At 36.6% G+C, this 144,179-nt stretch overlaps 1 pseudogene; it reads right to left on the minus strand.

Moving 5' to 3' along the window:
• Nucleotides 1-116,900: 116,900 nt before the first annotated feature.
• Nucleotides 116,901-118,331, minus strand: LOC143672187 (ADP-ribosylation factor-like protein 5A pseudogene; annotated as a pseudogene).
• Between the last annotated feature and the right edge of the window lie 25,848 nt (nt 118,332-144,179).

Here is a 144,179-nt window from a genome sequence, read left to right on the forward strand (position 1 = left end):
ATATTTTCACTTTTTTTTTAACCATTTAACTTGTTTTCTTATCGTGTTGCTCCTGCTTTCCCTATAGACACAGTTTGGGATTTGTGTAGTTATTACATAAATTTAACTCTTTCAGATTTCAACCTGTTCATTGGACATTACTTGCAATCACTATGAAAGTTATGGGATCATAAAGACAATATTCAAATGATTGGTATATTATCTCTTTGAATATGTGATATGAATCTCCATAAATTAGAAATGTAATCAACCCAAAAAACATTTCTGTGAATTTTGTCAAGTATAGAAACAGTTATGTCGGTCCATTTTTTTGAATGAATTAGTTGATCAATTTGGTCAAATTTCTGGGTCTTCCTATTCTTTGCTCAAGCAAATCTATCCATCAACCAGTGATTCAGAGATCGTGGGTCAACTTCACTGATGTTTACTTCTTTATGTTTTATCAGGCAGGCTAGATTATGCTATGATAACAACAGCTACAAAATTTCAATGGATTTAAATAACAACAGGCTTATTCTTGCTTATGCTACGTCAGTCTATATTTGGCAGAGGGCTCTGATTATCATGTTCACTCAGGGACTGACACAGAGTAGCCACTATCTCAAATGTCCTTGAGAAATTTACCTTTAGGAATCATCTTTAGGAAGGCCTTGCTTTGGTAATTAAATCTTCCAGCTAGGAGTGACCATACATTGCTAATACTCACAACTCATTGGGCATAACTCATAAGACACACCTAAGTCACAAGTTAAATCAGAAGACAAAGACCTGTCCATATGTGGTGAGCAGTATAGATGTTTACTTCACCTTATGTTTCTTTCACTGTGTGACTGACTAAAGAAATCTGCTTTACTGAATACACTGACCTCAATTTAATGGGTAGAAACATGTGGAACTGATTTATATGTCTCATGTTCAAGTTGGATGACTTAGGTTAAAATTAGATATCCTATGTTCAGGGTTGATATCACATGTTCAAATTAAACTACCTCAAAAACAAAAACAAACTAAACCAAACAAAGGCAAGTCATTTTCACACTATATTAAATAGCTACAAGAATATTTTGAGGAGTTATATATTCTTATCTTAGATTTAAACTGTCCTATTTTAACAATTATGTCTATATTTCTAACTGAAAAAGGACAATATGAATTTTAAAATCAACTATGCAGAGACCTAATTATATGATTCTAATTACATTTTCCCTGAAAATTATTTTGCCATTGGTTTTATATATATATATGTATATATGTGTTTATATATGTGTATATACATATATATACAATTTTTAATGTTTATAAATTTCTTAATTAAAAAACAACTTCATTTCTTTTCCTTCCTGGCGTATAATATTGGACTCTTTAAAAAAGAACCAAAATATGGCAAAGTTATTTTTGGTAAATTTTAGCAGAGTTTGTTATAAACCAAGGTAAATAGGGAAGAAGAACAAATTTGCTCTCTTAATTCTAGCCCCTCGCCCCTTATTCTCTGACACTCTTAACCGCTCCAGCCTTTCCCTGAAGGGCCTCCCTAGTTAGATGACTAGAACGCTAAAAAAAAAAAAAAAAAGGAACCCTCTTTTATCTTTTATCTGGTTTTTGAACATTTTTTATTGTGACTCACAGTAAGAAATCATTTTAATGATACTTAGTGTACACAGACACACACGTGAATATGTATATAAACTTACATGTATATGTATGTATATATATTTATTACCAAAGGAAACAAACACAAAATATTACCCTTAATATATGAGATACTTTCTGAGATTTTCTATTATATTTTATTCTATTACAGTATAAATAAATTTCTGGTGACCCACTAAATTTACTTCACAATCCATTAATTGATTATCACCTGAAGTTTTAAAAAGTTTTAGAGAACTTTGGTAATAAGATTACCCTCCCCCAAGGAACATTTAGAATGTAACAGGGGAATATTGAAAATGAAACTAGAACATAGATTTTCCATCAATAATTGATAAGGAAGTTCAGAGGACAGGTCTGATTTATCACCGTATCCTACATGCTTAGTGCGGGTCCTGGCTAGTGTACAGATTCACTACCTATTGGGAAGGAAGGCAGGGAAGGAGGGAGGGAGGAAGGAACTTGTTATTGCAAGTTTTTATTTGGCCATATATGCAATTTAAATTATTAAAATTTGTACAATATTTACAAATTTAATTATTATCTGAAACTCTCTCCAGCAACACTTGTAATACAAAACCAAGGGGAAAAAAGACAGGGGTTGGCAGACCTTGGCTCCTGTGATCCTTACCCAGCCCAGTGGCTTTTCTAAACTGGAAAGACCAAGAGTCTGGCAATCCTGCTGTTCTCTCCTGGGGTCAAGCATTCAAATTCAAAAGACAGAATTTAAGCTGAAAGACACTAGGAAGGGAGTAATTTCAATTTTTCTAAACTCAGGAAAAGTTCTGCAAGTTGAAAAGGGAGGAGAGGAGAGGAGAGGAAAGGTGAGGAGGGAAGAATGCTTTTGTAGCTAATAATCTTACTACATGTATACTTGGGGATTACAAAAATATAAATCATGTCTGTTACTTTAATAAGACTTCACGACTGTTTTATTATTTTAGAGATTCTAAAGTGGTTTAATATATAATCTCATTAGACACTCTTAAAACCAGTCCTATAACTGTTATTACCTCATTTTGAAGATGAGGAAACTAAGATGAAGGGAGTTTCAAGCGTTTTGTCCAAAGGTACAAAGCTAGAAAGTGGAAACACAGTATGAAACCAAGGCCTTTCGACTTAGGTCTAAAACTATTTTTCTAATTGATACTGTCTTCGAAACTAAGACTAATCGAAAATCTCTGTAGTATTTCAATCCTTGGTTCTAGACTAAACCCTTACCACAATGCATTTATATAACCTGTTCTTTTACATTTAAACCCTAGATCAGATCACATTCCTTGGAAGATTATGGTGTCTCAGTCCTACTATATGGCGAAAGACGAGTATATAGAACTCGAGGCAACTATCTCACTAAAGAATCCATGATTTAACATGCAGAATAAGCCAACAAGTTCCTCAACTAAACCTACATGAAAACACAGCCAATATCTTTTTTAGCACCAACACTCCTTCCTTTATGAGGTCACACAAGCATGTTTTCTGTCCAGTGGTATTTGCATCAACTTGTTTGTTTTTTCTTGCATAGTGAAGTAAGAAACGAGAGAAATGCAATGCATTCCAAATGCATGTGGGTCTCAGGAAATCATTTCTATTTGCAAATAAAACCTACAGTAAAAAAAAAAAAGAACTGAGAGACAAGACAGGAATATGATCATATTGTCAACTCTATACGTATGCAGCCTGCATTAAGCCTTTCTCTCTCCCTCAAATACAAGACTTTTTGGGATACAAAGTCAGCTTTTTCAAACTTGTCCAAATGCAACAAATATATTTGAGAGATTCTTTTGAGTTAATTCTGAAACACATAATTCACTGTGCACCCATCACTTCCCCAGGAATACAGTGCAGTAGTAACATGGGTGATCAGCAGAATGACTGTTGAAAACTGTCAAAATGATCTCCTCTTGCTTTTAGTCCCTGACAGATTTGACAAGTACAATTTCTTGGAGCCTCTTTCATTATTTCAGAACAGAGATGGGCTGGAATGAAATCCCCAACCTGCTTGGCTGCCTGTGGCACGTTCCAAAAATATCTAATCCATGTCTGGGTTCATAGGGAATTGAAAAGAAAAGAGAAAGTTCCTTTGGACTTTCATACAGATGTCTTCTTATAGATGTTGCCTTACAAACTGCATCCAAACTGGCCTGACCTCTCAGAATTAAGATGGCAGTAAGCCTCTTTATGAAGTTTCTTCAATGAAACTGTTCTATCTACTCTTCTCAGACCTTACTTGTGTACCTAAGCCACATCTTGCCACTTACCTCAAGTTAATTATTCCATTACATAAGACCTCTGAGTAATAAAGAAAGTGAAATGACAAAGCTTATTTATCCACAAGCCATTCTCCCACCTGTGACTTAAAATCTGCCATCATGCTTCTCTCTCAAATCCATCTTCAGGGGCTCCCATAAAACACTGTACCTCCAAATGCATTTACCAAAATTGAATCAGTATTATGGTACTCGTTATAGTGTTACGTGAGCTCATGTTTGCTGAACAAAGTTAAATAAGGTAAAGTGCAGGGTTCTAATAAGTTGTCTAAAGGATGCTAATAATTCTCCCACACTTTTACATATCAGTGGGTAACTGTACGTTCACTATAAATAAAAAGCAATAAATGTAAACTAAATGATATTGAGGCATTCCAAGGTATTCTTGGGTAGGGAGACAATATGAGAACTAGTTATTAGTAAAAAATAACTTGCAGTTTCTTTCATTTCTTTTTGTTGCTGTTGTCCCTGCTCAAGGTTTTATGCTCAGAACTATACTTACTGAGATAAATGAGGGTCAAATGAGGAGGAAGCAATAGGATGAGGTAAAAATAGAGAGGGATAAAAGTCCAAAATTGGGGTAAAGATTTTATGGTACAGCTAATTCAAGCAGGTGCTGATTAAGGTATCTAAGGCCTACATAAATGCCACATGACTTTGGGCTTCAGGCACACAAAATGTTTAATACCTGCCCACTGAGCTGAAAGAAATAAATGTCACAATCCCTCTTATTACAAAAGCATTATCAAGTATTTCTTTATCATTTCAGAGTTTCATTGAAATGGGATTGATATATTTGGATTCAAGTATGCTCTACAAAACAACTGGAATATGAGTCTATCCATCATTCTTGGATACAGTGTGCTGGGAAATATCTGAGAATATAGCTGGCAATATCTGATACCTAGAGCTATCAAAATAGTAGTATACTTTTCTTGGTCATCTCTTTATGAATTAAGTATAATAGGAATCTTAGCTTTTCGTTCATAAATAACTTTTGTTTCCAATGATGTTTTCTTTATGTGGCCTTTCCAAACACAAACACACATTCTAATCACAATGTGTTACTTGCTATTATGTGAATGCATCAAATAGTTCCTGAGTTCCCCAATCATGCTAATTCTGTATCCTTCACTGGAGTGCCTTTTCCTCAAATCATATACCATTTTCTCAGTGACAAACCCTCTAAATGCCCTCATTAGATTAAAGTACTCCCCTCTTTTTTTGCCATCAAAGAACTTTACATAAAAGTTACAAGATTTTGGCCTTGATTCATATTTATATTTAAGTATAATTATTTCCCCAATTTCACTGTAGTGAGTGGGGTCACGCAAGAATGATTTTTGCATTCCAGTGGCAACTAGCACCTCATACTACAAATAGTAGGTGTTAAATTCACATGGCCTGAACAGTGTTGTAATAACCAAAGTTTGAGTAATACTGTTTTAGTTTCCTGGTTGGTAAAGCAAATGTCATGCAATGGGTTGGCTTAGACAATGGAAATCTATTGGCTCACAGTTTCGAGGCCAGGAGAAGTCTAAAATCCAGGTGTCATCAAGGTGATGCTTTCTCCTGGAAGATTCTGGCATTCTGGGGCTAGCTGCCGGTGATCCTTGGTCCTTGGCTTTCCCATCACATGGCAATGCACATGGCAGCCTCTTCTGGCTTCTCTCTTCCCATTTCCATTGGCTTTCAGCTTCTGCCTGCTACCTTTGTCTTTCTCTCTCTCTTTGACATTGCCTATAAGGCTTTCAATAATAGGATGAAGACCCATCTTGTTTGAGGTGGGTCACAACTTAACTGAAGTAACTTTAGCCAAAGGTCCTATTTATAGCTCTACATCTGATTTCTCCTGCAGGGGTCCTGGGTGACAGCTCAGGATGAGTGGCCAAGCCAGGCCAGTTCTGGGCAGACAGTGGGCATCTCCTACAACTGGGACCTTGGGGAGGGTCCTGGTGCAGAAGGTACGTCCCATGCCCACATTGTCAATCTGGAACCGGCCATGCCTTCACACTATGATGGGAAGTGTGCAGGCCGTCACCCCAACCCTGCATTCTTGGAAGTACGGCAGGGTGGGGTGGGTACCAATGAGGTGGTGGCTCCCCCAGGGAGAACCAGGTTTGTCTGGGTTTGCATTCCCCATGGGCTCGCCCTCACACTTTACCTTAGGCCTTTTTTCTCACTCCTGGTTTTGTCATTAAATAATAGTCATTCGACAAGTAGTTATTAAACACTGATTGTATCCTAAGAACTCTTCTAGTGTTGGGATAACCACAGTAAACAGGCACCGTCCTTGGCCTCCTGGAACCTATATTATAATAGAGGAGAGACTGGCAACAAACGAGTAGCCTGCCTCACAGATCCTTTCACCCATTTCATGAACCCATGGAGCACATGCTCAGCCCAGAGGATGCAGCTATGAATAATGCAGACCAAAGGCCTGACCTCATGAGAGAAAATGGATGAGAAAAGGGCAACGTTGAATGGCGGTAGAGCATGCCACGCCTGGACCCAAGCAAGCTCTACCCCTTCCCAGGAGGCCATTGTATTTAAGGAGGTGACCATTGTATTTCTAGAGGAAAGAGTGGGATTGCCTGGTTCCTGACCATCAGACACTCTACTGAGAAGTGATGCTGGAGAACCACAGGAATGTGGCCTCACTGGGCTTTCTCATTGCCAGACTGGCCCTGATGTCCTTCTTGGAGCAAGAGGTGCAGCCAGGGTCCTTGATTCTGCAGGTGGCAGAGGAGAGATGGTCTTCACTCATAAAGTGCCACAAGCTGCACAGAGCACGCCCAGGGAAACCATGAGTGCCAGTGCCCCTTGCTTGGGCTAGCTCAGAAGACCCCCATTGGGGACAAGTCCTACTAGTGCACCATGTGCCAGAAACTTTTCAAACGCAACTCTCTGTGCTCCCACTACCACAGAGACTGAATATGGGTAAAAACCTGTGCATGTTCTGGGATTGTGGCAAAGCCTTCGGTTTCAAGTCCAACTTCACTCTGCACCAGAATAATCCATAACAAGGAGAAGCCCTTCACATGCATAAAGTGTGGCAAGGCTTTTTTTCAGAGGTACATCTTCAATGAGCACTATTGGCTCCACAGTGGCTAGAAGCCCTATGGGTACAGGGCTGGCAGCCAAGCCTGCAGCTAGCTGTCTGCCCAGATACAGCATCAGCAAGTCCACAGCCAGGAGAAGTGCAGGAAGGCACCCCACTGGCTTCCCATTGACATGAAAGCCTGACAGAGAATCCTTCAGAAGAGCCCACCCCACCCAGGCGGGACCCCAAGCAGAACTCCTTAAACCACCTACTGGACTTAAGAGTAGAGATTCACCCTGCATAGTAGTGTAGGGAATGTAGCTCAAGAGGGATGGAGAAATGGCTCAGGAGGGTCTATACTGATGGTTGACGGCAGTGGTCATATGGCCTAAAAGAAAGATGGTGTGAAAGGCTAAGCCCAGAGCCCCTCTCCATCCCAAGCCCAAGAAGGAGGAAGGGGCAAAGATGAGCCAAGAGGAACACAGGGGTCTATGTTTCTAAACCCAACTAAGCCACCTTGGGGGTGCACACAGAGGCTTCAAATGCACCAGTGGTGTCGTGCTGAATGTGGGTTTTGTTCTTTTCTTCACACTCACCTGTTTTTCCTTATTGACTTGTGGTGTTTTGTTGTTGTTCCTTCATTTGTTTGTTTTTAAGATTGGCCCAGAAGACCAGATCCTGTGTTTAAGGAGAAGAGGAACAGAAGTGACAAACTGTTTTGAGTCCAGCTCCCCAGTGGAGAGGGGAGAGGCAAAAGCACAAGATAGAACCGTGAAGCTACTCCAATGTGATACCGCAGGGGAGGTAGGAAGTCACAATGGCATAAAGGGTTTGTAAATGAGCCAGGGCCAGGTAGGCTGGTGGTGGCTGACCCTGGCACCAAGCTTGCCTAAGCTCCCTGTGGCCCTGGGGGTGTGACTCAGGAGGAGTGAGGTATGGCCCAGGGAATTTCATTGATGGCAGTGGTCATGTAGCTTGGGAGAAGGACAATGTGAAAGGCTGAGCCCAGAGCCCATCTCCATCCCAAGCCCAAGGAGGCATTCCCAGCAGGTGACCAGCAGGAACCCTCACTCATCCCTCCCCATAGCCCCCCCCCACCAGGTTCCTTTCTCTGTACTAGGAAGGTACCTGAACATCCATCATTTCATGAGCTCAGCTGAGCAAGCCATGAAGTGTCAAAAATATGGTTGGCCAAGAAGACTTGCTCCCCAAAAGCTTTAAGGCGAAACCCCCTGAGGGCCCACTGCTGGGCCAGAAGTTCTTAGCCACCCCTCCTCACCATCAATCTCCCTCTCTCTGGCAGCCCAGAAACATGTAAAGAACCAGCTACAGCTCATGTTTTCTATGAAATTTCCACCAGAAAGGATGCTGCTTAGCCCTGTAGCCAAAGGCTTAGCCTGCAGATGTTTATTTTTAAATTACTGTGCTTTTACCCATGTTGTAGCTTGCTAGCTGCTGGAATGCAACACACCAGAAACAGATTGGCTTCCAATAAAGGGGATTTATTTAGTTAACATATAGTTCTTCAGAGGAAAGGCAGCTAACTTTCAACTGATGTTCTTTCTTACGCAGAAAGGCACAGGGCAATCTGCTGCCTTTCTCTCCAGGCCTCTGGGTTCCAACAACTTTTCCTGGGGTGATTCCTTTCTGCATCTCCAAAGGCTTGAGCTGAGCTGCAAGTGCTGAGATGAGGTAGGCTGAGCTGCTTTGGCTGTGCTACGTTGAGCTCTCTCATTTAAGTACCAGCCAATTAAATCAAACATCATTCATTGCAGCAGGCACGCCTCCTAACCGACTGCAGATGTAATCAGCAACAGTTGAGGTTCACATGCCATTGGCTCAGGTTCACAGCAATAGAATGAGGTATCTTCACCTGGCCAAGTTGACACCTGAATCTAACTACCACAACTCCTAAGTAGAAAATTATTGTATAATAGATATACAGTAACACTGAAAAATTACAGTTTGTTTTAATTTGCATTTCTTGACATTTTAACGAGTGAATTCTCTTTAAATGTCCTGTGCCCATTTTTATTGGGTTTGTATACGGTCTTTATATGTTAAGGATTCCAATCTTATTTCCTTAATATCTATTTCCTCAATTGTGATACGAATCAGTTTTTTGGGGGGGAGAGTGGGAGTGGAAAGGAAAGTGAATCTTGAAATTGAGGAAATTATATTTTTCAAATCTTTGATCCAGTTCTTTCTGTTTTTCATTATGAAAGTTTTAATATAAAACATAAATTTCCCTGTAGCACAAATAGCTGGGGGTCCTCTTTACAAGAGTTCATATGAACAGGAATGGATTAAATTTATTAACATCTTTTTCTCGGGCATATGGCTTCAAACAACCACAAATACCAAGTTCATATTTTCCAACCTTATCAATTTTGACATACGGCTTTCCTTTATATCACATCTTTATCTTCTGCTCTATAAACTGGCTACTCAAGGAGAACTAGTACTTCAGAAAACTCAAAGACCTTGTAATGTAGACATTATGATTTATTCACAATATTTATACCCTAACAAAGTCTCCTTGATTGAAGCAAACCATTTCTAAAAGAAGCATATTCTGCCACAGTTGGGCCTCATTTTTATGTTGCATAGAATTTAATGCGTAGAACTTTTATGCAAGGCCTCTAGAATTTTTTTTCTGTCAAATAAAATATTTTATTAACAATATAGTCAATACATTTATTTTAAATATTGCCTTATGCCTTAACTTTTGTCTGTTATTAAAATGGCCATTCCAACTTTCTTTTAGTCAGTATTTATATGTTATATATCTTTTTATATCTTTTTCTTTCAAGAGTCCTGCACAATTATGTTTTAACTATGTGTCTTATAAATAGCACATAGCTAGATTTTTTCTTATTTGACAGCTTTTGTCTTTTTTAACGTTTTTTTATTGTTAAATATAATGTATACACAAAGAAAAAAGAGAAAACACTGATTTTCAAAGTACACTTCAACAAATAGTTCTATAACAGATTTCAGAGGTTGTTTTGGGTTGCCTTCCCACTATTTCAGATTTTTCTTCTAGCTGCTCCAAAACACTGGAGGCTAGAAGAATTTTTTTCTTTTTTTGTGAAAAATATCATGTAGGAAAGGGCTGTCAATAATACGGGATAGGGGGATGGAACTAGTTGATGTTCTGGAGATGCTGAAAGCCTCTATACATTTTAAGGGTAAAAATGATCTGATTGCCATAAAGAAAATGGGCATAAAATGATTTAAAAGAGACATAAAGGGATGTTACAAATGAAGGAGAAAAGTGCTGCTATAATATTCTAATATCAAGCAAATGGCAGCAGATAAGCAGAAGAGTTTATTTATGACTCATATTTAAAGGATATCAGTTTTAGACATAGGTGATGCAATATATTATCAGCAGCATTGACTTACTCCCTAATGGCTTCTAAGAAAAAGGTTTAGAAGCCATGGTGACTAAGTGAGAAAATATTTAAAAAATCAAAGTAATGAGGAGCAATTGGTTATGATTTCCAAACTCAGGTTTAAAATGGCTCTCACTGGGCCCTGAGATCTCCTTATTATCTCTCAGTTATTCAAGGGTCAACAACAGATAATAAAATGGATGAAAAAATTCCAGTGCTTATCAATAGTTTATGCTAATATATTAAAATAGGAAATCTGGACTGAGCTGATATTTTATAAAGGTCTACAGTTAATTACCTTTACTGAATTATTAATAATTTTTATATAGTCAATTAAATTTTATTGCATTGTTATTAAAGTAGTATAGGTACATAATATAAGTCAAATATTCCTTCAACGTTAGTAACCCAAAATAGCAATTCTAGTACCCTGCCACACTCTCTTCCCCTCCTGAGTCCCACTCCTCAAAGCTAACCACTTTTTTTTTTTTCTTCTGGTGTTTATATTCATATTTAAAATAGCATTCCCTTATAGTTTATTCTTAGTGTATAGATATAAATATAGAGATATTCTTTTGACCCCTTATTATACACTAAGAGGATTTAACAATCTTTTTATCATCACATTTATCCATTACCCACCCAATACTTTTCTAAACCCCATCCTCTGAATACAGGCATGACAGATTTTTTGGTTAAATAAATAATCTGTATTTAAATTGTTGCTACTATAGACATTTTTTGAGGCTGGGTCACAATGTATTTTGATCATATTTCCTTTCTTGTGCAAGATTTTTATTTCTTTAGGGAGCTGACTATTACTTATATATATTTTTTTCTTTTGCTTAGTTATCAAAGTATCTATCAGAAACATCTCCTAATAAACCCACAGCAGTGTATATTTCTTTTCCATACAAACACATTAGAGAATTCGTCAGTTTCATTTGTTAACTTGAAGTCTTCTCTTGGTTTCTGTTTTAGTTTGCTAATGCTGCCAGAGTGCAATATGCCAGAAATGGAATGGCCTTTATAAAGGGGATTTATTAAGTTACAAGTTTATAGTTTTAAGGCATTAAATCCAATCTAAGGTATCCGGAAAAGGTACCCTGGCTCCAAAGAAAGGTTGAAAGTCACCTGGAATTTCTCTGTCTTCTGGGAAGGCACCTGGCTGGCATCTGAGGTCCTTGCTCCCAATTCATTACTTTGAGCTTCTGATTCCAGTGGCTTCCTCTCTAAGCACCTGTGGGCCCTCATTTAGCTCCTCTGGGGCAAAACTGTGGTCCTGGTTTGCTTAGTATCTCATAGGAATACACTTAGCAATGTCTGCTGGTCTCCTTTTCTGGCTTCTGGCTTCAAAACATTCTTGCAGATTCTGTGGGTGCTTCTGGAATTTTCCTCTGCATCTCCAAATGATGGCATCTCTGTTGGCTCTGAACTGTTTCTCTTTCCATGAGCTCCCTTAAAGATTGCAGTAAACTAATTAAGACCCACCTTGAATGGGGCAGAGTCAGACCTCCATCTAATCAAAAGGTCTCACCCACAATTGGGTGGGTCACATCTCCACGGAAGTAATCTGATCAAAATTTCTCTTCTACAATATTGGATCAGGGTTAAAAGAACATGGCTGCCCCACAAGATTGATTAGGATTAAACAGCATGGATTTTCTGGGGTACATAACAGTTTCAAACAAGCACAGTAGCCTCTATCACCTGGCTCCAATTGACTAGTTAGTCTCTGGGACTGTCACACAACAGCCATGCTAACACATACCTTCATAAACCTCCTGGGAATTCCCTTTACCTTCTCCCTCTGTTGAGTTCCATTTCTATTTTCCTCTTAGCTTTTTAACTTAATGTTTGTTGAGAATATCTTCTGGTAGCTTGTTAAGAAGTAATACATGGGAAATAAATTTTTGAGATCTTATGTCTTTAAATGCCTATATTTTACTTACTCTCACATCCAACTGGAAGTATTGGTTAAAATTTCTTTCTCAGAATGTTGAGGCATTGCTTCTGTCTTTTGTTGCTTATATTGCAATGAAAAATCTGAAATCTATAAGACATCTGATCAAATATGAGAACCTTTTTTCATCTATGGGAGTTTTAGCATCTTCATTTTATCACTGATGTCCTAAAATTCCACAATGAAGTAAGGGTGCGGACCTTTTAAAATTAATTTTATGTACTATGTGGTATCTTTTAACCTAGAAACCTGTGTCCCCCTCCAACAATGAGAAATTTCTTTGTATTACTTTACTGATAATTTCTGGCTTTTCTGATCATTCTTTCTAGAATGCATATTATTCAGAATTGAGGCTGACTGGATTGTTAACTCTACATTAATTATCTTTTCATTTATATTTTTTCTTTCACTTTGTCTAGTTTCTGAGACATCTCCTCAACTTTATTGCTCATCATTGCTGCACTTTTAAAAATTAGAGATATCATAATTTTAAGTGCTTTTCTGTGCTCTGAAATATTTCTTTTGAAGAGCATCCTATTCTTGTTTCATTGATACAATAGCTTCTCATATCCCTGACAGTGTGTGTGTAGAAGTTCATATTTTTTAACAACAAAATGCATTACATATATATTTGAAGAACTTTTCAACTATCTTTTCCTCCTTCTCTTCTTCCCAGAGGTAACTTGAATAGTGGTTTGGAGCTATATACAACAGAAAAACATGGTCTTAAACTTAATCCATTGTAAGTAGGATCTTTTGATGAGGTTACTTCAGTTAAGGTGTGACCCACCTCAATCAAGATGGGTCCTAATCCTTTTACTGGAGTCTTTTATAAGTTGAATGAAATTGAGACAGGAGAGAGAGGAAAAGCCACAGAGGTAGCAGCCAGAAGAAAAGGGAGAATCCTGGAGAGGCCACCATGAGCATTGCCATAGGAGAGAGGGTCCAAAGATAAAGGATCACCAGCAGGCAGCCCCAGAATGCCAAAGTTTTCTGGGAGGAAGAATTGCCTTGATAATGAGCTTATTTGGACTTCTGCTAGCCTCAAAACCATGAACCAATAAATTCCCACCCTTTAAGCCAACCCATTGCATGGTATTTGCTTTAGCAATGAGGTAACTAAAACACCACAGCTTTAAAATATGTAGTTATAATTTGCAAATGTTTCTTCATATTTTACTGCATATTATTTTATCTATAAACTCCATATTTACTACATATGCATGAATATATTTATAAATGTTCTTATATTGCATATTGTTAAACATATATAGTTTGCTGCATATTCTATGTATTCTTCCTATTATAATTTCAATTATACTGTCAAAATTCTAGTCAATCTGATTGGTGGGGGTGACATCACTAAAAATTTTAGAAATATTGAAAATATAATAGTGGAGTATTATGAACAACATTATGCAATAATTTTGAAAACTTAGAGAAGATGGACAATTTTCTTAAAAGATTCAAGATGTCAATACTCATTCAAGAAGAAATAGATAACCAAAATAATGATTATATCTATTAAGTAAATGGAATTCATAATTAAAAACTTTTCCACAAGAAAAATTACAGACCCAGATCACTAATCAATTCTACCAAACATTTAATGAAAATATAAGTCCAGTTCCATGCAAACTGTTTCAAAAGCTAAGCAGCAGGAACTACTTCCCAACTCATTCTAAGGCCAGCATCACTCTGATACCAAAACCATATAAAGATATTTCACACCTATATCCCACATGAACAGAGAGCCAAAAATTCTAAACACAATTTTAGCAAATAAAATTCAGCAATATATACAAGGGTGTTTAATTTGATATTTATCCCAAGAATGCAAAGTTTGTTTAACATGCTAAAACTAATCAATGCAATTCACAACATTAACAATCTAAATGAAAAACATATAATCATCTCAAATAGAGAAACCATTTGACAAATTCTAGCATTCATTCTTGATAAAAACTCCCAACAGCCTAGGAATAGAAACATCTTCAACCTGATCTATGAAAAACCTGTTAGTAACCTCATTCTTAATGGTAAAAGACTGAATACATTTCTTTTAAGTTGAGGAAAAACAAGAAAATCTGCTCTCAACATTTCTATTCACCATTGGACTGAAAGTTCTAGTCAGTGAAATAAAGCAAGACAAAGAAATAAAAGATGTTCTTCATATTGGAAAGAAAGGAGTAAAACTGTCCAGATGAATTGATTGTCCATTTCAAATAGAATCTTAGAAAAAGCTAATTATACATGAATTTAGCTAAGTTGTAGAATACAAAATCAATATAAGAATAATTGTATATCTATACACTTAGTAATGAATGGGTGGAAATTGAAATTTCAAACCTCATAATTTACAATGGCATCAAAATTATTAAAAATGTGTTGATACATATATATGAAAAGATGTATTAAATGTATGTACATTGAAAACTATGAAATATGAATTTAAAAAATTAAAGAAGAGCTAAATAAATTGATTGATATACCATGTCACTGGGTCAGAAGAATCAATATTGATAAGGTGTCAACTGTCCCCAAATTGATGTATATATATTCAGTGAAATCTCAATCAAATTGTTTAGGATTGCTAAAGCTGTGAGAATGCAATATACCAGAAATGGGTTAGCTATTACAATGGGAATATATTAGTCTACAAATGTAATGTTCTAAGGTCATGAAAATGTCCAAATTAAGGCATCAAGAAGAAGATACCTTCACTAACAAAAGGCTGCTGGCAATGGAGTTTCCTCTGTCAGATAGCAAGGCACATGGCTGATGTCTTCAGGTCCTTTGCCCCTGGGTTTTATTGCTTTCAGCTCCTGGTTCCAGCGGCCTCCTCTCTTAGCACCTGTGAGCCCTCTCTCAGCATCTCAAGGGTTTTTCTCTCTCTAAGCTCTATCCAAACTTCTCTGGGTGTTTTTCTATGAGCTCTCCAGGCTTTTTACATTTATCCTCAAAAGACTCCAGTAAAGGATTAACACCCACCTTAAACTGTGTGGTTCACATTTCAATTTATGAAGTAACCTAATCAAAAGGTCCCACCTATGATAGGTCTACACCCATGAGAATGTATTAAAAGAGCATGCCCTTTTCTAGTTTACATAACAGCTTCAAACCAGCACACTCCACCCTCTGCACCCCAAAAGACATATTCTTTCCATATGCAAAATACATTCATTCCATCACAATATCACAAAAGCCTTAAATCATTTCAGTAGCAATATTAAATTCATTGTCTTCATCAAGATCAGTTACAGGCATGGTCTGTCCTAAGGCAAAATTCACCTCTGGCTGTGAATCTCTGAAACTTAGTACAAGTTATCTGCTTCCAATATACAAAGGAGGGACAATCATAGGATAAAGGTTCTTATTTACATAGGGAGAAATTGGAAGGAAAATAGGCGTCACCAGTCCCAAACGCTTCCAAAAACCTGCAGGGCATATTTCATTAGCTTTAAGGTCTGAGAGTCATTTATAGAATCATGTTTTATACTTGGGGCTTTTGACAGGGGCAATCCCACATAGTCTAAGGGTTTAAACAGAAGCTCTCCTCTCTCCAAATACCAGAGTGAGGTTTCCAATATCTCCAAGCTTTTGGGAGGTGGCCATGCTTCCAGCCACACCCTCTTCAAGCATATAGGTGGCAGCTGGACTTTTTGCTATCTCCAGAGCATAAGCTCCATCCCCTTAGAACAGTGGGGTAATGGCCAGACTCTCCTCAATCCACAAGGAATGTGCTTCACATTCTCTGAAGCCTGGGGAAGCAGCACTCTTTCAAAACAATGGGGTGGGCAAGGTTACCTCAATCCCCCAGGCATCTAAGAGCCTTATTGTAGCAAAACTCTCCTGGAACAATGGGGCGGAAGACCTAGCCTCTGCGAACTCTGGTGCAAATGCATGGCTGGTTCTGCTCCCCTGGACAAAAGTTTTTTGGCTCCAGACCTCAGTTTCCATGATTCTGACTTTGAAGTCATTTTTCCTTCAATTTGTCCATTTTCTGTCCCTTTTAGTCCAGGCTGGGTGTGGTTCCATTCATACAGAACTTACAAAAAACTCAGTGGTTTCATATGTAGCACACAGGAGTCCCAACCATCAGACAGTAGGATTTTCCATAAATCCTTTCTGGATAACTCCATCTTCAATCCTGACCCACACTGAATTGGTTGACTGGTTAAATATTCACATGGGGCTCTTTTCTCTGGGAACTCACTTTCCTGAAACTCAGAGTTTTCACTTTTGGTTTCTTTGTACCCAAGAGTTCAGTTCACAGCTTATCCTTGTCCTCTCGCATTTTACTATAATCTTCAAAGAGAAAACAGGTCTCACTTTCCACATTCAATTTGGAAATCTCTTCAGATAAATATCCAAGCTCATTGCTATCAAATTCTGCCTTCTATCTGATACCAAGACTCAATTTTGCAAAATTCTCTGCCATTTTGAAATGAAAGTAACCTTTATTCCAGTTGGCAATGACACAGCCATCATTTCTGTCTAAAGCCTCATCAGAAGTACCTTTAGTGTCCAGATTTCTACTAACAGTCTCTTCAAAGTAAACTAGACTTTTCTATCAAGCATCTCACAGTTCTTCCAGAATCTTCTCCTTAACCATTTATAAAGTCATTCCAGCATTTTTGGTATTTGCAAACCACAGCACCCAACATTCATGGTACCAAATATGTTTTGGCTTGCTAAAGCTGCCACAATGGACTATACCAGAAATGGTTTGGTTTTTACAATGGAGATTTATTAGTTTACAAATTTACAGTTCAAAGACCATGAAAATGTCCTAATTAAGGCATCAACAGTATGATACTTTCTCTGAAGAAAGACCACAGGCATCTGGGATTCCTCTGTCAGATAGCGAGGCACATGGCCAGTGTCTTTTGGCCCTTAGCTCCTGGATTTTGTTGATTTCAAGATCTGATTCCACTGGTTTCCTCTTTGAGCTTCTCTGTAACCTCTCTTATCATCTGTGGGTCCTCTCTTAGCATCTCCTGGAATTTTCTCTCTATAAGCTCTCTTCAAACTTCTCTAGGTATTTTTTTCTGAGCTCTCTGGCCATTTTCTGTCTTTTTATCCTCATAAAGAACTCTAAGAAATGATTAAGACCTAGCATGACATTTTTTGGGTACATAATAGCTTCAAACCAGCACACAAATTAACGGAGTTTTTATTGTAGAAAATAACAACTGATATATGAATGTACAAACAATTTAAAATGGGCAAAAAACATTAAAAAGAATTAGGACTAGCACTATCTCATTAAAAATCTTATAAATCTACAGTAATCAAGAAAATGTGTAACTGCCACAAAGATCAACAAACATACCAATTATATGAAACTATGTAAATAGGGCCAAACATATATGGACAACTGATTTTCAACAAAGGTGCAAAGGCAATTAAATGAAGAAAGGATATTCTCTTCATCAAACAGTGCTGGAATAATGGAATATACATATGGAAAAACCCACTTCAACCTAAATCTACCATATTATACATAAATTAAGTAAAAGTGTATCAAAATGAATCATATATCTAAAGGTAAAATTTAAAATGTAAAACTTTTAAAAGAAAACAGAAGAAAATGCTTGCAATGATAATTTTGGTATCAATCAACAAGATTCCAAAATCATGATATTAAGCAAATCAATTAATTGAACCTCATCAAAATCAAAAGCTTTTCTTCTACCAAAGAAACCATTATGAGAATAAAAAGACCAACCACAAGTTGCCCCAAAATATTTTCCAATAACGTATCTGCCCAAGGACTTGTATCCTGAATATATAACTAACCCTCTATATTCAACAGTAAGAAAAGACACAAACCTATTAGACCATGGACAAAATATTTGAATAGACATTGTTCAATCTACACTTGAACAAAGGGGATCTACAGATGGCAATAAGCACATAGAAGCTATTCAACATCGCTATCCTTGGAGAGAGAATGTGAATTAAAGATACAGTGAGTTACCACCACACACTTATTAAAATGGCAAAAATGAAAAATTAATGACATCGTCAAATGCTGTTGAGGATGCAGAACAAAACTGAATCTTTCATACATTGTTAGTAGGACTATAGAACATTAAGGTCAGAATGGATTTAAAAACAGGACCCATCTATATGCTTCTACAGGAGACTCATTTTAGACCCAAGGACAAACAGGTTGAAAGTAAAAGGTTGGGAAAACATAGTATGTGCAAACAGCAATCAGAAAAGAGCAGGAGTAACAATACTCACATCCAACAAATTAGACTTCAAAAGTAAGACATTAAAAGAGACAAAGAAGGACACTGTGTATTAATAAAAGGAACAATTCCATGAGAAGTCATAACAATCATAAATGTTTATTCACCAAGCCAGAGTGCTCCAAAATACTTGAGGTAAACACCGACATGACTGATTGTCAAAATTCAGAAATGGATAGCACAATACTACCTGATCATAGCACAATAATGTAAGTACACTGAATGAAGGTTAATGTGAGAATCATATAGGGAGAAGGGCTGGGAGCATGTATGAGACCAGAAAGAAAGATAGATGATAAAGACTGAGATGGTATAATTTAGGAATGCCTAGAGTGTACAGTGATAGTGGCTAAATGTACAAATTAAAAATGTTCTTGCCTGAGGAAGAACAAAGGAATGTCAGTATTTCAGGGTGTTGAAAATAGAAGGTCATTCATATCTTAAAACTTCAACTTCTGCATAAGACTAAAGAGAGAAATGTTTATTTGGTGCAAAAACTTATATTTTGACTAGTGCATTTCCTAATTTAACTTGTATGGTCAGTTTAATTGAACATCGTAAGTACATGGAACCTTGAATAGGGCATGAGATTTTGTTGGTTTGTCCAGGTTACTGTGATTCCCTGATAAATCCCAGAGTGATTTGAACAGCAAATAAAAAGTATTTGCAAAGTCCCCTTGGGTGAATGGGGAGAAACAAGGAAAAATTCAGCTTCCCCATTTGGAGAATTCCTGATAGTCTCACAAACAGTGGGGTCAACCAAATCAATAGGCTGAGCTCTCAATCTTGGGGTTTACCCCTATGAAACTTATCCCTGCAAGGGACAGGGTAAGCCTACTTAAAATTATGCCTAAGTGACACCCCCAGAGAACCTCTTTTGTTCTTCAGATGTGGCCTCTCTGTATCTAAGCCGACATGGCAAGCAAATTCACTGCCCTCCCCCCTCTATATGGTACATGACTCCCAGGGGTGTAAACCTCTCTGGCAATGTAGGTCAGAAATCCTGGGATGAGCTGGAATTCGGCATGAAGAGATTGAGAAAAGCTTCTTGAACAAAAGTGGGAAGAGAGAAATGAGACAAAATAAAGTATCAGTGGCTTAGATTTCAAAGTCAAGAGGTTATCCTGGAAGTTATTCTTTCGCATTATAGAGATATCCCCTTTCTAGTTTATGGTGTATTGGAGTGGCTGGAGGGAAGTACATGAAATTGTAGGGTTATGTTCCGGTGGCCACGTTTCTTGAAGATAATTGTATAATGATATAGCTTTTGCAATGTGATTGTGTGATTGTGAAAACCTTGTGTCTGATGCTCCTTTTATCTAGGGTATGGACAGATGAGTAAAAAATATGAAAAAATAATTAATAAGGGGAAGAAAGGTTAAAATAAATTGAGTAGATTGAAACACTACTGGTCAATGAGAGGGAGGAGTAAGGGGTATGGCATGTATGAATTTTTTTTTTTATTTCTTTTGCTGGAGACATGTGAATGTTCAAAAAAATAATCATGGTGATTAATACACAACTATGTGATGACATTGTGAGTCATTGTTTGGAAACCATATATAGAATGTTTTGTATGTCAAGAATGTTCCTATGTTTGTTGTGCATAATAATAAAAAAAAACATTACGGTCTCTCTAGAAAATAGTTTAGCAGATTCTTATATAGTTACTACTCTATGACAAAGGAAATCCACCTCTGGGTGTTTATCATAGACAAGTGAAACTTATGTTCAGAAGATTATCATATGCAAATTTTCATGGCAGCTTTATTTGTAATAGGCAAAAAAAAATTGGAAAAACCCAAATATCCTTCAATGGATGAATCCCCAAACAAACTGGGCTAAACCCACAAATAGGATACTATATAGCCAAAAAAAAGTAACTTGCATGAATCTCAATTGCATTTTGCTGAATGAAAAAAAAAAAGCCAATCTACAAATATTGCATTATGTATGATTTCATTTATATGCCATTCTCAAAATAACAAAACAACGGTGATGGATTATATATCAGTTAGTAACAAGAGTTAAGGTTGGGCTTGGGAGGGAGTACGGATATAAAGGTTCAGCATGAGGGTCTCTCTTTGGGGGTAATGGGACACTCTATATCTTGGCTGTGCTGCTTGTTTCATGAGATTACACATGTGGAAAAATTTCAAAGAATTATACACTCCAAAACTGAGTTCTTGTAAAACCTTGTCAATTCTGAATGAAGTTTGGAGTACAGTTAATAACAATGTACCAATGTCAATTTCCTGGTGTTATGTTAGTCAGGGTTCTCTAGAGAAACAGAACCAACAGAAGAGATCCATAAATGTGAGATTTATAAAGATGTCTCATGCAACAGTGGGAATGAAAGAGTCCAAAATCCATAGGGCAGGCTGTGAAGCTGGAGTCTCCAATGAAGGGTCTGGACAAACCCCACAGGAGAGGCTTGCTAGCTGAAGAAGCAGGGAAAGAGTCTTTTTTCTTCCTTAAAAGTCTTGAACTGATTGATTTATCTCGTAATGGGAGACAGACTTAGTTGATTGCAGATGTAATCAGCCACAGATGCAATCACCTGACTGAGGATTTAATTAATCAGCCAGAAAATATCCTTGCAGCAATGATCAAGCCACTGCTTGCCTGACCAGACAGTTGGGCCATTTGGCCCAGTTGACACCAGAACTTAACCATCACAGTCCACACCTTGTCAACTTGGTAGCTATGCACATGACTTAGAAACATGCTAACTTTGCAAATAGAACATATTAACTGACATATGTTTCACCTAATAATACTCAAAACTGTCCTGTATACAACCTGAAATGTACTACATCCCTCCAGAATAGGGTGCATGTCCTTAGGCAACATTCACTCTTAAACTTCATATCCTGTGACTTAAATACAATAATATGAACAATACAATTTATGTCATATGATAAGAGGAAAACAAGATATGATTTCACTTATGCGAATTTCCCAGAATAAGCAAATTCATAGAGAGAGAAAGTAGATTAGTGGTTGCCTAGGACCCTGGGATATCAGGGAAGAAATGGGGTATGACTACTAAAATGTAGAACAGAGTTGCCTTATGGGGTGATAAAATTATTCAGAAATTAATAGTAATGGTTTCACAACTCTATGGATATTACTAATATCACTGAATTCTACATTTTAAATAGATGAATTGTAATGCTTATGAACCATATCTGAATAAAGCTGTCATTAAAGAGAAAGAAGCAGATTAGTATTTCTCAGGGTCTTTGGGGAGGGACAATGGTGAGTTACTGCTGATGGTTACAGGGTTTCTTTTTAGGGTGATAAAAATGTTCTGGAATTAGATAGTAGTACTGGTTGAACAACTCTGTGCCCATAATAAAAACCACTGGATTGTACACTTTAAAAGGGTGAAGTTTATGGTATGCAAACTACATCTCAATCAATCTGTTTTTTTTTACAAAAAAGAGAGAGAAACTTTCTCCTTACATATGATAAGCAAAGTGATGAATACAAAGGAATATCTTTGAAACATTACACTGTCTAAGTCATTTTTGTGAGCCTAAGGCAGCCTCAACTATTTGGAAAGAGGATGCTGATATTACAAAAATGAAATGAAATATAATGATGTCAATATAGCAGTTTACATAGTACCTGTCACTTAGTGGGTACACAATAAGTGCAAATTCAAATCTCTGCCCAGTGTGCCTTCAAGACTAGCTCAAATACCTCTGATTTGGGATGATAATTTAATGATTTTTATGTCTACTTTCAGATCTAGACTCTGTATTCCTTCAGCATAGGGACCTATCCTGATTCCTCATAAAGAAATGGTAAGTATGATGAAGCATCCTAGACCACACTTCCTGGATTCTAATTCCAGTTCATCCACTTAACAATGAGATCATTTTCAAGTTAGTTTCCATATCTCATTTTCCTCACCTGTGATTAGGTATAATAGTAGTCCATAATTTCCAGGACAGTTATTAGGATTTATGAGTTAATCCACATAAAGTAATTGGACTGGTGTCTGGCATATGTAAGCATTCAATGCATGCTAGCACTCATTTTTATTTCCTATACCTAGCGTAGCATCTGGCACTTGGTAGACACTGAGTGGAATTTTACTTGAGTGGGATATAGTGCTTGCTCCTTTTAGAGGCTACATGGGAGAAGTTGAATGAGCTGTATGATTTTTGAAAACTTGGACACTGAAGGGCACAGATGTGAACTGGCCTGACCTACCCAACCAGAGCCATTTCAAGCTTAACTGGGCTTGAGAGGGGCAGGGTATGGAGGACATTTGCTTCCATTTAGTTTGATTCCTTTTACTCCCTTGTGGTCCTGTCTCTTCTAGTGAAAACACCATATCTTATTCACAAAATTGTTTCAGTTATCTCATCTATTCGCATAAGTGGTGCACCATGTGGATTGGGTATGACACTAAATTTCTTCTGGTAACAAGTCAAGGATAGTTGTTATTGAAGAATGTGGAGCTGAAGATGAAGGTGCTGAACATTTTCTATAGTAATTAAACCTAGGCAAACAGAAACTCTTGTTGGGTAAAAGCTTGTTTGCTATGAGATATGTACAGCTGTATTATGTGTCACCTTTAATTCATCTTAAATATCATGGTACATTCCTTTATTCACTATAGATTGCAAAGGAAACTTGGAAAAGTGTCCCAATGTTTGCTTCCAGAGATTGTGTATGTGAAAGCTGTTCAAACTGGGGGCTTTAAATTACTTTCTTATTAGGGAGTCCAGGGCTTCTCATATTAAAGATGATATTCCAAGCCTAGAATCGAGCACCTTCCAGAAAAATGGCCCAAACACCATGTGCATGGACATTGACTCCCCAAGCCACTGTAATTTATGGACATCAATTAGATAATGGGCTGCTTTGCCTGCTTTTATGAAAATGCCAATTTGAAACCTTGGCACTGATAGCAAAAGCTTCTGCTGTGAGTGGAAGGCAGCCAGACAAATGGTCTGCATGGAATTCCTTCATCAATCTGGAATGGCAGTCAGTAAATTATTCCCTTTGAAAACTGTAATAACCCAATAGGGACCTCACCAGGGAGGTGTGCAGCATTTATTCACACCTGTGCAGCCAGGCAGAACTCAAAGCTGTGTCATTATGACCAGACATGAGACACAGAGGATGAGGACTGAGTCAGTTCCTTGTCGTCCTCCTCCACTCTGCTCTCTGAATCATCTTCTCCTCTAACAGCCAAAACACATTTAGCAGATGAAGCTCACTATGCCTAGAACCTTCCGGGACAGTAAATTCTCTCCCAGATAGCTCCCTGATCAAACCACTCACCAAGCAAATAGTTCTATTGAGTTCATCCCTCCAGTTCTCTAAGTTTTCCCAGACAGGTATGGGTGCTAGCAGTGGACGCAGCTTAGGTTCAGAGTCTCAACCTACTATCCAGATAAACTCCTCAGTCTCTCAAACACTCTCAGCTCCTCCCCCCAAACACATTGCCTTCAGCTCTACTCAATTACTTGCAGTTTATAGAGAGTAGCACATTTTGTCATGAGGTGGCCCCCACTTGGGATTCCCTTTTGCCTCATCTTGTCTGTCTAGAAAATTCCTACTCATTTTTCAAAATTCTTCATGAATCCCTTAAACTTCCAAATCTCATCTGACAAGTCCCATCACCCCTTACCACCTGAACCCCACCCCTAAGCACACACATGCGCCTCAGAAGGGTATTCTGTGGACTTAATCACTATACTAGGTGGAACAGCTCCATCAGACCTGCACACACATTTGGAACATGAATCCGAGACCAGAGCAGCTCCACTCTTGTGAGTAAACAGGTTCTGTGTTTTATTAAGTTAACAAAAGAGAAGTAATAAATTGCCCCTGATGTGGCCCCAGTGACCATCTCCCAATAGATCATGCCCTGTGGGTTCTAAGTCATTAACCAGATTTTATCCATTGCACAGTCCTGGCTGCAGCTAAAACACCTCGCCATTTTGTAGTGACCTGTTATTAAACAACAAGTGTCAACCACCATAAAATTCACAGGAAGCAATTCTAATCAGAACCACTGTCTGTTGTGAACATTTTCTCATTGAGGTATGAGAAGGTCAAACTCTAACAAATTGAATTTATAAGAGAACAAAACCAAACAGAAACAAAACAAAACACAAGGATTCTATACAAAGCAATATTGACATTCTTTTCTGACTAATCAATTACATTCTTACTATAGAACCTCATGTGTCAAAAGGGGTAGGGTATGAAAATTTTAACTGCCTCAACCCTTTGGGGTCTCTCTGCTGAATGATTTTAAATAGAAATCTGTTGGCTTTTTGAAGCATAAGTTTTGGAAAAAATGGTTTGTTCTTCTTTGTAAAGTTTTGAAATGAACCATGTCTTTCAAGTCCCTATGGGGTCTGTGTGTGAGGAGTTAGAGAAGCATGTCAAAAACGAATGAGAAGGTAAAGGATTTCATTTTGTCCTTGTCATATATTTCTACAACTTGGGGATAAATGTGTGCATAAGCAAATCAAAATATTATAGGCCAATTCTGAATAGGGATTTTTTAAACTTTGTCCCTGATGTCATTGATAAGGAAATCATCCTGAGATGGATATTTATGTATATATTTTTTGTTTTCTTCCTCTCCTCCCTCTCTCCCTCCATCTCTCCTTATTTCTTTCCTGAACATTTCACTCAAAAAGCCTTTTGGCAGGCCATAAGGAGGAAACTGGTGGAGTGGGGCATCAGTTTGAGAGTTTCTGAGTATTTGCCACATTCAAGGAAATTAAATAAATAATTAAGTATATTAAGCTAAAGGGTCAAAGTTTTTCATTACTTTAGAAGAGTTGGTATAACAGAAAGTGAGAAGAATTGTAATGAACACTGTATTACAGTATTGCACCAAAATTGGAGGTATTAAGTTACGATTTTTCAGTATATATAGAAAGAGTTAGAAATACAGTTTTGAGTATGTGTATTAGTCAGGGTTCTCCTGACTGATGGATGTAAATATTAAGATATTTATTATAGGAAATGGCTCATGTAATCATGGGTATTGGCCCATCCAAATTCTGAAGACTGCAAGTTAGAAACTCAGTGAAGGTGACATTGAATTACCCAGGAGAAGCAGGCTGGCTGATGTAGAGATGGGAGTTCTTCTTTCTGACTGCTGAAATCCTCAGTTCTCAATTTAAGGACTCCAACTAGAGGAGAGTCCTCCCATTGCTGAAGGCAATCGCCTTCACTGATTGGAGATGTAATTAGCCATGGATGCAATCAACAGACTAATGATTTAAATCCATACCTTCAAAGTAGCAATTAGGCCAGTGCTTGCTTGACTAAACAACTGGTCACCATAAGCTGGTCAAGTTGACACATAAAATTAACAATCTTACTTTATATGTTTGCATGTTCACTAGCTCTTTCCACAGAGAGGGTATATGGTCAACCACACTGAGGCAGCCATGGGTACACCCAGCACCCAAACCTTGGTATCTAAATATCTCTTGCCACAAAAAGGAAACAGGGCTTCTTGGAGAAATATTCCAGGGTTGGGGCAGAGAAGGTATATGAACTTGGAACAGGGTTGGGGGAGAGAAAGTACATGAATTGGAACATCTTATTATGCCAGGAGGAAAGGAATTTCTCAAAGAATGATAGGAACATGTCAAAAAGACATGTTCTTCTTAGGAGTTTGAAGTGGCTCTGTTGAGGACTGACGCATATCCTTCACAAAAGAAATGTTGAAGTCCTAATACACTGCCTGATTGGTGTGAACACATTTGTAAATATGACCTTAGAGATGTTATTAGTTAAGGTATGGACTCATTTGTGAATAGGATCTTTGAAGATCCTATAAAGATGTGGCAAATTGAATCAGGGTGGGCCCTAATCCACATGGCTGGAGTCCATATAAATAAGGAAATTTAGACAAAGTCAATTAGAAGAAGATAGAAGTCAGTAGAAAGCAGATGTCAATTGAAAGCTGAAGTCAGTGGAAATCAGAAGAGCAGACACAAGGAAATGGAAGGACTACCATGTGGCAGAAGGTTTCTGGACTGTTACAGTATGCAGGAGAAAGTACACCCTGCCAACACCTGGACTTGAACTTCTAGCCCCCAAAACCAAGAGAATAAATTCCTGTTCTTTAAGTTAACCCATTGCGTGATATTTTTCATAGCAGCCCTTGAAAACTAAGACAGGTTCCTCTGCCAAATCTTAGAAAATTTGAGCAAGAAAATAAACAATGTTAGTGATAGGTTTTATCCTATTGAATGAAGTAGGAATCCATGAGTTCTACTGTTATACATAAATGAATAAACAAGTAGTGGAAATGGGAATGCTTTTCTTTAAAGTAAATGCCAACTATCAAATATTGAAGCAACAGCAAAATTAGAAAATCACCCCTTGGTAATGATCGTAGTAATAGTTAAAGTCAAGCAGGAATCGATACATGTTAAAATTAGTGGGTGAAAGTTGGAAGTGAAACAAAATATTTAAAAAGTCACAAATCATCTCCTCACAAATTGCATATTAGTTACGAAAGGGAAAAAAGTAACTTAATAATGAGATTCCTACAGACCCCAACATACTCAAGTGATTCAAGTTGTCATTAATGATGGGACAAATTTACATTGTGTTCTTCCTGATAAAAGCAATGAGGATACAGCATCATTTTTGTGATATTATTGCCAAAGATGCATAAATAGTATCTAATTATTAGGAAACATAAGCCAAATCTCAACTGAACAGTCTACAAAATAACTAGTATTTCAGTTTGCCAAAGCTGCTGGAATATATACCAGAAATGGATTAGCTTTTAAAAAGGGATTTATTAGGTTGCAAATTTATAGTTCTAAGGCCAGGAAAATGTCCAAATTAATGTATCAACAAGAGGATACCATCTCTCAAGAAAGGCTACTTGTGTCTGGGGTTTCTCTGTTACATGGGAAGGCATACGGCAACATCTACTGTCCTTTTCTCCTGGCTTCTGGTTTCAAACAGCCCTCTCACCTTCTGGCATCTCCTGTGGCATTCTCCTTCTGCATCTTCAAATGGCTGTGTATTGGATTCATCTTTCTGCTCTCTGGATTGGCTCTCTAAGCATCTGTGTCAGAGCTTTCTCCAAAATGTTTCCCTCTTAAAGGACTCTAGTAAGTGGATTAAGACCTACCTTAATAGGGTGGGGTTCACATTTTCATGGAAATAACCTAGCCAAAAGACCCTACCCATAATTGCATGATCACATCTCCATGGAAAAAACCTAATCAAGAGGTCCCACCCAACAACAGGTCTGCCCCCACAAGATTGGATTAAAATCTTGCCTTTTCTGGGGTACATAACAGTTTCCAGCCAGCACAACTGGTTTATAATATACAAAATTGTCAAAGTCATAAAGGTCAAGGAAGAATTAAGGAACTATTCTGGATTGAGACTGAAGAGATCTGATAACTGGGTGCAATGCATGACCCTTTATGAGATTCTTTTGCTTTAGAGGACATTATTGGTGGGTTGGTGAAACTTGAGTAGGAAATTTGGAATTTCTTTGAACTGTTCTTTGAACTTTCCTATAAGTTTGAAATCATTTCAAAAAGAAAAGGAAAATATTATATAATCTGCATTATTTCAAAATTTAAAAATAATAAATAAAGTGATTAATTCCTTCATTCCAAATTATGTATAAAATATCCAGTATATGCCAGATACTGTGCTTAGTCCTCAGAATAGTGGCATGGTAAAGACAGAGTTCATTCTAAGGATGGAAATGAGTTTGAGGAGACAAAGCTTGGCAGATGTGAGAGAAGCAATAATGAGCTCAACTCCAAAGGCTGACAGCCACAGCTTTAACCTTTACTCCCACCCTTGTGATAACCCATACCATCAGAGCAAGTGTCTTAATCTTGCTCTATCTTAGTTTCTACATCTTAAAATCAAGATTGCAAGAAAACTTTAGCAAGTTGGTTACAAAGATCAGAGACAATGATTATACAAAGTGACCAACACAGTTCCAAGATCTTAGAAGGCACTCAATGAACAAAAGCTACTAATAGTAATATAAAAATAATGAAAATAATAATAATAATAATGATCAGTGACAACAGGAGACATGAAACTTGAGCTAAATATATAAAGTGCTAAAAGATGTATATCAAAGTGTTAATAGAAAATCAGGGTAGTTGTTAACTCTGTTTTAAGGGATGCAAGAAAATTAAAACAACTTCTGCCTGATTTCAAAGCTTTCCTCCTGCCTCATTTATTAGTTTTGTTGCCATAGATCCAATGGGGAGCTCTGGGCATCCAGCAAATCATGGCTTACCCCTCTCTCCTTTGTGGTCTTGGCCTACCCTCTACAAGTAGGCTTCAGTATTCAGTATTCAAACCAACACTACAATCTCTTCACTGGGTCTGGTATTTTCTTCCTGATCCCCATTCTGCTTTACTGGACCATTGATCAGATGCTTGTTTCTCATTAATCTGTTAGCCTTCTCCTCCTAAAGACTGACTCCTGCTTCTGTGTCCCCAGGGCTAGGAGTTATGTTGAACAAACTGGGAGCGAATCATATCCATGCATTTCTACCACAAGTATTGAGTATTCACATACTTATTCTTACTTAAAATATACATACATCCTCCATTTTTCATTGGACCTTGGGCAACAAACCGTAGATGTGTATATGCTTGCTGGACATGTGTTTGCTTGGCTGACTCAGTCTTTGATGTTTTATGGGTATATGTGAGAGAATAAATGGATAAACCTTTACTGATGGGACCAATGGGGCTAGAAAAAGGCATGTCAATGTTAATGCCTGGATAGACATGGAAATGGATATGAGCCTTGGTCAGCATGGGCATATATATCAAGTGTTATGAATGTATGCCTGCCTGGGTATGGATATATTCAGCTTAAGTTTGGGTTGGACATGGTTACATGCTTGTCTAGGTGATTGTGTCCAGATACATGTATATATGACACTAGGCATGAACATGGGCATGCCTGGGCTTGTGTATGGGTTAGGACATGGATAAACGTGTATGTCTTTGCATTTTAAGGGGGTAAGGGCATATGAAAACATACACTGTCCTGTCAAGCATGGATGTTGTTATGGCCATTGCCTCTTCATGGCTATGAGTGTAAGCATTGGCTGCTGAGAATGACTTCCAGCATATGTGTCTGGTGCTTAATTGAGTGTCCTCTACTCCGGTGGTCCTTTGCTCAGGATCTCTCAAGGCTGCAATCCTGATATCAGCTACACTATATTTCTTTCTGGATTATCTCCTAAACTCATTCAATTTCCTTGCAGGTTGTTGGCCACTGGTTGTTGGCTAGTGGTTGAACTCAGCTCCTGGAGAATGCCCACAAGTCCTTGCCACATGGCCCTCTCACAACATGGCACCTACTTCTTCAATGCCAGCAAGAGAAGCTCTTGATCTAGTCTACTAAGACAGATTCTGATAGAATGCATTGCAATCACAGGAATTGCAACCCATCATCTTTGCCATATTCTACTGGCTAAAGCAAGTTACAGGTTCCAAACACATTCAAGGGGAAGGGATTATACAAGGAGATATAACTCATTGTGGACCGTCTAAGAATTTTGCCTACCACAGCATACCCCAGCATTATACCTGTAAGGAAAAGGACTTGGATGTGGACCTACATTTTGACCATATGTAAGATTATAGATTATGGACAACAGGAATGGGTAAAGTGAGAGGAATAGATAGGGATTATAGGCCTGGATGCAATCACAGTGATTTGTTTTACACAATTCTGAGCATGTCTTAGGGCATGGCAATGGGTGAGATCAGTTTTTTATTCTCTGTATGCAGTACAGCCCAAAAGTGCATGTGCCTGAAAAAACATATAGACATATATGGGCTCAACCAAATGCTAATGGGAATGGCAATGCATAGAGGTAGGACCATCCTTCGTGAGCACAGAATAATTGATGTAGGCCTGGGGGATTGGGTCTGAATTAATGGGTATTACTATAGGGTTTGGCTTTGGGAAACAAAAGACTATTTATTCATTACTTTTACCATTTATCTCACAGGAACTTATTGGCATTCCAGTAGACTAAGAAGGAAATAAAAATAATAAACTGGAAAGAATGATTCGCAGATGAAGAATTTAAGGTGATGAATCCAGGCAATGCTTGCTCCCTAGAGTAAAGGGTTCCAAAGGATGTAAGGTCTGACTCTTTAGAGGCAGAGGTGATTCTAACATAAGATACTCACCCTTTTATTGCTGCATTTGCTCTCTATTTATAGACTGACCTTAACTATATCCCAGTACACAGTTTTCACTATTCAAATTTGCCTTGGCCCAATACAATGTCCTATTTTCCTAGGGCTACTGTAACAAAATGCCACAACTAGGCGGCTGAAACCACAGAATTGTATTATCTTACAGTTCTAGAGGTCAGAAGTTTGAATCATGGTGTCAACAAGGCCATGCTTCCTCTGAAGTCTGTAGGGTTATGTCAGTGGCATGCCAGCAATCTTTGGTATTCTTTGGCTTCTGACATAACTCAGTCTCTGCTGCCAAAACAAAGCAGCCTGTCTCCAAACTTCCTCTCATTAGAAGGACACTAGTCATATTGGATTAGGCCCCACCTTAATTCAGTTTGGCCTCATTTTTAACTAATAAAATCTTCACAAAGCCTATTTCTAAAGACAACATTCATGAGATCTGGGTTTAGTACTTAAACATATCTTTTGGGGGGACACAATTCAATCCTATATATCCAACATGACACTATAGCTTTCTTTCATAAAATGGCATCCGAGGTAAAATGTGATCTCTCAAAAAATAAAAGAGGAGAGGGTAAACATTCTGTCTGTGTCATTTTGAAAAGACCAACAACTAATTTTAAATTGCATTCTGTCAAAGCTTGAAATGTTACAAGGGATTGTTTGCTAATACATACATATTTTGAAATGCATTAATAATTTAATAAAGGTTATTTTGAGGTTCAATGCAAAGAATAATTATTTTCAACAACTCTACTGTCTCTCATTGTCTAGTTAGACATGGTGAGCTGAAAAGAAAAGGTTTCATTCACAACTGAATAACTTTGGAATATTGTCTTAGCCTCAATGTGAAAAACACATTACTATACATTAAATATGCCATTTATTTGCATATTTATTGAATTGTTCATCAAAAGGCTCCATTGTAAATGTAGATGCATTGAGAGTAAATTTTTATCACCATGGAAAGTTTATTCATATGGAAATAGCGTCAAGAGAAATTTATTAAAATAAAAATGGCATTTAATACAATGCTGAAACACTTACTAAGATGAATTCACAAAGGATAGCATATACCACAAATGGGTTTTCATAAGATTTCTCAAAACTTGAAGATATAGATTCATAAAATGCCAAGGAATTCTTTTACATGTAGACAAAGGGACTGTTACAGTTCAGGCCACTAGCTTCTCTTTCTCTACTAGATAATAAAACTTCTAAAACTAGCATATCTTGGTATGTATGAAGAATGAGAAGGGGTAAAATCAATGAATTAACCACTAGGTTTTTTACACCTAACTAGCTTATTAATGGTTAAAGATAAAAAACATTTAAAAACATAAATATAGTGGACAATCTCTTTTTACCCAATCGATTTCATTTATCTTTTTTGACAACCCAAGATATGGTTTTGCTCTTTTGAAATTTTGTATGCTTGTTTGCATGCTGTTGTAAACATGTTGGCGATTATCTTCTTAAGACAACCTACATTACTAAAAGTAAAAATGAAGGCAGAGAAGTATAGCTATAACACTTGGGGAAAGAAGAGTGGTCACACTTTGACAATGAGGATATATTGTAAAGCTGTAATAAAAAATGTCATAGTGGTGTGAAAATAGACTCAAAAGTAACTCAGAGGCAGACCCTACTCTATATAATATTTTAATACAGAAACAAGGCAAGGTTCAGACTATTCAATAAATAAAAATAAGTAAATTGGCTAAAAAAATTAATAGAATCTTCACAGCATATATTAAAATTAGTTTTAGATGGATTGTATTAAATATAAAACATGAAATCATGAAATACATGCATTATTTGGATTAATATTTATTTTATATATATATATATATATAATTTTTTTTTTTCTTTGCATGGGCAGGCACCGGGAATTGAATCTAGGTCTCTGGCATGGCAGGCGAGAACTCTGCCTGCTGAGCCACCGTGGTCCACCCTATTTATAATATTTTTATGAATGCAGAAAGGGAAAAATTCTCTTGCACAGAAGCTATGAAATTCATCAAAAAAGAAAAGAAAAATAACTCAACTATTTACAATTATTTATTAATCAAAAGTCGAACCAATTAAAAACAATAAACAAGGGAAAATCGTGACAAATATAACAAAGGTAGGAATTAAATGCCATCTGTTCTAGAAAAAGATAGATACATTTCCAAGCAACTTTATCAACAACTGTGTATGAAAATAGTTGTTTCATAAGGAGAAGATGGGGGAAGAAATCAGAAGCTACAGAGTTTTAGACTCAATAACAAGTAACGTTTCTGCAAGGATTTTTAACATTTTTTTCAGAGCCATATAGAGTAATATAACCTAAATGCATCACTAAACAAATCCAATTGTTCTTGCTATATCTAGCTTTTGTTAAACCTTTCCTTTTCCTTTCCATCACTACTGATACATTAGCTCATTCTTTCTAGGTATTTTTCTCATTTTTGCCACTCATGTTTTTCTAATGTATAAAATAAAAATGACTCAAAATGACCCTATTGCAAAGGAAAATTGTGTTTGTATTTTATGTTTGTCTTCCCATATTCTTGATGCTAGTTTCATTTGACTAGAGCATTATATACAATTGCAAATAATGTTGCCTAATTTACCGATCACATTATAGAAAAATCTCACCATTGAAAATCTTTAGATGTAGGAGGAAAGCTTGGGCATATTATTTATGCATCTTAATAAGGAAAGTACCAAGACCACAATATATAACTTTCAGAAGACATTTGAAAGTTAATTTTCAGTACTGGACATGCAAATACTGAAAGTCACTAGTAACCAAAAAAAATAAATTTAAATTACATTTTCCTATCAAATATTTTACTGCTGATGAAGGTGTGCTGATAGGAATACAAACTGCTAAACTCATTTTGAAAGAGTTATGTGGAGAGAAAAGGGGAGAGAGAGAAAGAGATGTGACTATAGATGTTCGGCTTCTAAAAGAAAAAAAAGAAAGGAAAACTAATAAACAAGAGAAAACTTTTCTTTTTTTTAACATCTAGGATAGCCATAATTATCATGCTAATTTTGAGCGAAAAATATGCAAAATAATTTAAGTCTAATAGTATGGTAACAGTTAAATAAATGTTGGTACTTATCAATATTTTAAATATTTGATAATTTCAGAGTTTGTAATACATTACCCACAATACAATTTTGAATGGTAATATCACAAAATACAAACTTGCATATGTAAGATAAGTGGGCTCAATTGTTTTGAAGCCTGAAGGCTTTACAATCTTTAGGAAAGAAGTACAACATTATGACATGAAATTAAGTATGGACATGAATATTTATTCAAAATAAGAAATCACGAAATGTACAAAGCTGATGAATAACACAAATTCAGAAGCATAACATATTAAAGATTAATTAACTACCCGACCCGCTACCATAATGATCTTTGACATTTTTGGCTGCATTCTCTTTGATTACTTCTTCATATGACAATAATTTTGTAGTATAAAAAGAAAAGAAAGATAATTTAGTCCTTCCTTTGGCATGGCTGGTCCTTTGAAAGAAAGTATTTATTCATTAGAAAAGTTTGTCCGTATGTCACTATCAGTTTTTGGTAATGTCATGGAAAGCTTTAGAATTATTGCCTACTTTGAGATAGTCTCGACTGCATTTCTTTTCTATATGAGCCGTTAGAAACATACTCATTATTTATAGGTTTCTGCCCTATGAACATAGAAATTCTCATACATTCTTCCTTACATGATTCCCATTTTTAAAATTTATGTTTTCTTGTAATTGTATTCTATTTTTTACACTTTTTAAAGTGTTCTACAATTAGTATTTTTTCATTTCATGTGGGATCATCTACATGATTTAAGTATTAAAGTAGATTCCAAGATGGGGGAGGGAACAGCTTTCTATCACAAAAAAGAGGCTAGTTAAATGACTTTTAGAATTTCTTCTTTTTCTGTAACTATTCTTCAAGAAGAAGGGAAAGAAAATGATTGAAGCTGAAGGACATGTGCAAAACTGTGCCCACTCTTATTGATTATAAATATGCATTTCTTATTTGAAAAAACAGAGGTCTGTTTAACCTGTCATCCTAATGGTTTGAATCGGTCCTTCAGAGGGAGAATTTGATGCAGCTATGCAGCATGTCTAAATGACAAAGTGCCATATCCCAGCTGGAATCACAGCGTATTTTAGAAAAATTAAATGAACCTTTCTTCGCAGTGCTTTTGAAAGCATTAAGGATGGCTAGTTAGAAAAGCTAATCATAAATGCATGCTCACTGCTCCTCTTTGTATGCCATGTCACCACAAAAATCAGTTCATCAGTGACACACACTGCATGCATCTTGCCAAATGCTTGGTACAGTATATGGCACTTTTAAGATCATTGGAAGCATCATGAATTGAATAGGAAGTATTGATTTCTGCATCCATAATTTATCGCTGCAATAAGACATAGCTACATCCGTATAAAGTGTATGAAATGAAACTGATTGGCCTTGCAGTGTGATCAACCGTTTTCCCTGGTAAAGCAAACCTGAAAAGTTCCACCAGTCCTGATCATACTTATCCATTGACTGACTTTCTACTGTTTGCCCAATTTGGATTAGAAATTCTCTACACTTGGAGAATGTCAAAATTAATTCTATATGTGACCTGCTTTCAACCCTGTTTCTTCTTAAGCTGTTTTTTATATACTACCACACTCTCTTAGCATCCGCCCTTTTTCTGCTCTTGTATTTATGCATTTTTATTTTTGTCTTAGGGTTCACAAATTATAACAATCTTATCTTTCTAAAAGATTGAGAGATGATATATCATCATTGAATTGACATGTAATGTCCTTCTTATAGAAATAAGCTTTATATTTTTAGACAAAATAGCTGATTATGTGAATAAACAATTGTCAAATCAAATAAGAAGTGGTTGCCATATTTTCAGAGATGTTTTTAGTTTTAGAGTTTTAGTGGGTTTTTTTGGTCTACCTAAAAAAAAATGCCTCTTCAAAAATGAGCTTCTAAAAAAGAAGCCTAGAAGATTTTTCCAGTTTATAAAAATTAAAATTACATAAAAATTATATACTATGTTTATAATGGTATTATTTGCAGTTGGGGTTTCTACCACAAGTAGATTATAAGTTGTAGGTGAGTATCCTAAAATATTGAGTATTAGAGTAGGACAATAAAAATAGTTAACATTTATTGTGATTTTATTAAGTGTTCTAAGCACTTTAGGTCCATCAACTAAATCCTCACAACCAACCTATAAGCTATTATTAGCACCATTACAGATGGAGAAACTGAGGCACAGAGTAGTTTACCAGCTCATCCAAAGTCACACAGATTTGAGTAATAGAACCGGAATCAAATCCAAGCATTCAGGCTCTAGAACTTATACTAAGAACACTGACTATGTTTTTCTCATTCACGCTTATAATGACTAGTTTTGAAAGTGTTATGGATATAGGTTACCTTAATAGTTATATAGGAGAGGTATTCCTTAGGAGACTACAATAAAGGTCCATTCCATTGTATAATTTCATTTCTGACCAATGTTTATGCCCTTCTAAACACTTAAATTATTAGAGTGGTTAACAATCAGGAAGAAGGAAGCTACTGGGTTTCATAATTGCCTTAGCTCCCAAGTGTAAAAAATCTGATCTGCCTCAAAGTGGTGGTGTTTGATGCCCATTCAATGTCATAGTAATTGGCAGGTGCTGCTGGGACCTAGCCTGCTTTCATACCCTAGTTCATAGGTGGGGAAATGCCATCTACTTATTAGTCTAAAGCAAAGTAAAGACCCTCATAGAAAATCTCTTGGGAATTTTCTTTTTTTATAAACCCAATTATTTCTGAACTCCCAATTTTGCTTTTGAATTTCCAGATGGATTGATTAGGTAACTATTGATGGGTAGAGGCATAGCCTTTGGAATGTATCAGCAGAATACTTCAGTCCTGGCCCTCTTCATATTTGAATACACTTATTGAAATTAAACCTATCCATCACATTAATGCTCTACTGTCATTTATAGCCAAGAAATAAAACTCTTCATCTTCTTGGAAAAGGCAACAAAGAAAAATAGACACTGGTTCTGAGATAAGGTATCAGTCAGGGTCATTGTAAAAGGATAATCCCTTTAATAGTGAGGATGATATACAGAAGACTTTCTAATTAACATTTTACATTAAAACATGTTGCATTTCAGAATCAACATTGCTTATTAGCACCCCAAGTGGAAAGTCCGATGCAAAGACATTATCATGAATATTAAACTGGGCATTTTAATAAAAACTTAATATTATGCCACTACCCACCACATTATCCAATCACAATGGTTTTATGACAATTTCTATAACATGCCCGGCTTTATCTTGCATCAATGTGCCTGAGTTCACTTCTTCCTTCCTTTTAACCAGGGTTGCTCCTTCTTCTCACCTTGAACATCACTGCTAAGGGAAACCTTCTTTGACTATCCTATTAAAAATACCCCCAATTTCATTTTTTTTACTCTAGTACATAACCCTGTTTTATTTTTTCCTTTCAAAGCATTTATGAAAAGTATCGTGTTTATAGTACAGTGTCTGACTTTCCTACTAGAATGTAAGCTCCATAATAAAAGGGACCTTGGAGGTTCTGCCGACTGTTATGATACCACTGTCTCATATGTACAAGATGCTCAGTAAAACGCACATAATGAATAACAAGGTTCCCCTACCACCCACTATCCAAATGACTGGGAAAGTTACTTAATCTCACGGTACTGCAATATTTTTAGAAACTCTGGCTGAGTATCTAAAACGGTTAGCACTTCTTTATCTTTCTCAGAAATAATGCACTTATAGTCAAGGCATTAGGGAGAAATGTTTATTTAACTGAAGAATTCATAGAGAAGAGAGAAGAAGGATTTTCTATTTGACATTATTCTTCCCCAGTCTCTCCAATCAACTGTCTTGCTGGGGAGTACGGACTCTACCCTTTCTTTATGTAGTACTCAGCCTTTCAGTCCCTCTCCTATTTTCACAAGTATTGTGACCAAATCTGAATGCAAGCAAACAAAAACCTTATACACAACAGGGCCTAAACTCTGTGTAAGGGTCTTTGATGACTAGCTGTTATTACCCAAGCATGCTTCTAAGGAGCCCACCAGGGAGTAATCACCCCTGAAAGGCATTCTGATAAATACAATGATCTCTATTTTGTTACATCTTATGCATGGTTTTTCTCACCTTCAAAATTTCAGCCTTGGCACCCAGGGTTGTGGTGAGAATCAAATAACCTAATATAGTAAAACATTAATTCATTTATTAAAAGATTAACTATATGTCACATGTTGTACTAGGTATTGTGCATAAAACAATGGAGACTGCCATGAGGCACTCTCAATGTTCATTGTAAACTACAGAACATGATAATAGCTTAATTATTTGTTTCAAATACAAATTTGTACCCTCACAATGGCCATGATTGCTTATATTATTTATAATTCCAAATTTTGAAAGTAGCATTCAAATAGTAATCTCAATATATTTCAGGTAGTATTTGAGAAAGGTTAATGCTGGGGAACAGACTGACTCTTTGGTCAAATAAAATCAGCCAGCTTTATCCATGAACTGATTTTATTCCAATCTAGGCTGGACATTTTAAGAAAGGAGGTGATTGAGTTATTCTCTAGTCATTACTGGTTTATTCAGGAGTCCAATTTTCATATACTGCAGACATGAGTCAACATGATCTGGCTTAGAAAAAAGGTCAGGTACACCGCCTGCTTATCGTTAGATAGCCTAATTATAATGCAGAATGATAAATGCTAAAACAATAAGTGCAATGGGCTATTGTGCTATAGAAAAAGGCCACTTTGGTGAACTTGGAAAACAAAAGACGGCTTCTTGGAAGGTATGTAGAGGTCTAAAGAATGAGTAAATGTGAACCAGATGCAAAAGGGATTGGGGAAGGATGAAATATGTATTTCCATAAATTCCAAGAGAGCATCATGTGAATTGGTCCATAAATAAGAGAGCAACTGTAGTTAGTTTCACCATGGGAGTGAAGTGGTAGAAAGGGAAAAGTGGAACCAAATGAGGCTGGCAAGGATCTTGAGTACCAAGCTAATGAGCTATGGAGCCATTTAAGGGTTTTGAACAGACAGGTGAGTGATTAGACTGATTTAATTTTTACAGAGAATAGAGTAAGGGAGATGCTCAGAAGCAGGGAGAGCAACAGGTGAAGGCTACTGCATGAACCAGTGATCATCTGGACTAGGCTGGCAGCAACAATTAAAAAAAAGAAACTGCTTTAAGAGATGTTTACGTACCATAAGAGGGAGATAGGGAGAAACTGAGAATGACTTCCATACTTCCATCACTAGGTGGAAGGTTTCTTTTGAAAGGCATTGTGGACAAAAGGTCAAGACCCAGAAGCTAGTCACAGCTCTACTGCTTACCAGCTATGCATCCATACTTAAGTCACTTAACCTATTTCAGCCTCAATATCCACATTGGTCCAATGGAAATCACTCTGCCTTACCTGACTCACAGGAGAGTGCAAGGGTTGAACGTATATAAAACCTCCAGCCAGCCAAATGTAAAGGATTATTAATGAGCTCCCTGAACCATGGTATTTATTGAATGGCCAGATAATACCTTATCATCCTTTATTGTCATATCTTGCGTAACTTGTTTTCCTTCTTTACTTTGTGTGTGTACTGTATAGTGGGGGTCACATTTCATTCTTTTTCCATGTGAGTATCCCGTTATTGCAGCACCATCTTGTTGAATTTGTTTGTTTTGAGAAGTGGATGGGTGGTGGAATGGAACCCAGGTCTCCCACACGGCAGGTAAGAATTCTACCACTGAACTACCCTTGCACCCCCACTTTCCTTTATTTTGATAGAAGCATGGACACTTAAAAGCTTTATTTTTGTTTAAAGTAGACATTAATTGGAGATGTGGTCCAGAATATTAATTCAATGAGTTAGGAAGTTGAGAGAAAAAAAACTAACAGCAAAACGAATGTGATTCCTAAATATATATTTTTTGAAAACTGTGAAACACATTTATATTTACTTGTAGTCATCCCCTGAACACATTCAAAGTTTTCACATAATACACTGTAATTGGCCCTTTGGTCAACAATGTAGAAAAGAGAGAAAATGAGTAAGATTTAACATTTACTCTCAAGAAGACCAAACACAATGATAAGAAAAGATATATCATTATAGCACAAGGTGGAAATAAAAGGTATCCAATGCAATGGATAAGACAAGTATAATTAGAGTTCCAACAGGATAGATATCATGATAAGAGTCCAAGACATTAAGGAAGAAAATGTCATCAAAAGCTGTGCCTTATGGGCGGGCCACGGTGGCTCAGTGGCAGAGTTCTTGCCTCCATGCCAGAGACCCGGGTTTGATTCCCGGTGCCTGCTCTGCATTAGTATCTCAGACCTGCCACTTGCTGGGCATATGATTTGGGAAAAATTGCTTAACTTCAGATTTTATTTCAATAAAATGGAGATAATAATAGCATCTATCCCTCTTAGAATTTTGTGATAATTAATTTGAATGAGATAATGTGCCAAATAGGTGGAAGGCAGAAATTTTTGCAGTGGTATGTGGTTCTTATAGAGAGAAACATCAACAAAAAATTAAATGTGTGCTCCCCCTCTTTGGGGGGGATTATAAGGGAGAATTATAGACCTGTGTATCATTAAAAAGTTTAAGCAGGAAAGTAAATCTTTAGGCTGAATGAAGAATGCTTTCAAGAGTCATCTCTACTCACTCCAACTTTGTAAACTGCCTTCTCTACAAAGCTTTGCCCTGGGCCTGCAACCACTCTGTCTAGCTGAGCTAGATAGTAGTGTCTCTGAGATGGTTAAATAGCCATGACACTTGGAAACATCAGTACAGTTCTGGGTAGACAGTGGATACTTAAGAAATTATTTTCAAGGGAACCTAAGATTGCTACAGCCTGAACTGGGTATAGTAACCTAAAGGGATTGCTTGGACCAGCATTGTTCCAAGTGTTATAGCAGATGATTGACTGGCAGTGAGTCATAAGAAAAAGAGAAAAAGTCAGAACACTGGTAGAGCACTTCTTTTCTACAGCACAATACCTTTGCAATTTAGATAAAAATTACTGGTTTCCAATCAATAGAAAAAGTGACATGATCTTTCCACCTTTTCCAGTAATTTTTAGTTATAAAAAAGTGTGATGAGGTTTTAGTAACTGCTGCTAGAAAGTAATATAACATTAAACATCCTGCAACTTTTCATTTCTGACACTGACCACAAATGTAAACTTCTTTTTTCAAAATAGTCAAACTGGCAGGTTATTTAGAAATTCACTTGTAAAGTGACATACATGACTGTACAAATAAACCCATGCATCTAAATCTTAGTAACAGCACAAATTAAAGCTGCAAAATGGCAATCATCATTTCTATTTTCTAAGGAATGGCCCTCAGATGAGCTATGAAAGAAAAGAAAAGAATGTGAATATATATATATATACATATATATGTACATATAATATATATATATATACACACATAAATGGACATCCCTGCTATTGTGGTGATAGCAGAGAGTAGTTAAAAATATGGGACCTTTTGCCATGTATTTTTTTGTGCTGTAAGGCCTGAAATTTAGGTTCAATATTAAATGCTGCCTTGACATCTGGTAAAACCAGGAGAAAGTCAAGTGGTGTAACTGCACATTCTCCTTCCCCTCTGCTCCTATGGATTAGGCTCCCTAACCAAACAACACTCCTAATGGTGGGGATGAGGCGCAATGCTTGCTTATTCCTGAGCAGAAGACTTCAGTTCCCTGGTAGTGTGTGGAATTGTTCAAACAGGCCAATCACATCCTCTTGTGGGAACCATGGGTCACCCCATGCTTTTCTCACTACAAAGCCTGTCTTCCACAGCCCCTGCTTTTCACTCTATTCCTGAGTGCAACCCTCACATGGGCCTGCATGGCACACAGTGACTTCATCCCCTGGCCTGGGAGTCTATGTGTTTAATAAATTGCTGTCCATCTCATCTTTCCAGTACCAGGTGTTGTATTTTTGACCATCACCATAGCTGTAGGGCAGGAATCCCTCCCTTACCAGCATGGAAAAGAGGAGGAAATCAGAACATCTTGTGAGCAAGTCCCAGCTCTGTGACTTGCTAGATATATGACTTCATGCAAAGTAGCCTCTCTAAACCTCTGTTTTCTAAGTCTTAAATGTGCATATCAAATGAATTAATATATGTGAAACAGCTGACTTAATGCCTAACAATATGTTAGTTTCTACCACCTTTAAAAGTCATATTATCATTAGCATTATTATTGCAACCATTTTATTGAGAACTTACTATGCCCCAGCAACTAGTCAGTGGTTATCTTATTAAATATTCCATTGTTCTAGTTCACTAGCTTATTAAATATTCCATTGTTCTAGTTCGCTAGCTGCCAGAATATGATATACCAGGAACAGAATGGCTTTTAAAGGGGGGAATTTTTAAAGTTACAAATGTACAGTTCTATGGCTGTGGAAATGCCAAAATTAAAGCGATACTATAAAAATGTCCAAATTAAGGCACCGACAAGAGATTATCTTCACTCAAGAAAGGTTGATGACATTCAGGGTTTCTCTCTCACCTGGTAAGGCACAAGGCGAACATGATAATGTCTGCTAGCTTTCTCTCCAGGCTTCTTGTTTCCTGAAGCTCCCCCGGGGACATTTTCCCTCTTCATCTCTAAAGACTTCTGGCTGCATGGGCTCTCATGACTCTCGTAGCTCTTAAGCTTTTTCAAAAATGGTTCCCTCTTAAAAGACTCCAATAAGCAACCCCACTTTTAATAGGTAGAAACACATCTCCACGGAAACCATCTAATAAAAAATTACCACCCACAATTGGGTGGGTCACATCTCCATGGAGAATCAAAAAGCTCCCACCCAGCAATATTGAACGAGAATTAAAGGACATGGCTTTTCTGGGGTACACCACAGATTAAAACTGGCATGCTCATCTATCCTGGGAGTTTGGTATCCTTATCCCAGGGAAGGTTAACCAACTTTTGCAAGTGGTAAAAAGTGGATTCTAACTCAGGTCTTACTTTAAAGCCAACATTGATTCCATGCCAGGCCCCCTCTTGAGGAAGCAAAGGACAATAGCCCATGTTATTCAGCTGTACCGTCAGCAGTCAGCCACTGGCAGAGTGTCAGGTTCAGATAAACTCAGACTTGGTACCCACATCAAGGCCTTTATGAGACCTGACAGATAATTCAGGGCTTTTCACAGATATGAAGCAAAGAAAGTTAGAGCAACAGTAAATGTGTTTATGGTGCTGTTTTCTGAACAATGTAGAATAAATATGCATAAAGTAATCACACATCCCCTGGGTTTTCTGTTCATTCCTCTCCCCCACCCTCCATATCTGCCCCCAAATGACTGCCATCAAGGTCCCACAGGGGCCAATTAGGTCTAGCCCAGAGTGACAGAAGTTCCATCTACCTGAAGCTGGCTCGAGGCACAGAGCACACCTGCAGATTCTCAATCAAGTAAGCACTCCCAAAATTGCGTTTCACAGGGGTCTTGAGCACTATAGCAATATGGCCTGTCATCAGATGAAGGCAGAGGAATATGACAAGTAAAAATGTAGTCAGCTATGAAATCTTCCCACTCTTCTAGCTCCATCCCAACATCCACATTCCTGCCAGGGTAACCGTCCTCAAATTCTAATCTGGCCATCTGATTTGCTGCTTATGAACCTTGCATGGATCCCCATTACTTGAAAGCTAGAGTAAAACACGAAACCAATGTGCCTCTCCAACTCTATCTCCCATAATTCTCCTTACCTGCCACACAATATATCTTATAGTCGTAGCAAGTTGCAGATCAATTCCATGGCATGATTTCAGATTTCTGTGTGCTTGCACATGCTTTTGCCTCTGCTGGGAGTGCATTCTCCTCTTCATTCTCATAACTTCCTAGACCTTTTATATTCAGTTTGCTAATCTGTTGCTCATTCCTTGTAAAGTACAAAGTGGCACTTAGTATTTCATTCTAAAATTACTGGGTTTATCTTTCTTTCAACTAAACTATAAGCTTCTTATTTATATAAAATACATATTTTACACTATATGTGTACATATAATATATATGAGTAATACAAGATCATTGTTGAAATTTTGAAAAATAAAGAAAAATACAAGAGGGAGATGAACAGGATAGAGTTTGTTACACACAGAAAGACGATGGAGGTTCATGTAACAGAAATGCTAAATAACAGTTGCTTAAGCAAGGAAAAAGGTCCTTTCTCTTTCATGTCAAAAGTATGCAGTTGAAGGCTGGTGTAGTAGTGAGGTTCAGGTGTCAACTTGACCAGGTGGTGATGGCCACTGTCCTGTTTCTGTAGACTTACATCTTACTCTATCCCCAGAAACAGAGTTAAGTCTTGGTTATGTTTATGCACGTATGCACACACAGACATACACAAGATCAAACAACTCATGTGCAAAGAGAAGATGATGAAAGAGAATCTATGGCAATCTGAGGGACTGAAAGATGCATAAAAGGTTAGAATGCAAAGCAAGGGAAAGAGTGACATGGGATGATACTACAGAGCAATAGCTTTCAAAATGTTCTCACTGTGACCTACAGCAAGAGGTACATTTTATATTGTGACCTAGGAGTCCGGATATGTAACTGAAACAAATGTTTCATGAAACGCACTTAATATGTGAGTTGAAAGCTAATATTTTCTATTGTATTCAATTTGCTCTTTTTCATTTAAAAGAAGATGCTGGTCACGACTAACAAAATTGATTTCCTGACCTCACTAATGAGTTGCAGCCGTAGATTGAAAAACTCTGCTGTAGAGACAGGCAAAGGCCATATTGCAGAGGTGTTTCTATGCCATATTAATGAGTTAGGACTTCATCCTGAGTTTAAAGGGGGAGAATTAAAAGGTTTTACCGTATGAGTGTTATGATCAGACTGGAACTGTAGGAAGAATACCTGACTGCTCAGTAATAACGGTTTACAGAGGGGAGGAATTGATGCAGGGAGACAAGTACTGACAGGTAAAAGATTCAAGATTTGTACTAGGATGATGGTAGAGACAGAAATGTAGTAATTCAAGAAATTTCAGGAGATCAGATTTTACTAGATGTGTGTATATGTGTATTCACTCACAAATACATTGAAAAATTCAAGCAAATCATTGCAGTGATGGAAAGGAATTGTAAAGATTTGTTTCCAGAGTTCTTCATTTAGTAACTGAGAAGATAGAAACATCATTTGTTGAGATGCAGAACCCTGGAGGAAGAATGGGCTACTCTTTTTGTTTTGGGTTTAGAGCGATGTTGATCTTAGATGAATATGTGGTACTTGTGAGGCATTAAAATGGTGACAGTTGGATTTTAGCATCTGGAGCTAGAGGGAGATGAACAGGATAGAGTTTGTTACACACAGAAAGACGATGGAGATTCATGTAACAGAAATGCTAAATAACAGTTGCTTAAGCAAGGAAAAAGGTCCTTTCTCTTTCATGTCAAAAGTATGCAGTTGAAGGCTGGTGTAGTAGTGAGGTTCAGGTGTCAACTTGATCAGGTGGTGATGGCCACTGTCCTGTTTCTGTAGACTTACATCATCAGTATGTGAAATTCATCTGTGGCTGATTACATTTGCAGTTGTCTTAGGGGAGCACTTTAAGCCTTGAAGTTTAATTTAATTAGCTGGAGGCTTAAAAGAGGTCAGAAGAGAGCTCAGCAGCTCAGCATACCTCATCTCAGCACTCACAGCTCAGCCCAGACATTTGGAGATGCAGAAAGGAATAATCCCTGGGAAAGCCATTGGAACCCAGAAGCCAGGACAGAGGCAGTTGCTGTGTGTCTTCCTATGTGACAGAGAAACTCAGATAAAAGCTAGCTGCCTTTTCTCTGAAGAACTATAAATTTTTTACTAAATAAATCCCCTTATTAAAAGCCTATCCATCTCTAGTGTGTTGCATTCTGGCAGCTTTAGCAAACTAAAATAGCTGGTCTGGAAGCCTCACAGTTATCTGAGATGCATACAGCTCTTGGTGTTCTCTTCCTCTGATCCTGTGATGGGGACCTCATTTTTTTTTATCTGAAATAAGACTCAATCACTCACTCATTTTCTAAGCAGCAGAATGAAGAAGAGAGCATGTCTCTGTCTGTGAAGACATTTCTAGGGCAACACATACGTCACTACTACTTATATAGCTCATTGGCCAGAATGTGGTCACATGCCACATCTTTAGAAGGAAGCTGGAAATGAAATATTTATTTTGGGTGGCCATAAGCCCAGCTAAATACAGTGGTTCTATTACTGAGGAAGAAGGGAAGTATAGATATTGTGGAGCAAATAGCAATCTCAGCCAAATTGCAATTGGGGCCAAAGGTCTAAATTTCACCTTTGTAAACTTGTAGATCACACAGGGAGATTTTATAGTATGAGAAAACAGGATCTAGGGCAAATCCAGAAGGAATATACAACCACTGAAAGGGACAGTTATAGAGGGGAACATGTGAGCAAATAAGATTAGACTATTAACCACGACAATATGGTATCATGGAAGCCATGGGAAAAGTATTTCTAGAGGGAAAGAATGGTCAATAGCATTAAATGTGATGCATTAGTTTTCCTCTGTGTATAATATCCCATCACCTTAGCCATTTCACATAATCTAATCATGGACAAATCCTATTGTCTTTGTCATATACTTTTAGTTAGAAGCAAGTGACACGTTCTTCCTACACTCAAAGTTAGGTAATTATGCAAGGGCTTGACTCTTTGCCAGTCACCTTAGGATGTGTCCACCACTCTTCCTTCTGCTTCCTAATGATTCATATCCTTTCCACAAACAAAACGTATCCATTCCCTCCTGAGTTTCCCCAAAAGTTTCCATCTATTACAGCATCAGCTCAAATGACCAAGTCTCATCTTCTAAATCTCATCAACTCAAAGTCCAATGATGTTCCTGGGTATAACAAATTAGGTACAGTTCCTTGGGTACAATTCGATTTCCATTCATGAAAATGAGAAACTCAAGAGACAAGTTATCTGTTCTTCAATACACACATCAGAAAACAGTGACACAAGCATAAGTTAATAGCTGTATTGAAATTCAGCTGGGCAAACTCCAGCTGGAATGGCTTGATGGAGTTTCAATATCTGGAGACAATCCTTGCTTGCTTCCATCTTCACCTCTGGATTCCAGTCTCCAGGTTTCAGCCTCACAGTTATCCCTTCTTCTTTAGCATATGTTGGCAGATGAGTAGTAGCATGTGTTTCCAACGAAATAATTTTACCAGCCTGCTTCCTTCTAGTAAAATGTTGGCAGTTTGACATTCTTTCCTTTCCTTTTACTCTATCTTTGGGTTCAATCTGAAAATGTTTTACTGAAATAAATTTCTCAAACACTTTGTGAAGTCTTTCACAAATTTCATGTGGATTTACTCCATTATACAAAAGATGCATCCACAAATCTTTTCAAAATAATCACTTTTCTATCTTGGGCTTCTGTTGAGATGGCTGAGAGCTTCTTAGACCCTCCGTGGTTTGATTGAGAAGACCTGTTAGACAAACCCTTAATCTCTTGAAAGGGCTCTTTGTTTGACTAAAAGCTCTGGCACTTTTATCTTTCTAGGGTTTTAAAGAAAGGTGTAGAGTCACACCTTCTGTGGTATCCTTAAAGTGTGCTTTCCTGACAATGAATGCCTTAATTTTAGCATCTTTTGCGATTGATAGAGGCGAGAATTTTCAAAATCATCCAGTCCCAGTTCCTTTTTGCAAGGTATTCCCTGAATTTATCTCTCTTCTCTCACATTTTACTGTAAATAGTAAGAAAAAAAGCGGCACCTTTAACACATTGCTTGGAAATCTTAGCTATACACTGAAGTTCATATCTCACAAGGTCTCCTTTCCACATAGCTGATGGAGACAATTTTGCTAAGTACTCATCCACTGCATAACAAAGATCCCCCTTCCCCCAGTTTCTAATAATATGTTCCTCATTTCCTTCCAAGTCCTCACCAGCAGCTTCCCCAATGCCCATATTTCTACTAGCAGTCAGTTCAAGGCACTTTTCGCTTTGTCTACCTCAAAATTCCTCCAACATCGACCCATTTCCCAGTTCTAAAGACACTTCCACATTTTAGGTATTTGTTACAGCACCACCCTACTTCAGATTCCAAAATATGTGTTAGTTTACTATTGCTGCATAAAAAAATTACCAAAAACTTAGTGGCTTAGAACAATATACATTTGTTAACTCATGGTTTCAGGGGGTCAGAAATTCAGGCACAACTTAGCTGGTTCCTTTCTTATGAGTGTTATCAGGTTTAAATCAATCTCTCAGTTGTGCACTAATCTTGAGGCTTGAGTAGAAAACAACATGCTTCCATGTTTGCTTAGGTTTTGGACATTTATTCCTTGCAGTCATAGGATTGAGGTCTCTATTCTCCTGCTAGTAGCCAGCCAGAGGTTGTCCTCAGTTCTATGAACCCATGCATATTTCCTTGCCATATGGTCCTCTTACAAGCCTTCTCTGAAAGCATGGCAGCTTACTTCCTCAAAGCCAGCAAAAGAATATATCTCTGTCCAACCTACTAAGATGGAGTCTTATATAATGTAACATAATCATGAAAGTAATGGCCAATCACTTTGTCATATTCTCTTGGTTAGGAGCAAGTCACAAATTCTGCCTTAACACATGGGTAGGGGATTATATGAGGGCTTCTCTCCTTGGGGTTCACATGAGAGTGTGCCCTTCAAATACCCTATGATCAAAAGACATGGGAATGAAAAAACATCTAATTGGAAATTATTTTTAAAGATAGCATGGTGTTCCAACCAAAAAAAGAGCACAGTTTACTTAGCCTGATCTTCTATTGTTAACATTTAAGTAATTTCCAAGTTTATGATTTTACAAAACAGAATGCATGAATATACTTTTAATATACAACATGTCCCCTAGGTGCTCAGCATTTTCTAACTAAACAAACAAGTGAATAGATGAAGGATGATCAGATACACAAAATATGGGTCTATAAATAAGGAGATTCATTTCCCCATTACTGGCTTATAATTAATTAAGATATTTCTGGGTTTTAATGCAATCTCTACGAATGTAGGGATGATGTCATTCTTTTTTTCTAGCACCAAGGATGATGCCTAGAAAGGGTAAACCCTCAAATATTTCCTAAATGATTCAAACCTTATTCAAAACTACTTTTCCTTTGTTACCATCTCAATTAGGTAAATGCTGAAGGCTGCTGTAAACGACAATTGTGAACAGGTCATCCTAGGAGACAAGTGCCTGAGTTCATGTTCTGCCCAGACACACAGTCCATATTCTGTGGCACTGAGTTCAAGAAGAAGAGAGACGTCCTCATGGTCTGGGTCAGGTGTGTAGGGCCACTTTCCCTATGGATGCAGTACTTGCAGCTCAGGGGAGGTCCTGTGTGCAAGTGCCTTAGAAAAATGACAAAAAGTTGGAAAGACTATCTTCAAAGTTGTTGGCAGAGAGAGAGTCCTGGCATGAAGTTAGAAGGGAAACCACAAAAGAGAGAATGTTCAAGGGTAGGAGGAGAAACCTGGAGCTGTTTCCCAAGCTGATTAGCAGCAGCAGCTTTGCATAGAGTCCCATGGGAAAGGGATACAGCTGTGCCCTTTGGGCCTAAAAAGATCCAAAAATAATGAAATTAAAACCTGTGCATTGTTTAATCTTGGTTTCACTCAAGCCATTGAAATATCCCATTTGTATGTAAAATTCACAGCACAAACCCTGTAGACATAGGACCTCAGAAAAGATATGTACATGCATTATCTCATTTAATTCTGTCAACAACCCTGAGAGGAAGGCAGAATAGGCTGCTAGCCACATTTTACTATAATTAGCAAGGCACAGTAGAAAGGGAAAAATTATCTAACCAGGATGCCAGCTGTTACGGATTGATGTTCCCAACAAAGACATTTTTCAAGTTCTGACCCCCAGTCCTAAGGATGTGAACTTATAAATAGATCTTAGAAGACGTTATTAGTTAAGATGAGGCCAAACTGAATCAGGATGGGCCAGAATCTAATACAACTGGTAGTTCTTATAAGTAGAGGAAATTTATACATGGTCAGTAGGAAATAAACATGGGGAGAGATGACCTCTTTATGGAGACAGAAATTGAGTGATGGATTGCCTACTAGCCACCACCAGAATGCTACAGATTTCATAAAAAGTATGAACTGACACCTTGATTTTGGAGTTCTAGCCTCTAAATCTGAGAGACAATAAATTTATTTCATTTAAGTTAACTAATCTGTGGTACTTTATTACAGCAGCCCTGGCAAAATAAGACATATGCCAAGGAAAAAGCCAGACTACTCTGAAAAATAAACTAAAAGAATGAGATTAGGATATAATCAATGTAGGAGCAGATCCTTCAATAAAAATGCCAAGAAATAAAACTACGTGAAGGTGGTTTCTAAAAAAGGGATAGGTGAAAGTGGTTTCTAAAAAAGGGAAAGACAAATAATATCTGTTGAATCATAAGTGGGTAACCCCTAGCCTCACAGGCAAAGCTAGTCCCACCTGAACTACTGAAGCAGATGGCAGGAGCCATACAAGGGTTCCACACTTTAGCATGGGTTCCCCAGAAAGCAGGACCTCAGACAAAAGCTCATGTGCTACCACTTGTTTTGTGACTGTAATCCCAGGAGTAATGGGAATGCAGGAAAAGGAGAGTGAGGCAGGGAAGGAGAGAAAGCAAATACAGTCAGCATTCATGTCTGCTTCACTATAGCAAGAAAAGACTCAGAGAATATCCATGCCTGGGTTGCATATGTAATTTTACAATTCAAGTTACAATACACAGGCCGTAACAATGGATAAATTACAGTGCAAAGCACCACCATCAAGGGCACTAAACCTAAATCGGAAAGGAATACCAACTGCAGCCACTATCATCACCCTTAATTTACATGCATAGATAACATTATGTTATACTACACTCCATGCCCATAATCTAAAATAATTTATATGATGATCTCTCTATTAGTTTTCTATTGCTACCTAACAAATTACCACGAAGTTAGTGGCTTAAAAAAGCACATATATTATCTCTCAATTCTTTAAGTCACAAGTCCAGAAGGGCTCTCAACTGGATCCTCTGCTCAGTGCCCCACACTAAAGTTATCAGCCAGGTTGGGTTCTTATATGGAGAGTCCTAGGAAGATTCACTTCCAAGGTTGTTCAGTTTATTGGAAGAATCCAGTTTCTTGGGGTTGGTGGCTTGAGGCCCCCGTTTCACTGCTGGCTGTTGGCTGGAGTTTGCGCTCAGTATCTGCTGCAATTTCTTGCCATGTAGTCTCCTCCATGTGCCCTTTCATAAGTTGAATCTCCCTTACTTGAAGACAACTCATTAGTGATTGATTGAATATCTAAGAGAAGGTGTGTGTACATAGGGAGAAGGAAAAATCTAGGACAAACTTAGAATTCTGCCTACCACATGGCCTAAAGCAGTTTCTCACTACTCCTGAAATGAAATTTGCCATGTTGCTTCTCTATAGCAAAATGAAATATGTGTAAGATTGGATCTTTTGCCCATGATACATCTCATTACTTCTAAGAAAATCAGGACCCTGGTATGTATTCTTAAGGGGGTACATGCAGCCAAGACCATTGGCTATGGCTTCCACTGTAACCCTGAAGAATGTGAACTTTTAGTGTATATATGACTTTTAGCATGGATTTTCTGTAAATGTTACAGGTGTCAATATGTTACTTAGTGTCAGATCTATTGGATATACATACCTTAAAATAAATCGTCATTTTTTTAATGATCTTAGCTTGTACATCCTTCTTTAACTTAATGGTGTCAGCTAGTCTCACTGAGGCAGAAAGAGAATGACTCAAGAAGAAGACAAGTCAAGCTGGTGGTCACAAGCAAAGCCTGACTAAGAACTCACAGTTCTTCATGGATGAAAGGGCCTTGAACGACCTCTATACTTCAGAAGTGACCATCCTCATCCTGCTTCCCAAATACTTAAAATATACCACTTCCTTTCAGATTTCTTCACTGAGTTAAGACTTGGACCCAATATACTTATTCTTAGGCTAAACCCATTTTCAACATTATTGGTGGCTAGGAATTTATCACTACTTTCTTTCCCAAGAAAGAAACCTTAATCAGTTGAGCTTACTGTAGTTTGCTTTTTCTCTCATTAAAATGTAAAATAATTCCAAGGATACATTTTCACTAAATCACATGCATAAATTGATTGAAAAATGTTTTAATTGTAATAATTGTTTGTAACAACATTTGCTGAATTTAATGAACACGAAGAACAACATCTTCTCAAATGATCCTGGAACTTTATGGCAAAAGCCGTTTGTAACAAGATGCAAGTTTTAGAATTAAATTGTTGTTGGGATGAGTAGGCTACAAAGAAGTATTTCACAGGAATTATCATACATTCTCACTCTTAGAGAAATGGAATTTATAATAGAGTCTACATTATTCCATCAAGTTATATTATCATGAATTATATCATTCCTGGTGATAATTGTGTAATATTATGGATTGGCAATTGCTATAATGATTTGTATTCATGTTTGGGCACATTAAAAAGGGTGAATTAATTAATAATGTCTATTAAACATGCACACTATCTCCACAAATTTCCTATCAGTAAAAGTTTGTGATATCTTTCAAATTTATGAAGGCTAAAACATATAATAGAGAAGCGTCTATGTAGTCTCTCAGGTTCGAGAAGATAGCTGACTTCTTTCAAAGATTAAAGAAAAAAATGAATGTTTTAACCCTCTATTGGATGTGAATCTTTTTACATTTTCACCTTGAAGATGACAATGGCATGATTCTCTTTAAAAACCCCTTCAGAAAAAGTTAAAGAGAGATCTACGTATGTCCATTCGAAGTGTAAAAAAGACCACAAAATCAAAACACATTTAAAATGTATAAATCAGTGGAACAAAACAAAATATCCAGCAGTAGATCCACGCAAACATGGCAACCATCTTTTTTTTTTTTTTTTTTTTTTTTTTTTGCAGTATAGTTATACAATTGTTATCACAGATCAGGGCTACTGGGTTACAGTTCAACACATTCTTATATTTTCTTCTGGCCATTCTAAAACACTACACACTTAAAAGCATAAACTGTGCTTTGGTGTTGTTGCATAATGATCATATTTGACTTTAAATATAATTTCTTTGAGAAGTTCATCAAAGAGCCAATATTTCATAAGCATAAGAGGCAATGATACAATTCAAACCTCTGTTTTCTGATTTCTAAGGCATTTCCCAATTTACTATATTATTTAACCATCATAAAATGGAGGGACATCGAAACAAGGGAGAACTGGGGCAAATCTCTGAATTTCATGAGGGCTCAGCAAAGGCGAATATGTTTCATTTTTAAGGGTGAATGGCAGGGGTTTGATCCACATTTTTAATCTGATGTTACTTTTCTCTGAAGTCCTGCATTTCAGGATGACTGTGACACATACCAAAAATATGAAATTTATACAGATATTCAGCAAACAGCAAAAAAGCACTGAAGCTAGAAAGATTTACAATAAAATATGTTAAGTTCTCAGAAATAGTGGCTTTCATGAAAGATCAAAAGGATAAGTCTTAAACCAAGAAGGGAATAGAAGGGATGGCTTGATAATAGTCCTCTCACAGAGTCTGAACTATTATCAAGAATAAAAGAATTTTCTTTTTCCCATTATATCAAGGATAAAGTGAGAAGAGATAAAAAAGAATTAGGTTAAAAGAATGATGAAGTTTTTGAATGAAACAGACTTCTCATGGGAGATTCTTTCACTAGAGATATTTAACAATAAGTTGAAAATGATTACAAAATCCATCTATTTATCCTCGGAAATTCCATTATGAAACTTCTCAAGGTGATGATTCTGATTAAATCCATTCATGCATAAATAGAATCCAGGAAAATTTACTGACTGGGAATATGAGCTCTATAGAAATGGAATATTCTGTGACGAAATTGATCTAAAGTGAGTCAACTCCACATGGTTGACTCGATCAATCCCTGATAAATTGATCACCAATGAATCAGTCAAAGTGTAGACAATTTCAGTAATTAAGAGGTAAAATAATGAAATCAGTTACACTCTGGTCACCCCAGACAAGCCATATGACCTGGATATGGTGGCAATAAGAAAAAATGTTTATCTGAATAAAAATAAAATTAATATTGGAAAGGAGAACATAACATTTTTAATATTTTCTTCTGAAATTTTTCAAATCTACCAAAAAGTTAAAAGATTAATACAATGAACATTCATATTCCCATGGCCTAAAGTCAACAACTGTTATCAGTTTGCTGCATTTGTGTTATGTGTGTATTATATGTATACACATAAATGATTTATTTTGATGATCCACATTTATTGACACTTAAGATGCATTTATTGACAGTTAAGCCTTAAATATTTTTACACACATACCCTAAAAATAAAGACATTTTCCTACAAAACCTAATATCATGATCTCACTTAAGAAAATTAATAATTCCCTAATATAATATAATGCCTATTCTATATTTGGATCTTTCCAATTGTCCCTGAAATGTTTTCTCTTTACCTTTTATCTTTTTTTTAATGAGTCTCAAAATAGTTGCAAAAGTGAAAGGAAGTTTCTGTATATACTTCACCCAGTTTCCCCTAATGTTGACATCTTTCATAACCATAGTACACTTCTAGAAACCAGAAAATTAACATGGGTAAAATACTCCACAAAACTTCTTAGAAGTCAACCAGTTTTCTAACTGATGAAACAACCATCACAACAACATTTTAATATAAAGGTATTATCACCATTTCACAGATGAAGAAACTGAAAAAAATTAAGTTGAAATTTCTAAACCAAGGTCATAGAGGCAGTAAGTGGTAAACTTTATAAGATTATTGCTTGCCTCATATACTTTTCACTATACTATGCAGCTTTTTCACTAATGTCTACTATATAATGAAGACAAATACATGGAAGGGGAAAATTGCAATGCCTTAAATAGTCTACCATTTATAGATTATTACAAATTGGATGTGGAAGTTCCAGATGGTTTCAAATATCACATGTAAAACTCATAAGATTTACATCTTTAACGAGTTTATATTATGAAAATTGCACTTTTTAAGAAATCAGAAAAACCTGATCTGTTTCATCACCTCTTCCTCCTTTTCTATCCGAGCAAACTTTCTTTTGATTTGTTTTGTTATGTAAATAACAGTAATTAGCTCTGTTTAAAATACTCTCATTTTTGTAAAATTATACACTTTTTTTTAAAATCAGGGACAGTGGATATGACAACTGAAGATTTTGAAGCAAGTGGGGAAGCTGGAACAAAAGTTGTATAATTTATAAATGGTAACAGGGTAAGAGAATAGCAAATATAGGACCACTGTGCTTATTTTCTGATTCTGATAAAATACGTTAACTTTATGAAGGTGCTTGGAAAAAAGTAATCAGTCCATAAATGTCTTTTTCTGATTTCTTGAAGATAAAAAATATATTGCAAAAAACCTTAGATATTCATAAGGGATATATACTTTGATATTTATGAATATCAAAATTAGCATTCCGGTATAACATAATATCTCCCTCAAAATACAGTAACATATAAATGAAAAATATAAATGAGCTCTTCAGATTGTGAAATATTTAATATATACAAGACTAAAGTAATTTTTGCTTGGATCCAAAAATTTGGTTAAACTTTCATGAATTGCTTTCCTCTTTATTTTTATAAAGTGTGTAGTGGACAATCTGACATTTTACTCCTTCGGTTTTCAAAAACTTCTATTTTCAAGTGGAAAACCATAATAACTTGAGATCTTTTTGCCTAATCTCTCCTTTAATCTTCATCACTGACTATAGACTTCTCCTCAGAGTTCTTTTACAGAGTTCATTTATCTCCTATAAATGTAAAGGGAGAAAAAAAAATCACTAAGATCACCACTGCCTTCTAGGGAATGTAATTGGCTCTAATCTAAAGTAAAAAATGACACTTTTACTCAGCTTAGAACCTTGACAAATTTTATAAATAAAATTAGGCCAAGGACTGATATCGGTCTTAGGATCAAGAGAAAGGTGAATTTAGCAGTGATATATTTAGAGGGAAGCCAGTAAGTTGTTAATAGGCCATGGCTCCATATGAAGTAGTATAGTCTGAGAACTGTCCAATGGCTGAATTTCCAGAAGTTCTTTTAATAATTGTTTCAGTTTTCCAGGTTGCTATGACAAATATCATACAATGGGTTGCTTTGCAGCAGGAAATTATTGGCTCACAGTTTCAGAGGCCAGAAGCCCAAATCAAGGCAATGGCTGGAAGGCTTGCTTCCCCCTAGGTTTGGTAGCCTTCAGGCTGGCTGTCAATCTTTGGGTTCTTTGGCTTTCCCGTCATGTAACAATGTCATCTCCTTTCTCTTCAGGTTCCATTGGCTTCTAGCTCCTCACTGAAGCTTTCTCTAAGTCTGAATTTCTTCTGTTTATAAAGGACTCCGGTAATCTAGATAATCTCAACTCATTCAGTTGAGGACGCCTTAACTAAAATAACATCTTCAAGACATCCTATTTATAGTGGGCTCCCACCACAGGAATACAGTTTAAGATTAAGAACACGTCTAAATTGGGGTACATAATTAAATGTACCACAATAATAGTAATATCTAAGGCAAAATATCAATTATTTTTACTGTTTGATGAGACAATGTAACTTTTTATTGCATAGCAACAGTCATTATTATTCTACATGCAACAGTCCTATGTTAGTGTTTGCTTTAGAAAGGGTGAGCAAGAAAAATAGCCTAGAGCTTACATTTGGGTCAATTTTACTGTGGAGATATAGGCTGCATGATTCAGAGTAGAGAATAAGAATTAGGTAGAAGCAGGGAATCAGAGCCAAATGGAAGATGAAGTTACAACCACCTACAAGAATTTGCGAAAACCTTTGTGGGGGTATTGGTCTTGCTGCAGGAATGATTGTGATCTGGTTTACACAAAGAAACACTGTGTTTTTCTTTTAATTATTTGATGAGAGTGTTAATTGCATGGACAGTGGGAAAAGAGCTGAAATGGCTAGCTGGGAACACATGTATATTAGTCAACTATACTTAGTCACTAACCGAAAGATTGACATACAATCCATGCAGTGCATATGAATGAAACTCCTGCTGCCAGGAATGTATTATGTAATTTTTTTTTATGTACCATGATGAAGAATATCTGCTCAGTCTTATAAAACAGGAAATCAACTAGTAGTTGCTAGACATCTATGTGCTTAAAACTGTGCTAAGTATGATGAGTTCTATAAAACAAGCCTTAAATGTTTTTTCTATATATAGGTGAGATAAGACACAGTGCATAAAGAAAACACTGAGATTACACCCCCTATTGGCTAGGTTCTCTACTGTGTAGTCTCAGAGAATCTTAGCGTACTTTGAGCCATTGTATTTGCATATTTATTTGTGTGATGTTTGATTATTGCTTATTTCACCACTAGACAGTAAGGGTCTGTGTCTCTCTTGCTCAAGACTATAGGGCTGTGCCTCTCTTACTCTTATTTGTATTCTTAGTGCCAGCACAGTGCTGGGCACATAGTAAGTGTCCAATTAAGTCTGGTTGAATGAGTGAATGAAACAGAAAGTTTTAGGAATAGCACTGTATAATAAAATAGTGAAGTGTTTTAACTTATCAGTGTCAGGCAATAAAATAGGACAAAACATAGTATACTAATTTAAGGTTTAGCAAGTAAGTACTAAAGGAGTTTGAAAAGGAAATGATTAAAAATTAGGATCAACAGTTTCTTTTCTTTATTGTTTTGTTTCCTTACATGGGAAGAAACAAATACATTTAAGTATAAAAGGGGGAAGGGTCAGAGAGTGTGGGAAATGAACATTACTTAAGAAGGTGTATTTCTCTGTTTTAAATTCCAAACAAATGATAGCTGGTTGTCATTAAGTATCTTACATCAAATACTAATTTACACTAAAAACTAAGATACATGTCATATTTCCTAAGTTTAAGCATGGATTGTTAAAAGTATTCAGAGAATGGGGAAATTGAATAATCAACCATCATTATCATAAAACAACAATTGTCATATATTTGCAAAACTATAACTGCATTCTTCCTTAAAAATCTCATCTTGAAAATGATACATCTTGGAGTGCAAGGGTAGTTCAGGGGTAGAATTCTCACCTGCCATGTGGAAGACCTGAATTTGATTCCTGGTCCATGCACTTCCCAGAAAACAAACAAACAAGAAAAATCAAACAAACAAACAAAAATTCAACAAATGGTACTGCAATAGCGGGACTCACATGGAAAAATAATGAAATGTGACCCCACCTCACAGCATATTAAAAAAAAAAACACCTCATGGCTTCAATTAGAGATAAAAATGAAGCCAATCAGGTTGAGACTAAGGTGAATCAGGATATAGGCATAAGAATGAGTGTCCGTATTTTAGAACTTCACTTAATGTATGAGACCAAATGAAGAGAGGTTTATTTTGTCTAAAACCTAAATTTTCTATAGCACATAACCTAACTTAACCTGTCTGGGTAGCTCATTTAAACAACCAAAACACATGGAGCCCAGAATAGGAATGAGGGCCTATAATTCTGTATAGCTTAAGGTAATACCCAGATACATCCCAGAATATGTTGGGCAGATAATTTAAAAGTATTGGCAAAGTTCCTTAAGGGAAGGGAGAAAAATATGGAACTATTAAGCTTTACCACCAAAGAAACCTCTGATACTGTTTCAAATATTAAGGATTCCCAAGTCAATAGGTCAAGCCTTGATCTTGAGGCTTGCTTTTGTGAAGCTTATTTCTGTAGCAGAAAACTTAAGCTTGCCTATAGTTATGCCTAAGAGTTGCTTCCAGAACACTTCTTTGGTTGCTCAGATATGGCCTCTTCTCTTGCCCATCTCTGCAAGTAAAGCCATTACCCTCCCTGCTACATGGGGAATGATATCCAGGGGTGAAAGTCTCCTTGGCAACATGGGACATGATTCCCAGGAAAGAGCCTGGCCCTGTCACTATGGGATTGACCATGTCTTCTTGACCAAAAGGGGGAAAAATGTAACAAAATAAGGTATCAGTTACCGAGAGAGTTCAAATTGAGTTGCAAGGCTATTCTCGAGGCTACTCTTATGCAAGCTTTAGCCAGATATTACTAATCACCAGTGTTTGCCAAATCCCATTGTGGTAGTTAGGTTCAGGTGTCAACTTGGCCAGGTGAACGTGCCTAGTTCTGTTGCCGTGGACATAAACCAATGGTGCATGAACCTCATCTGTTGCTCAATACATCTGCAGTTGGCTAGGAGGCGTGCCTGCTGCAATGAATGATGTTTGATTTAATTGGCTGGTGCTTAAATGAGAGAGCTCAACATCACAGCCCAAGCAGGTCAGCGTACTGCATTTCAGCACTCACAGCTCAGCCCAGGCCTTTGGAGATGCAAAAATAAATCCCCCAGGGAAAGTTGTTGTAATCCAGAGCCTGGACAGAAGGCCAGCAGAGATCACCCTGTGCCTTCCCATGTAAGAAAGAACCTCAGTTGAAAGGTAGTTGCCTTTCCTCTGAAGAGCTAATGAAATAAATCTCCTTTTATTAAAAGCCAATCCATCTCCGCTGTGTTGCATTCCGGCAGCTAGCAAACTAGAACACCCCAACCAAAACCATGCCTATTAATTTTAAAGGACACCTAGGGCTCTATCTGATATTCTACAAAAGTTTCATGTACTATGACTTTCCAGAAGTCTACAACCCCCAAATGGCCAGACAACTCCTGAAACCTAGAGGGTCCAGCCTCTCCAAAGCATTAACTAGTTCCATCCCCCTATCCTATATTATCAATACCCCTTTCCAATGAAAAAGTTAGAAAAGGCAGAGCCCAAATACCCCTAAAGATTGGGAGAAGGATCAAAGGAGAAGGAGGAGCTATAACAAAGAAGATAGGATTTAACAAATGAGTATGACTGCTGAATCATTTTATTGATATTTCCTTTAGTCACCAGTGTCTTGGAGAAGCTAGAAGGAAAAATCTAAAATTGGGGAATGGTAACCCATACCAAACTCTGAAATCTGTTCCATAACTATTTGTTGTGATGTGCTTTGAAATTTATCGCTGTTTTGTATATATTTTATATTTCATAATAAAAATGTTAGAAATAAAATAAAATAAATGGTCATTTTTTTACCATTAGTCAACAGACCTATTTTCTTTTTTTTTTTTTTTTTAATAAATCTTATTACTCTTTTTGGACTCTTTCTAGAATAACTACCTCCTGTGCAAAGGTCAAATCAATTTAATATTCTCATACTTTTCAGACCAAGGCAGGATGTTCTTTCTGTCATTTTATTTGACTCCTGTTGTACTTAGTGTCACAATAACTTTGATTCAGAGTAGAAATGTTGCTGACAGGCATTTAGTTCTACTCTCATCTCTCTTTCTCTGTTTAGTTCTAAGCCATTTCATACATATCCAAACAAAATTTCACCCTATTTGACTGGATCCATTTTCCAATTTATTGTGATCACTTAAAATTTCATTTACGTCTGCTAGAATGTCGGAAACTCCAAATAATTTAATGCTGTCTGAAATCTGCTGGGCATAAGCTCAAGTTCTTTATAGGGAGGGTCAATAAGGATATTGCATACTATCTAAAGCCATTTGTCATGAGTTGCCGTACAGCATACCCACTAAAATTGACTCTAAACTCTCCTCACCAATGACTTGCTCCCTGATTTTATTAAAATTAGTATATCATTAACATTATTTTTTATTAATGAGGAAGTCATGTGAAATAGAATTGAGAGCCCTACTGAAACCAATAAGAACAGCATTTTTCTAGGTGATAGCATGAATCTGATCAGTTTGCTCATACTGAGGTCTAATCTTTTCATCTGGGATATTTAGGCTCCAAATTTGCCCCTTTCTAATGCTCTGAGATGCCATGGTGTCATAAAAATAATGGCTTGTGGTTTTCCCAAGATATCTACCAATTCTGTGAGTAGCCTAAAAGAGTCACCAGTGCTTTCTGATACAAATTTTCCAACTTTATATTTAACTTTTTTTAATGCAGACACAGCATGAGACAGGATGTATAATTTTAGTCTATATTTATTTGAGCAATATTTTATCTTTTCTGACCTAATTAATGTCATTAAGAACAATTGTTCTCATTTTATAGAATGCATTGCAGAATACAAATTAAATTCAAGGAGATGGCATCTTTCTGCTTCATCTTTGGATTAAATGGCCTCAATCTGAAGCTTTTGTAGGTCAATGTTATTGTGCAAATTTAATTAGTTCATTTTGGCCATAGCTGCCCCAAATTGTGTTGATAATGACCAAACCTATGGATTGATGCACAGTTGGGGAAAAATGATTGTGTGTCTCCCTCAGTATAGAGGCCAATTTGGTTTATGTTTCAAAAGGATAATCACTTTACCATGTTTCTACCTATGAATATACTTATCTATTGTCACAATGAATAAGATTCCCACAAGGTCTCATAAAAGTTACTTTCACTGTTACATCCTTACTTCAAAGGGCAGAAAAATGTCACATCACAATAACCTTCTTGTTATGAAACACTTCCAGTGAGAGCATTCTAAAGGGATAATATATAATCAAAAGAACTCAGGGGAATTTTCTGTCCAATTTATGGAGTTAGAACAAAGCAAAATAAAGTGCTATATGTTCATCTGTAGATTGAGTCTATGACGTTCTTTCTGGGGAAATAAAGGGCAAGAATTGGACTGCGATGTCAGCAGTGACTTTTAGAAGATTTCATTTCATAACCTATTCTATATTTGCCAGATAATAGATCTTCTCTGATATGGATAAGTAGGAATATGACCTGATACATCCCTTTAAATTGTAGTTTAAATTATGTGTGTGACATTCTGAAGCGTTTTTATATCAGAAGAGATTTGTGATTATGTGTACCATTACCAAGTCCTATAATCATAATAATTTATGTGGTATGAAAAGAATGCATATTTTCCCTTTCCACAGCAAAGGAAATGTCAAGGCAGGGATTAAAAAAAAGAGAGATAGTAGGCCCTGCTGAGTTTCTGGCCTCTGTATCCCTGCTCTCCCCACAGATAAGGCAGGCTGCTATTGTCATGCTGCTCCTCAATGGTTGCAGGGTCAGATCACTGTAATCTCGAGGTCCCACAAATCTTCTCACCTATAAAAGACCCCAAACTAGAATTAGTCTTTTCTTCTGGCTCTGGGGGAAGCATCTCAGCTGGACCTCAGAGATCAAGAGTTCTATGGCTGCCCCAAACCAGATGTGACTCTGGACCCAGAGCCCAAAAGAGAAGGCAGTAAACCCCAACTCCCGGAAACATGAAAAAGCTGCCTAAATTGGCATCTCAGTCCTGTTAGCAGCCTGAATGCTTGGTGACTGCTTATTCTGGGTACACATCGAATCTACTGGAGAGATTTTTAAACTACTGATGCCTGGAACCTACCCCATTTTCAGCATCTGAACTTTCAAAACCTCTGAGATATTTCAAATGTACAGCTAGAACTAAAAACCATTGGCCTAGAAGAATAAACACTACCTGTCCTTTCTCTTCTTTCAAGTTGCCTAGGACACCCATGAGTTCAACAAATATTTATTGAGAGCCTATTGCATTGCAGGCATTATTCTAGAAAAAGGGGATACAGCTATGAACAAAATAACAAACTTTTCTGCCCTCATGGCCGTTGAATTGTAAGAGGAAATTTTGTTCTCCTTTATGCTCAATGGAGGAGGCAACAGAAACACAGTAGGTTATCCCAGAACTCCCTGAATAAATGAAAAAAATGAAGTTTTTCTCCAGGCCTGCTCACCCATCAGTCACATCTGAACCCTGACATTAGTTGGAGCACCTAAAGATGAAACTCATTCTCACCCACCCTTCTCCAACACTCTACAGTTCTACAACAGATATTCAGAGCCAGAGTCAACTGGTTTAATGATTGAACATATCATGGTGATGCCAACCTTAACTTGGATGGAGACTTGAGAACAAAATAACTGGTATATGGGCATATTTGTCAAGAACTATCATATATGAATGAAAGGAGTTCGTGTCAACCAATTTGAAAATTAGAATAATAATTTCTACCTTGAATGAATGAATTACATGATATCCTGCTTAAACTTAACCTTTTTAAGATGTTCCCTCATTTCCTTTAATCTACAACATTCCACGTAGCCTATAATCTAATTACCCTGGATGCTTCTGATGGCCCTTTTAAGAGTATGCACTAAACATTTATTCGTGTCAATAAGATATGTCTTAATGGGTATTTTTAATCACTGCATAGTATTTTACTTAATGGATATACCAAGATTTACTGCCACTGGACCTTGAGATTGTTTCTTACTTTTCATGAACATAAAAAAAAAAAACACAATGCATGGGCCACGGTGGATCAGCAGACAGAGTTCTCACCTGCCATGGTTTGATTCCCGGTGCCTGCTTATGCAAAAAACAAAACAAAACAAAACAAACCAACAAACAAAAAACCACAATAAACAAGCATAGCGTAAAATCTATGCATGCACTCTAATTAGATCGAATGCCCTTGTGATATATGTTCTACAACTCCTCCATATCAGACTCCTTAACTGTTCTTCCTAATTTTGCTACTCTGTCAACAATTAGGTTTCCCGGGACTCAGTCCTCAAAACTTTCTCCTCTGTCCTTTGATGAAATAATTGAGTTACATGAATTAAAAAATCATTTCTACACTGAGAACTCCTAAATTTACATCTTTGGCTTGAACCTTCCATTGGCCTCCAGAATTGTATCTTACTATTTTTTACTATACTTCATCACTTGGAAGTCTAATACTTACTAATTCTTACTATACTTCATCACTTGGAAGTCTAATAATTAAAAATTAACATATCCAAAACCAAACTCCTGTTTTTCCAACAAATTGCACTACTCCTTCAGACTTCTCTATATCAGTGAATGTCAATTTAATTTTTCTAGCTGCTCAAGCCCCAAACTTAGATTTATTCTTTTTTCCTCTCTATCACAACCCACCTCAACCCATCAGCAAATACTGTTGACTCTATCTTCGAACTATATCCCTATCCATCTACATTGCTACTATTTTAACATAAGTCACCATCATCTCCCTCCTGGATTTCTCAGTCTCTTAAGGGACCCCCCTGTTTCTTTCCTGTACCGCCTCCTTCAGTCTGTTCTCAAAACAACAGCCAGAATGATCCTAAAATAGATTGCCACTCACTCCTCTGTTGAAAACCATTCAATGAGTCAATGGTTTCCCATCTCATTCAGAGTAAAATTTAATCTTTAACATAGAGAATCTTTAGAGTCTCTATGAAATTTGCTCCCTATTAAGCTTTTAATTCTCTCACCTGAAACTTCTATGAAAGCCTCCTCTCTGCTCTAACTACATTGGCCTTCTTGAGATTGGGCATGCTTCTTCAAGCATGCTGGCTCCTCAGGGAGTTTGCCCAAGCTCTGTCTTCTATGTAGAATCCTGCTACCTAGACATCATTGTGGTTAGGTGCCTTGCTGTCTTTGGCTCTTTGCTCTTCAGAAAATCCTTCCCTAAACACCCTATTTTCAGTTGAAACCTGTGTCCACTTGCCTGCTTTGTTTTCCAAAATAGCAGCATAAGTATGACATATATGATATATTTTACTTATTTCTTTGTTACATTCTGCATCTCTTCGCTGGGTTGTAATCTCATGATGGCAGAAACTTTTGTCTACTTTGAACGCTTTTCTATTCCCAGCACCTATACCCAATGATCATGCTCTAATAACATGATTACTTTCTTTATAGCTCCATCATATTTATAATTCAGGCTAGTGTCTGGGTCTCTGACTAAAATATGGGCTCTATGTAAGCTCTTGACAAACAGTTGTTGATTAAATGGGTGACTGAATATTTAAATTCTTTCATAATATAAAATACTAGAAACGATATGTTATCAAAATGTATGAAGGTTTCAAACTTTGTTCAACATGAAACCGTCAGTCTAGCAACCATTTTTCTTTCTGCCTTAGGATGGCTGTAATACAAAAAATTTATGCTATTTAATTTTGATAACTTTATTGAGATAGACATAGTTTACATGCCATAAAATCCACCCATTTGAAAGTCTCTCTGATGACATGGGATATGACTCCAAGGGATGAATCCAGACCTGGTACCGGGTAATCAACAATTCCATCCTGACCTGGTACCATGGGATCAACAATTCCATCCCGACCAAAAGGGGGAAAAGAAGTGTAACTAACAAAGTATCAATGGCAGAGAGCATTCAAATAGAGTTGAGAAGCTACTCTGGAGTTGCTCTTATGCAAGCTTCGGTTAGACCTTGCTTCCTATCATAACCTGCCAACCCCCAACCATTCCAGCCAATCCTAAAGAACACCTAAAGCAATATATAAGATTCCACAAGATCCCATGCACTTTCCAGAAACCTGCAACCTCCAGTTAAGTCCCTGGTCCAGATAAGTCCTGAAACCTAGCCCGGCCTCTCAGAACATCAGATAGTTCCATCTCCTTACCCCATATTAGTGACAAACCTTTCCAATATGAAAAATTTAGAATGGCCATAGCCCAAAAATCCCTAAAAAGGGATGGAAAGATCAAAGGTAATGGTGGAGTTATACAGTGAAGATAGGACTTAACAAATGTATATGAATGCTGAATCATTAAATTGATATCTCTATTTAGTCTCCAGTATTTTAGAGCAGCTAGAAGTAAAAAACTTAAAATCATGGAATTGTAACCTATATCAAATTCTGAAATATGTTCTACAACTAATTGTGGTGCTGCGCTTTGAAATTTATAGCTTTTTGTACATAGGTTATTCTTCACAAAAAAGAAAGGAAAAAAGTCAATTGTGTTGATAAAAAAATATTTCAGCCCTCTTGCCTCCCATATTCTGGAGCAGCTAGAAGGAAAAATCTGAGGATCATGTTAGCCTATGACAAACTCCGGGATAAGTCTTGTAACTACCTATTGAAGAGTGCTTTGAAATCTATTGCTTTTTTATTTCTTTGCTTTGTGTATATGTTATACTATACAATAAAAAAAGTTAAAAATTAAAAAAGGGAGCATTTTTGGAAAAGGTTTGGGATTCTGTGAGAGCAGAGAATGCCGTAGAACCATGAAGCAAGCACAGAGTCCACCAGCCAGTGACCTCTGGAGATGAAGAAGGAAAACGCCTCCAGGGAGCTTCATGAAACAAGAGGCCTGGAGAAAAATCTAGTAGAGGATACCCTGTTCACCACTTTCCACTTGAGAGAGAAACCCTGAACGTCATCAGCCTTCTCGAATCAAGGTATCTTTCCCCAGATACCTTAGATTGGACATTTTTATAGACTTGCTGTATTTGGGACATTTTCATGGCCTTTGAACTATAACATGCAACTTATTAAATTCCCCTTTTTAAGAGCCAAAAAAGAAAAATTCACCCATTTTTACATTATACAACTCAATTACTTTTAGTATATTCACAGAGTTCTAAACCTATCAGCGAAATCAATTTTAGAAAATATTCAACTTTCCAAAAAAAACCACCACACCCATTAGCAGTCACTCTCCATTTATCCCAACACCTGCCCCCCAATCCTAGGCAACTATCTACTTTCTGTCTTCATAGCTTTGCATATTCCATAGATTTGACATTTCATAAAAGTGGAATCATATAACGTGGTGTTTTGTGAGTGGCTTCTTTTACTTAGCATGTTATTATCAATATAACATCCATGTGACAGCATGTAACAGTATATCATTTTTCAACTGAAGAATAATATTCAATTTTTATTCTATAAAATAGATGGCATTTCAGTTACCCATTTAGTAGTTAATGAATATTTGGGTTGTTTCTACCTTTTGACTATTATGAATAATGCTGCTATGAACATTTGCATACAGATTTCTGCATGGACATGTTTTCATTTCTCTTGCTATATAACTATGAGTGGCATATATGGGTCGTATGACTGATCCGATTAAACTTTTGAGGAACTGCAGGCCATTTTCCAAAGAAATTGCAGCATTTTACATGGTTTGGAGTGTTCCATCTAGTATCTCTTGATATAAAATACTCAGTTTCTCCTAAAGAAAGATATGTACCAATTTAAATCTCCAACCCTCAATGTGTGAGAATATTCTTGTTCCCCTGGACACCCTAGAATACTATATAATATCATTTATTCTATTTTTAAAATGTCATAGTAAAAAATGATACTCTATTGCTGTTTTAATTTGTATTCATTTGATTACTAGTGAGTTGCACATAGTTTCCTTTTGAACCTATTTTTTTTAAACGTTTTGCAAAATTATTTCCATGTCCTTTGTCTGTTTTCCTTTGGTATTTGTTAATATTTTAAAGAATATTCATATAATAATGAAATTAACCTTTTGCTAATCATATATATTATAAGTATTTCCCCATTTGGGAGAAAACAGGTTTTTTAATGATTTTTAATAATTTAAAATTTATACTGTTATGGTGTTTTGAGGTATATGGAAATAGCCTCATTAGAAAATAATCCTTAGAATATATTCTTTGAATTATTATTTTCTTAACTATAATTTTTTTATTTTACATGAAATCAATATTGATTTATAGTCTGAGGTAGGGATATTTAAACTGTTGAAAGATATAAAAGAGATAAATAATTTTTAGCTAATTAAAGAAATTGCTCAACACAATAATCTCATTTAAATCAAATATGTACACAATGCTGTAAAAAGATTGATTTCATCCTCACCAAAGCAGACCAGAACTGCCAAATATTGATTATAGTGACAAATGGCTAATTCAAATAATGTTGGTATGATCATATATGTGTGAAGATGTCAGAGGTACATTTTAGCAATACCAAATAAAGAATTTATCCTGAATGAAAAATCTATTTTCAATCTCCTTAGGCTTTAAAGGAAGAAAATATGTATTGCTAGTTGAAAATACTTAATTCTGAAACATGCATCCTTATATAATATTGAAAGTGATATTTAATTAACTATACAATCTACTCTGAAATCAAGCTACCAACTGAGGATTAAGAACCTAAGCTATAATTAGCTTTTTGGGTCTAATAATTTCAGACATTGAATTTCAGGCACTCATTCATGAAACAAAGATTAAATAAGTACCTACCATGTATCAAACTCTCTGATAAGACCTGAAAATATGGTGGCCTCTGCCTTCATGGAGCTTATATTCTAATTGGGAGGGAGATTAAGGGAACAGAATTAAACAATCACAAAAACATTTTTATAATTAGATCTTAGTGTAAGGAAAACTACAGAATGTTAGGTTAGCCCATTACAAGGGGGCCCTGGGTTACCCTTTTAGGGCCAGCAAAGGGCTCTTAGAGGAAGTAACATTGAATGAGGACCTGAAAAATGACTAGGAGTTAGATGAGCAGAGTGCAGTTGGGTTAGGGTTAGTGTGGGCATTGTTGGTACAGGGAAAGGAGACTGAAGAAAGTCATGAAGCAGAAAAGGACACATAATTGGGAATGCCAAGGTGTATAATAAGTGGAGTAAATCAGGCCTATGTGTGAATATGAATTGTAGCTGAAATACTAATACATGGCATTTTCTTTTTTATCCAGTGAAAGAGTCTTATACATTAATATGAACATGTCTGTGGATTACAACTATCAACAATTTGGGTATGCTGAAACCACAAGCCAGCTGGGATGTTTAAAATACCACAAACTGTTTTAGAAACAACCTGATGAAAATGCCTTGTCATAATGTGAGAGCATATTAAGCATGCTTCCTAATGATACACATAAATGTCAGCTTTCCAATTGCTTTGAAGATACATGTGCTCTGCTCTCCTCCTTCCTGTAATATTCCTCATGCTGCCTGCCTTGCTTCTTCCCTTTTTCATCACTCTTTCTTAAGGACCACCCTCACTATCTTCTTAAAGCATTTGATGTCTCTAGCTTTTGGCTTCCAAATGACCTTCTTTACCCTGACCTTCTCCATTCTTCTCAGCTTGGAATACTTAATTACATTTCTCCTCTCTCCTCTTTTCAATTATTTGAGATTAAATGGGAAGATGCTAGGTGTCACATACTTGCGCTGAAGTCATCACACTCCATCCCTTCTCAATTACTGGTAGAAAATCCACTATCCTCTAGGGTCTTACTACCAGGCTTCAGATATATAGACTGATATTGAATGGGATGCAAACAGTGATCAAAGTTCACAGATGGGATGAGAAATATTATAGAGAAATGGCTGGAAAGGAATCTTCTGGATCCTTTAACCTAATATTCTCAGGAAACATCTTCTTGACCTCTACTCTCTCCACTCCCATCTCCCCTGACCTTGCCTTGAGGAACTGTTCTTGGTCTCTGAGAAATTAGAGTTTACTATTTACCACTTTCTACATTGAACAAGACTGTTTACATACTTACCATCCCTCCTATACACAGAACATGTTGAATGCAGGGACCATGTCTGGCTCATCATTGTGCTCCCCAGGATCCAAATGATGGCTTGGCATGTAAAAGGGACCCAATAAGTGTTTTTTGAATAGTCAAATGGTGTTAACACAAAATGACCGGCCTTGAAAAAAACCCCTGCAAAACTGACAAGGTGAACTAGAAAGCTTTTACAGCCATGCACTGATCTTGTTCCAGGTCCTCCAGCCCATCAGTGATGTATAAGGGAGCTTACACAATGACAGTTAGAGTCAAATTTTGTTCCCTCCAGAAAGTGCCAGTGGCTATTCTTTCACATGACAAATTCCTCAGACCACTGAGTGGATCTCATTCATTCCATATGCACAAGGGGTCCTTTGCATTTGCCATTTCTTAGTGTTGATTGATAGGTAGGTTTTTCTTTTTTCTTTTAGTTTTAATTTTTATCAAGACTCTATGAAAAATATGCATATATTTTAAGGGTTTTTAAGTAGGCAGATGACTCAGTGTGAAGAAGCTAGTTTGAGGAGTTGCAAACACTTGAGTGGTGATGCATGTCATTATCTCTGGAGGCCCACACACGGTAAAAGATTTGATATGACATGCAAGACAGAATTACAATCATAACAGATTGCATAAACAGGGATAGGAATGTCAAAGCAATACTCCACTCCATAGGGCATATGAGTGACATTTACATACATAGTTTGGTACTGACTTCAGGGTAACTGATAACCAATGTCTGGCTTACAAAAGCAAGTATTGGGAACTATAATTCTAGAGCTGCTTAATCTTCATGTATTGATTTGTTCAGATATCATCTGAGAAACAAAGGATGATAAGGAATTGTACAAATGTCTGAAATCATAACTTCAGACAAGAAAAACAATGTGGGTTAGCTTTTCAGTTCTTTAGGAAAAAAAAACATATATATATATATCCTGTTCTAGTTTGCTAGCTGCCGGAATGCAATATAGTAGAAATGGAATGGCTTTTTAAAAGGGGAATTTAATAAGTTGCTAGTTTACAGTTCTAAGGCCGAGAAAATGTCCCAATTATGAGTCTACAGAAATGTCCAGTCACAGGCATCCAGGGAAAGATACCTTGATGCAAGAAGGCCAATGAAGTTCAGGGTTTCTCTCTCAAGTGAGAAGGCACGTGGCAAACACAGTCACGGTTTCTCTCTCAGCTGGAAGGGCACATGGTGAACATGCTGTCATCTGCTAGCTTTCTCTCCTGGCTTCTGGTTTCATGAAGCTTCCCGGGAGGCATTTTCCTTCTTCATCTCCATAGGTCACTGGCTGGTAGACTCTCTGCTTCTTGGTGCTGCAGCATTCTCTGCTCTCTCCGAATCTCTCATTCTCCAAAATATTTCCTCTTTTAGAGTACTCCAATAAACCAATGAAGACCCACCCAAATGGGTGGAGATATGCCGGCCCTTAATCCAGTTTAACAACTACTCTTGACTAAATCACATCATCCAGGGAGATGATCTCATTACAGTTTCAAACATACAGTATTGAATAGAGATTATTGTACCTTTATGAAATGGGATTTATATTAAAACATGGCTTTTCTTAGGGGGCATACTTCCTTTCAAACCAGCACATATCCATGTGGGATAAGGTACAGAATGAGATATCCCGATGCTCCCTGATACCTGCCGCTGACACTAAGGTGTGAACATCAGACATTGAGACATGAACTCTGATGGTTTCATGGAGACTATGTCAGGAAAAGCACTTCTCAACACAGGAAATTCTACGTTTTCTGTTGTTGTGTATGGTTGGGGTGGAAGGAAGAAAAGAACTTGAGGGTGAGTTTTTTATTTAGAAAACACTCCAAATAGAAAATTACATAACCTGAGCTATCCCAAATTTGTGTTATTATACATAAGGCATGGAAAGAAAAGGGAAGAAAGAGGGAAGAAAATAAAGTTAGATTGACATATATATTGTTTTTATATTTTAAATGCATTTATATGACATATCTAGGCATACAGTATTATTAAGTAACATTTTATAGAAAGTTGTCAAATAAATTGAATGAAAAATAAGACTAATTAGTACTCAGTATAACAAATGTACATTTATCAATAGATGCTGCTAAAATGCCTGAGAAAAAAATGTGGTCCTTAAATTTTAATATACACAATAAAGTTTTTTATATTATTAATTCACTAATTATATGCTTCATGACTAGTACAAGGAGAAAATTTCATTCAATCCATATGGAATGATAAGTTTTCATTGGCAGAGCCTTAATCCATGATATGCCAAATGAGTCTCCTGCAGCCAAACTATGAAGACAACCTCACAGTTTGCATCAACATTTAGCTCTGGTTACCCATAAAATATAATTACTTATTTCATTTTTACTTAAATAATGTTTATTTAAGCACTTGCTATGTGTTAGGCACTATTCTAAGTGCTTACAAATATACAGGCAATTAATCTTGATAACATCTGTCTGAGATAGGTACTCTTATTATCCATGTTTTCCAGATGAGAACATTAAGACTGCCAGTGGTTTTAAGTAAGTGGCACAGGGTCACAGAACTGGTAAGCAGTGGAACTAGGATCCAAATTTTGGCAGTCTGACTCCAGAGTGCTGGCTCTTAACCTCTATCAGAAAGACCTGATATGTATTCAACCATTATCCGCTGTTCAAACCAGAAAGTAAATCTTCAAATCTTTAACTCTCTGCTCCAGCACTTTCTACCTGGGAGACCTGGCGCTGTGTGATTAGCAACTATCCCTGAACGTTTGCCTGATAAAAAACTAATTCCTACCACCCAATCTGAATTTTTGTTTAGGATGACTGGTTACCATTTTGGGAAAATGTCAAGGTTTTATATCCTTTTTATCAGAGGAGATGTGTAGATATTTTTTAAACTAAGGAAACAGGCACTGGTGTTCAAGCCCAGGATTCCAGGCTAACAGGTCATCTCCAGGTCTTTGAGCAGGCTGTTTTCTCTTCTCCCTTTATTTCAGAGAGTTGCTTCCTGATCATCCTTAAGGTCTCAGATAATTAATGACCTCCTCACAGAAGCATTTCCTGACACCTTATCTGAAACATCTCCTGTACCTCCTCGTCACAGCTTATCACAGGACTCTGTTATTTACTATATGTGAAATTGAAGCAGGATAGAATAGGACAACTGCAGGTCCCTGGCTTCCTATTCATCTCTGAAAGAGTTCATTCACAACTGCAAGTCCCTAGTTCCCTATTTAGTTCCAAGGAAATTAATGCAAATTGCAAACTACCTAAAGCAATAATTTCCCCTAAAGCCCTGAAACCTCCACAAACCAGAAAAGCAAACTCTTTGTTAATAACAAAAATCCTGGGGTCATAAAAGTTGTTAAACATCTGCCCAAAGACTAATTTTGAATATGTGACAGGGGACCAGGAGCATCCATGCTTATCTCCTCCTGAAACTGTACAAACCAGTATAAGCATCTGGTTAATGCAAACCATGTATGCCCCCAGTATTCAAGTCAATTTGGAAACCTGTTACCAACAGAACTTTCCTATAAAACAAGCTAACTCAATTCACTCAGTGAATCTCTTCCTTAAGTAAGTTCACATTGTCCCTTTAAAGTGACTTTTTAATAAACTTTTTCCCTCTCTCTTTAATAAACTTTCCTACTTATTCCTATTTGCCCCTCTTGCCTCTGAATTCTCTCTGCGATAAGAGCCACAAACATGGAATGGGATTGAGCTATTGTCAGCAGGTCCCTGCTTACAAAATCATGTTGTTTATTCCCTTTTCCATTGCCCTTCCCCCACTGACATAAGACCCATAATACCAGTGGCTTCTCTGGTTTTATTCACTATTGGGGATTGAATCATGCCCCCCACAAAAGACATGTTCAAGTTTTAATCCATGTTCCTGTGTGTGTGAACTCATTTATAAATAAAACCTTGAAGATTTTATTATTAGCTAAGGTGGGGCCTAATTAAGATGTGGACTTATTTGGGAATAGGATCTTTGAAATGACAGGATTCAAATAAGGTCTATTTAGATGAAGCTAAATCAAATCAGGTTAAGCCTTAATCCATATGACCAGAGTCTTTATGAAGCAGAAGAAATACAGATACAGTGTCAGTAGTAGCCAGAAATAAAAAGAAGGTAGAAGTCAGCAGAAACAAGAGAAGTAGGTGACAAGTAGAGGGAGATCATCATGTGACAGATGATTGCCAGAATGCTCCAAATTCCAGGAGAAAGCAAGCCCAGTCAATACGTTGATATTGAACTTGTAGCTTCCAAAACTGTGAGACAGTAAATTCTTGTTGTGTAAGTATAAGATGTGGTATTTGTCATAGTAACCCTGCAAACTAAGACACTCACCGCTACATCTTCACTGTCTATCTAGGCCCAAGGGCAGTACTCAGTAAATATGTTTCTGTATAAAGCAGTGAAGAGGCTGGAGAGTAGTCATTCGCAAAGAAATGCTGCTACTCACTGCAGGCAATGAAAAAGACAGAGCAGGGGAAGATGGAAGTGCTATGCCATGCAAATGTCTCTGTGGAATTAGGAATACCTAAAACCCTCATTTGCTTCATTTGTAAGTGCACACTCAAGCACAGGAATGAAGGAAAACTGCTCAAGTTACCTTCCAGGGAAAGAGATACCCAAGAGTACCTAAATCAGAAACTCAGAGTAGTAACCGAACCTTCTAATAGACAGACATCCTTCTTTCTGAGGTTTATACTTTAACCTTCATTAAAGTCTGTTTCTCCTCAGCGGAGAAGAACAAACAGTTGCCATCTTTCTTATATTCTTTCTTTCTTGGAACAGCATTATCCATTGCAAATCTGGCCATTCTTCTCTCCAGCCTGAATGCTACAGTCAATTTTCATTCTTAAATTTAATTTTAACTAATTCTAAAATCATCTTGATGTCTTCTCCTCCCTTAAGTGTCAGGCAAGGACTTCAGAAAAGAAGAAATGAGGGCATGATGAAGTTGCTGTCAGCCTGTGCAGGCCCAGGCGTGACTTTGGGCTTTCCTGGATTTGCAGCATTTGCACTCCCAAGGCTCCCATCTGATGAACAGACCATAGCCAGCATACATTACTAAAAGTTACTTCCACAGGTTATTATCAATTCGGTCCTCCTGGATGTCTCACTCTGTGGAATTGGTATCTCTGGGACATACAGACTGTGAATCTCCTCAAAGGCTCTCTTGGGGCTGAGAACCCAGAGTGAACATTTGGTTTTTAGATTTACTCTTCTGCTTAGGGACATTCAGAATTGCTTTTTTTTCCTTTCCTTACGACATTCATTTACTATCTTTCTTCAAATATAATCAATCTTCTTTACAAGATAGAGAAAACAAAACAAGAGTTTGGAAGCCATTAACTCCACAGTTGCATATCTCTTCTCCTCCACAGTTCATTCTTTGACTTAAGTCAGCCATCTTAAATGATGGAAAGGTATTATAAAAAAGACTGCATTGAGCAAGAAGAGAGAAGCATATTTGTGGGAGAAAAGAGCCATCATGAGAGTCACGGCTAAGTATGTCTGAATAGTAGGGGGAGAAAAACATTTTTCATTTTATGCTTATAAGGATGTTAGAGACTCTATAAGAGACTAGGTTTAACCTTTCTTATCATCGGGAGAGACAATTAAAGTAGAAACTTCATACTACTTGTGACAACTGATAATGGAAAAAACATCTGCAATACACGAGGAAGGATTTCCACCTCTAGGAGGAACAAAAGGTCTATCAACGCTTTTAGTCTGAAACGTATCCAATTATGCTTTCATATAAAAAAGAACTGTGGTTGGTATTGGCTCTTAATTTAAAGTAGATATTTTCTGGATGAACACATACAGACACACATGTGTATTTCTATATATGTATGTGTGTGTGATATAGTTTTGTATCATATAACAGTATTTAATTTATTTTATTGTTTCATAATCATATTATATGCCCTTCTACTATCTATCAATAAAATCATTTTTATTGAGCATATAGTTAATCAATTTTATAGATAATTATTATTTACTATGTGACTATAATCCTAGGTGCCAGGGCTACAGCAATAAACAAAGTTTCCATTGCTCTCATTCTAGTAAAGAAAATCAGAAAATAAACACCATAAATTAAATAGGAAGTTAGGATATGAAAACTTCTCTATAATAACAAGAAGAATGGGATAAGGAGGAGCAGAAATAGGGGGGTGGGGTCAGAGAAATGCAGATAGTGATTTTACGTTAGGTGTTCAGGGTGATCTTCACTGAGAAAGACATTTGAAAAAGACATGAAAGAGATGAGGGAGTGAGTCAAGTGGCTATCTGGGGAAACAACATTGCAGGCAGAGACAACAGCTCAAAAACATAAAGCAAAATGCCCCAAGGCAGAAGTGTGCTTAATACAATCAAAGAACTAGAAAAGATAGGGTGAAACAGAAAGTATTAAGAAATGAGTTCAGAATAGTATCAGGAACAGAAAGAAAGTTGGGAAAGCAAGACTAGCCATGGCACAGATTGAGGTAGACCAGAAAATCCAAGTGCAGAGAGCCTGTTGAAAAGTCTGCTCTCTGCACACTCTGACCTAGCCCAGGAGGAGGTCCTTCATATGGCCACAGGGTCATAGAATGATTTTAATTTAAACATTGATCTCTAGGACTATGTAATACACTAGATATGGTCAGAGCAGCCAAAAATCAAATAGACCACGATACTATTCATTAAGTAATATAAAACTTCTATTCTTCGTCCTGTTCTTGGAAAAGAAGAAAACACCCAAGCAACAAACAAAATAACAACTACAAGCACCATAAAGAGATGTCCTTTAAGACGCCCGCATATTAAGCTTAAGGGATTGACTTTATGAGCACATATCTGACGGTCTGTTGCTGGGGTTTTGAGACACAGAGAGTTAGTTTTGATAGAGTTGGTATAAAAGGAGGAGGTGAATGGGCTTGTGAGGTATTACTGAAAGAATATAAACCCACTAAGGTCAGCTGAGTCAGTTTTGGTATCTTGGCTGCATCCTGAGTATGTGATCCCCAAATGGTCTCTGGTAATAGCCTGGTCTTCACGGCCTGGAAATGTCTTAAGCTTTGCTGATCATTTAATGGTCTTGCCTCATTGTTCTCAATCTCCCCTAAATGTTAAGCCTCAAAGGTAAAATGTGGGTGAAAGAGACTCATCAACTTGAAGTGGATCAAATGGTAATCCTGGCTGTTATGGTGATGGAAAGTAGAGGTGGAAGAATAAGCAAGGCCCCTGGTTTTTGGTCAAACCAGAAGGACAAATGCAGAGACCCAACTGGAAGACAACTGCTGAGGTCAAGAAGTAATAGTTGAGTTAGTAAATTCATTCTTTGGACAAAACAAACAAAAATTATTTTGGGGGGGGTTGAATATTTTTTGCATGTCTTTCATCTCTTTCTCTGAGCGTAATCCAAGGAAACTAAGAATTACAGATTAAAGAAGATGCAAATGAAATTTTATTCAAACTTCAGAGCACTAAACAAATGTTAGTAAATATTATTACCACAGTCTGAAAAGTGCTCAAGGAAGCTGGTTAGTTATTACATAATTGTTGTCATATTCCCAATTTAACAACTGATTTTGAAAATAAAAATTGGGTAACCCTTAACACTTCAATAAGTGGATAAATTGTTTTTGTGTTCATGCCTAGAAACCTGCCTCATTTTACACATTTATATTGTTAATGAAAAATAAAACATAGCCCCAGTCATAAAGTCAGTGACTGTTAGACTTGGGAAGGGACCTTAGATCAACTGTTTCACGTTTCTCCTTCAAGATGCAAAAACCGAAGCACAAAAAAGAACAACTCGTCATGTAGCTAATTCATGAAAGAGTCAAGACAAGATCCTCTGTCTTCTGGCTGCCTTTCGTCCTCTACACGCTGGGTCAGATATTCTGATCATGCTGGCTATTGGTGGACAAAGGCTGAAGTCTTGCTTTTCATTGTAAAGTCAGTACTCTCAATGCAAAAGTTAAATCAACATTATACTCAATGTCAATGATAACAAATGAAGCTGCTTCATGCCAAGAGTAACAAATACAGCCTTTTTCCTATAGAGAGCTTTTTCTTTTCTTTCCCTCTTACTCTACTAACCTTCCTGTCCTCCCCCAAAAATGTTACACTTGCCCTGGATACCCTGATGTAAATGGATACTCAGAAAACTTAAGCAGTTAAATTCCAGTTGGTGCAAAGTCAGTCTTATTCTCAGCCGCATTAATAAAGCAGTTGAAAAATGATGTGTAGCCAAGTCACAAAAGATATGATTTCTGCCTGAGATTGTCCAATAACAGGTATGAATGATGGTTCTTCCCTGAAAATACATATTGATTGTTGGCTGTGAATTTCACCATGGATAATGCTGAAGACACCATCCTTCAAATGTGTGTGAATTGAAGTTTCTGTTGCCTATTTCTTGCAGGATGATTTGTAACAAGAGACAAGACAACGCAGGAGAAATGCCTACATCCAGGTCAAACTGGACATCGTCCAGCTAATTTTCCATTCTGGATTATTTGATCTTCCCTTCTAAAGTCCCGGTTTATTGCATGCAGAGGACAGATTGATCACCTGCATTTGACTAAGATGAAAATGCCTTCGTATTCTTTAATTTTTTTATAGAACTAAATTCCTCAAAAGTCACACCATATTTCCAGCTCCAGCACCATTTAATTTAAATATCTGATAACCTGACCTACTCTAGGCTGCAAGCGCTTTCTGATTGCCTCTGAATGGGACGAAATGGAAATCAGTACATATACTTAATGTCAACATCTCTTCCAAATCCAGACCAAACTTCATCCAGTCGCTCAAATGCAGCAATAGTTGTGTGTGTGTGTGTGTGTGTGTGTGCGTTTCACTTTTTTAAAAAAAGAAGTAATAGAAAGCTTGATAGATAATGTGTGTTCGTAACACACGACATATTCAAACTGACTGACCACTCATTCCACTGAATGGCATATCATCTTTTTAATTTATAACTGACAATATTGAACTTTACTTGAAACCTATGCATCTGAAAAACAGCAACAATTAAGGAATCTCCCCACTCTTTTGTGTTCCAGAAAAGTGTTTACTCCTTCCCCATATGATTTGAATAAGATGCAAGACTCTCCTTGTTTTACCTAGGTCAAGGCCAGACACAAACCCAGCAAATTCCCACTCTCTGCCTCATAAATGATTAACTGAATTCTTTTTAATCATTGACCAATCTGGACAAAATATCTCCTAACTTGACTTGACCAAGTTTTAGTTAAGCTTTTCTTCTATCCCCAGGCTCCTGAACCTTTCTCTATCTTCAGCCTGAACCAACACTGGAATGTGCAACAACCCCTCTTTAATTGCCCCTTGTGATCAGGTTGACCCTGACCTCAAGGAAAGGCATTTCCTGTTCAACTATCTGATCACACCATTCACTCATCCCACTCCCCCACACCTGGTTCTCTTTAGCCTTGTTTATGCATGCTTATAAAATAAATTTATTTTATGCCTCATATCTCAGAGTTGGATAATTCTCCTTATTGCAAAAGTCCCCCTTCCAGGATTGCAAACAAACTATAACAGAACTCTGAGAAAAAAAGCACAAAGAAGGAAATATTCTTTGGTCGGTTAATACCTAATGGCCCTGCCAATTACCTAGTAGTTTAGCAAGTGATATCTGCTGATTATCTGAGGGGAGACTCTTTGGTTTGTGTGTCTGTGTTGATATGTATATATATGCTTGTACACATGCTTATAAGCTCCCATGCCTGTACCTTAGGACAGGGTTTTGTAGAGGAAGTTGAGTAAGAACAATGAAAAAAATCAATAGAAGCATTCTTGGTTATAGGTGTTAACAACCCTCTCCTGTTATACATTAGACCCAGGGAAACTCAGGTCCTGAAAGAACAAGGTTCAGATGTTTCTGATTTTTAGAGTAATTTAATCCACAGTAATTTTTATTAGACTTTTTTTAAAAGTCAACAAGTGTGTGGTATTTATTATAGCAGCCCTGGCAAACAACGACAGGGGCTGTGGGGAAAGACATGGAGGGAGGCTGACTAGAACCTCCCCTGATTACTTCTCTGACCAGAAGAATCTTGCTTCAAAACTTCCCCTAGAAGTTAAGACTTCATTTTATATACATTTAGTAAAAGGTTGTTGCTTGAGTTTGTTTTGTTTTTTAGTTTTATTCACACCCCATAAAATCTGTCCTAACTGTACAATCAATAATTGTTGGCATAATCACATTGTTATGCATTCACTACCAGAGTCAATATGAGAACATTCACATTTCTTCCAAAATAAATCCCATACCCTTTATATCCCATTATTATTGACCTTTACCTTTGGTATGGTGTCTTTGTTACAATTAATGAAAGAATATTACAATTTACTGTTAACTATAGACTTTAGTTTGCATTAAATTTATTTTTCTCTTACACCACCTTGTATTAGTGATGTACGTTTGTTCTGGTTCATGTAAGAACATTCTTATATTTGTACAATTAACTAACCTCATCATTTGTTTAGATTTTAACATATATTTCATTTGTTCAGTAACTAAACACTTACATTGTGTAGCATATTTTTTCAGTGGAATTTTCAGTCATGTACTTGTCAGTTGTAAATTTTTTTTAACAAACTTAATGTCTCAAGCTTTACCTAACTAAGGATTACACTGCAAATATTTTCATGGTTTGTTCAAATGATGTGTTGCAAATTTCTTCTCAGGAGAAATTAGGATATGATAGTACTATGATTTCAGAAGGAACCTCAGCATGTGTACTTCATGAATGCTACTACTTTCATAAGCTTGTCTATGAACTTCAGTTCATTTCAAGGGATAGAAAACATCAATCGTAACTCAGAGCTTTGTAATTCAAGCACCATGTTGTCATTTTCTCATTTCATGGCTACAGTATTGGGCTCTGTAAATCCACAAATCCTCTTTCTTTTTATGTGACATTTGTTATATACTTTAGTTAATCTTCCATTTAACTGTTTAATGTTCTTCTCCAGACCCCTGCCATTAATACAGCTGAGTTTAAGGATCCACTTCAGAGTCTGTCAGAGAGATTTCAAATTTATACTTATACATGGGAGTAGAAGTACATAAAATTTGCTATAATGTGGGGAATTATCATTTAATTTTATAAAAGTTATCCCAAAAATTATCACAGGAAAGAAACTAAATCAATATCCAAAAATGTCACAACCTAGAATTATATGTCAATTAGGAAGAAATGTGTTTTCAAAAGGCTACTTAAATGAACTCATTTTTGGCCATCAAATGCAATGCCTCAAAATAAATTAAAATCAGCAAGAGCTCAAGGTTCATCTCAAAAAGACAGTCAACAAGGACAACAGCAAAATAAAAAGTAATTAAACAATGTAAAAATAGTATATTAAGACTGATAAGGAAGTAGCAAACAATTCTCTTATGTGAGACTAAGATGCTTTACTCTAGAGTATATCTACGATACAGAAAACAAGTCACTTCAGTGAAAGAAACAGTTTGGCTTTAAGTATTTTCACCTCATTGCTATTATTACTAACTGATAACTATGTATCTATAGTATGAACAGTAGACGTGCTAAGGTGGAGCACAGGCTCTGGAGCCAGACTATCTGGATTAAAATTCCGGTGCCACCCTTTACTTACTGTTTGATGCTGTTGAGCAAGTCTCTCCAAGTCAGTGTACTTTATTATCAAGTGTGTCAAAATAGTGAGATCATACTCAACCTGTATGGATAGCTCATTTGAACAGCTGAAACACAGGAAGCCCAGAATAAGAATGAGGGCCTTTAATCCTGTATAGCTTAATTTAATGACTGGATACATCTTAGAACATATTAAGCAGATAATCAAAAAGCATTGGCAAAGTCCCTTGAAGGATGGAAGAAAAAATATGGAACTATTAAACTTTACCATCAGGGAATCCCCTGGTACTGTGTCAGATATCATGGATACCCAAATCAACACACCAAGCCTTTGATCTTGAGGCTTACTCCCGTAAAGCTTACGTAGGTGGCAGGAACTTAGCCTATTTATAGGTATGCCGAAGAGTTACTTCTGGAGGACCTCTTTTGTTGCTCAGATGTGGCCTCACTCTCTCTAACCCCAACTCTGTAAGTGGAATCATTGTCCTCCCCAATATGTGGGACATGACATCCAGGGTGAAAGTCTTCCTAGTGATGTGGAAGATGACTCCCAGGGATGAATCCAGACCTGGCACTGTGGGATCAACAATTCCATCCTGACCAAAAGGGGGGAAAGAAGTGTAACTAATAAAGTATCCGTGGCATAGAGCGTTCAAACAGAGTCAAGAGGCTACTCTAAAGATTGCTCTTATGAAAGCTTCAGTTAGGCATTGCTACCTATCATAGCCTGTGAACCCCCAACTAGGACCATTCCAACCAATCCTAAAGAATATATAAGTTTCCAGAGCGTTCCATACACTAGAGTAACTTTCCAGAAACCTACAACCTCCAGGTGGGTCTCTGGTCCAGATAAGTCCTGAAACCTAGAGGGCCCAACCTCTCCAGAATATCAATAAGTTCCATCTCCCTACCCCATATTAGTGACAGACCTTTCCAATATGAAAAATTTAGAATTGCCATAGCCCAAACATCCTTAAGGAGAGGGATGGAAAGATCAAAGGTGATGGTGGAATTGTACAGAGAAGATAGAATTTAACAAATGAATATGAATGCTGAGTCATTAAATTAATATCTCTTTTAGTTTCCAGTGTTTTAGAGCAGCTAGAAGTAAAAACCTAAAGTTGTGAAACTGTAACCCTCTCATGTCAATCTCTGAAATATGTTCTACAACTAATTGTGATGCTGTTCTTTGAAATTTATGCCTTTTTTATATATATGCTATTTTTCACAAAAAAGAAGGAAAAAATGTCAATTGTGGTGATAAAAAAATATTTAAGCCTTCTAGCCTCCTATATTCTGGAGCATCTAGAAGGAAAAATATGAGAGGATTGTATGGTAGCCCATGACAAACTCTGGGATCTGTCCTGTAAGTATGTGCTGAAGATTCCTTTGGAAACTATTGTTTTTTTTTTTATTTCTTTGCTTTGTATATATGTTATACTCTATAATAAAAAAGTTTAAAAAAATGTCAGGGTTGGTTTCCCAGGCATGATCTGGGTAGTAGATCAGAGTCACAAGTTGAGAAGGGCCCTGTGCTTGGTTTAATGCTCTACTGTGACCTCTTAAATTTCTTGTTTTTTGAAAAGATGACACCACATATTCATTTTTTATTGGGTCCTTCAAATTATGTCACCAGTGCTACTGACAATAAAATATACTTCAAGATATGGACTATGGGTTGTGGGACAACAGAGACAGGGACACTGAATCTGCCTGTAGGAGTTGAGAATAACATGCCATGATGTTTGGGTTGGGCATTAATAAAAATTTTCACCAGGCAGAGTTGGGGGAAGCAACACAAAGCAATACAACTCGGGTGATAAAAAGTCCTAGATGTTTGCAAAAGATATAGTGACTATGGGATCACATGGGTTTTAGAATGACACAATGGAGAATGGGGTGTATCTAGGGGTGTGTTGGTAAAGGAGACCAGAGAGGCAGGCAGGGCCCAGGTCATTACAGGCCTTAGGGACCATGTTAGGGAGTTGAGCTTTGTCCTACAAAATCCTCAAAGTTTAATTCCAAATCTTGATTTGATTTGCACTCAGACTATATCTGTTCTAATCCAATTAGATATATTTTAAATTATTGTTGTACTGTGTTTTCTCTTCTCCAAACTTCTGAGAGTTTGGAGCCAGAATAGTTCACATTCAGCAAACCTGGGCAATATCTGAGGAAAAATCATGAGGTATCACCCTCCCAGTTTCCATTACCAGTGAGCTCGAAGATCTTACATCACAATAAAAGATACAGAAAGGTCAATTTTTCTCCATTACCATTGCATTGCGCCTAAAACAGAGTTACAAATACAGCTGTTCAAGCCACACTTTTAGGGTTGGGAGCAACTAACTACACTGCACTGTGATGGCTTGTCTTCCTTCAAGAACAGGTGGCAATGAGGCACAGTCATTAAGAACCCAAACTTTGCAGTCAGATGGAACAATATTCACAATCTATTTGTATGGCTTATTAGCTTTGTAATTTTCTTTGTGTGAAAAATGCAAGTAATAATAGCACCTTCTCCATTATGAGGATTTGATGAATTAATATTTGTGACACTTAGTGCAGAACCTGGTGTATTTTAGGATATAAACCATAGCTTTTTCACTCAGGCTATGACTCCTTGGATTCTGAGATCAACCACATCATATATCCTCAAAATGCTGGTCCTTATCTCAGCATCCACAAATAATAGCATGGTAATACTTTTGAATAAATTAATTATATAAGTTCACCTTGCAAAAGGCCAGTATTATAACATTCTTTACTGACCTTTTAAGGAGAGGAAAATAAATCTTAGTGACCCCTTTTCCTATACCATCTCTACACACTACACATACTCTCACACCCACAATGCACAGACACACACTCTCACACTGACACACATACTTGTCAGCTAAAGGACTAATTGTCATATTGAGCAATAAAATAAAATATATCTATCTCTCATTTATAATAGATTCATCTAAAATATAAGGACACAGAAAAAATTTAGTTAAAGATATATCAGGGAAACAATAACCAAGAAATAGTTGAGGAACTTCTATTAAATAGACTTAGAACATCATCATAGGAAACATAGAGTAATGTTTATGGATAAGGACAATTTTGTCATACTCTTGGGCTCATACCAGGTCCTTGATTTGATCTAGTTGATTAACCTCTTTGGCCTATTTCCTCATCTATGAAATGGAATGCTATTAGTTCCTATTTCAAAGGAGTTGTGTTGAAGATTAAATGAATGAATATATTTAAAACACAATAATTCTGATGTAAAGTAAAATCTCAAGGGGTATTAACTAAAAAGAGCAATTACACAGTAATAAAATGTTTTATTCACAGAGAAGTTTCAATGTGAATGCTTGTAAAATGTAGGTTTCAGATACATGAAAATTTGATAGAATTCCATGAAGAAATTGACAAATCCATTATCATTTCTGGAGTTTAAACACATCTTCCACAATATTTCAAAGGTCAGATAGTAAAAAAAAAAAATAGCTAGACTACTTAGAATCTTTTGAACAGCACGATTTCCAAGCAGGGATATCTGGTTGTATGGAAAACCCTCCACCCAGCAATTAGAGAAAATACATTCTTCTCAAACATAGAACTTTTACAGAGATTGACTAATTATGAAGCTTTAGAGTCTAATAATTTTTAAATCAGTATTATACAGATCAAATATGCTGGCCAAAATTCAACTGTTACAAATAAATAACAAAAACATTTGAAAACATCTGTAAGATTAGAAATTAGCAAATAATTTTTGAAATTTCTGCATGAAAGAATAAATTATAGAAATTTAAAAAGGCTGACCTGAATTGTAATGAATATTCAACACTTTTCAAATGTTATTGGGGGCAAAATACAATGCAAAGAGAAATCTATCAGAAAAGATGAAAAGTCAAAATTCAATAAGCTTAATGTTTTTCTTAAAAGATTAAAAAAGAATGACAGAATAAATATAGTGTAAGAAGAACCAAATAATACACATCATAGCAGAAACCCACGGAATATAAAACAAACAATAGAATGAGTAATCCAAAAGTGTTAAAGTATAATGAAAGGAAAAACACCTCTGTTAAGATTGCACAAGAAGAAAAATGGCAGAATGGAATACTATTAATGAAAAATGAACATAACTGCACAGATGGAGGCATAAAATTTGTAAGAAATGAGGCATAATGCATCTGAAAACTTTTATATAAAATAGATTAACACCTAAAAAAATAACTTAAAGAGCTGAAAAATTAAATAAATTATATGAGTTAAAAAATATTCCTGCAAATAAATGACTATGGATAGATGATTTTAAAGGTGAGCCCTACAAAACTTTCAAGACATATAGCATCCCAATATTGTGCATTTTTTTTCAAAGAACAGATAGAGAGCACTTAGAAATTCATTTTAGGGACCACTGTAACCTTAATATCCCAAGTAGACAAGGCCATGAAAAAAGAGCAAAATAACAGATTTAACAGATTAATATTTTTCATGACATCAGTATAACATGCCAAATAAATTATTGGCAAATAGAATTCTATCTAAAGCTATCTATTTATCTATCTATCGATTGTTCGATCTATCTACCTCTCTATCCTTATATATTATCTTTGTCTGAGATACGGTTTATCCAAGAAATGCCAGACAAGACTAAATATATTAATATAAATCACCCCAGCATATTAACGGAGAAAATTATAGTTTTATTTCAGTAGTTCAAAAAAGCATTTGCTAAAATTTAGTACAAATTAATGTTTACACTAAACAAAGCAAAACAAAACTCCTAATAAACAAGGAAGCGTAACCTCCTTAAAATAATAAAGGGTATTTATCAAAAATCTTCAGCAAAACCTATATATAATACCAAAGTTTAAAGGAATTTTCTTAAAATCAGAAACACGACAAGAATATCCTCTAACAATTTTGATTGAAAGTTTTGCTCAGAATCCAATGTAAACTAGTAAGACATGAAAAGAAAATACAGTGAATAAGTATGGAAAGAAGAAATTGTTATCTTTATGTTATATGATTTTCTCTGTACAAAATCTGAAATTAAAATTCTTAGAATTAATAAGGGAGAATAATAAGTCGATGTATACATGTAAGATCAATAAACAAAAATCAGTTGCATTCCTGTATACGAGCATCAATGGAAATTGTAACTTAAAAAAGAAACCCTGCTAGCTATTAACAAAAAATATAAAGCTTTAGAAATCAATTTAACAAAAGGTTGTAAAATCTTCTTGGAGAAAATTACATAGTTTTATTGAAGGATACTAAAGAAGGCCTAAATAAATGGACAAATATATCATGTCCACTGCTGTGAAGTTTAAGTTTTTCAAGATGTCAGCTTTCAAATTGATCAAAACGCAGCAAGGTTTTTCTTGGACTGAAAAAGTGGATTTTAGATTCATACAGAACACATGAAAAACGCACAAGTCATTCCTTAGAAGAACAAGGTGGAGGAATTGCCCGAGCTCATATCAAGAATTATTACAACAATATAGTAATTAAACCATTGCAGTGTTGGTGCATGGAAAGACAAATTAATGTAACTGAATTAAGAGCCCAGAAAGAGGCCAACATCTGATAGATGATAGAACTGGCACTGTTAATCAATGGGAAAGGCATTGACTACTTAGTAAATGGACTTCAGACAATTGGCTACCATTTATAAAAATAACCGAGATTGAATTTCTCCTAATGCCATCCTCAAAAATCAATTCCACATATAATAAACGGACTGATCTTAAAAGCAAAATTTAAAACCTTTTAGAATAAAATGTAGATTATATTTATAATATCAAAGACAGTTTAAAAATAAGTAATTTAGACAGTTACATATTATACATTGTGATTTGGAAAGCTTTAATGATACAGCAAGTCATAATAATAATGTTATGCTTATGCATAACACTTGAAAGTTCACTGGCAGCATATACAGGTTATGTATTAATTATCATCCCCAATTTTTTATAGGTAAGGACATTGTGCCTTGGAATTTGCTACTTGCCTTCCCAGCTAGAAGTGCAGAGCCCACCCTAGGATCATTTGTGATATGAAAATTTGTACAGTCCTTCTCGCATTAAAAAACAAAAACAAAAACTCACGGTTTCTCTTTTTCAAACTTTCGGTTCACTATGCATAAAGAAATCCTTGAACTAATTCAGGCCATTGTGGTACACATGCTATTTCAAGAGAACCTTTCCATTTAAAAGTTGCTGAATTTTACATTTTGTTCTTAAAGAGATCATCTTTAGAAACCTTGACATAAAATTCATCAGCAGTTTGAGCAAGATGGTTTTGCAACAGCAGTTTCCAGTGACATTTTTTCAGGATCAATACAAATGAACTCAAAGAACAGATAACACATTCTGTCACTGTGTGCTTGTCAATTAATGGTACTCCTGAGAGTTAAATTATTTCAGCCTTCAGGGGAAGAATTAATGATGGAATGTCCTTGTTACCCTTTTGAAATAAGAAGTTAGTTTTCCAATCTTGCTCTAATACATTTATGTATGTATTTTCTATATGGCTATTCTCATGAGCTACAAATGGAAAGACATTAAACTGGTAGAAAACGTTTTAAAAACACCAGTAGTAATGAAACATGGAAAGATATTTCATAGTTGATTATTCTAGAGAATATATATCTGACAGCATTGATAACCATCAGAAAAAAATATATTTACTGTGTAATGATAAATAAGACTCAAGAATCGAGTCTGTCATTGATTGCTTATAACTAAAAGTCTTAGATCTAGTTTAAAAGTTTCTGGCATTCAAAAACCCATATAATCTAGATCTAATTTACTTTTCCAGGTTCATTTTTAACTGTTCCCCCATTTGAAACTTTCATTTTAGGCAAACTGATTGAATCACTGTTTCCTGACACAATTTTTCCATTCCCTCCTCTATTCCTCGTTTCAGAACACACATGTGTGGCATGAGTTTGCCATCCTCCCCCAAATCATGCCTCCATCCCCATCCCGACTCTCCTATTTCTGTCTGATGAAAGCCTAATGGTTCCAATGGAGGTGTCACTGCCAGAAAAAAAGAGCATCTGTCATTTGGCACGAGGCAAAACTATCCAGTGTTTGTGCTGTTACACTCTAAACTAGAAGAGAATTCCAGACACCTCACTATGCATCAGCACTTTGGAATCATTTAGTCTTGGAGGAAGCAACACCATACTCTTCTAGCCTGGATTTTTTTAACCAGTAGGGCAAGCCATTCCCTTATAACTTATTCTCCCTCTGCTTACAGTGATTTTTCTAATGAATATGTGAGCTATCTCTAAATTTATAATTACTTTGTACATGGATAAGGCATGGAAGTGTCAAAATGTCTAGAAAGGCTCAGAAAACTACAGTGCTGATTAATAGGGAACAGCTAGTAGTCAGGTTCTCATGAGCAGACAGCAAACATTTCTCAACCAAGGGCTTTTAAAGTTGTAGTGCTATACAAATTCATTCCATTTTTCTTGATAGTGGGAGTGATAATGGCAGTGTGTTAGGTGGGAAGCTGAAAGTGGAAAAGGTTTGTGAAATGGTGGAAAAATAGTTTCTTGAGCCTCCATAAACTTTGGTCAAAAATCTGTATCACTGAGGCAGTCTTGAGTTGTTGCCTCATCTATCTTTCTTGTGACAGCTTTGGCAATGGCAATTTCATTGCTGTATAGCTTCATAAGAGTAATAAAATCTCCCAAGTTAAAGCAAAGCACATTGGTATCTGACTCCCTTGAAGATTCTCAAGGGCCCTCAAAGAAACTACAGCTGCTCAAAAGAGTATCCTGACACTAGTAACATCTTGCTTTGTAGTTTTGTGACTACATGTCTCATTTCTCTTCCTAAACTGTCAACTCTGGGAGAGCTTTGATAGAAAATGAAATTTCTCATTTCACCCAACTGATTTCTGAGACTTATTTTCAAAATGATGGGTTTGGAGTATACAGAGACTAGATAGAAAGCATAAATTATGGGTTTTATTGATGCAACTTGGTAATAGACTTCTCACACTAAAAAGCAATACATGAAAGTTCTCCATTAATTTTATGCTCAGTTATTTTCACAGTCAGTCCAGAATTCATGAGAGTTTAGCAGTAGCCAGCCACTGGCTCTGCTTCTCAAGAGGATTTCTGGTTTCTGTGTCTTAGCTGTTGCTTTGATTAAAGACAATTTTAAAATTTGAAGGCCTCTTATTTGAAGCTTGAAAATTTGGAATTGAATAAAATCACGAGCAGTGGCAATGTCTTAGCAGCATGTTTGTTTGTTTGTTTGTTTGTTTCCCAATACTCTATATTCCAGATCTTTTGAATTTGACCAAGACTTCAGTGTGACATCTGGATCAGACAATTCCTCCCAAGGATCACCCTACCTCCATAGCAGAAGTCCAGAAGATGCCCAGGAGCTCTTTATTCTCTACTGAAGACTGCCCAGTCCTAGACCTCGTGTTAGTTAGATTCAGTTGTCAACTTGGCCAGGTGAGCATACCTAGTTCTGTTGCTGTGGACACAAGCCAATGGTACGGTGAACCTCATCTGTTGCTAATTACATCTGCAGTCGGCTAGGAGGCGTATCTGCTGCAATGAGTGACGTTTGACTTAATTGGCTGGTGCTTACATAAGAGAACACAATGTAGCACAGCCAAGCAGCTCGGCATTCCTCATCTCAGCACTTGCAGCTCAGCCCAGGCCTTTGGAGATGCAGAAAGAAGTCACCCCAGGGAAAGTTGTTGGAACCCAGGGGCCTGGAGAGAAGACCAGCAGAGACCATCCTGTGCCTTCCACGTAAGAAAGAACCTCAGTGGAAAGTTAGCTGCCTTTCCTCTGAAGAACCAACAAAATAAATCCCCTTTTATTAAAAGCCAATCCATCTCTGGTGTGTTGCATTCCGGCAGCTAGCAAACTAGAACACCTCCACATCAATGTTGGCAGGAGGGAAAGGCCCTAGAATTCTGTGTGCTCCTAATAAGAACCCTTCTCTTCCTTATCAAGATTCCCAGCCTCATATCAGCTGTTTGCTTTGAGTTCATCATGTGGTGATAATTATGACTTGAGGGTTAAGACTTTCAGGTTTCTAATATTCATATAGCTCTGGAATGGAACAGTGAGGCAATCCCCAACCACTTCCTTTCCTTCCTTCCTATTTTTTCCTCATATGTCTAAGGGACACACTATATACTTCACTTGTTTATTTGCTCATCTCCCCTCAGAAGAATGAAGCCAATTTTTTTTGTCTAGTTATTCATTGCTGAATCTCCAGAGCCTATAAGAATAGGTGCTCAATCAATTCCTATTGAATTATTGAATGAATATCTCTTCATAATAAAGGAAGCAAAAGGTCATGAGTTACATGAAGGCAAGAACTGTCTTGATCATCTCCTCACATCCCCATGTCTTTAACATCTAACATTGAACTTGCAAAAATAGTAAAGTGATTTTTTATTTAATTTATTTGCATTCTTGCTTAATTATAGTAAACGTCACATATCATTTAATTTCCTTTTTCTAAGATTCCTTACACCATACCCTAGTGATGGCTTGTTCTAGAACATAGGTAACTCCATGGACAGAGGTGACATACCTGCTCCACAGTACTTCCCCTACAGGAAGCTACATTAGTGCCAAAATCTACAGTGCTTGTCCCTATCCTCAGCACACCCAGAATGGATGGCACAAAATATGTGTTGTGAATATTTGATGCTGAACTAGAGAGCAATACTAGTAATATCTCCCTAGTTGTTATGAAACCCAGACCTATTCCTCTCTCCTTTCTCAATTCATTAATCCTATCTCCTCTTTATAAACAAGGTGTCTGTGCTGGTTTGAAATGGTGTATGATACTAGAAAAGCCATGTTTCAATCCTAATCCCGTTTTGTAAAGGCAGTCATTTCTTCTAATCCCTATTCAGCATTGTATGCTTGAAATTGTAATTAGATCATTTCCCTGAAGATGTGATTTAATCAAGAGTGGTTGTTAAACTGGATTAGGTGATGACATGTCTCCACGCATTTGGGTGGGTCTTGAATAGTTTACTGGAGTCTTATAAAAGAAGAAACATTTTGGAGAATGAGAGAGATTCATAGAGAGCAAAGCAGAACGACATAGCCATGAGAAGCAGAGTCCACCAGCCAGCGACCTTTGGAGATGAAGGAGGAAAATGCCTCCCAGGGAGCTTCATGAAACAGGAAGCCAGGAGAAGAATCTAGCAGATGATGCCATGTTCACCATGTTCCCTTCCAGCCGAGAGAGAAGCCCTGACTGTCTTCACCATGTGCCTTCTTACTTGTGAGAGAAACTCTGAACTTCATTGGCCTTCTTGAATCAAGGTATCTTTCTTTGAATGCCTTTGATTGGGCATTTCTATAGACTTGTTTTAATTGGCACATTTTCTTGGCCTTAGAACTGTAAACTAGAAATTAATTAAATTCTCCTTTTTAAAAGCCATCCGTTTCTGGTATATTACATTCCGGCAGCTAGCAAACTAGAAAAGTATCCTTCTACATCTGAAGGTCCATGCCCCTTACGGAAGGCATCACTTTAAGTGGAAGTCAAGTGTAGATGCACAAACAGTACCAGTAATGGAAATGAAAGTATAGGATAAAAACTTCAAGAACCATATCTTTAAAGCCTGGCCATGTGTTTTGGTGTTTAGAATACACAAGCAACAGAGGAAGGGACTATATCATTTTTGTGGCTCTTTGCACAACCCACCAGTGGCTTTACTTACCAATACTTGAAGACAAAATATCAGTTTCCCTTCTCTTCCCATGGAGTTAGTTCTTGCTTTAGATGGTGTATTAGTTAGGGTTCTCTGGAGAAACAGAATCAACAGGGAATACTCGCAAATATAAAATTTATAAAAGTGTCTCATGGGACCATAAGAATGAAGAGTCCAAAATCTGCAGGGCAGGCTGTGAGGCCAACAATTCCAATGGAGGGTCTGGACGAACTCCACAGGAGAGGCTCACCAGCTGAAACAGGAAGAGCCTGTCTCTTCTGAATCCTCTTTAAAAGGCTTCATGTGATTAGATTAAGCATCACTCATTGCAGAAGACACTCCCCTTTGGCTGATTACAAATGGAATCAGCTGTAGATGCACCTGACATGATCATGATCTAATTCCATGAAATGTCCTCATTGCAACAGACAGGCCAGCACTTGCCCAACCAGACGAACAGGTACCACAATTTGGCCAAGTTGACACATGAACTTGACTATAACAGATGGCCAATCTCATCACACTGCGACATTTAGAGGAATGATTTGAATTTCTCTGTAACAGTTATGGCGTCTTTAATAGATAGTGAGAACATTACTTCTTAGTGTCCTGCCATAATTGCATCAGAAACTCTTCCATTGTGTAAAGGAATAAGACTAGAGCTGGGCTCCAATTGCCAACTAATCATTTCTTCTTATTACATTAGTAATACAAAGCAATTGTTTTCACTATCTTCTCAAAACATTATCCCTTCGATTGAATCTGTTCTTTTTTTCTTATCCTGTCCAGTATGTGGTGCTTGTCTGCCTGTGGGTCCCACCAGCATAAGGTGATGCAGTACCTTTAACTTCAGCAGACTCTCCCTGCTGGGGGCATGGCGGAGACAGAAGAGAGGTTGTAGGCTGGCTTTAATTGATCCAAATTTCCAAACCCTGTGGTCTGAATTCCTTGAGGAAGGAAATCCACCTGAGCTGGGCCCCACCCCTCTCCTGGGGAAGGCACAGGCTCCAGACAAGCTCTGTAACAAGCTTGTTTCTGCTCTGCCTGGGGCAGTTGCAGCCTGAGAAGCCCTTCCAATGTATCCAAAAGCAGTCCAGCCTTTGTAGAAATACAGCCACAAAAAAAAAAAAAAAAGAGAGAGAGAGAAAGAGAGAAAAGTCCTTTTCAGAGCAGGACCCCCGTTTTTCAGGTTTGCCAATCAAGAGCATAAATTGGTATGTTGCTTTGTGTACCTTCAGATCCTATGTGCTCCCTCCTTTCCTTCAGAGCCCAGACCCTTTCAAGCATTATGTGCTATCCAATCCAAAAACCCTCTGTTTCTTTTTTTCTTTTTTCTTTTTCCATCAGCCCCACCACCTTGGTTCCGGGACAAAAATCAGCAACCACCACTTTGACCAGGTTCAGCTGAGCTGGGAGTCTATTCTTGGTAGTCAGAATTTGTGAATTAATTCCACAATTGAAGTTTAGTTGTGTTCAGCCTCTGCTGATGGTAAAGTTCCTTTTTCTCCCCCTCTGGGAAGCAGCCTGTGGGAAAGGGGCACCAGCCTCCATGGCTTGGGGATCTCACGGTTCTTGGGGGGCTTGCAGCTGGTCCATCTGGTCCAGACTGGGGTATGCTGTGTGTCCGGTCACTGACGTGGCCCCAGCAGTTGTTCTGTACTGTTCCTGGCTATTTAGTAGCTATTCTGGAAGACGAACTAAATCCCACACCTTGCTAAGCCACCATCTTGGCACTCTCAAAGGTCCAAGTTTTACCTTAGAATACTCTAATATGACCTCTACATCTTTTGCATCAGAGTTTGGCTTACACAGAAAGATCCAGAAATTTTTCTTTCTCTATATAGACATCCCTTTATGCCAAGTCATTTCAATCAACATTTGCTCAGGGTATTCATTAATTCATTCAGTAAAAGTTACTGAGTGCCAACTAAGTTGTAGTACAATTCAAGGGACAGTATTCAAAGGCATCTAAGAAAAAACATCCCCATTAAGGAGCTTTTGGTCTAATAGCATGACATAGAGGCAATGGAGCTTGTGCTACAAGGAATGGGATAGCGAAAATTATAGCTGGAGAGGTTGGCATAATGGACTTTGCCATGATAAAGAATTTGGACATTATTATTCATGAAGATGGATTAATGAGTCTTTGAAAACTATACCAGTCTGACAAACATATTTTGAAACTAAGAAAGTTCATTCTGAGTGCAATAAGCTAGAGCAAGTAAAGAAATAGTAAAATATTGCTTTTGAAATAGACCAGGAAAAGGTGCCTCAGATAAGGATTTTTTGTGTTATCCTTTTTCTAACCAGCCATTTCACTGTTTAGAAGTGATAGATGAGATCTACAAGAAGGAACAGTGGTGGTCAGGCACAGGAGCCATGTTGAGTCCTGATTTGCTAAGATGATCTCCAAATGGCAGCAATTCAGTGCACAATAACATTGGACTTGTATCTCAGAATGCTAGTGTATGGGGAGCCAAGGTTTTTTTCCAAGGAGTTCTTTGGAGAAGCCCTGTGAATCTTGGAGCTCTAGCTTAAAATTCTGGGTGTTAGATTACCAGGGCAAGCTCACTTATACATGTGATCTCTGGCTTAACGGACAATAATACTTTGCTCTCTCCTTTCTAACTCTAAGGTAAAAATGCTTCAAGAATTTCAAGATGGAAGGAAACCTTTTAGACTACACAATGAGAATATTGTCCATACCTCCAGCAGACCTTCAGTCTATGAAAAGGATAATCTGGCATGATTTTGAGTAATAATGAATGAAAATAGCATTGACATATACCAGCAATAACATTCCACATACTGGTTCATTGTTGTTTTTATAGTATTTAGGAACATGGTTTGCTAAAATTTGCCAAAGCTTTAGGGAAAATATGATCTCTCCACTATACTCTTTGGCAGAAGAACTGGCCCCATATGTCATATGAAGATAACCCAAATGAAAGGGCAGTGAGTCCAGTAAATTGTCACTGGCTTCAGAGATAGTTTTGAAGGCACAGGTTTCCCACTTCAGCACATTCTGCTAGGCATGGATGGAATGATTTTTAAACTCTTCTCCCTTTGCCACAATTAGCACAGACTCCAATACATCTTTTGCAAGTATATATATATATAGATAATTTTATGATAACCCTATTAGACCATCAGCCACTTGGGGCCAAGAATTATGTTTTGTTTGCTGTTGTGTCCTCAGTATATGAGACAACTTATGGTCCCCAGTAACTTTTTGTAAATAAATGAATGAGTACCATTTATTTGATCACTTTCCATAATATATTTTTCACTAAATTGTAAGTTTGCATGGAAACACCATTTCTATCACCAGATAGGATGCCTTAAAAAGGTAGGGAACATGTCTTTATTTCCCCCTTAGCCAGCACAGAGCAGATGCTTCATAAATAAAAGTTTATGGAATGTATAAATTATATATTATCATCATCTCTGACAATTGAAGGATCAAAAGAAGGATAGTCAATTGAATATTATCTTTATTATGAAATTACTTATTTCAGAAGATGTATAGCCATGATCCAATTACCTATATTCATTTATGAATGTGATAGAGCTGTGTTTTTTAATAGGTTAATTATTTCAACTATTCAGAGAAACTTTACTGAAACACGTTAGCCACTAAATGGAAAAGTCAGCATGCTTGTTTCTGTTACCATACCCATTATATATACATACACATACTTCTCTTTAAACAAGCCAATTCATTTGAAAATCAGGAATTTAAAATTACATGAACAAGGCAAAGTCCAGTTGATCAAGGTGATGATTTAAGATGCTCCAGGGTGCTGTGGCCCCACAGAATCAACAACTATAGCAAAACTGGTAGGACCATCTTCCTCAAAACTCCAGAAGAAGATCAAGAGTTGCAAAATCTAGACAAGGTCTGAACAAAGCTTTAAAAACGGTAGGAGAAACGTGTGGTGTCCTTGCTAGTCCATTTGCCTCAGCTCCCAAGCGCACTGTGTAGCCAGCCTGTACTCCCATTGTGTGTCTTTGGTCTTGTTCTGGAGGCAGCAGGGTAATCCCTATGCATATACTGGCGTGCTTATATGTGATGCAAATCTATCAGGTGGTAGCTTGAAAGACTGAAACAAGAAACTTGTTTCTGGCTCATCCTCTTAGAACTTCCCCTGAAGCAGCTTTAGCTGGCCAGCTAAAGCAGTGTAAGAAACAATGATGTCAATGTGGCTTGGAGCAATGGATTGCCAACTTTAAGAAATACAAAGGAGAGAAGGAAAGACTATTTAATAGGGAATAGAGGGGTCTTTCGAATTCCTGTAAATGGAGGAATCCCTAAGGCCACTAGCTAGTAAAATCCTAGGACAAAACGCATGCTGGGAAAATATGGAGAAAACCCTGTACATCACTTTTGCATCAGGATCATCTTAATGTGGGGCTAAACTCTGAAGGAGAGCACCAGGCAAAGCAGAGCTAATTTGCAAAAATTGTGAATGGTGTTTTTTGTTTTAGTTTGTTTGCTTTTGTTAGCTCCAGGCACTCAAGGAAAATTCTGTCATATGACTAGCCAGGTACAAAATTAAGGAACTAAGAGCTCAGGAATTAAATCCCAGAATTAGCACTTTAAAATAATATAATATACAAGGTACAAGAACAGATTACAAGACAAACAAAGAAACAGGAAATGACGGATCATCCAAAGGAAACAGATAAAAATCCAGAAATCTTCAATGAACAAGATCAGACTTTGGAGATACTAGAAAAAAAACTTAAAATTATCCTTTCATCTTAAGGACATAAAAGAACACACAGAATAAGAATTAAAGACCTCAGGAAAATGATTAATGAACATATACTAAGCTCAATAAAAAAGATAGAAATTTAAAAAGGAACCAAGCAGAAATAGTTGAGTTGAGGGCTACAATAACTGAAATAAAAAAAATCCGTAGGGGTCTCAAAAGCAGACTGGAGCTAACAGAAGAAAGAATCCGTGAACTCAAGGACAATACAGTTGAAATTATTCAGACAGAGGAGCAGAATGAGAAAAGAATAAAAAAAATTGAACAGAGCTTAAGAGACCTGAGGGACATCATCTAGCATATAGTTATATGCATTATGGGAGTCCCAGAAGAAGAAAAGAGAAATGGGCAAAAGGAGTATTGAAAAAATAATGGCAGAAAACTTCCCAAATTTAATGGAATGTATTAAAGATATTTGACATCCTATCACATGCCAAGAACAAGAAAAGCAAAAGCAACACGTTATGAACAAGGGTGTCCCAGTATGATTAAGTTCCAATTTCTCATCAGAAACCATGGAGGCCAAAAGGAAGTGGGACTAAATACTTAACGTGCTGAAACAAAACAACTGTCAAACAAGAATTTTATATCTGGCAAGACAGCCTTTCAAAAATGAGTGAGAGATTAACACATTCCTAGATAAAGAAAAGCTAAGGGAGTTGTCACCATTAGAATACAGGCAATGCTAAAAGGAGTTCTTTAGACTGAAAAGAATGGACATTAAATAGTGGATCAAAGAATAAAGAAATAAAGACCTCAGATAGAGGTAACCATATGGGAAATTATAAATGCCAGTAATATTTATTGTATTTTTGGGTGTAACTTCACTTTTTACTTCTTTCAGGTTCTAAAATGCAAATGCATAAATAGCAATAATAAATCTATGGATTTTGACATACAATGTATAAAGAACCAAATTATTAAACTCCTAGGAGAAAAAATAGGGAAGCATCTTCTGGAACCTGTGTTGGCAAATGGTTTTCTAGATTTTACACCCAAAGTATTGGCAACAGAATAAAAAATAGGTAAATGGTGTTTCATTACAATTAAAAGTCTGGGGCATCATGAAAATAAAAAGCAACCTACAAAATAAGAGAAAAAATTTTGCAAGCCACATGTCTAATAAGTGTTTAATATCCAGACTGTATATTGAAATCTTACACCTCAACAACAAAAAGACAAACAACCCAATGATAAATGAAGACATGGAAAGATGCCCAATATTACTGGTCATTAGGGAAATGCAAGTCAAAACTACAATGACTCAACAACAAAAAGACCAACAACCCAATTATGAAATGGGCAAAAGACTTGAACAGACACTTCTCAGAAGAGGAAATACAAATGGCCTAAAGGCACATGAAAAGATGCTCAACTTCCCTGGCTATTAGGGAAATGCAAATCAAAACCACAATGAGGTATGATCTCACATCCACCAGAATGACCATTTATCTATAAAACAGAAAACAACAAATGCTGGAGAGGATGTGGAGAAAGAGGCTCACTTATCCACTGTTGGTGGGAATGTCAAATGGTGCAACCACTGTGGAAGGCAGTTTGAAAGTTCCTCAGGAAGCTAAGTATAGAATTGCCATATGACCCAGCAATACCATTGCTGGTATCTACTCAGAGGATATGAAGGCAAAGACCCCAATAGACATTTTCATATCAATGTTTATAGCAGCATTATTAATAATTGCCAAGAGATGGAAACAGCCCAAATGTCCATCAACAGATGAGTGGCTAAACAGGCTGTGGTATATACATATGATGGAATATTATGCAGCTGTAAGACAGAATAAAGTGATGAAGTATGTAACAAAATGGATGAATCTTGAGGACATTATGCTGAGTGAGATTGCCAAGAAGCAAAAGGACAAATACTATATGGTCTCACTGATATGAACTAACATTAATGAATGAACTTGGAAAATTTCAGTTAAGAACAGAAGTCATCAGGAGATAGAAATAGGATAGATATTGGGTAATTGGAACTGAGGGGATACAGATTGTGCAACAGGACTGATTGTAAAAATTCAGAAATAGGTAGCACAATACTACCTAACTGTAATACAATAATGTTAGAACACTGAATGAAGCTGAATTTGAGAATGATAGAGGGAAGAGGCTTGGGGGCACAAATGAAATCAGAAGGAAAGATATACAATAAAGACTGAGATGGTATAATCTTAGAATGCCTAGAGTATATAATGACAGTGACTAAATGTACAAATTTAAAAATGTTTTGCATGAGGAAGAACAAAGGAATGTCAAGAATGCAGGGTGTTGAAAATATATGGTAATTAATATTTTAAAACTTTATCTGTGAAACTAAAGCACAAAATGTTTATTTGGTACAAATTTTTTATTTTGACTACTGCATTTCCTAATATAACTTATGTGGACAGCTTAATTGAACACCGTAAGTACATGGAACCTCAAGTAGGGCATGAAATTTTGTAGGTTTATCCAGAGTGATGCCTTGATAAATCCCAGAAGGATTTGAACAGTGAATAAAAAAGTATTTGCAAGGTCCCCTTGGGGCAATGGTGAGAAAGTGGGGAAGTGGAGAATTTTCCCCAAGTGGAGAATTCTTGATATTCTCACAAGCAGTGGGGACAACCAAAGCAATAGACTGAGCTCCCAATCTTGGGGTTGTTCATATGAAGCTTAACACTGGAAAGGATAGACTAAGCCTACTTAAAATTAGGCCTAAGAGTCACCCCCAAGAGAACCTCTTTTGTTGCTCAGATGTGGCCTCTCTCTCTCAGCCAACACGACAAGCAAACTCACTGCCTTCCCCCTCTCTATGTGGGACATGACTCCCAGGAGTGTGGACCTTTCTAGCAATGTGGGACAGAAATCCTAGAATGAGCTGGGGCTCAGCACCAAGAGATTGAGAAAACCTTCTCGAAACGAAAGGGGGAAGAGGGAAATGAGTCAAAATAAAGTATCAATGGCTGAGAGATTCCAAGCAGAGTCAAAAGGTTATCCTGGAGGTTATTCTTACACATTAAACAGATATCACCTTTTTAGTTAAGTTGTAACAGAGAGGCTGAAAGGAACAGCCTGAAAATGTAGAGCGGTGTTCCCAGAGCCATGTTTCTTAAAGATAATTATATAATGATATAGCTTTCACAATGTGGCTGTGTGAATTTGAAAACCTTGTGCCTAATGTTCCTTTTATCTACCTTATCAACAGATGAGTAAACGAAATGGAATAAAAATATATAATGGGGGATCAAATGTTAAAATAAATTTAGCAGCTTGAAATGCTAGTGATCAATGAAAAGGAGGGGTAAGGGGTATGGTATGTATGAATTTTTTCCTGTTTGTTTTTCTGAATTGATGCAATGTTCTAAGAACTGATCATGATGATGAATATACAACTATGTGATCTTATTGTGAATCACTGATTATATATGTAGAACAAAAAAACTACAATGAATGCTGTTTACACACACTAAAATAGCTACTACTACAATAATGGAAAATAACGAGTGTTGGAGAAGTTGTGGAGAAATGGGAACTCTTGTTCATTTTTTGTGGGAATGTAAAATGGTATAGCCACTGTGAAAAACAGTTTGGTGGTTTTCAGGAAGTTAGAATAGAATTACCATATTACTTGGCAATTCCACTTCTAGATAAATACCCAAAAGTATTGAAAACAGAGCCTCACACAGATCTTCACGGCAGCACTATTCATGAGAGCCACAAGATGGAAGCAACCCAAATCTCCATCAACTGACGAATAGAAAATCAAAATGTAGTATATCTATACAACGGAATATTATTCATCTGTGAAAAGAAATGAAATTCTGATACATATGACAACATGGATGAAACTTGAAGACATCTCATTTAGTGAAATAAGCCAGACACAAAAGGACAAATATCATATGATCTTACTAATATGAAATAATTAAAATAAGCAAATTCATGGAGTCAGAAACTAGAATACAGTTTACCAGGTGCCCAGTGGAGGTAAGGAATGGGGAGTTAATACTTAATTGGTACAGAGTTTCTGTTTGTGGAGATGGAAATGTTTTGGTAATGGATGGTGGTTATGATAGCATAACACTGAAAATAATTTAATTCCACTCAATTATATATTCGAATGTGGTTAAACGGAATAATTTTAGGTTGTATATATGGGAACTTTATATTTTCTTCATGGTATTTCCATAAACTTACAACTCTTAATAAAAAATTACATGAACAAATATATTGAAGAAAATATGTGTTGCAAAACTAGGATACTAAAATCTCCACAAATTCACCACAAGATTATCTATTTGCATCTATAGTTATAAAAAAAATGCAATCATACCTTTGCACTATTTGGCAACCCACTCTTTTCTCTCCTTTTCAAGCTACCAAATGCCCTTTAATATATTGAACTTCAGCAGTTTATATATTTAGTTTTGATTCTTTGGGCAAGTCCTTTCTGATTATCAATTTTCTTTATAATATAGGTGAGGAATCTGGTTTTGTGATGAGTAAATGAAATTATGCAAATAAGACAAGTGACATACAATAAGTATTCAGTGCTTTCTAGCAACATAAATTATTTTTATATGGTATCCTTGTTATATAAGATGCCTCAATTTATTTAACTAGTCTAAAGTCAGTAAAACTAACATCTATGTTTCTTTCAGTTCTATTATATTAGAAGTAAATTATATAATATGTATCTTCACACATTTTTAGGTGCCTCCCTGTCCAATTTTCATAGAATATATTGCTAGAAGTGAAACTGCTGAGTCAAAGGGTTTGAACACTTTCAAGACATTTTGTCTTGCTAAATTGCCATGCAGGCTGGTTGTACCAATTTAACCTACCCCCAGCAGGGTATGAGAGTGCTCATTTCCCCACAACTTTTTCAGCAATGAATATTCATCATTAAGAGCCCTGCCAATTCCATTGGAGAAAAATGTCTCTTGTTTTAATTTGCATTTTTATTAGTAGTGAGATTTATTGGCCATTTGTGTTTCTTATTTTACAACTGCCTATTTTATCTTTTGCTCATGTTTTTCTTTATATATACTCCTTTTTTTCTTAAACTTATCTTTTATAAATTAAGGTCCTACTCCTTTGACTTCAAATACATTGCAAAATTTCTCTTAGGCTTGTTGCTTGATTTGTAGTTATTTATGGTATATTTGATAGAGCTATTTTAATATAATTGAGTGATTTTTTATAACCTCTTCAGTTAATTATGCTGACATCAGATAGAAATGGCTTAAGAATTTCCATTCACTATAATTTTTACTATCGCTTACAAAATCCCCCCTCTATATTATAAACCACAGACCCTACATAATATACTTGTATTGCTTTCTATCTATTACATTTTTCTCAGATAAAATGAACAATTTTATTATGGCATAGCTGCAAACTCATCATATTCTTGGCATTAAAACATCATCAGGTTAAGTTAAATACCAAGGGATAGTCTTCCAGTGAACAAGGCATTTATCACAAAATTCATCATAATTGAATCCAGCCCTGCCAACACTGGCACCTCGCTCTTTATTATAGCAGAAATAATTTCTCTTTCCTGTCTGCAACTACATTACACTAAAGGATATTTGAAATAATTACTTTTCAACCATGATCTGTTCATTCATTCATTCAGCAAATATATACAGAGTGCCTGCTATGTTCCAAGCACTGTACTAGGCACAGGACTAAAGTATGAACACCATAGGCAAGATCCCTGACCTCATGGAGCTTACAGGTTTTTATTTTACAAGTTTGTAAATTACTTATGATAAATGAACTGTTTTGAAAATTGGAAAGCAAACCAAAATGGAAAATAGCTCTTGTGTTAAAAGGGCACATTTAAATCACATTCAGTATCAAACAAGTGCTGTTCTGTGTGTCCTATATCAACATACTCATTTCATCCTGCTAACAACCCTAAAAAGTAGGTACTATTAAATGATACCCATTTTACAGATGTGTAAACAGACCTAGAGGTATGAGGTGACATCTGCAGTATCACACATCTAGAAAGTAGAGAGTCTGTGGAGTCCTAGGGGAGAGGGTCTGCTTCTTGCATTTGTACTCCTAACCATTAGATTGAAAACCTCTGTAATGTGGTGAAATATTTTCCTGTGACTCATACAATATATTTCATATATTTATTTCATGATTTTCAAATATTTTAAAATTTACAATTTTACTATTTTAAATTTTAAATTTACAATTTTAAAACATCACTCTGTAATGTTTTAGAGTTGATTTGATATGAAATGCACCTATATCAAATATTCACTCTCTTCATTTCTTATTCTTTGACTGTAAGGAAGATTCTCTGCTATAGCTATTCTTAAAAGTATCGTTAACAATTCTACTTTTGAATACTTACAGCAAGCTCTCCTTACCCAGAACCCATGTCCTCAGCATCTTTGAACATTCAGAACACAGAAGAAAACCAGGATGTAAACAAACAAACACATTCACCAGCCAAAATCAGCATCATTAAGTTTATTCATAAGAAAATATTCCAGGCTCTCACTCAGAGCTAGTTTAACTTTAAACAGAATTATAATAAGCTTTAATAAGATGCAGGAAATCCAAAGAAGAGGGGTTTATAAAGAGGATTTTGACAGCCTAACTAGAATAAATAATACAGGAAAACCAATCATACATCATACAAACGAAGTCAACATATTTTCTGGGGCTACTTAGTATAGAGACAAGCCATCATTGTATAATAGCCAAGAAAAGTGATTGAAGTTCATAAAAATAATCCAGTCATTAATAAAATATTTGAGTTTCATCATTTTTTGTTCAAAATGTCAGGATCTTCCATTAACAATGATATCTGATTAAAACCCAGTGATGATGATGATGTGACAAAGGGGACTCTCATATAAAGTACAACATTTGAAGAAGGAAATTTGACAATATTTTTCAAGTGCATTAGGATTCTCTTATTGACTTGCTCTATTAAGAAAGTGTGTATAAAATAGAACTCCATTTTTTGTTACTATTTTAGTATTTTCTAGTTTTCTCTGATTTAGCCTGATTATTTTTTTTTCTTCCAACTTCACTTTTTGATTCAGAGCATTATCTTTATGAAAAAAATACAGCTATAAACCTCATCCTCTGACTTGAAATTATTTGGTATGATGCGTTCTGAAGTTGTTGACTCTTATATAAGACTGTGGGTGACAGGGGCTAGTCAAATAGAGCTCTCTGGTAATGGTGGGCTCATGATTTGAAAATATCTTGTTGCTAATTTCCTGAAGTGTCCCCACAGACTTATACAATGCATCATCTCCTGATGTATTCTTTCTTCTTGTGGTGCTCAGTCTGGAAAGCTCTCTCTGAACTTCCATCTCCAGACATCTTCATCTATCAAAATCTTGCTCAATATTATTCAAGAATAGATGCAATGCTGTCTTTTCCATGCAACCTTTCCCAGGCTTTCCGGTGAGAAACAGAATTGGATTGGATAATGTATGTGGCCTCTACATTTAGACATATCTGATCTTGAATTTTGGCTCTGTTACCTACCGTTGTGTGAGACACTGAACAAGTTAATTCACTGCTCAGTGCCTCAATTTCTTTACTGGTAAAATCCTTATAGAATTGCTGGTAGGATTAAATGAGATTGTTATGGGAAGGTATAGATAACTGATAAAAGCACTCTAAATTCATACCACATTCAGCATTTAAATCTAAAGGAAGCAATTTTGCAATTTGACTTCTGATTTTCTTGATGAGGTAATCCAGACAGGAAGTAGGACCTGGCAATGCCATTATACACCAGGTGATGAATGGTCCAGAATGAATCTTACATTAGAAAACTCTAAGGAAGAAATATACAAGAATTTGCTATTTGTGTTAGAATAAATATGTTCTAAGGCACTAGGTCTACTGTTGTTTGCAAAGGAAGGTGGGGTTCATGCAAATAATGGATGAGAAGGATCATTTTTACTCAGCATATACAGCCTGGTCATACTAATAGTTAACTATATTAGTTAACTAATAGTTAACTTCCCATGCGTATTGAAGTAGATCTCTCCAGTTAGATTATATGATTAATGGAGTCTTAATTTTTTGGTGTCACACACTGCATGTAGTAGTAAAGACAAAATAAATATTAGGTGCATGCAAACAACCCTTTGTGCATTTACCTACTTTAGTGTCTGAAGGTCACCATTTTAATGGAAAATATATAAAGTTAAAAGATGCATTCTGTATTAGAAATTCCACTGTGGATTCAAAGGTGTTTTAGTGAGTATTTACAAAGAAAAAATTTTCTTGCATTTTCAACTGGAAAAGCTCTGGGTTTTCCATATTACTGACACCATGGTTCATCACAGCATAAAAAAGTACATGATACACAGGGGTGTCACTATAAAGATAATGTTATTCCAATTTCATCCTGGAAACACTTGGAAATCCTATCAAGGAACACAGATGCATGCAGTTAAAGTAAGATAATGCTCATAAACCATCTACTGAATAGATCTTTCAACAAAACCTTTCAGGCCTCTTTGGTCACATTATTTAGGGCAAACCAGGATGCCTTTGAAATGCAATGTTCCTTGAGAACTCAGCCCCACATTTTAACACAAACTTAGTGATTATGGCTATGCTCTGTTCAGCAGCCATTGCCAGCTAGAAAGGGAAAATGATGAAACTAAAAGGCCAAATTCACAGTGAAGATGTCCAAAGAGCCCTGTTACTGAAGACTCAAATGAGATGGTTTATTTTAAGCCCCTGCCTCTTTGATCCACTTATCGTATACCTTTGAATCACAAAACTTACATAAATGCAACATTTTCTCTCTAAAAACATGATTGCATTTGATTTCACAGAGCGGCTATTTTCTAATTGATGCTCCCCCAGGTAAACCCAAGTTAAAATATATGATATATCACATTTTACAGTGAGTATGTAACACCTAAATTGGAATACGGCCCATGGTGTGAAGAAAGGTGCAATCCCCAGCTTTACCATACATTCTACACCAGCACAGTCCAATAGAATTATCATGCAAGAAACAAATGTGAGCCACGTATGTAATTTCCAACTTTTTTACTGTCGCACTTGAAAAAGGAAAAAGAAACAAGGGGAATTAATTTTAATAATATTATTCATATATGATACCCACAATATTATCATCTCACTATGTAATCCAAATGAAAAGTATGAATGAAATACTTTACATTCTGATTTCTGCACTGTGTTCACTGTTACGTGACTATTTTATACTTACAGCTCATCTCAATTTGTAATGATTTCTTTCCAAGTGCTCAACTAGTCACATGTTGACCAGTGCCCACCATAAGGGACAGCACAGTTCTGTGCTAAAGCATTTAGAAACCTTGATCAGAAAGAACATAACTTTTACTATCGCCTCCCAATGGAAATAATTCCCCTCCAGATATGTGAGGCTGCTGGACTATGACTAAGGTGCATAAATAATAGTTTAGAACCATCTAAGAGGGACTATCCTGCAGAGAAAAAAAAAAAAATACAGGGATGCTAACATCCACAAAAACATTGATTCCTTGGTACACTCTACATAGTGAACCAAGCTAAAAAATACTTCTCCAATATAAATGGGAACACCCCACCTTTTAAAATATTTTCCTGTCTCTCTCATCCCTTAATATGAATGCCTCTGTGTCATTTTCTCTTTTTCCAATGTTTAGTTTCAATTGTCCTCTTTAAAATTTTTAAACTTGTTAAGTTTCTCTTTTCCTAGCTGAGTTTCTCCATCAGCTCCATCTATAATAAAATATCTATAAACTTCCAAAAGCTTTTTGTCCTTCCTGGCAAATTTGACGTTCCTTTCCATATTGTATTACCTGCATACCTCAATTTTTTCTTTCTTTTGTCTTGTCTTTTTGTATCCTTTCCTCTGGCAAACATCATTCTTTAGTAGGCTGTGGCTTTTTCACCCTCTCAAACGTCCCCTGTTTCCTGTCTTTCTGCCTTCACTGGATCAATGAATGCTCCAAACTCCAAAACAGGGATTAGTATCAGGGTGGTCTTATTGGAAGTATGCATTCATGCTCAGGGACTAACTTTGTTGTGTGTTTTGCCCAGCTTAAATTGCATTATTTAGCAAGGATAATTTTAAAACAGCAACACTTTTCCCCAAAGTAATATCAATCCAATTTCTTGGGAATGTCGATGTTTCTTCTGCTACAAATTCTGTCTTGCAATTCTGTTTGGTTTCCCACAGATGGGAAGAACTGCCCTTACAGCCTGCCTCCCAAGCTGTGGCTGGCAAGGGCCATCTTGAGTCTATGCTTTCTGTTTAAGGAAAGAAAATAAAGATGGAGCTGGTTGCTGACATTGCAGCTGGTGTGTGTAAAGCTTTTTGTGAAAATCTATTTAAATTCTGAACTTGACAGCACAGTTGTTGGTTTGTCAAAGCATTGCAAAATGAAAAGTGGGCAGAGAATCTGAAGACCAGAGTCATAGCAGGATTTTTGTGGTTTTGTTTTAAAGTAGTTATGCATCTAAAAGTATACATTTGATTTAGTCACTTTGCCTAGGGGGAGAACACATGAACAAAATTATAATATCAAAATGACCTTGGGACAAATCTATCTTTGAGCCATCTAAGCAACAGGATACGACAACTTGCCTTTGCTTAAAAAGTCATTTTTGTAATTTCAGCAATCTACATTTGTGAAAAGTCATCTCTCTCATTCTTAACTCAACAGTTGAATCAGGCAGCATGATACTTTCTATTTTCTCTACATGCTGTTCCTTTAGCACAATTTCCTATTGCTGGGAAGTCTGATGAGAATACCCTAATGTCAGTTTAGCAGGGAAAGTTTGTGTAGGTATTTTTTCCTGAAGTGGAGGTCTTTAAACTTGCTTAATCTGAGTAATCAAGAAAAAGCATCATGTCTTCCTATTGACAAGGTTTCAGATGTGTTTTGTAGTTGCAGAGTTTGTCCAAGAAGGGGAGCAATTTGTTTCCTAGATAATGAAGCTTTGCTCACAGTTGGAGGAGGTCACACAAAAGAAATGGACAAGGCACTTTGCTGGTATGTTGACTTTGGATCAGTGAATTATTTAATGAGTAGCATAAAAATTCATAAAACAGATTATTCCTGCTTCACTTAGTCATTCTTCAGTTTTCTCAAATCACAGCTCTTTGGGAAAATACTCCAACTGACCAGCTGTTCTATGATGCCTGCTAAATTGAAAGGCCACTCAACTGTAGTTTTAGAATTAAAAAAAGCATTTAAATGCATGTCCTTTTTTAATAGATTGCAACAATTGTCTAAAATGGACTAGTATTATGGTAACACATATTAGCTTCCTATATTTTAAACCAACCAATTTACTCTCATTTTCATTTGTGGCATTTCTGAAAGTCAAAATCTTTGAGGAAAAAATTAACAACTGGAATGTAGTTTATTTTCTACTATCAATGAAATGAGTTTATGAGTATTACTGGATGTCATGTCTAATCTTTCCTTCCTGTTCAGAAAAGGCCAGCTGATGCCTAGGCTTAAATATTTGTAAATAAAGTGTTCAGAGATCACAGAACATGCAACTAATAAGAACATGGTAAAATCAGAGAAGTTATTGGAAAACAGGTAGCATTTGAGATGGGCTCTGTAGAATGATGAGTTTCTCAAATGTCAAAGAAACTGAAAAATGAGGGTATGAAGACCAAGCTGCATAATCATAGGTATCAAAAAGTACAATGTGCTAGAGAAACAGAATAGTCTGGAAAGGCCTGATTTGGACAGGTAGGGTTTCATCATTGCCTCTCAGTACATATTCAAGAACCATATGGCCTGTCCTATAGTCAAATTTCACCACTTCCTCTGTCGCATGTCATTAGATGCTAACTCTATAGGTCTTTCTGCTTTGAGCCCTCAACTCTTTCTTAGATTGGGGGCATGCTATAGTCCTTTTTGGCTTCTCTTATCTCAGAAATTGCCCTTCCAATTTGAATTGCTCTTGGGTCCTTCCTTTTATGGGCCTAATAAATCACGAGCAATAGTCTCATCTGGCACCACCCTAACAAGGTTGAATATTATCTGCTCAGCTAGGAGCAGAGGAGATGATTTTGAAAAGACAGGTTGATGAAAGACCATGAATTGTGTTATATACCATGTTACTGAACACTGAACTGATGCCAAGTCTCCTTTAGCATACATAAGAGGCTTTTATTTGGGATCTGTTTAATTGGAGAAAGTAGATCTCAGAGGTATTATTCAATGATTCAATCTAGATCTACCAACTATTCTGAAAATCCAGGGTCACAGAAACACTCTAAAGTGAAACTTTCAAGACCAGAATACGTGGCATGGTTCATGGATAGGGTAGCGTTCTAGTGTGCTAGCTGCTGGAATGCAATACACCAGAGATGGATTGGCTTTTAATAAAAGGGGATTTATTTAATTAGCTTTCCAGAGGAAAGTCAGCTAACTTTCTACTGAGGTTCTTTCTTACATTGTGTTCTAGTTTGCTAGCTGCCGGAATGCAACACACCAGAGATGGATTGGCTTTTAATAAAAGGGAGGGGATTTATTCTGTTAGTTCTTCAGAGGAAAGGCAGCTAACTTCCCACTGAGGTTCTTTCTTAAGTGGGAAGGCACAGGATGGTCTCTGCTGGCCTTCTCTCCAGGCCTCTGGATTCCAACAACTTTCCCCGGGGTGATTCCTTTCTACATCTCCAAAGGCCTGGGCTGAGCTGCGAGTGCTGAGATGAGGCATGCCAAGCTGCTTGGGCTGTGCTACGTTGCTCTCTCTCATTTAAACACCAGCCAATTAAGTCAAACGTCATTCATTGCAGCAGGCACGCCTCCAAGTCGACTGTAGATGTAATTATCAACAGATGAGGTTCAGTACCATTGGCTCATGTCCACAGCAACAAAACTAAGTGCCTTCACCTGGCCAAGTTGACAACTGAATCTAACTACCACAGGTAGCTATACAAGATGATCCGGTTGTTCAAAGGAAAGTTTACAAAAATTTAGTGGCTGTTTTATGATTGGATGAACAGCAAACTGACCAGATCACTGGTGCAATTAATACAACGGAACTGTTCCAATCCAGCTCTTGAAGATCTAAGGTTGGTACAGCCCCAAGACCAAAAAAAACATGCTAAGCAGAGAGTTGGGCATGGGTTTTATTGGGATTTGCAAACAGGAGAAGATCTTTCCCAGTGGCAGCCATCCAAAAAATGGAAGTCATGCTCCACAAAGAGCAGAGTGCAAGAGACAGCTTAAAAGGGTTTAGGACAAAGACATTCCATAGGGTATGAGAACAGAGTTTCAGCAGGGTTCCATGACACAGGGGTCTGGAGGTTTGTTATCAACAGTGATCAAGGGAGAAGTGTTCTAATGCACTGTTTAAGATACCATCTGTACATTTTACCCCACTCCCACCCCAATAGAGGTCTTATGACCTTTAACTTCTGGCCCAGTCATAGTAGGTGGCTATGTGCAGTAGCTTATTCTCATTACAAAGAGGGGTCAGGCATGGGCCCTGGGTCTCCACAGGGACAAAATAAAAATAAAATAAAATAAAACAAGCAAGAAAGCAATATCTGAGTGCTGTCAATTGCAAAGAAATATTTTTATGGTGTCCTCTCACTTTTTACACATTTTATTCTAGGATTCTAATTAAGCAAATGCAGTTTTGGGATAATTAGTGATAGATATAATCAATCATGACAACAGTGGTACATCTAATTGTTGCCTCTGAAAGTTTTCTAACATCTCTGAATAGCAGTTTCCCTTATTTTGTGCATCATGCCATCTGCAAAACAACATCTGAGACCAACTGAGGCCCATGTTCAAAAACCCATGGAGCCTGCAGATAGATACATGTAAGTGTAGAAAGACGCAGACACACAGACACTGACTTTATTCTCAATTTCATGAGACTATCTCTAATTTTAATTAAGCATGATTTTTTTAAATGTTCATTTCAATCTTTCTATAATAAGGAAAGGTCTAACCTTTTGTAAACCTGAGGATTAGCCTGTAAACTGCCTAGCACATAGTAGGCATTTCACCAATATTGGTTCCTTTCTTACTTTTACTCCTCAGATACTGATAGAAAATTGCCAAAAAACAAGCTAAGGATTTATGAGACCAGTTAAGTAGCATCATTCATTAAGCATACAGTGTACTGAAACAAATGAAAACTAAGAGAGATGAAAATAAGTAAAAGACCAAACTCTGAAAGACCTGCCTTTCCAAGGTTACAGTCTCACAGAAGATACAAAAAATGGAGAGTATGTTGGCAATTGCCAATTATCTGAATTTAAAACTGACATATCTGCTGATTTAGGTATCTTATTGACAGCAAAATGTTTGACCAAAAAATGACCAGATATTTACATTGTTTTGATCTAGATATTGAGACACATTGTAAAAGTACCTATATAGATATAAGTAACTGCTAACTCATACAGGTGATATTAATCCATCCAAATATTTCTCTGATATCTTAAGCATAAATATCCTTTTCTATCAAGAATTCATGTAATAAATTTGAATCCATAACCATTCATAGCCATTCAACACGATGTATTAAACACTGACTGCATGTACTACCTGTGTGCTAGGTGCCAGGCAGCTAAAATTGAATAACAAATACATGGCCCTGCACTCCAGAATCCTGGTCATTTGTGACATACATTTGTCAAGTCATAGAAGTTTCCCCTGTGCCAGTCATGCCCTTCCTGTGAATGTGTTACATTTGCTCTGACCAACGTCCTCCTTTGTGGGGATGCTGTGACCGTCGCTGCCCATTGGTCTCCCTCATATGCTATACACACATACATAGAAAATTCAAAACACTCCTGTGATGGGGGAATTACTATCCCCATTTTAAAGGCTTAAAGACATTCTATGATATATACAAAGCCAAGTAACCTGTATGCGGTATAGCTTGACTTTAAACCTTGACCTTTCTAGTTCACACTCTTTAAACCATACCTTGTTTTCAAGAGCAAATACAGGTTTTGAGGGGCATGAATCTTATACAGCTCTGGGGCTCACTTTAGGAAAAATAAAGCAAGAACACAGAAAATTAGGAATGACCATGTTCTAGTTTGTTAATTGCAGGAATGTGATATACCAGAAACAGAACAACTTTTAAAAAGGGGGAATTTATTAAGTTGCAAGTTTAAAGTTCTAAGGTCATGAAAAGGTTCAATTAAAGCAAGCCTATAAAAATGTCCAAGTTAAGGTACCAACAAGAGGTTACCTTTGCTCAAGAAAGGCTGAAGAAGCTCACAGTTTATCTCTCAACTGGAAAGGCATGTGGTAAACATGGTGACATCCATTAGCTTCCTCTACAGGCTGCTTGTTTCATGACGCTCACCCAGGGGCATTTTCCTTCTTTATCTCTGAAGGTCTCTGGCTGCGTGGGCTCTAATGGTTCTCATGGCTCTGAGGCTCTCTCCAAAATGTGGAGTCATAACTCCCTTTAATCAAAGGTTAATACCCACAATTGGGTGAATCACTACTCAGTAGAGATAAACTAATCAAGTTACCAACCTATAGTGCTGAATAGGTATTAGAAGAAATCATAAGATTGATTAGGATTAAGACATGGCTTTTCTAGGGTACATGAATCCTTTCAAACAGGCACAGAACATGTATATTTCTTTAGGAGAAAAATCACTGGAGCTTGAAAACTCAGAAATCTCTAACAGAAATGCTCCTAAGGAAATGCTCCCTGATTGTAACCTACCATCCCCTCCCAACACAGAACACTCTACAGCTCCCAACAAATGCCACCATTCACCAGGGCTTGTCCACGTGAGAAGCCCTGAAGCTTAAACTGCATGTGTTTCGGTGTAAACTTGCCTCTGCTCACTCGCATGCTGACAATTTGGAGAGAAGATGGATTCTGCATCTAACCCCGTGTCAACATGCAAATATTTTAATTAGATAAAGCATATAGAATCCTATGGGCACTAATAGTTACTCCCAAAGCTGGCACCTCACTGAAAAAAACATACAAAAGAAACCCTTGGGAATCCTTCATTGAACATCCAAATTGATGTAAAGATAGCCCATTCCCCATCCCCACCCACATGCCAAATCAAATAGTGACTGGATGCTACAGCCTAACCTTACTATTTGCCTGTGATTCTGTTTTGACTATGGACACAACAATGTTAACATCTACAGAGAATGAGGATCAAATGAAAGCTCCAACAATGTTTTGGCTTAGCCCGTGCATACAAACCTCTCTGTCCTCAGAGGCCATGTGTATATATGGCATTTTACCTGCTAACACTCCTTTATTTTGGCTGGGTTCACAAGAATTCTCCAATGGGTTTGATGTTATTATTATAACGACCCATCTGAACCAAAACAACCCTCACCTGAGCGAGTCATCTTCACGGAAGGATGGAACCAATGGACCCACCCAAATGCACTGTCTACTACCAGGCACCATCTGGGGAGAGGGGTGAGTAGAAGAAAGGAAGGGGAAGAGAAATGGGTAATCTATAAAAGAAAATGGCTCCACATTGCCTATGGCCTCCCATTATCCTTCTTTCCTTACTTGTGAGGGTGCCCACATGCTCCTTTCTCTGCATTTGAACTCAATATACTTACTTGCTCTATCTGTGCCATGCCACTGAATTCTTTTTTATGGTACAGCCAAGAGCCTAGGAAACTGAAATCTGGTAACACTGTCAAACATTATTGTATCTATCAAAGGCTTTCTTTTATTTTAACTTATCAATGAAAGATCTTGGCATTATCTTTTCATGCTTTAGGGTGAGCACATAGCATTCCTTTTGAAAATTGTGATATCATTCATAATATAAAATCCATCTCTGAGATTTTTGATGTAGATGAACAACAAAGAGAGATTTCCCACACCATATTTACAAGCTTCTTATAAAACTACGGCAATTAAGAAAATGTGTAATCAATAAAAGGATAAACAAACAGATAAACAGAGAAGAATAAAAATCCGCAATCAGATTCTAGCATATTTGTGAACTTAAAACACACAAAAAAGGAGGTTTTATGAAATCAGTAAAGAAGGGATACATTATTCAGCAAATGGTGTTGGGACAACTGAATATCCAAATAGAAAAAAAATTATAACACCACATGTAAAGGATAAATTCCAGAGAGATTAAAGAAACATCTAAGGAATTAAAACCACATTTAAACAGTTTAAAGAAAATATTTTAAAAAATAATTATGATCTATAGTAAGAAAGGAGTTCTTAAAACATGACCATTTCAAAAAATATATGCACCATAAGCAAAGTTAAAAATGACCACCCACCGGGAGAAGATATTTGCACTATATATAACAAAATGGTTAACATCTAAAATATATATGAATCAAACAGAAAAGGACAAATGACATAACAAATTGACCATAGATACGAACATCTGAAAAGAGAAGAAACAGAAAATATTGAATATATAAAAGATTCTCAACTTTCTAATAACTAAGTAAATGCAAGCTAAAAAATAAAAATGAGAAACTCTTTCACACCCATTAAACAGACCAAAATTAAAGCTGCATAATATATTTGAAAGGTAGTGAGGAAATAAGGGTTCTCAAATGCTACAGTTGAGAACAAAAATTGATACAGACCATTTGGAAAAGATTTTACAATAATCACATCATCAAAACACACACACCCTGTGACTCAAGAAATCTACTTCCCTTATATGCTATAGAGAAACCAAACAATTGCTTATATACAAAAGGACATGGCACAAAGATTTTTTTTTTGCAGTCTCATTTGTGTTAGTGAAAAATAGAAACCATCCATAGGAGAAAGGATAATTGAAATGACATATATTTGTAAAATTAATATAAATTGAACATGTTTCTGTAGCAAATGTAAAAATAAGAAATGTGCAAAAAAACGAAAACTTTGGGAAGATAAATTCAGTTTGATAACATTTCTGTAAGTGAAAAAGCTTTAAAAATGCAACAAAAGAATACTCTATGAGAACAAATCATGATCTTGGCTGCCTATTGGAAAAGAATGGAAGAAAAAGGAGATGTGGGTAGGAAAAAATATTTCTCTTTTACATTCATTTTTTAAAAAAATGAACTCCTTTTCTTCTTCCTCTTTATATCCCTTAAATGTTGGAGTTTTTAATGACTCTTATCTGGGCCCTCTTCTGCTTATTTCCATTGTATATTCTGCCTACATGACATTACACATGCCCATGGCTTTGATTACCAAATACGCTGTGATGCCCCACAGATAATTGTGTGCAGTCAAGCTCCCGGTTTTGACCTCAAGACTTCAGAAAGTCTATGGAACTTCTCTATTGGAATGTCACATGAGCATCTTAAATTCAAAGTAGCAAAAACCAAACACATCATCTCCTTAACACAAACTTAGTTCTGCTCCTGTGTTCTCAATGTTAGTGAAGTGCAAGAATATTTATCCAGTAACCCAAGTGTGATGGTCAGGTTCTGGTGTCAGCTTGGCCAAATGATTATATTCAGTTGTCCGGTTAGGCAAGCACTGGCCTGACCATTGCTGCAAGGGTATTTCATGGCTGGATGTTAAATAAGAAGGCTGGTGCATGAAATATCAGTCAGTTGATTGAATCTGTTCTGCTTATATCTGCGATCAACTAACGCCTATCTCACACTATGAGATAATCCAATCAGTTGAAAGTTTTTTAAGGAGGAAGAGAGACTCTTTCACTGCTTTAGTCAGTGAGCCAGTCCTGTGGAGTTTGTCCAGACTCTTTATTGGAACCGCCAGCTTCACAGCCTGCCCTACAGATTTTGGACACTTCCATTCCCACGGTTGCATGAGACACCTTTATAATCTCATATTTACAGATTTTCCTGTTAATTCTGTTTCTTTAGAGAACCCTGACAAACACACCAAGTGAGCATCATGGAGGTCATTATAGACATCCTCTTCTTCTCACCTACTTCCCAGAATCTGTGCCATCATTTCCACTCCTAATGTAATGTTTTGCATGTGTTCAGCCCTATCGTCTCTGATTTCCCTGATGTCACTCTTGTTCCACTGCAGTTCAGCCACCAAACCTCTTCCAACATGATCTATTTAAAATGTAATTCTGCATAAGTCAATTCCCTTCTGAAAACAATACAATGCTCTCTATGGCCAATATGAAAACCCAAATTCCTTTCCAGGGTATATAGAATCATTCACGATTTGGTCCTCGATGTTTTCCAGCCACATAATTTTTTATTTAACCTTTAATTGTAGTACAATATATACAGCTCAAGAATTCTCTTTTTAAACACTTTCAAGTGTACAATTCAGTCAATCATGATATGCATTCCTTTTTCATAGTAATATTTGCATTTCCTCAAGCATGATTCACTGCTCTACACTTCCAAGACCTTGGACATGTTATTCCTTGTGCATGAAACATTCTCATCTTCTTCCTCTAATTTTCTTTGACTTCTAACATCTTCTTATCTTTCAGCTCTCAGCTCAGCTGTCATCTTCTAAAGGAAGCCCCCCCCGATTCCCCAAATCTGGACTGTTTTTTCTTCTCCTCTATGCTTCAATGACTTCCAGTGCTTTATATCATTTTTAAGTTTTATATCACTTAACAAGTCGCCTGTCATTTGCCAGTCTGGTTCACTCCACTAGACTCTGAGATAATTCCTGTGAATGATTGATTTGTGTATCTTGATATCCCCAGTATTTAGTGCACTACCTGGCACATAGTAATGACTCAGTTAATTTATGCTTACTGAAAAAGTAATATGGATTGTATTCTTTTGGACATTTTTTTTTATGTTTTAACATATTTACGATAAATTTATAGTATGACAGAAATATCTTCAATTTTCAGATACTGTAAAAAAACAAACAAACAAACAAAAAAAAACCTCCTAAGTAAACATAATAGGTGCAACTGGTCAAGTTACATCTTAGTAAAAATGATACATTATTTCAATCAATTCTTATACCAACTTCTTAAAAGCATTCAAAAAATATTTGTGTCTTCTAATTGTCAAACAGTGTATTCATGTGGTGGAAGAAGATACAAGGCAACTAACAGAAATAAAAAAAAATCTCACACTATTCCCATCCCTAAAATCAGCAATAAGAAATTATTGTTGTTGCATGGAAAGTATGCTTCACTTTTCATCTCAAATTCACGACATATAGAGCTTATAAATGTTCAATACATAAGTTAATACCAAAAAAAACCCAATTCTGTTATTTTTCTGGATAGACATGTTTCACCAAACACTTTTCAATTAATGTTGAAAAAAATTCGTTGATAATTTTAATCACAATTAATGCCTGATTAATGGATCAACAATTTATTCAGTAATATATATGGCATATGGACCTATACAGGGACTAATCTGATAATTATCTGCTGTGTAACTCTGTCATTAGTAATGCAAAAGTCAAGAATTTGATATAGTTCTATTCAGTTGCAGTACATGTTTCTGGGTGATTCAATCAACAAAAAATAAGTATACAATATCAAGCTTTTTCCCTTTTTCTTTCTTTCTTTTTTTTTTAAGAGTAGCTCAATGATTTGGGGGTTTGTTAGTACAATACAGAGAACCTAAGGGGAAAAGTACAAAATGGCACAAACACCAATGCCAGTACTAATCACATATGGTTACAACTAAGGATAAATTAATTTTTGTGTAACTTGCTTTTCTTTAGAACATAAATCAAAGCCATTAACATGAACTTGAGGTATATACACAATACATACACAACCTTATACAAAATACTTTTCATAAGTAACACTCCACATTAAAATATTGGAAACTGAATAACTGTGTTGATTTGTATTTTGACTTAATAGAACAAGAGAACAACATTAAAATAGGGAGGTTTATACTGATAATAAAGCTCTTAAAGTTAACAATGTCTTTCTCTCCCTTTATACTTACCACAGGCTACACAACGTCCTGAGAGGTTTCTTTATGAGAAAAATGTCAGTCACAGCTTTAAGACCTTACTTTGGAAAGAACTAACGAGAAAGCAAATTGGAAGGTGAGACTTCATCTTTGTTTTCAAATGAGTGGTCTTAATTTGTCTTCTTATAGAAAAAGTTTAAATCAGTTTATTATAAATAGATCTAAACCATTAATTTTTGCAGCTTTCAGGAATAGTCCAGCACTTCGTTCATATAGAGTTTGTGAGAAGAGGTTAGTAGAGATCATCTAATCTTAAATCGTGACATCATCCATTCAAGTCCTTGGCACAATCCCTCGCCTGATAGAGCACAGCACGCCTGGATATGCCACTGGTGATCTTTAATAGACGTTAGTTTCAAAAACTGGGAGATTTCTGCTACAGTCATACATTCTTTAACGTCCTGTTTATTAGCAAAAATCAGCAATCCAGCTTTTCTTAGGTCCTCATGTGCTAACATTTTATACGGTTCTTCTCTAGTTACAGAAATCCTTTCTCTGTCTGTACTGTCCACAACAACTATTACAAACTCAGTGTTAGTATAGTAAGTGTTCCAGGAAGAACGAAGAGATTCTTGGCCACCAATATCCCACATTAGGAAACGTGTATTATTAACAACTATCTCTTCTACATTACTTCCTATGGTAGGGGATGTGTGTACAACTTCATTCATAGAAAATTGGTAAAGGATGGTAGTTTTCCCTGCATTATCTAGCCCAACAATGATAACTTTGTGCTCCTGGTGATTGAACAGTCTCCATATCCTGGTGAAGAGAATTCCCATTCTCGGGCAGCGGACCCCCCTCCAGCCACCCAGGCCTCCTGGCCTCCCCCGGCTCAGGCTGAAGGGGAAGAGAGAAACGAGCCAGAACCAGAGCCAGAACCTCCGCCTCTGTTGCTGCTGCTCCCCCGCTTGCCGCCGGCCCGCTTCCCGGGAACCGGAGGAAGGCTGAAGGCCAGGCCGCCCTGCTGCGCGTGAGGCCGCGCCGCTGCAGCCGCGGCACTCGCCTGGCTCGCGGACATCGCCGCCGCGTTTTCTGCGACGAGCCTTGCGGGCCACCGTCCTCCCCCAGTTCCTCTCCAGTCTCTTTTGGACGTTTGACTAGCTCTTAAGATAACTCTCAAAAATAAATATAAAGGGTGGTGTGATGGTGGCTCAGTGGCAGAATTCTCGTCTGCCATACCAGAGACCTGGGTTCGATTCCTAATGCCTGCCCATATAAAAAAAAAAAATGTAAAATACCTCAAACAATACGCAAAAATTCACTCACAATGGAACAATGATCTAAGTACAAGCACTAAATTTATACAACTTTTAGAAGAAAACATATGGACATTTCTGCAGAGTCTTATATTTGGCAATGGATTCTTAGATATTATACCAAAAGCGTGAGCAACAAAATAAGGAATAGATAAACTAGGCAGGCCATGGTGGTTCAGCAGGCAGAGTTCTTGCCTGCCATGCTGGAGACCTGGGTTCAATTCCCAGCACCTGCCCATGTTAAAAAAATAAATAAAAATAGATAAACTGAACTTTATCAAGTTTAAAAAACTTTTGTACACTAAGTAATTTATGAAGTACATGAACGGAATGGAAAAAAATATTGGGAACCACATGTCTGATAAGGGTTTGCTATGCAGAACGCTTACAACTTGACAACAAAAAGACAAACAACCCAATTAAAAATGCACGAAAGAATTAAATAGACATTTTTTTAAAAAAAAGATATGCAAATGGCCAATAAGCACATGAAAAGATGTGTAAAATCATTATCCATTAGGGAAATGCAAATAAAACCACAATGAGAAAGCACTTTACAATCACTTGAATGGCTATTATTTTTTTTAAAAAGGAAAATAATAAGAGCTGATAAAGACGCAGAGAAATAAGAGTCCTGGTACATTGTCGATGGAAATGAAAAACAGTGCAGATGCTGTGGAAAGCAGTTTGGTGGTTCCTCAAAAAGTTTAGAATTACCATACGACCCAGACAGATATTTACACATTAATGTTCATAGCAGCACTATTCCCAGTTGTCAGAAGGTGGAAGCAAACCAAGTGCCTATCAGAAGATTAATGGATAAGCAAAATTTGGTAGATGCATACAATGGAATACTACTCAGCTATGAAAAGGAATGAAGTTCTGATACATGCCACTAACTTCAAAGAAGAACCTTGAAGAAATCATGTTAAGTGCAATAAGTTAGATGCAAGGGAACAGCTATTGTATGATTCTACTTACATGAAAGAAGCAAAATATGTAAGTGCATGGAGACAGAAAGTAGAGTGCAGATTACCAAGGTCAAGGTTTGGATGAATGGGAAGTTAATGCAAAATAGTTGTAGAGTTTCTGTTTGGGGTGATGGGGAAATTATGGCAATGCATGGTGATAAAAGTATCACAATGTTATGAATGTAATTAATCTCATTACGTGGTATATATGGTATGGTTAAGATGTGAAAGTTTATGCTGTATATATGTTTCCACAATTTAGAAAAAAGAGCAAATTAAGAAACAATGACAATTAAATTCAATATTTTATCCTGCACTGGTTCTAATAATGGAGGAGAAAAAGCTCAAGAGTACATTATTGAGATATAGGAAAATATTGGAATATAGATTATTCCAATTTAGTTTGCTAAAGTGCTAAAGCTGACAAAATGCAATATAACAGAAATGGTTTGGCTTTTATTAACTTACAAGTTTATAATTCTAAGGCCATGAAAATGTTCAACTCAAGGCATCAACAGGATGATACCTGGTATCTGAAGACAGGCTGCCAACATCCTCAGCTCCTCTCTCACATGGAAAGGCACATGGCACTTCTGCTAGTTTCTCCCTTGCCTCGTGGGTTTTATTGCTTACAGCTTCTGAATTCAGTAGTTTCCCCTCTGAGCTTCTGCACATTTCTTTCAGTTTCTGTCTCTCTTAGCTTCTGTGTATCCCTCTCTCTAAGTTTCTCTGGCTTTTTATGTGTGTTTCTGCGTCTTTTTACCACTTTGTGCTCTTAAAAAGGATCCAGCAAGAGAATCAAGACCCACCTGGGGCGTGCCTGAACAGAAATAATCTAATCAAAACTCCCACCCATAATATGTGTACACCCACAGGAACGGATTAGCTTTAAGAACATAATTTTTTCAGACCATTACAGTAAGCTACATCAAATGTTAAACTTCTTGCACTTGAAAACTACTTAAAGTGTTACATAAGTGAATATCTTTGTTCTTAGAAAATGTCCATGGAAGTTTTATGTGTTCATGGCACATGATGTGTACAATCTATTCTCAAATGTTTAGGAAATAGATAAAGCAATAGATAGATAGATAGATAGATGGACAGATGGAATGATAGATAGAATGATAGAGCATATGTGATGAAATGTTAAAATTGGTGATCTGGGTATCTAGGAGATATGTTGGAGTTCTCTGTGTGGCTTTTACAATATTTTTATAATGGTCTTATAAGTTTGGAATTTTTCAAGACAAAAAAGTTTGAGAAAGAAAAATGAAGGTAAAGACCCTGCATTTACAATTTACACCTACATTGAAGGGAAACATCTTTTTACATGCAGAGTTCCTGTGAGGCTTATTGAATAACCAGTTTCATTTCTTTCCAGGCAAGTTTTGTATTTCTGATGAGAGCAAAATTGCTGCGAAGATGTTGTAAAAAAGTGTGAGTGCCTACAGCTGCCAGAAACTGTCTTTTGAAAAAGTAATCACCACAGCAAATATGTGTTTTCTCATAATATGGAATTTCGACGTGCATATGCACAGTATGTTTAGAATTCCATAAAAGATAAGAAAATGCAGTCTGGTAAAACTTACTATTGCATTTTAATTAGGGTTTTCATGTTTATGGATGCTATAACTCAAAGAAGTTGTTTCTTTATAAGGCAAAGAATAGCTAAGAGTGAGGCAGAAGTTTAGACTTGGCAAGTGAACTATACTCAGGTGTTCATCAAAATAAACATGATTTGAAACATTAAAAGTGATTATTTTTTAAAGTCATATTTTAAAAATATCTCCTAGAAATTTCACTAATGCAATGCTGCTTACTTATTTCAACAGAAACATTCTATGAGAAAGGTATATTAATTGTATATTAGAAATGGATGAAATGAGACACCCTGGAAAAGCAAAGGGTCAAAAGTAAGCTGGGAGAAACACCTCATGCTTTCTAAACTACTGTTAATTTTTTGTTCCAATTCAAACACTTAAAATTGACACTTAATTTATGTGTGTGTGTTTTGCTACTCTTTCTCAGCTATTGTATTGTAATCTTCCTATTGATACATTTAGAATGTCTGTTTGAAATGATGGTCATGTTAATTTTGAAAAAAGAAAGGAACTACTGATTTAGGAAATATGCACGAACAGTTATAGTGTTTCCACAAGACACCTAGAACCAATGGAGAAATTTAAGCAAGAAAATTTAACTGCATGCCAGAGGTTAAAAAACAACAGGAAAACCTTCAGGGTTCAGAATTAAGCTGGAAGATAGGAAGTTCTGTTTCTGCTTCTGGTCCTGGTAGAGGAACTGATTTATCTTGCCAATTTTAACAATTAAAAAACTGTTTGAAATATATGAAGCCACCATTTTCAGACATTTAAAAAACATGTAGTATAGAACTGTGGTACACGTAAAAAAAGAAAACTAATGAGATCACTCAACAATCACCCCACATTTTGGCCTGGAAGCGCATTCCAGAGCAAGGAACTGGGAAAATTATCCCAAAAAGAGCATGGCAGTTTCAATGTGTTAAGAAAGCAGGGATTGGAGGTCAGAAAATTGAATCGGCTGGAAGTTACAGGGTAGAGTCCTGGGGAGGAGAAAACAATGCAGGAAAAAAACAATAGAAAGCTGTATAATAGTTATTTGAGTCATTTTAAAAATAATAAAACATGTATGAAAAAGTTAAAATTCTATGAGATTGGGAAAGAAGAAATGGGAACTATGAGCTGAATGACTACAAGAACTAACACAGGCTGGAGTCATTTGCATTTCTACCAGACAGAGTGTGGAAAACTTATGATCACTCAGGTGTTCAGCAGAGACTCTGGAGATGTTGCACCATAACAGTAAATCCTAATGATGTCTCCTGTAATGTTAACTTTAGACTCTCCCAAACAAAGTTTAAAAACAGACCTCAAAAGGATAAAAATTAACCACAAAGTACTTAAGTGGCCATTTAGAACAAAGTCCAATATTCCTTAAAAGAAGTGGGCAAAATCCAGAAACTCGACAACATAAAAATCACAATGTTCATTATTCAATAAAAAAAAATCAGAGATGTAAAGAAAAAAGATTCATTATGATTAACAACCAGGAGAAAAATCAGTTAATAGAAACAGATCTAGAAAAGAAAAGACAAAAGAATTAGTGGACAAGATGTTATAAGATCTATCACAATTATGTTCAAGCATGTAAAGGAGAGCATGCCCATACAGAGAAGAAAAATGGAAGATATAAAAAGACACTGGGGACTTCTTCTGGGAAGATAGCCAGGGACTTCCGGGAAGATGGCTGAATAGACTAGCTAGAGCTTAACCCTGCTCCAAGGAAAAGTTAGAAAAGGGACAGAAGGGTGAGTGAGGTACCGATTCGGGAGTGTGGCTGACCTGGGAGAACCTTTTGCACTGCATGCGGCAGCCCTGGTTGCAGAGGTCGAGGAACTGAGAGGCAGAAAGCTGGAGCCTGGTGCAGAGGCACAGAGCCACGGAGCTTGCAGGAGTGCATGGACAGGAGCCCCATACTAGGAAGTAAGCCAGGCCGTGTTCCTTGGGCATGCTACCCTCACCGGTGCAGCCCAGTGACCGGCGACTCACCCCACACTCTACACACCCAAACCCTGTCATCTGCTCCCATTTCCACACTCCAGGCACCTCCACCCCACCAGCCACCAGTGAATGTACCTGCTCCCCATCCCCAACGCAAGTGCAGCCCAATCCACCTCTCCTACACCCCTTCCAAGCACTACCTCCAACTCCCTGCTCCCTGCAGGCTGCTGTCATTGCATAGAGGCTGTCAGCACTAAGCTCCATATCTAGGCTACCCCTGACTCCCCCCACCCATAGTGTCGCATAGCCTCACTCTGTCCCTACTGAGCACTGCACATCCATTTATAGCACTTCCAGGCCCAAGCATATGCATGGTCCCCCAATCATATCATTCAGCTCTGGGAACTGCACTTTATAGCAGTTCTAGAGCTGCACATATGCACGGTCCTCAGCCACACTTCCCAGCTCTGAGAAGGTGCTGACCTGTGCAGCAGGTCACATCTGCCCCCTACCCACAAAGGCATAACACTGACCTGCTGCTACAGCTGTATGCATGTGGACAAAGGGCCCCCATGCCTTAGAACAGCACACACCAGGGTTACACCCCCGAGATCGGTGCACCCACACAGCTACATCCTTGCCAGCCGCTGGGCACCCATGTTCACAAGCATCAGTGTAACATCCCCAAGCTGCACCTATAACTGCCATGAAACAAATCACCACACTGATGCCCATCCCATGCCCTGCTCCCTGCTGTGCAACCATCTCTCAAACACAAGGCCTTAGATTACTGAAAAAAAAAAACTCCCAAAATAAATCAATCAAGATGCTTACATGCCAAGAAGACAGCAGGAGATCACTAAGCATATCACAATGAAGACAGATAAAGCCCTGCCTAATGACCAAATTAAAACACCAGAGGAGACACAGACATTGGAACAACTAATCAAAGATGTTCATACAACTCTACTTAATAAAATAAGTGGGATAGCAAATGACATAAAGGAAATCAAGAAGACAGTAGAAGAGCATAAACAGGAATTTGAAAGAATAAATAGAAAAATAGCAGATATCACGGAGATTAAAGATTCGGTTAACCAAATAAAAAACATACTAGAGGCACACAACACCAGGTTTGAAGAGACAGAAGAAAGAATAAGTGATATAGAGAACAGGATAATTGACATCAAAGACTCAAAACAGCAAATGAGGGTGGGCCACGGTGACTCAGCAGGCAGGAATGCTTGCCTGCCATGCCAGAGGACCCAAGTTCGATTCCTGGTGCTTGCCCATGTAAAAAACAAACGAACAAACAAAAAAACAGCAAATGGCAAAAAACATGGAAAAAATTGAATAGAAATTCAGGGACAAAACAAAGCATGCACATATAAGAATCATTGGTGACTCAGAAGAAGAGAGGAGTAAAGGGCTAGGAAAAGTAGTTGAGGATATAATGGGGGAAAACTTCCCAACCCTAATAAAGGGCATAAATATACAAATCAAAGAAGTTTACAGAACTCCAAACAGAATAAATCCAAATAGGCCTTCCCCAAGGCACATACTAATCAGTCTGTCAAACGTTGAAGAGAAGGAGAAAATCCTGCAAAGGGCAAGAGAAAAACAATCTACGACATACAAGGGAAACCAAATAAGACTGAGTTTAGACTACTCAACTAGCACCCTGGAGGTGAGAAGGCAGTGGTACGATATAATCAAGATACTGAAAGAGAAAGACTTCTAGCAAAGACTTCTGTACCCAGCCAAATTTTCCTTCAAAACTGAGGAAGAGATTAAAGTTTTCATAGAATAAAAAGTCCTGAAAGAATTTGTCAACAAAGAGACCAGCACTATAAGAAATACTAAAAGGAGTTCTGTTGGCTGAAAAAAAAGGACAGGAGAGGGAAGTCTGGAGGAGGGCACAGAATTAAAGAGTACCATTAAGGGTAATTTAAAGAATACAAAGAGAAAGAGGGAAAAGAATATATGGATCTGACAAATAAAATAAAAAAGGTAAGTGGTGGAATCAAGAAATGCACTTCAGTAATAATTTTAAATGTTAGCAGACTAAATTTACCAATTAAAAGATACAGATTGTCATAATGGATTAAGAAACATAATCCAGCTATATTCTGCTTACAAGAGACTCATCTTAGACACAAGGATACAAATACATTGAAAGTGAAAAGATGGGAAAAGATTTTCCACGCAAGTTGTAACCAAAAGAAAGCAGGAGTAGCTTCACTAATATTGGACAAAATAGACTTTAAATGTAAAGAATTATAAGAGACAAAGAAGAACACTATACAATAATCAAAGGATCAATTCACCAAGAAGATAGAACAATCATACATGTTTATGTTCCTGTCATGGTCAGGTTCTGTCAACTTGGCCAGGTGGTGCTACCCATTTGTCTGGTTGCACAAGTGCTGGCCTATCTGTTGCTATGAGGACATTTCATAGAATTAAATCATGAGCATGTCAGCTGCATCCACAGCTGATTCCATTTATAATCAGCCAAGGGGAATATCTTCTGCAATGAGTGAATTTAATCTAATCAATGGAAGGCTTTTAAGGAGGATTCAGAAGAGACAGTTTCTCTCTTCCTGCTTTGGCCGGCAAGCCACTCCTGTGTAATTTGTCCAGACCCTCCATTGGAGTCATCAGCTTCACAGTCTGCCCTACAGATTTTGGACTGTATGTTCCCCCGGCTATGTGAGACACTTTTATAAATTTTATATTTTTGGATATTTCCTGTTGATTTTGTTTCTACAGAGAACCCTAACTAATACACCTTGGTACCAGGAGTGGTTCTTAAGAAACAGAATCTCAAAAATATGATTTTACCATTTGTTTTCTACTCTGACTGGACTCAAAAGTATTAAGGACTCTGATTCCCATAATCAGAATGATATTGCCAATCCATGGGGTGAGTTGGTAAAAGAGATAGTCAAAATATCACCATTCAATTCTAATGCTTCGCTTGTATGGAGCCAGGCTCTGGGGGATAAGGTTTTGATACTTTTGCAGAGCTTTGTTGAAACAAGAGGTATAGAGTTGTTGGCTGGTTGTTTATAGATACACTGTATACATTAATGAGTAAAAGGGATGGACTTAAGGCTTCAAATGAGAAGCGTAAGTGCCATCTGACAGATGTAAATGTTTCTATGAGTGTCTTGAAGGAAAATCTTATTTCCTGTACCGTAGACTTGAGATCTCGGAAAATCAGATTCAGAATCTTATTGGTAGAGTAGCAACTTTACAACATAAACTGAAATCTCAATCTTGTATGGTATCTAACGTTAAAGTGAGGGCATTGATTCGAAAGGAATGCGATCCCTGAAAAATGGGATGGTGACATATGGATTTATAATGATGTCCATGGAGTGGTTGAAACCCTAGGTCATGCTGAGTCTTCTCTAGATAACACTGTAATAGTCTGCCCTGAGGACATAGCTGCCCCACCTCCAGCTTGTCCTGAGGAGTTGGCCAACCAACCTCCACCTGAAGGGATTAGCCTTAGAGTGATTAATCTTGTTTCAGCAGAGGAAACTGCAAATGAAGGCCCTGAAGCAAATGGCTTGGAAGATGCTTCTAATTTCTTTCATAACCCACCCTCACCACCCCTCATTTCTTCTAGACCTATAACTAGACTAACGTCCCAACAGGCCCCAAAAGTTGAGGGACAAAGTATCACCCATGAGGAGGTATGTTATACTCCAAAAGAACCGTGTGAGTTTTCCAACTTATATAGACAGAAATCAGGAGAATATGTGTGGCAATGGATTTTAAGGGTATGGGGTAATGGGGGCAGAAATATAAAGCTGGATCAGGCTGAATTTATTAATATGGGCCCACTAAGCAGAGATTCTGCATTCAATGTTATAGCTTGGGGGTTAGAAAAGGTATTAACAGTTTGTTTGGATGATTGGTTGAAATATGGATCAAAAGGTGGCTGACATTACCTGAGGCTGAAATGCCAGAACTACCCTGGTATAACGTAGATGAGGGGAACCAAGGGCTTAGAGAGATTAGAATGCTAGAGTGGATTTATCATACAAAGTCTGCTCTTATACCCCAGGAATGTTCAGAGGATAGACCTTTCACCAGAACTGTGAGAAATAAATTTGTGAGACTAGCACCATCATTCCTGAAGAGCTCTGTAGTTGCACTTCTCTGTAGGTCACATATTACTGTGGGGACTGCTGTCACTGAGCTGGAATCCTTAAACACAATGGGGATGATGGGCTCCCAAGTTGGCAGAAGCCAAGTGGCAGCACTTAATCACCAGAGACAAAGTAGATGTGGCTATCATAACAGACAGCAGACTCAAAGCAGGAGTCAAAATAATCTGACTTGCAGAGACTTGTGTCATTGGCTAGTAAATCATGGGGTACCTAGAAGTATAGTGGTTGGGCAATCTTACAAATTCTTGTTTGAGCTGTATAAACAAAAGAGTTCAAGGTCAAGTGAAGAGAAGTCTAACTTGAATTACAAAAAACAAAGAATCATGGCCCCTTAATCAATTTCTAGAGTTCAGACAGGTTACAGATCCAGAGCCCCTTGAATGAGGGGGAGGCCAGGTCCCTTTGGGGGAGGACCCTGTTACACTGCCACAAATGTATGCTGTTAATATTCCTCCAAGCCTTCCCCAAGGAGATTGACAGCCTTTTACCAAGGTAGCTCTGCACTGGGAAAAGGAAATGATCAGATATTTCAGGGATTATTAGCCACTGGTTCAGAAGGGATATTAATTCCAGGGTACCCAAAACGTCACTCTGCTCCACCAGTCAGAGTGGGTGCTTACCAAGGTCAGGTGATTGATGGAATTTTAGCTTAGGTCCATCTCACAGTGTGTCCAGTGGGCCCGCAGACCCATTCTGTAGTTATTTCTCCAGTTCCATAATGCATAATTGGAATAGACATGCTGAGCAACTGGCAGAGAACTGGGCTAAAAACATGAAGATATTTGTGTCCCATGTGAATAAGCACCAGAGGGTGACTTCAGTAGAGGAAGGGTTTAATAATCAAGAGGATAAGATGAACCATTCTCTGGATACCAGTCATCCTCTTTTGCCAGCAACTGCTGTCATTGCCTGATGAGCTCATGAACCAAGTGGTCATGGTGGTAGGGATGGAGGTTATGCATGGGCTCAGCAACATGGACTTCAACTCACCAAGGGTGACCTGGCTACAGCCACTGCTGAGTGCCCAATCTGCCAGCAGCAGAGACCCACACTCAGACCCGATATGGTGCCATTCCCCGAGGTGACCAGCCGGCTACATAGTGGCAGGTTGATTACATTGGACCTCTCCCTTCATGGAAGGGACAGTGATTTGTTTTAACTGGAATAGACACATAATCTGGATATTGGTTTGCTTTCCCTACATACAATGCTTCGACCAAAACTACCATCCATGGACTCACAGAATGCCTTATCCATTGTCATGGTATTCTACACAACATTGCTTCTGATCAAGGAACACACTTCACAGAAAATGAAGTGTGGGAATGGGCACTTGGTCATGGAATTTTCTGGTCTTACCATGTTCCCCATCATCCAGAGGCAGCTAGATTGATAGAACAGTGGAATGGCCTTTTGAAAACTCAATTATGGTGCCAACTAGGTAACAATACCTTGAAGGGCAGGGGTAATGGCCTCTAAGAAACTGTGTATGCTCTGAATCAGCCTCCACTGTATGGTGCTGTTTCTCCCTTAACCAGGATCCATGTGTCCAGGAACCAAGGGGTGGAAATGGGAGTGGCACCACTCACTATTACCCCTAGTGATACTCTACATTCTCATGTTTACGTGAAACACTTTTATAAATTTTATATTTACAGGTATTTACTGTTGCTTCTGTTTCTCTGGACACCCTAACAAATAGAACTCCCAATCAAGGAGCTCCAAACTACATGAGATAGACATTGGAAAAACTGAAGGGAGTGATAGATGTTTCAACAATAATAGCAGGAGACTTTAATGCACCACTCTCCTCTATAGATAGAACAATCAGACAGAAGACCAACAAAGAAATAGAGAAGTTAAATAACTTGATAAATGAATTAGACCTAACAGACATATATAGGTCTTTGCACCCCAAAGCATGTGGTTATACATTCTTCTCTAATACTTAAGGAACATTCTTCAGGATAGATCATATGCTGGGGCACAAAACAGGTCTTTATCAATTGAAAAACATGGAAATTATTCAAAACACTTTCTCTGATCACAATGGGATGAAGCTGGATCTCAGTAAATACCTAATGAAAACATTCATAAATACATGGATATTTAAAAACACACTATTAAACAATCAGTGAGTCAAAGAAGAAATTGCTAGAGAAATCAATAACTATTTGGCGATGAAAGAAAATGAGAATACAACTTATAAGAACTTATGGAATATGACAAAGGCTGTGCTGAGAGGGAAATTTATGTCCTAAATGCCTATATTAAAAAACAAGAAAGAGTGAAAATCGGGGACTTAACAACAAACCTGGAGGAACTTTAGAAAGAACAGCAAACTGACCCCAAAACAAATAGGAGAAGATAAATAACAAAGATTAAAGCAGCGATAAATGAATGGGAGAACAAAAGAACAATAGAAAGAATTGATAAAACTAAAAATTGGTTCTTTGAAAAAATCAATAAAATTGATGGGCCACTAGCAAGATTGACAAAGAAAAAAAGAATGAGGATGCAAATAAACAAAATCAGAAATCAGAAGGGGTGCATTGCTACAGAGCCTGAATAAATAAAAGAAATCATGAGAATACTATGAACAACTATATGCCAACGAATTAGACAACATAGATGAAATGGACAATTTCCTGGAGATACACAAACAAGCTACACTGACTCAGGAAGAAATAGAAAATTTCAAGAAACTAATCACAAGTAAAGAGATTCAATCAGTCATCAAAAATCTTCATACAAAGAAAAGACCAGGTCCAGATGGCTTCACAGGGGAATTTTATCAAACATTCCATAAAGAGCTAATATGAATCCTGCTCAAATTTTTCCAAAAAAAATAAGTAAAAAGGAACTCTGCCTAACACATTTAATGAAGCTAATATCATTTTAATACCAAACCAGGGAAAGATGCTATAAGAAAGGAAAACTACATGCCAATCTCCCTAATGAATATAAATGCAAAAATTCTCCCCAAAATATTAGCAAATTGAATTGAACAGCACATTAAGAGAATTATACACCATGACCAAGTGGGGTTTATACCAGGATGGTTCAACATGAGTAACTCAGTTAATGTAATACAACACATGAACAAATAGAAAGAAGAAAATCACATGATCATCTTGATGATACTGAAAAAGTATTCAACATAATTCAGCATCCTTTTCTGATAAAAACACTCCGAAAGACAAGAATCAAAGGTAACTACCACAATATGATAAAGGGAATATATGCAAAACTGATAACCAGCATCATACTCAATGGAGAGAGACTGAAATCTTTCCCCCTAAGAGCAAGTACAAGACAAGGATCCCCACCAATATTATTCACCATTGTGCTAGAAGTTCTAGCTAGAGCAATCAGACAAGACAAAGAAATAAAAGACATCCAAATTGGAAATGAAGAAGTTAAACTCTCATTATTTGCAGATGGTATAATACTATACTTGGAAGATCCTGAGAAGTCTACAGCAAAGTTACTTGAGCTAATAAACAAATTCAGCAAGGTGGTGGGATATAAAATTAATGTGCAAAAATCAGTAAAATTTGTATCACAAACGATGACCTAGCTGAGGTGTCAGTTAAAGAAAAATTCCACTCAAAATAGCAACCAAAAGAGTCAAATCCTTAGGAGTAAATTTAACAAGGGACATAAAGGACTTGTACACAGAAAACTACATAACATTACTAAAAGAAATCAAAACAGATCAAAATAGGTGGAAATACATTCCCTGCTCATGGATAGGAAGGCTAAATATAGTTAACATTTTGACTCTCCTCAAATTGATTTACAGATTCAACACAGTACCAATGAAAATTCCAACAACCTACTTTGAAGATTTGGAAAAGCTAACTACCGAATTCATTTGGAAGGGAAAGAGACCTTAAATAGCTAAAAGCATCCTAAAAAGAAGAATGATGTATGAAGATTAACACTCCCTGACTTTAAAACCTATTATAAAGCCACAGTGCTCAAAACAGCATGATACTGGCACAAAAATAGAAACATCGATCAATGAAATCGAATTGAGAGTGCAGAAATAGACCACCAAATCTGTGGTCAACTAATTTTTGACAAGGCCCCCAAATCCTCGAACTAGCACAGAATAGCTTTTTCAATAACTGGACATGGAAAAAATGGATATGAATAGCCAAGAGGATGAAAGAGGACCCCTATCTTACACCTTACACAAAAATGAGCTCAAAATGAATCAAAAACCTAAATATAAGAATTAACACCATAAAGCTTCTAGAATAAAATGTAGGGAAACATCTTCAAGACCTAGTTATAAGAGGTAGCTTCCTAAACTTTACACCCAAAGCACAAGGAAGAAAAGAAAAAAATAGAAAAATGAGAACTCCTCAAAATTAAATGCTTCTGCACCTCAAAAGACTTTGTCAAAAAGGTGAAGAGGTAGCCAACTTAATGGGAGAAAATATTTGGAAATCACGCATGGGACAAAGGTTTGATTGCCTGAAATCATTTGACTCGACAACAAAAGAACAAACAACCCAATTATAAAAAGGTTAAAGATATGAATAGGCATTTTTCATATGGAAATGAAAAGAGCAAATACAGATGGCTCAAAACCACATGAAAAGATGCTCATTTTCATTGGTTGTAAGGGAAATGCAGATCAAAACTACAATGAGATACCAGCTCATACCTATAAGAATGGCTGCTATTAAACAAACAGGAAACTATAAATGTTGGAGAGGATATGGAGAAACTGGAACACTTATGCACTGCTGGTTGGAATGTATAATTTTTTTAGCCACTATGGAAGACTGTTTGGTGGTTCCTTGGGAAACTAAATATTGAGTTGCCCTATGACCCAGCAATAGCACTATTTTATTCAGAAGAGCTGAAAGCAACAACACAGACATTTGCACTCCGACGTTCATAGTAGCATTATTCACAATTGCCAAAAGATGGAAACAAACCAAAAGATGAGTGGATCAACAAATGTGGTATCTACATGCGATGGAATATTATGCAATACATCCTGAAGCACATGACAAGATGGATGAGCCTTGCAATTACTTCAAAGATAACATTATTGTATAAAGAGTGTTTAAGTTCAGGGTACATGGGGAAAACGGCTATTGCATGCCATGAGCTATGTTCAAAAGGAAACCATCAGCACTACCACAGCAATAGCACAGGTAAATAATGGGGAAAGGGACAAGATCTAAAAGGAGGTTTAGATCTCCTGTTTGGTGAGGGTGTGTTTATTGGTTTTCTGTCTCTTGGGAACAGTGAAATCATTTAAAATTGAGAATGTTGATGGACAGCTACATGAAGCCCAATGAATGCAGGTGGCTGAAGGATGCACTAATGGAGAAGGAGATCGGTGAATGATGGTGTATACTTGTAAACAAAGGTTGTGCTATGACCAAAGTTGTGAGGCATGAAATGATGTGAATAAACACATGTGACATTTGGTGAGACAAAATAAGCCAGAAACAAAATGGCAACAATGGCATGGTCACTTTTAGAAAATGCTTATAAGAAAATAGGGGCCTAGATTGTTAAGCTTTTAAAGCAGACACATTAAGCCTAGAGTAGTTATTATTATTTCTGGATTTTGACAGGCTGTTTTATATATAAACCTTGATATTTAGAGATTAGGACAAAGTTGATCAGGTGGGGGTTAAAGTAATTCAGAACATAGGGATAAGGAAGACAGTGTCTTTATTTTAGAACCACACATTCTCTTTGAGAACAGTGGAAGAAAGATTTCTTTGATCTGGAACTGAAATTTTCTGTAGTGTATAATGTAATTTAACCTATTTGTATAGCTCATTTGAACAACTAAAACACAGGAAGCACAGAATATTAAAGAGTTCCTTTAATCCTGTATAGATTATTGTAATGCCTGGAAACATCCTAGAGTATATTAATCAGAAAGTATTTGCAAAGTCCCCTGAGGGAGGGGAGAAAGAAAATGGAACTATTAAACCTTACCATCATGGAATCCCCTGATACTGTGTCAAACTTTAGGGACATGCAAATTAATAAGCCATGCCCTCGATCATGAGGCTTACTCTTGTGAAGCTTATGTAGATAGTGGAAAAGCTTAGACTACCCACAGGCATGCCTAAGTGTTACTTCTGGAGGACCTCTGTGGTTGCTCAGATATGGCCTCAGTCTCTCTAAGCCCAACTCTGCAAGTGAAATCATTGCCCTCCCCATTACATGGGACATGACATCCAGGGGTGAAAGTTTCCCTGGTGACATGGGAGATGACTTTCAGGGATAAATCCAGACCTGGCATTGTGGGATCAACAATTCCATCCTGACCAAAAGGGGGAAAAGAAGTGCAATTAATAAAGTATCAGTGACAGAGAGAGTTCAAATAGAGTCAAGAGGCTACTCTGGAGGTTGCTCTTATGCAAGCTTCAGGTTAGGTAGACTTTTCTACCTATCATAACCTTCCAACCCCCAAACAAGACCATTTCAGGCAATCCTAAAGAACAGCTAAGGCAATATATAAGATTCCAGAAGGTTTCCATGTACTAGAGCAACTTTCCAGAAACCTACAACCTCCAGATGGGTCCTGGTCCAGATGGGTCCTGAAACCTAGCCCAGCTTCTCCAGGACATCAGAAAGTATCATCTCTCTACCCTATATTAGTGACAGACCCTGCTAACATGAAAAATTTAGAATTGCCATACCCCAAACAACCCTAAAGTGAGGTACGGAAAGATCAAAGGTGATGGTGGAGTTATACAGAGAAGATAGGATTTAACAAATGAATATGAATGCTGAATCATTAAATGAATATCTTTTAGTCTCCAGTACTTTAGAGCTGCTAGAAGTATAAACCTAAAATTGTGAAATTGTAACCCATGTCAAAGTTTGACATATGTTCTACAACTAATTGTGGTGCTGTGCTTTGAAATTTATAGCTTTTTTGTATATATTTTATTTTTCACAAAAGGAAAAGGAAAAATGTCAATTGTGATGATATAAAAATATTTAAGTCCTCTAGCCTCCTATATTCTGGAGCAGCCAGAAGGTAAAATATGAGAGGATTGTATGGTAGCCCATGAGAAACTCTGGCATCTGTCCTGTAACCACTTGTGGAAGAGTGCTTTGAAAACTATTGATTTTTTATTTCTTTGCTTTGTATATATTTTATACTCTACAATATAAGAAGTTTAAAAAAAGACTCTGTATTCCTAGACTAAAAAAGAATATATCTGCAAAATCTGAAATTAAAAAAAATATATTAGGTAGGATTAACAACAGATCGGACAATGCAAAACTGAAAACAGAAAAGGAACTTGAAGGTAAAGTACAAAAAGCTATACAAAAGTACAGAATGAGTGAAAAATAGACAGAGAATCATGGGACAAGAAAATATAATTAGAAAGTTATTGGAGTTCAAGAAAAAGAAAGAAGGGGAACAGAGAAAGTATTTGAATAAATAATGACAGAAAATGATTCAATTTTAATGAAAAATTATATCACAGACCCAAGAAACTCTAATTAAAATGAGCACAAGAAAGCCATACTGAAAGATGGCATAATGAAATTACAGAAAACAGTGATGGGGAAAAAAATAAGGATAAGAGATGTCAAATGTAAAATACCCCAAAAATAGGGAAAATCTGTGCAATGAAAGGGTGATTCTTTGAATAAATAAATAAAATAGTTTGATTTCTAACCAAACTGATCAGGAACAAAGAGACAAGTCATAAATAACCAGTATCAAGAAAGAAAAAGGGGGCATCATTATAGAGCTATGCATATGAAAGACTAATGATGACTATTATGAACATTATAACCACATATTTTGACAACTTAGATGAATTGGACAAATTCCTTGAAAAACACAAACAATGCTCACTCAAGAATAACAGCATTATACTTATTAAGAATGTTTCATTTCTAGTTTAAACCCACCCCCTCCTTCTTCCCACACACAAATTCAGGTCCAGATGGGTTCATTGGCGAATCCAAGAACATTTGCAAACTAAATAAGAATTCTACCAAAAAAAAACTTTTAGAAAATAAAAGAAGAGGCACGTGGATTATTTAATAAGACCAAGTTATGCTAATGTAAAAACCAAACTAGGATAATGCAAGAAAAAAAACAAAAGAGAAACAGATGGCAGTATGCTTAAAAAATTTTTGCAGAACAATTTTAGCAATATATAAAAAGTTAATACAACATGACTAAGTAGAATTTATGCCAAATATCCAAGTTTGGTTAAGGATTAGAAAAATTATCAACAATGTAGAAATAAAAAAAATTTCTCAACTTGGTAATTGTCACATTAAAAAAAAAAAACCTACATTATACTTAATTGTAAAGGACTATATAATTTTTCTCCAAAGATCAGGAACCAGACAGGTGGCATGCTCTCACCACTTTTTATTCAAAATTCTAATGGAACTTTAGCCAGTGCAATCAGACTAAAAAAAAAGAGATAAAAGGCATCCATATTGGAAAGGAAGAACTAAACCTGACTTCTATTCATGGGTGACACAATCCATGTAGAAATCCTAATGAATCTATCAAAAACTATTAGAACTAATAAATCAGTTTAACATTTCATGAGCCAAGATCAATATACAAAAAGCACTACTATTTCCTTATACAAATAACAAACCATTGGAAATTGAAAAATTAAAAAATACCATTCATACCACCTTAGAATATGAAATATATATGGATAAATTTGGCAAATTTGACACAAGTATGTAGAAAATTATATAACATTCTCTAGCAATAATGATGACTCAAATAAATTCATCAATCAGAAGACTCAATATTTCTAAGATGTCAATTCTCCCCAAATTAATCTATAGATTCACGTCATATTAATCAAAATTTATATAGGCTTACTAGAAACTGTAAACCACACAATTGTCCATCAACTGGTGAAGGAATATACAAAATGGATTCAACAAAATGTCAGTCAACAGTCTCAACAGTAAAATGGTATGAAAGACTAACATGCAACATCATGAATAATTCTCAAAATTGTTATGCTACATGATTCCACTTTTTATGACATACTTACAAGTGTAAAACTATAGGGAAGAATCAGAGCAGTATTTTCCAGGGGCTGGGGTTGGAGGGAATGTGTTTATTATGAAGGGACATGAGGAATTTTCTGAGTGATTTAAATATCCCATACCTTGATTGTGGTACTTTATATATTTGTCAAAGCTCATCAAAGTGCAATCTTATAAGAGCAGATGTTTTCAGAATTAGTCTTTAATAAATAAGACTTTTTAAAATGGGCAAAAGTCTTGAACAAGCTCTCCACAAAGAAGATATATACAAATAGCCAGTATGTCTATCAAAATGGGAATGCACATTAAAACCACAGAAATAAATCTCTACAATTGGAACTTTCATATAACGTTGGTGGGAATGTAAATTTTTATAACCGCTTTGAACAACACATTGATATCATCTAATAATGCTGAACAAACACATTTTCAATGGCTCAGAAATTCCAGTCCTAGATTTTTACACACAGAAATGCACATATAGATGCTACAAAGGACAGGGACCGAACATTCATAGTGGGACTATTCATAAGTGATAAAATCTGAAAAAAATATAAAATAAAGTTCCATTGACACAGTATCAAAGAGTTAAATTATTGTACTTCCTAAAATGTAACATAAAATAGCAATGAATGAGTACAGTTATTGCTACAGGCTACATGAAAGTGTGAAGCACAAAGATATATTTTGAAAATGTTATCATCAGAATAAGTAGCAAAGAATGAGTATTATGAATAAATACATTGGACCCACAAAGAAGGAGTGAAATGTATAAATGTAAGAAAGGAAGGGGTGAGAGAGAAAGAGGGGTGGGGTGGAGGTTGACTCATATGGACTCCTTCAAAGGGCTTCCTTGCCATTCAGCTTCTGGTTGGGTTACTAAGATGCACAGACAGGAAGGATAGTGAAGTTGGGTTATTTATTCCCGTGACTCCCTACCTTTGGGGACCCTGAGGGCTGACTGTGGTACCTTTATTGAATGTCTCAACATTGGACAGGTGGCCTACTAACTCTTTGTCCCTGGATTTTGATAACTGCCCCGCTCCTTCTCCCCTTCAAGCATGGAGGTGGTAATGGAGCCCTACAGTTATTAATCTTACCTTACTGTAAGATCTTTCATGGTTGCCCTCATATTTTAACGATGCAGCCTTTCTTTTACTTCCTAATTTAGAAATTCTTTTTTTCCTGCTCAGATCCTGACTTATGCAACTACAATGATCATTAACATTAATGAAAATTTGGGGGATCTGGAATTACAAATACTATTAAAACATGTAATTCTGAGAGGAGTGATTAGCACTGAACAGTTCTATGATCTTTATGTTTTGCAGGAGATGGGGGAGATACATTAATAACTTAAAACTTTGTTAGATATCTGTGCTAAATTTGAGCAGAAACCCTAAAAATCCATAAATATAATTCCATCAACCTACTAGAATTATGGAATAGAAAAAATATATAGTTTAGAAAAATCAGAATAAGTGTACAAATCACAAATATAAGTCCAATTTAACCAATGATCACAAGAATTGCAACTGGGCTGAACTGATCAGTTGAAAGGCAGAATTTTTCTGAGTTTGGTTAAAGAAATAAAGCATGCCATAAAGCTGTTTGCAAGAAGACATAAACAGAAGAACAAATAAAGGATAAAGTGAAAGAAAAGAAAAACTATATCAGGAAAAATACTACCCACAGGAAAACTGATATAGCTATATCAAACACTGACAAACATAAAAAGAATAATTCAACAGGAATACACAGAAATTTTAAACTTATACGCATCTAACAGCATAATCTAAAATATGTAAATTAAAAGCTTACAGTGTCTCAAAGAAAAGTAATGAATCTACAATAATAATTTATGATAAATTTTCATTTATCCATCCTAATTATTGCTATAACAAACAGACAAAATAATCGGCAAGAACAGACAAGATTGAACAGCATGATATATAAGCTGTGCTCAGTGGACATATGTAAAACCCTGCAACCAATCATTAAACAATAGGTATTAGTTTTCAGTGCATGTGGGAGATTTGAAAAGTGGCTAAATGATGGGCCACAAATGAAATTTCAAGGTATTTCAGAGAACATTTAACAAAGAGAAAATATTCTCTAGACACAATACAGTGTAAATGAAACTCAATAACAAAAATAACTTTTAAAAAGCCAAAAAATCCATATATTTGAAAATTTCTTAAAGATATACTTTTGAATAATTCATGAGGTAAAGAAGAAATAATCAAGTATCTTAGAAAAAACTTAAATGGAATAATTATTAAAACACTACATAAATTTATGAATTGTAGCTAAGGTGATACTTAAAAGGAAATTTACTTCCTTAAAGGCTTATATTAGATAAAAGAAGAAAGATAGAAAATTAGCATGCTTAGAATCTAATAATAAGTACCAAAGAGAAATGAGAACAAGGTAAAATATTAATAAAAGTATATAAAAGTAGAAATTAATATAATAGAAAACAAAATTTAATCAACAAAGTTAAAAACTGGTTCAGAGAAAAAGCTAATAAAATAAATCTGGCAAACAAATGATCAAAAAAGCAAGACATAGCACCAATAAACAACAGAAGAATTCACAAGAGCATATAAATAGAGAAAAAGTAAAGATTAAAGGAAAATAAGAGACTTTCATTAATATTTTTATGCCAATAACTTTAAGGCTTCTATCTGAAGGCCAAAAACAATTTGAGTTTTTCTGTATTTTATTCTGTATTTTATTCCTTCTTAATACAGTTAATTTATACTTATTCATAGGCTAAATGCAATTTGAATAACCAGATCCCTACCAAGAAAACCTAATTATAAAGCAAGCTGATGGTAATACATCTGAAAACATAGACAGAAAAAACAAATTTACCGAAGTGGACCAAGAAGAATCGAAAATCTGAAGATAACTTTTTGTTAAAAAAAAAGACAAGAGCTTGATACCTAAGTCTTACATAGTTTTGCAGTAAGTTTTAATAACAAGTCAAGGGTTAAGAAAAACCTGATTTGGTATCAAACTCTTCCATTCCCAGAGGATGGAATTATATGGAATGTACCTTACTTTATTTAATAGGGTTAATATAAATTTGATTTAATAACCTGACATGAACTTTCTGACTAAATAAGATCATATGTTATAAACATCTAAATAAAATATTAGTAAATAAAATCTAGTAATGTATAAAATAAATAATACATCTAATATGTCATGGCCAAGTTGCATTAAATCAATGAATGACAAAAGGGTTAACATAAAAAAATCTATTAATGGCATCCATCATATTCATAAATTAAAGGAGGAAAAGCATAAGGGTATCTCCATAGAGGTAGAAAAAGCTTCTGATAAAATACAAGAAGCATTCATGATTAAAAAAAAATAATAATCTTAGCAAGTAGGATTAGAAAGGGTCATTTTCAATTCCATATATATTATTGGGCAAATGTCTACGCAGGCATTATACTTAATGATAAAATATTAAAAGCATTTTTTAAATATTTTTATTAGAGAAGCTGTAAGTTTACAGAAAAATCATACAGAAAATACAGAGTTACCACACACCCCCCCCTTTATTAACCTTTGCATTAATGTGGTACCATTGTTACAGTTGATGAAAGAATATTATAATTGTACCATTAACTATTGTCCATAGTTTACATTAGGTTTATTATTCTTTTCCCCATATACCACCCTATTATTAACAACTTGCATTAGTGTGGCACATTTGTTATAATTCATGAAATAATATTTTTATAATTGTACCACTAACTATAGCCCATCCATTTCTTTCTTTTTCCCCTCCATTTCCTTTAAATTAAGTAATAAATCAAGGATGCCTGCTATCATCAGTTTGCATTCAACGTTTACAGGCAACACTAAGCAGAGCAGTAAGATAAGGAAAATAAATAAATGGTATATATTTTGGAATGGAAGAAACAAAACTTTCATAATCCACAGATGATATGACTGTCTACGACATTCCAATTAATTTGCAAAAAGAGATTTAATAAGAAAGGACAAGGTGATGTATGTAAGGTTAATGTACAGATATCAATTGATTTCTCACATATCAGTAACCAAAAATTAGAAAAGGCAATATATTTTGTATGTGGCAGGGTTCACACTTCATTCTTTTTCCATGTGAGTATCCCATTATTGCAGCACCATTTGTTTAATTTTTGTTTGTTTTTCTTTGTTTGTTTGCTTGCTTGTTTTGTTTTTGGGAAGTGCATGGGCCAGGAATCGAACCCGGGTCTCCCGAATGGAAGGCAAGAATTCTACCACTAAACTACCTTTGCACCCCCTAGAAAAAGGAATTCTGCATAGAGAGTGAGCTTTAATGGTAGCAACAAAATTATACAATATTTTGTATTAAATCTTACCAATGCTGAATAGTACATTGGGGAAGAAAATGCAAAATTTTATTGAACATAAGTGACAACTTCACTAAAAGCAGAGATATGCCATGCCATGTTTATGGAAGACTCAATTCTAAAAAACTCTAAATCCTCTCCTAAATTGAAGTAAAAATTTATGGTAAACTCAATAGAAATAGAAGAAGAAAATGTGTGTGTCTGTATGTCTGTGTGTGTGTGTGTGTGTGTGTGTGTGTATTTATTGCTTGGAATTTGATAATCTTATCCTAAAATAATCAAGAAGAAAGGAGGAACCCAGGTGGAGCCTGAAAGGTTCCTGGATTTGAGGAACTCGGAATTCAGAGACAAATGCAGAGGAAAGTTAGCAAGGTGGACTACTGGAGAAGAGACACCTCCCTTTGCAGAGAAATGACTCTAAAGGAATGGAGATGTTTCCTGTTAAGTATTCAGCAGAGAACTGATTAGTACATGTGTATGAGGAGATTACCTGAGACCAGGGAAAAAACACCTGAATAGATTAGAAGGAACAGTACCTGGCATTCACCCAGGGTTGGAAATAGTTCCCATTGAAACCAACCAGATTGGAAAATGTCCTAATTCACAGGTGCTGGGTTGAGCACTCCAAAGGATCTTTCCTCAAGAATGGAGAATTATTTTCCATAGACTGAACATCTCTGTTCTACCTAACCAGCCTTAAAATCAAGACCCCAAAACATCAAACTATTTCCAAGTAAATCTACTATAACCCCCTGAAAAAAAACTCAAGAAGTTTTATAGGTATGTGTGTCATGGCCTGGGATTCTAATGCCCACATGGGAACAGGAGTATTGGCAGAGCAGATTGGCATAAATTTTCAAACATTAATAACACCAAATTCTGCTGAGGATTGATAAAAATAGCCACTCTCATAACAGAGTGCCAGTATGACTATATATTAATATAATTCTTCTTACAGAAGAATATGTACAGTGTGAAATAATTTATATAAATTTTGAACATGTAAAAACCCCAGATATTGCTTAGGAGAACATAAGTGGTAAAATTTTAATATGTCAGGGACAGATACACACCAATTTATGAACAGTATTTATTTCTACAAGAGAGAAAAGATAATTTTATGGGAAAGATATTTGAAGGGGGTGTAAACTGCATTGATAGTTGTTTGTTTTAAGAAAAAAGACCTGGAGAAGATATGGTTATATGCTATATTGTCTTAAATCTAGGCTGTTATAGAATTATCCATACTCCTCAGGCAGTGTGGAAATGGATAACCAGGGAATCTAATCTCAGCTGCATAATTTACTATCTCCGTGGTCTTGGGTAATTTACTCACTCTCTAGCCCCACTTTCCTCATCTGTAGAAGCACGTACCTCATTAAGATTATTCTGGGAGCTGGACATGTTAATACAAGAGAAGAGTTTGCAATAGTGCTCAGCCTATAGTAGGTACTATATAAATACCGGCTGTTGCTACTATTTTCTAATATGTTTGAAATATCTCCTAATACACACGGAGGGGAAGCATTGAAAAGCAGGCTTACAGTCAAATTGATCTACAGATGATCTGTTGGTTTACAATTTCAAAGAACTGAGCAAAGGCTAAATTATAATAGTAATGTGCTAAATGTCATGATAGTGATTTGTCTTGATGGAGGGGGATGAAGCATAAGAGCATAAAAATGGTTCAGGGAAGGCTTTCTAAAGTAGTTGATTACATGGCCAAGACTTGAAAAACATTAGTGGAACCACTACACTGCTGAGGTTTTGATCATGCATTAGTGGAGAACTTCTTTCATACTTCTCATTTTCCTTAAGCCCATTGATTCAATACTATAATGCAGCTAATCATTATTTTCTAACCAATATTGTTTGCCCACCTTGAAGTCCAAAGCAGCGTCTAACATACCCCTGTCTCAAGTGGAAGCATACTAAAAAGTTTTAAGAAGTGATCAAAGCACCCGTGAGAACAAAATGACATTCATTTAAACAAGGAATTAGAAACACATAACCTTCAGCTCTTTGGAACAGATAAGGATCTTGATCAAAATGCTTGAAGCAACAGGCATTCCACCAGCTTCACTGGCATGGAAAACAGAGAACAGTTTTACAGAAAGAAAAAATATATAACTCAGTTGCTAGCCTTATCCTTTGTTCCTCTGGATTCCATGCTTGTTATTCTTCAAATTTAATGTTTAGTTTGAAAACAAATTGAATTAAACAAATAAAAAGCCATTCTTTGAGAGCAGTGACTACCAAATTCAAAGAACAAACCCTATGAATTTATGTGTACACAAGTGTGCATAAATATGTTGTATGTAAGATAGGCTCCTTCATTGTATAGGCAGCATCCCAGTATTTTGTAAAAGTTGATTGTTTAGAATGGAAAATGCAAAGTACAAGGGAAAGAATGTTTCAGATAAAAGTAGCTTCCTAGATTAACCATCAAAATCCAAACAGCTTCTCTAATTAATGAAATAAAGAACATTTGCAAACTTCTTAAAGGTGGTATGTTGTAGCGGTAAGGACATTTCACTTGGATTCAGAAAATTGGGATGTTAATCCTGAATCTTTATAATACTACTGAATACCAATAACTTCTTTTTACATGTGAATTTCAGAAAATTGCACAGTCTCAATTTTCCAAGAGACATTGATTCCTCTCCCTTTCCCTTATCCTACAACTGCTTTCTCCTCCCACTGTTTGTATATGTGGCCGAGACCTGAAATAAACTGAGCACCACATTGAAAAGGACTGGGACAATGTTCAACGGCTCAAGGAAGTGAGGAAAAAGGGTGGTTGGTAGTCATGTATGAGCAATACAAAGCAGTAATGCTTATAGTGATCATGGGGATAGCCATGTTGCCAGATATACTAAGCAGAATTTAAATCACGCCGTCGCCACTGACCAGCTCACTGTCGTCAAGCAAGCCATTCAATCTTCTTCAGTTTCCTCATGTACAATGGTCATTATTAATGAGTTGGATTCAATGAAAACAAATGTATGCAAATTGCTTAGCATAGTACCTAAAAAACAATCTGATCAATGCATGCTATCTATTGTTATCAAATAATTCATATTACATTCTAACATTGGTGGAAACATCTTTAAGAATGCCACTATGTCCAAAAGGAAGTAATTGCACCAAAGCTTCTCATTTTGGCATAGGTGTTTGTAGAAATCTTTATCTTCCTTAACTGGTCCCTAGGGTAACAATTGTTTTGCTATTCCCTGACAAGCAGGTATAACATGTTTATCTAAATAGCATGTACCCTCAAATTTAATAAGCTTTATATCCTTGCATGTCTCTGGTACTTGGAATTCTCCAGGGCTCCTAGCATTCATATCATTAGAGGAAAGGGGTCAAAATGTTACATGTCTCATTATAAAATGTAAGGGTCAGCAAGAAATCTTGTATCATTAGTATTAACTGATTAGTTGGTTTGTC

The sequence above is a fragment of the Tamandua tetradactyla genome, chromosome X, assembly GCF_023851605.1.
Source record: "Tamandua tetradactyla isolate mTamTet1 chromosome X, mTamTet1.pri, whole genome shotgun sequence".
Taxonomy (NCBI): domain Eukaryota; kingdom Metazoa; phylum Chordata; class Mammalia; order Pilosa; family Myrmecophagidae; genus Tamandua; species Tamandua tetradactyla.